Here is a 122,311-nt window from a genome sequence, read left to right on the forward strand (position 1 = left end):
GATGCTGCTACTACGCAGAGGATGGCAAAGGGTGCTCCGGCGGTAGCAGAGGACGACAAAGGTTGTGTTGGCCATAGAGGATGATGACAAAGGGTGCTCCGATGACAGCAAAAGGTTCTAGAACGACAGCATACGACAATAAAAGGTGCTCTGGTGGCAACATAAGATGGTTAAGGGTGCGTCGTCAAAAGGAGCTTTTGTTACATCAGATGGTGCAAACAGAACGTTTGGACTTTGAACAGTTAACATCATCCTCGACTTTCTGGATGGACATTTTTATCCTTTTCTTGAACCGTTGTTTTTCTTTTTTGGATGGAGGATATTTTTATCCTTTTCTTGAACCATCATTTCATGGTGAGAATGGCGAGAAAGGATACTTAAGTGTTTTCAACCATACCAGAATTTGATGCTGAGTGATGCTGACACACACGGGGATGCAAGCCCCACGTGCTTATATACGCAGTGCTCATTCAGACCCAAACACATTGTATCAAACAATGCATCTTCTAAGGAGAACATGTAACCCAGTTCAATTTTTCACATTAATGTTACATAGTTTGTCATAATGTTCGAGTAGGCTACAGAAGAGGCAATAAACAAGTCAATTTTTGCACTGACTACTACACACGACAAAAGGCCACCAACCCAAAGTTGCACATATCATTATCTCATCTACCATCATATGCCCAAATCAAGTCACTCTCGCAGAGAAAGAGGAAGTCATTCTCGCACGTTTAAGTGGCAAAGTCAATGCTCCAGTCGTCTCCTATACACGGTAATGGTGGAATCAAAGAGAGAGGAAGTCACTCTCGCAGGTGGAAGTGGCAAAGATGATGCTCCAATCATCTTCTGTGCATGGTAATGGTAGAAGACAAAGAGTGAAGATGGTTATATTCCCCCCCCCCCGAAGACGGTCGTTAGCTACATCTCGTGTTTGGGGGTCCCAATGAGCGCCATGTATAAGAGCTCATGGAGCTCATATCCTCGTGTGTCGACATCACTTAGCATCGAAATTTGGTGCAGTTGCAAAGACTTAAGTACCCTTTTCTGCTATGCTCGTCATGAAACGACGGTTCGAGAAAATTACAAAAATATCCTCCATCTAGAAAAGTGAAGCATTGGTTTGAGAAAAAAACATAAATGCCCTATATCTAGAAAAGTGAAACGCCGATTCAAGAAAAGATCAATTTGTACTCGATCCAGAAAAGGGAGGATGATCTTAACTCTTAAAATAGTCCAAACGTTTCATTTTCGCCTGAAACAACAAACTTTTGTAACTTCTACTGTAACTAGAGCTCCTTTTGACGATGCACCCTTTGTCGTCGTTTGCTGCCACTGGACCCTCTTGTGCCATCGTCTTCTGCCACCAGACCCTCTTTTGCCATCATCTGCTTCCATCAAAGCACCCTTTGCGATTGTCTGCTGCCGCTGGAGCAACCTTTGCTTTCGTTTGATGCCGCCAGAGCAACCTTTGCCTTTGTCTGTTGTCGTCGAAGCACTCTTTGAAGTTGTTTGCTGCCGCCAGAGCATCCTTTGTTGTCATTTGCACAATGGCTGCATTATTGCCACCATCGGTTGCATCTCTCTTTTGGGTGTTTCTCCTCCACTGTCGGATTACCAAAACTCCTATCATTTCAGTGAGTTTCGTGTAAGATTTTGTTATGCAAACAAATCCATTTGTAAATCTGAATGCTAAATCTTATAACTGGGTGGCCGTCTTCATGCTAAGTAACACATATTTTCATACTGGAACAAATCGATTTGTACCTATCAACCTTCTCGGCGTCGAAAAATAGTTAGCACAATTTGTTATTATGAATGCCAAACATTTCAACGATATGTACTTATGAAGGCTAATTTTCTACAACGATTTATACATTTGAAGCATGAACGGTTTATATGTTTGAAGCAGTAACGATTTAATGAAACTACCATGATTTGTACTTAATTTTGATAAATCGTATAACAATATATAAGTATGAAGCCAAACATTACAACGATATGTACCAATATTGCGATTTATACAATGATTTGTAAGTTTGAAGCAACAACTATTTATACATTTAAAGCACTAGTGATGTGTATTTATGAAGTTACCTCAATTTGTACTTAATGTTTACTTATGATGCCAAATACTGCGACAATTTGTAATGTTGGCGATCTTTTAACGAATGGGATAATTTGTATTATTATATACTTAGGAAGGCAGTTGTAATATATAATGATGCGGTTAAATTTATGTGTTATGCAGGTTAGCAATGACTTCAGCTCGTGAGACAAGAAATCTCGTGACGTTCTATGGGATGACTATTAGAGAAGTTATTTGTCGGTTCTATCTATATGAGCGTTATGAAAGGTACCAAAATATAATGAAGATTGAGAATGATAAAGACAGGGAGAAAGTGTTGAATTGTATTATGCGAAGGATTATCCAATAGATATTGAGGCTGAAGACCAAACGAAGAATGTGGAGGAACTAAAGATGAAGAAGAAGAAGAATGACGAAGAGAAGAAAAAACAAAGGAATAAGGGGGAGGAGAACGAAAGGCAAAGGCAAATAAAGAAGGTGGGGGAGAGGGAAAGGCAAAGGAAGAAGAAGGAGGAGGAGAATGAAAGGCAAAAAAAGAATAAGGTGAAGGAGGAGGAGAGAGAAAGACAAAAAAAATAAGGAGGAGGAGAGAGAAAGGCAATTGACGAAGAAGGAGGAAGAGAAGGAAAGGCAACTGATGAAGGAGGAATATTTTGAAAAACAAAGAAGGATAAGGCAAATGAAGGAGGCAGAGGAGAGGGAAAGGCAAAAAAAGAATAAGGAGAGAGAAAAGCAATTGAAGAAGGACGAGGAAGAAGATAAGGAAAGACAAATGATAAAGATGGAAGATGAAAGGCAAAGGAAAAAGCATTAGGATGAGGAAGAGAATGAAAGGCAAAGGAAAAAGCATTAGGATGAGGAAGAGAATGAAAGGCAAAGGAAGGAAAAGGAAGACGAGGAAGAGAAGGAAAGGCAAAGGAAGGAGAAAGAGGACGAGGAAGATAAAGAAAGTGAAAGGAAAAAACAGGAGGAGGAAGAGAAGGAAAGGGAAAGAAAAAAGCAGGAGGAGGAAGAGAATGAAAGAGAAAGGAAGAAGCAGGAGGAGGAAAAGAACGAAAGAGAAAGGCAGAAGCAGGAGGAAGAGAAGAAAATAGAAAGGAATGAAGAAATTGAAAAGCAGAGTATGGAGTCAAAGGAGCGAAGGAAAGAAGAAGAAATGCAAAGGATGGAGGGAGAGGATGAAGAGAAGAAAAGTGTGACCAATATACGTAAATCGATCGTGTCTGTCACAATTTAGTGTGATAGTTATTAATATGTATAGCGATTAATGTGATAGCGATTACTATGTATAGCGATTACTGTGATAATATATTGATTTTGTAAACCTGGACGTGGGAGTATATTGTGGCATTGCGGCATAAGTATGGCCCTGCGATTTGTGGTTTTCAAAAGATCGGTTGGTGTCTAGAATTAATGTAAAGCAAGATAATGCTAAGGTCGTTTTAGATGGTCTATAATTAAATGAGGTAAATGGTTTAAAATCGTTTACAATCATTTCAACATTTATCATACAGTAGTATAAATCATTGAAATATCTAGCATTCTTAAGTAATCATCGTTGTAGGATTTTGTATTTGTTCGTACAAATCGTTATCGCTTTAGCATTTATCTTTCAGTATCGTAAATCGTTATACTTGTTTTCATTTTTAAGTAATGATCGTTGTAGGATTTTGTATTCCTTAGTACAAATCGTTATCGCTTACACATATAACTTTCAGTACTGTAAAACATAGTAGTCGTTTACATTCGTAAGTAATGATCTTTGCAGGATTTTGTATTCCTTAGTACATATCGTTATGCCTTTAACATTTAACTTTCAGTACTGTAAATCATTGTAATCGTTTGTATTCATAAGTAATGATCATTGCAGGATTTTCTATTCCTTAGTACAAATCGTTGTCGCTTAATCATTTAGCTTTCAGTACTGTAAATCGTAGTAATCGTTTGCATTCTTAAGTAATGATCTTTGCAGGATTTTGTATTCCTTAGTATATATCATTATGCCTTTAGCATTTAACTTTCAGTAGTGTAAATTATTATAATCGTTTGCATTCATAAGTAATGATCATTGTAGGATTTTGTATTCCTTAGTATATATCGTTGTCGCTTTAGCATTTAGCTTTCATTAGTGTAAGTCGTTGTAATCGTTAGCATTCTTAGTAACAATCGTAAGATATTTAACAGTCGTTGTAATAAATAATTTAAAAAATACATTACAACCACATTCATTTACATGAGTATTTAGTTACAATAAATCATGACCAATGGTTTGGCTAAAATACAATACATGACCATCATCATCATCAAAGAAAACATACATCATCAGCAGCATCAACCCACGTCCAAATAGTGATGTGCTTCGAAACAAACATCATCATCATCATCACTTTCAGTTTACTCAGTAGCCTTCGCTAGTCATTGGGAACGAATGAAAGCAAATCTATCTACCAATGGAGGTCCTTATCTGTTTGCAAGTTTTTTTTTACGATGTATATTGGCAAGAGATAAAGGTATGGATCCCAACAGGTAGAGAATATGCAGCTCGCACGACTAGCATATTTGTCATGAAGGATATCGAAGAATAGGCAGATATTTTTTCAACTGAAAAGTATGGTTTGTGAATGATTGAGAGTTTGATAGTAGGAATAGATCAAATAGATGGTCATCAACACCCACTTGTCAATCATACAAAATATTTGTGCTTGCTACGGTATGGCAGCAAAGATTGAGGATGATTATGATCGTTATATACAGCGTAGGCTTCGATATACTTCTTGACAAATACAACACAATCATATATATGATGAATATATCGATGTATCCATAAAAAACAACCACTATAATCATCATCAAAGATTATACAGATCTTTTATTACAGCGTGAAACAACTAGGTTATCAACATCAAATATCATCCATCAAGCAAATGTAGAAGGAAGACAGAAGAACAAAGAAGAAAGAAAAATACAATGAAGAAAAAGAAGAAGAAGAAGAAGTCGTAAGAGAAAAAAGAAGAAGAAGAAGAAGAAGTTGTTCTACCGTAAAAAAGAAAGAGAAAGAGAGGTTAAATAGATTAGGGTTTTAGACCTAGACAACGGGTCGGGTCGGGTCACTCCCCCACCTAAACTCATCACAAAAATCAAGACATTGTTCAGACTACAAATCTAGGTAACTTAATAAATGCAAATCTAGGTAACTTAATAAATACAAATCGACTTACAACCACGATACTTTAAGTTTCATAATTTAACAATATTTGGCCTATCGCAATTTTCTGTTATGAGCTCTGTCAATATGAACGATATATCCTATCATGATTTACACAATGACATATTCATAAATGGTAGAAAAGAAAACAATAAACAAATCAACATGATGTTTAGACTGGTATGTCATATCGCGTTGGCTAGTTTTGTAAAAGGGAGTTGAAACGATATCTTTTTATTTAATTAATATGCAATGCAATTAAATTGCGCGCAGTTTTTGAAAATGGGCGGTAGGTGAAACAATGTTTCCTTTATATATGAATGACATGTTGCACATGTAAAACAAACATATAACTTGCTTCGTCATGGAAGGGGTATCAATATCGAGGAAGGAGACAACAACAACTATAAGGCCAACGATGTCGATGAAGAAGACGATGACAGCTAGACGGCCAATGATGGCGATGAAGTAGATGACCACAGCTACACGACCAGCGATGGCGATTCAGGCATATATTTTCTAAACCTCATGACTAGTTTCTGCAATATTTGACTCTTATATGGTGTATATTTGATTTGTGTTGTGTATTGTACAAAGCAATTTCAATGTTGAATACTGAATATTATGCTCATGTCAGTGGGACATCCACAAAAAAGGTGGGCAAAAATGTTGCAAAGAGCTCCAAGAGAACATCAATTGGATGCAAGATGAATTTGCAGAAGAATACACTATCAGTAATTTTGTACGTATGAAACCATTATTAGTTATATATTTACGTATGCCATGGGTATGTATGTTAACAAGTTCATATTGTTGCAAACAGACTATATTTGATTTTGTCATGTATATTAAAAGCAACGCAACAAGCAATATTAGACGCATCGTCACCCCTTATTTCATGGTATATCGGTACTCTTATTTGTATATTTTATTTTATGATTTACTGTTGTTGCTTTGTGTTTTAACCTAACTATTATCACTCTTTCGTTTAACAGACATACATCTGTCGAAATCCATACATCATTGGATTTCAAGATGCACTACCATGCTGGGGTAACAATAATCACTGAGGAGATTTTTGGTCAAGTGAAAAGGTAAGTGAACAAACCACTTGTCCAAGTTTTAGGCCTAATATTCCTAACATGATTTGTCTATCGATTTCTAATATATTGTAATGATTCGCAGATATTGATTCCTTTACTCTGGCAAACTGTTGAGCATTGGGTCTTATACGTGATGGATTTACTGGAAAAACAACTATGGTGTTATAACTCATTGGACTTTTACATTGGTGTACAACGTGACGTTATGCATTTTGTAAGCTTCTGTCTATAAGTGTATCATATATTGTACGGTGGCCAAGATTTTGCTATATTCTGCATTAACAACAGAAGGGATTCCTAAAAGACGTTTTGGGTGTCAACATTGGCAGTTGGAGCTTGCTCTGTGTTGACCATGCTCCTTTACAAAGTAATGGCATCGATTGTGGCGTATTCGTAATAAAGTATATTGAAGCAATATATAATGGACGAGAACCTGCTTTCGACACTGTATGCTCTTTATTATCCTCTGTTATTGGGGACTCAATTTATATATTGGTTTAACATTACATTTTTGTTGCAGGATGATATACCGGGATTTCGCACCAAACTATGCCAAAAATTGTCTGAGTTTATAAATGCGGAAGAGAAAAATAATCAGTCAGCATGAGTACTTACAAGGCAACAAACGGCGCGACCCCCCAGTATTAATATGATGTAGAGAGATTACTAACAAATTTTGTAGACTGTGTATACCAAATTTTGTATACAAATTTTGTAAGACTGTATACAAATTATGTAAATCTCTGTGGGTTGAAATAAAATTTCAATTTTACTAAACACACATATAAGTTGGACTATTATTTGTCACCTCTATAGATGACTACTCTCTGTACATGTAATTGCACATCCTATAAGTGACTAGAGATGTGTACTGTTCAAAAATCATTATAATTTTCACTCTCTGTGAATGAAAATTGCAAAAGAGATTAGCGATGTATGCGGTGAACAAAGACTTGTAATGTTCATCCTTCGTAAATGAACATCCTATAAACGATTAAAGATGTGTAATGTTCAAAAATTGTTGTAATGCTCACCCTCCATGAATGAAAATCACAAAAGAGACTAGCAATGTATACAGTGAACAAAGGCTTGTAATGTTCACCCTTCTTAAATGAACATCCTATAAAAGATTAGAGATGTGTAATGTTCAGAAATTATTGTAATGCTCACTCTCCCTGAATGAAAATCGCAAAAGGGATTAGCGATGTATGCGGTGAACAAATATTTGTAATGTTCGCCCTTCATAAATGAAAATCCTATAAGCGATTAGAGATGTGTATTATTCAGAAATCGTTATAATGCTCATCCTTCGTGAATGAAAATCGTAAAAGAGATTAGCAATGCAAGCGGTAAACAAAGGCTTGTATTGTTCATCCTTCGTAAATAAAAATCCTATAAGTGATTAGAGATGTGTACTATTCAGAAACCGTTGTAATTTTCACCCTCCGTGAATGAAAATCGCTCGCAAAAGGGATTAGCGATGTATGCGATGAACAGATGTTTGTAATGTTCGCCCTTCGTAAATGAAAATCCTATAAGCGATTAGGGATGTGTACTATTAAAAAATTATTGTAATTTTCAACCTCCGTGAATAAAAATCGCAAAAGGGATTAGCAATGTATGCGGTGAACAAAGGCTTGTAATGTTTGCCCTTCGTAAATAAACATCTTATAAAAGATTAGAGATGTGTACTGTTCAGAAATCGTTGTAATTTTCACCCTCCGTGAATGAAAAACACAAAAGGGATTAGCATTTAGTGTTTAGGGTTTAATGTTTAGGTTTTAGGAATTAGAATTTGTATAGTAGGGTTTAGGTAGCAGGGTTTATGGTTTATTTTTTAGGGTTCAGGTATTAGTTTTATGGTTTGTGGTTTAGGGTTTAGGTATTAGGGTTTAGGGTTTATGGTGTAGGGTTTATGGTGTAAGGTTTAGGGTCTAGGATTTAGGGTTTAGGGTTTAGAAATTTAGGGTTTAGGTAGTAGGGTTTAGATAGTAGGATTTAGGGTTTAGGGTTTAGATAGTAGGATCTAGGTTTAGGGTTTAGATAGTAGAGTTTAGGGTTTAGAAATCCAGGGTTTAGTGTTTAGATAGTAGGATTTGGGGTTTGGGGTCTAGGGTTTAGATAGTGTGGATTTAGGGTTTAGTGTTTAGGGTTTAGATAGTAGGGTTTAGGGTTTCGGGTGTAGGGTTTAGGATTTAGGGTATAGGCTTTTGGGATGAGGGTTTATGATTAGGATTCAGGGTTTAGGGTATAGGGTTTTGTGTTTTAAGAAGCGACCGCGACAACGATATATCAATCCTTGTCTTTGCGAACGATAGCGATATCAAATATCGCGATTTGACGAGCTTTGTGTTTTAGGTTTTGGGTTTAGGTATTGGGGTTTAGTGTTTATGGTGACGAGCTTTGTCTATGTGAACGATATATCCTATCACAATTTACAACTTCATGCCAATTTAAGTCATAGTTACAAATCGATATCGCTGCAACGATTTGTTCTATCGCAATTTGTTTTGACAAGCTTTGTCTAAATTAACGATTTTCCAATCAAGATTTACACAATAACATATAAAAGACCAAAAAGAGGTTGAAAAATAAATTCACACGAGATGTGCTATCGTGATTTGACTGCTACATCCTATCGCGTTGATTAGTTTTATAAAAAGTAGATGAAATGATCTTTTTTAATTTAATTAATGTGCATTGTAATTTATTTGCTCACGCTTTTGAGAACTCACATTATTTTTTTAAAACTGGTGGTCTGTAAAACAACGTTTCCTTTATATATGAATGACACGTTGTACAAGTTCTAGATGGTGTGGCTTCGCTTTATTTCGTGAACAAGGAACAAACAAACCGACAGTTCCTTTATAAACAACGTGTTTGTGAATTAAACATATAACTTGCTTCGTCGCAAACAGGGTATCGATATTGATGAAGGAGATGAGGAAGGAGAAGATGACAACTACATGACCAACAATGGCAATTGAGGAGTATATTGTTTAAACATTGTGTCGATTTTCTTCAAAATTTGTCGCTTTTATGGCATTTATATGATTTATGTTGTGTACTGTATAGCGAAATTTCAATATCGTTTCTTGAATATTATGCTAATATCAGTGGAACATCCACAAAAGGCGGTGCCCAAAAATTCAGCAAAGAGCTCCAATATAACATCAAACAGATGCAAAACAAATATGTAGAAGGAAACACTATCAGTAATTTTATACGTATGAAACCACTATGAGTAATATATTTACGTATGTCATGGTATGTATGTTAACAAGTTCATATTTGTTGCAAACAGACTATATCTGATTTCGTCAAGTATATTCAAAGCAACACAAAAACCAATACTAGACGCATCGTCAGCCCTTATTTCATGGTATATCGGTTCTATTTTATGTTTATTTTGTTTTTTGATTTACTCTTGTTGCTTTGTGTTTTGACATTGCTATTATCACTATTTTGGTCAACAGAGTATCGTAGGTCGATTGCCACACTCCATTGGATTTCAATATGGACTACCATACTGGGTTAACGATGATCATTGCAGAGACTTTTGGTCAAGTAAAAAAGCAAGTGAACAAACTTGTTGTGCAAGGTTACGACATAACAATCCTAACACCATTTGTACGATCGATTTGCGCAGATATTGATTCCTACACTCTGGCAAACTGAAGCGCATTGGGTCTTATACGTGATGGATTTAAAATAAAAACAATTATGGCGCTACAATTCATTGGAGTTACACAGTGGTGTATGTTGTGACATTTTGCATTTCATAAGTTTCTATCTATAAGGATATTGTATCTTGTACGGAGGTCAAGAATTTACTTTCTTCTGCATGAACCACAGGTGGGATTCGTCGAAGACACTTTCGGTGTCGACATTAGTCAGTGGATCTTCCACTCAATAGAAGATGCTTCTTTACAAAATAATGGCATCGATTGTGACGTATTTGTAATAAAGTATATTGAAGCAATATACAATGAACGAGGACCTAATTTCGATGCTATTTGCTGATGTCGAACAATATTACCCTCTATTATTGGGGAATCAATGTATAAATTGGTGTCACATTACATTTTTGTTGTAGGTTGATATGTCTGGATTCCGCACAGAACTATGCAAAAAATTGACGAAGTATCTCATTGCGGAAGAGAAAAAAACTCAGTCGGCAATAATACCTACAAGGCAACAAACGACGCGACCCCTCTCCAGGAGTAATATTATGCATATCGATTTCTAACAGATTTTATGTACTGTACAACCAAATTTTGTATAAAATTTTTTGTAAGACTATGTATACACATTCTGTAAATATCTCTAGGTTGAAATAAATAAAATTTCAATTTTACTAAACACGATAAATAAGTTGGACTGTTATATAGTAAAAGCAAATCATTGTTATGTTCAGCCTTCATAATTGAAAATCGTAAAAGCGATTAGCGTTGTGTAAAGTAGAAACAAGCCATTTTCTTTAACGTGACTTTCTATAAGTGTATAAATCTATTTTAATTAGTGTAACACACAAATGTCACTAAACAAATAGTTGCAATAATCAACCTTCGTAAATTAATATCGAACAAGCATTTATATAAGGCTTAAACAATTTGCACAAACATTCATAAACGACAATCACGATTTGCAATAAGGTTTGTCTTTAAGATAATGAGCTTTGTCTAAGTGAACTATAAGTACCATCGTGATTTACACAATGACGTATGATGGCTACATGCTATCGCGATATGCTTTTACGGGCAGTGTTTATGTCAATGCAATTTCCTAATCGCTTTTACGGGCGATTGGGGTGCATGGTTTAAGGATTTTGGGTTTTACTTCAACGATACAAAATGAGTTAAATTCTTAAATACAAATTGATTTCATTTGCAAATACAAACAAAGACATCATTCTTGTCGTAACTTCGTAAGTACAAATCCACATGATTTACATGATTTACAACCAGATTAATTTAGAAAAAATATTAGTGGTTAGTTACAATATCAATGGGAGGACAATTCTGTCGAATGCATATCCATCTTTTAGAGACTCAAATTTTTATAGAAGAGATCACCCAAACATTTGTACCATTCATCATCACGTCCTTCTATGATGAGGATACATCCTCTGCAAGCAAACGAGCTCGAGGAAAATGGCAGCCCACTACACCATTTTCCTCGGACTCAGGCCGATTCTTAGAGACTCTAGCATTGGTGCGCTCTTGACAATAAGTTTCAAAGGTCAGGAACCGTTTCCTTGAAGGAGCCGAGGGGCTACATGATAGATCACTCACCCTACGTATTTGTCATGAAGTATATCGATGATTAGACAGATATTTTTTCAACCGTGAAGTATGGTTTGTGAACAATGTAGGGTCTGACAGTAAGAATAAATCAATAGATGGACATCTTCATCACCCTCTATCTATCAAGCACAAGTAGAAGGAACACAGAAGAATAAAGAAGAAAGAAAAATACACAGAAGAAGAAGAAGAAAAATAAGAAGGCGGAGGAGAAAAAAGATAAAGAAAAACAAGTTGCGGTGCCACAGAAAAAAAAGAGGAAGAGAGGTTAAATAGATTGGGGTTTTAGACCTGGACAACGGGTCGGGTCGGGTTGGGTAGGGTTTTATATATAGATCTATATTAGGGTTTTACACTTTGCAGGGTTTTAGGCACGTGTACAAGCATCAACAAGATGTGTAGTCTTGGTGAAGTACAAATCTGATTAGCAGTTGCAAAATGTTATGAGTAAAATGCTATATTAGATATCGATATCGTTCACATAGACAAACAAAGACATGTCTTTGTTTAGTGTTTAGTGCTTACTGTTTAGTGTTTAGAGTTTAGGGCTTATTGTTTAGGGTTTAGGGTTTTGTGTTTAGTGTTTAAGAAGCTACCGAGACAATGATATATCTTTGTTTGCCTTTGTTAACGATAATGATATTTAATACCGTGATTGACGAGCTTTGTGTTTTAGGTTTATGGATTTTTGGTGGAGGAAATTGGATTTAGGGTTTAGGGTCACGATCTTTGTCTATGTGAATGATATAGCCTATCACAATTTACGATTTCATGCCGATTTAAGTCATAGTTGAAAATCGATTTTGCTGCTACGATTTGTCTGATCGTGATTTGTGTTGACGAGCTTTGTCTAGTTAACGACTTTTCTATCACGATTTACATAATCACATATAAAAGACACAAAAGATGATGAAAAATAAATCCAAACGGGACTTGCTATCGTGATTTGACTGATTTGTCCTATCACTTTGATTAGTTTTATATAAGGAAGATGAAATGACATTTATTAACTTCATTACTGCACAATGCAATTTATTGACTCTCATTTTTTGGTAGCTGGCGTTATTTGTTTGAATACTGGCGGTCTGTGAAACGACGTTTCCTTCATATATGAATGACACATTGCACATGTACTGGATGGTGTGATTATGCTCTGCTTCATGAATGAGTAACAAACAAACCAATGATTCCATTATAAACCTCGTGTTCGTGAATCAAACATATAACCTGTTTCATCGCAAATGGGGTATCGATATCGATGAAAGAGACAACGACAACTACATGACCAACGATGGCGATTCAGGCATATATTGTCTAAACATCATGCCCATTTTTTTTTAAATTTATCTCTTTTATGTCGTTTATATGATGTATGTTGTGTGTTGTATAATGGAATTTCAATATCATTTATTGAATATTTTGCTAATTTCAATATCATTTATTGCAAAAATATTAATAAATGGTGAAATCGATTTGCACAAGCAATGACAATGTACCTTTACCATGATTTTTGCTCATGAACATAGCGATTGCCATCCAGTTGTGACTGATATACACGAAAATCGCAATTTACAAAATAACATGTCTTTTAGACAATGAGTTTTGTCTAAGTGAACGATATGTACCATCGCGATTTACACAATGACCTATGAAAGCTACATGGTGTAGCGATTTGGTATTATGGGCAATGTCAATGTCATCGACTTTTCCTAATCGCTTTTATGGGCGATTGGGAAAGATGGTTTAAGGATTTTGGGTTTTGCTTCAACGATAAAAAGTGAGTTAGATTCTTGAATACAAACAATTTCGTTCAGAAATAAAAACAATGCTATATCATTGTCGTTGTAACTTCGTAACTACAAATCCACATGATTTACATTAATTGCATGATTTACAACCATATTCGTATATAAAAAATATTAGTTGTTGGTTACAATGTCTATGAGCAGCTAAGGATACATCCTCTTTAAGTAAATGAGCTCAGTAGTATTTGCATCCCACTGTACCTTATTTCTTAGTAAACGAGTTTTGTTGTTTTGTTAAACTCTTAACAAATCCGACAATATGAAAATTGGGTCATGCAAAGAGGTATGCCAACTAACTTGATGGTAATACTTAAAAATAGTTCACATGCAATTCTTGTGTTCCATAGCCCGCTTTCGAATTGATCTGAGCTTGTCATGAAATAAAAAAACATAAGACATTGCATTAAGTTTCACAAGAAATACAAACATCCTCCCAACATTGATTACATACCAAAAGACTTGTAAAACTGAAGCTATCGTTCCAAGAAATCTGGTGTCGGGAGGATCGAAGGTTACAATGTTGGAAATTATGTATGTAGAGTATTATTGCATATTGAAAATTACACAAGTTAGATATTGATAAGTTTCACGTAATGCAATTTATATGAAAAGCAATATAATGTCTTACATACATGTTCATGAAAAGGACTTTGTTGCTTTTGATTAGAGGTTGGTTGTTTCTTAGATCTTTTCTTGCCAACCAATTCTAGTGCATCATTTGCCCTTCGACGACTGCGATCAGAGGCAGGTTTTCTTTTGATACCCTTCACTTGGTGAATATTTCCATCATAATTAACATCGTTCACTCCTGACTTATTGAAGATGATGTTTACGCTTTGGCGCAACTTCTCAGAAGTGTCAAGGGAAACATGATTTTCACTTACGTTGCTCAATCCTATTGTCTTGGACTGATATTCGTGAGTTGCAACAGACTGATGGTGAATTAACTGCAACGGACTAATGGTGAATCAACTGCACGTTTTCAAGTAACTCCCTTGATGCTTTTCTCATGCATATATAGGCTTCTTCACTTTTTTATGCCAAATCTGCAACATGCATAAATGATCTACATAGTTGTTGGTAATGGGAGGCTATGTGACACTTCTTATCAAAACCAGATTGACTGACATTATTCATATCCAGCAGTTCAATCTTTGCTTGTCTCCTTCATCTTTGCATTAAATATGACTCAAGTATTTTTTGTATCTTCTCTTGATTAAGTGCCTTTAATGCATGATGACATAAAATACCTTTGAATTCATACATTTTGCACGTACATTCAACTTTTTCGTTGTGAACATTGTACGTGACATGTGCTTCTTGCTTTTTCTGATGCTCTTCGCCCTCTCATAAAATATGGTTTTTATGCATATTCTCGGTTTGCACAAGTCCTTTTATGTTGCAATTAATGACATGTATAAGTTCTTTCTTAATCCATTCAAATACAGTTAATGTATACAGATCTGCAGGTCACATCAATATCTTCATGCCCAAAATTACAGGGCGTGTATTGAAGCATTTCACATATTGTTCAAACTCATTTTGTCTTAGACCGTCTACAAATAATTCATATTATTCCATGAAGCGGAACATTGTTAAACATGAATACAGGGTTTTCTTCAGTGTGGCATGCATAGATTCAACTCTTTGTGTGCTTATCATACCTGCACAAAAGTATTGTCTTCCATATGTCAATACCCACTTCTTTTTTTCTGCATGTAAATTTGGTAACCACAGTCAGTCTTCAAGGTCGTATATCTGAATCATTTCCTATCAATCTGACATAAAGGTGACCTCGTTTACGCTCTCAAGTATACACCTTGTAATTTTTTTGTTAAACCCTATCTTCTGATTAAATATGTGTCCTATGTTCTTTGTTGCATTTTGAAAGATATGTCACAAACATATGCGATGATGCGTATCTGTCCACACATGAAACACTGTAGCCACAATTGGGTCATCACCATCTGTAAGTACACCTTCAGGTTGCTTCCTATTCATTACCTGTGTAAATACTCTGAACAACCACTTGAAGCTTTCCTTGGAGTGGTCATACAAAAAAGTGTTGCCTAATATACAACTCTTTGATTGATGATTCACTCCTACAAACTGCGCAAATGACCACTATTCAGTATTAATCTTCATTGTCGTATAAAAAACAAGCACATCATTGAAGCATTCATAATTTACTTTTGACTTTGAATCTGCCCAAAACATATCCACAACATATCCATCTTTATCTAGTTGCATTGCACTAAAGAAACCAAGGTCAATGCTTGATTTCTTCTGAAAGTAATCAACCAAAGAATATATTTCTTCATTCTTCACGTTATCTGTCATTTTCCTTCTCAAGTGGTTTCTTAGATCCATAGGTGTGAATGACACATTCTTGCGACTACCATCTATGTGCGCAAACAAATTATATGTCTTCATTGGTGCAATGCTGGCACTATCAGCTATTCAATCATTGCAGTATGTGCTACAGTTACTTTACAATGTAACCTTAACATAAGAGTTATAAATGAAACAAATAAATCATGATTATGGTCATTGATTAAAGTACGAAATACATATTTCCCATTTGAAAGTCTTCTTAACACCATTCTCGTTGTACATCCACATATTGAATCTAGCTTGCTCTTTGTTGGATTTTCACTTGACTTTTTCAACCTTCCTTAGAACAAACATATGTCTTTCTCACCACGACACCCTATGCATTTTTTGACCAAGAAAATCTTCTAATACTGAAGCCAAATTTTAAGGCATAATCATTGCAACATTTATATGCAGCATCCTCAATATTAAGCTCCATTTCTTCTACAGGAACATAGTCAAGTGTACTATCATGTACATTCCTAGTGCCTGCACCTTTATCAAGTGTACTGTCAAGATCGTCTACCTTATTATCGAATTGCATTTCTTTTGCTGGAACATTCAAGTCAAGAGTGAATCCAATGCCTGGACCCTTGTTATCATGTGCATCATTAGTGCACGTGTTCACTTCTTCAGGTGCATCATTAATACATATGTTCCCTTCTTCATATCTTTCAAATGATTGAGATAGATCATCTTCATTACAACCAGATGATAACCTCACTACTGTTAGAAGTAAGATATCAAGTTGCGTTAGCAAGCACATACATTTAGTATGATTTATTCAAGATACATATAACAACGGATACCAATAAGGTTAAACAAGTCAAAGAAACGATTTAATGAATTGCAGTATAAAAGCAATTACGGTTTGTTGTTTGCTTATACTATGCATCGAGTTGTTACTTACCATGACAATAAAAAAAATGACATGTCGTACATGTGTGTTGATGATAACGCTTTAATTATATCTATGATGTTGTGAAGCGAGTTCAATAGAAAACGCTAAATGAGCAACAATTTGATTACGTAAATCGCCACCGCAAGCGCGTAAAAATGTATTTTTGCATGCACACGTTTTAAAAGTCTTTCTACAAATATCTTATAAATATATACTACAAAACACATAATATCTTACAAATCGATATTCATATCACATAATATATTACAAATCGATACAACAATTCAGCATAATACCTTACAAATCGACACTATAAAACACATAATATCTTATAAATCAATAAATATAACGCAAAATATATTACAAATCGATACAAAAATTCAGCATAATAGCAAACAAATTGATATTAAAAAATAAAACAATATCTCACAAATCAGTAATATGTTACTAAAACTGCAATTTGAGATACAATGCATATATTGAGTGAATGGAGGATACCGGATGGGGTAGAGGCCCTTCCTCGCATTTGTAAACAAGCATTCTTGTCAACAGGTCCCAACCTCTTACAAATATCGATAAGTTTCTAACCATCAAAAGGACAAGATCCACCTGCAATAACAAAACAACGCTTTAATGGCTCTCAAGATGACATACGTTCTTCAACGATAGCATGATGACATGGAAATGTACTCATGACGCCTTAATGACACTGGTTGGAATGTTTGTGCGTCATTGCTTTCTTCCATAATGCCTAACGACAAGGAAAAAGAAGAAAAAACTGTAAAAAGAGATGGCAGACAAATTCGCCTATGATGCCCACCAATGATCGAACGAGTTGATGGTGAACACGAGAATATTTTGTAACACAAGGCAAGAACGAGAATGCGACAATATGTTGTAAAACAAGCTAAAAAATAAGGTAGGAACCTCAACTCAAGACGACGACAAAGTTTGCATTGTCAAAGGGAGCTCCTGTTACAGTCGATGGCGCAAAAGTTTACTGCTTAGGGTGAAAATGAAACGTTTGAACCAGAGTTAACATCATACTTTCTGAATAGAGGATTTTTTTTGTCCTTTTCTCGAATCGTCGTTTCCCTTCTTTTGAATGGAGGATATTTTTGTAATTTTCTTGAATCATCGTTTTATGACGAGAATAACATGAAAGGGTACTTAAGTCTTTGCAACCACACCATATTTCGATGCTAGGTGATGCCGACACACACGGGGATACAAGCTCCATAAGCTCTTATACGTGACACTTATTGGGACCCCCGAACACGAGATGTAGCTAATGACCGTTTTCGGGGGAGAACATACACCACCCTCTCCATCGAGAAGGTGGATCGGTACAAATCGATTTGTTTTAGTATGAAAATAGGTGTTATTTAGCATGAATAGTACAACCAATTGTAAGATTTATAAATTGATTTGTTTGCATAATGAAACCTTACACGAAACTCACCGAAACGACACTAGTTTTGGTAATCCGATAATGGAGGAGAAACACCCAGAAGGTAGATGCAGCCGATGATGACAACGATGCTGCTACTACGTAGACGACAGCAACAGACGATGACAAAGGGTGTTCCGGCGGCAACGAATGATGACAAAGGTTGTTTTGGCGACAACAGATGATGACGAAGTATGCTCTGATGGCAGCAGACGACAGTAAAAGACGCTCCAACGATAGCATACGATGATAAATGGTGCTCTGGTGGCAACAAACAACGGTAAATGGTGCGTCGTCAAAATGAACTTCTATTATAGCAGATGGTGCAAACAGAATGTTTGGACTTTGAAGAGTTAACATCATCCTCGACTTTCTGGATGAAAGACATTTTTATCTTTTTTTCAAACCGTCGTTTTTCTTTTTTGAATGAAGAATATTTTTATCCTTTTCTCGAACCATCATTTCATGGTAAGAATGACGAGAAATGATACTTAAGTCTTTGCAACCTTACCAGACTCCAATGCTAAGTGATGCCGACATACACGAGGATGAAAGCCCCACGTGCTTATATACTTAATGCTCATTCAGACCCAAACACACTCTATCAAACAATGCATCTTCCGAGGACAACATGTAAGGAATAAACAAGTCAATTTTTGCATTGACTACTACACACGACAGAAGGTCAGCAACCCAAAGTCGCACATATCATTGTCTCATCTACTCACATGCCCAAATCAAGTCACTCTCGCAGAGAAAGAGGAAGTCATTCTCGCACGTGGAAAGGTGAAGTCGATGCTCCAGTCGTCTCCTATACACGGTAATGGTGGAATCTCAGAGAGAGAGGAAGTCACTCTCGCAGGTGGAATAGGCAAAGACGATGCTCCAGTCGTCTTCTGTGCACGGTAATGGTAGAAGACAAAGAGAGAGGAAGGAGACGATTCTGCAAAGAGGGAAAAAGGAAACACAAAACCCAATGTAGAAGTTCGTGTTTCCTTTTTGCTTTTTTTATTACGTGTTTCCTTTTTGCCTGTTTTTTATTATTGTATTTCAAGTTCGTTAATGGCTTGACGCCGTTAACCACGTCTGGGCGAGAAACGGGCGTGACGCCGTTAACCACGTCTGGGCGAGAAACGAGCGTGACACGTGGAACCATCGTAGCACAACTCGTAACAGCCAAATGAGAAAAAATATCATTTGACAAATGATCTGATCCGGACTTCGTATATAGTTATATACGATACAACCTGTGCACATCCCTTCTTCTCTTCCAGTAACGAAGAATGGATCCCCACCCTTCTGTGCTTCTCCACGAGGCCCTGCTCATCCTCTCTCTGTACGCCTTCACTGCTTTAAGGACCACCACCGAAGCCTTTGATGTTCGCCAGCACCTCTCCACCGTCACCAGGTCACACTGATTGTCCCCATCTTCTTTGCATCTCTTGCATTGACTCTCTCTCTCTCTCTCCCCCTAGATTGGGAGATGCGGGTGTTTGACATTGGTATTGGTGCTTCTTCCTTAGACATGTGCGGGTGTTTTATACCGAAAAATATGGTCGTTGTTGCATACGCTTAGAAACTAGATAACAGAGAAAGGAACAAGTTGGGTGTTTTGCTATTCATTCATTTAAGGTCGTTTTTGTTTGTTGGTGATTGAGATTTGTTGTTGACATGCGAAACCCTTAATAATAATTCTATTGTCAGGTTGTTCATTCAGTTGTTGACGTTTTCCTTTCTGTTTGAAGTTTGTTACCGGCATGTAAATAAGACTGTAAAGAGATGCGATTCTTTACGTTTTTCATTTCGTTTTTATTTGTTTCCTGGTGTTCGAGATGTGTTGGTGTCGTGTAAAACTGCTAAGAACAATGTGATTGTTAGGTTAGTCATTTATTTATGGAGTATTTTGTTTCTTGGTGATTGAGATTTGTTGTTGGCATGTATGACTATTGAGAACAATGCGATTGAAACCACTCGCAGTTCGTTACGAGTTTGGTATTGATCAGATGGTTTACTTATCGATGGGTTCCTTGTCGCAGGTACCATGTTTCCAAGGAGATCTTAGGCAGTAGCGCCCAGATTTCGCATGATCCTCCACATGGGTGCAGCGTAATTCACTTAAACTTGGTGGTATGGATCAGCCTTTTGTTATCTCTTTGATTCTTCTGCCTGGTAATTTGCTCAAGACGTCTAGGTCTTTGTCATTCATTATTTGGTTTGGTGTTTTGCTTTAATTCAAACAGATCAACGTAGCACGGCCAAATGGTCTTTAGTTAGTTCTACTGCTCATTGCAATTGATTTAGCATGGAGGAGTTTATCGATACAACTCATGAATGCCGTATTCAACTTCAAAATCTAGGTTATGCTATTACCTTCATGTTTGTATGAACTTCTGTAACACATGTTTGTGACAAGTAGGCAGCCTTTTTTTTGGTAAGTCCAAACATCTAGGCTAGTTCCCACCTAGTCAAGGTATTATTTCATCGCCACTTTTAGCATTGATATCATACTTGCTGTAGTTGGCATTCACAAATTGTCTGGATCTTAAACTCATCCTTTATTTGTAACATCACAGCGGATATACCACACAACAGCCATGTGATCCTCAAACTCTGAGAATATAGTCTTGTTGAGATTGGGGAAAAGGTTGGTGTTGTAATATATAACTAACCTGATACATTATCTCAATTCATTGGGCTGATAGAGAAATTGTTGTGAAAAAATTGATAAAGGTTCATTTCTATCCTCATGCAATGAACTTTTAACCTAGCTGACATCTCAACCTTTCATTTTGCTCTGTGTTGGGTCCCTTCATAGAGAAATGTGAAGGTATAATGCAATAGTTACCAGATTCACGTTTTTATGTTGGTATGTTTTTTATCCATGTTAGAATATCTCTACTGTATCAGAGTTGTTCATTTTTATCTGTCTTAGAATATCTCTATCGTATCAGAGTTATTCCAAGAATCAACAGAAGATAAACAGCCATGGAACTCTTCTGTTTGAACTTGAAGTCTTGAAAACCATGTTATTCATATCCAAAATTTGGCATGTTTTTGTGGATTCACTTGGGCTAGATTAGACTGGTCAACACCTTAGCTACCTTAAAAATTTTCTCTGGTGCATCTTTTGATGAAATTAGTTAAGTTTTCATTGAAGTTACAATTGTTGTTGACATTGTGTGCCATAAAATTCATTGAGACCAAAATTATCATGTACTCAAAAACACATGTAAACTACAACCTGTGGCTTTAGAATGCCAATGATACCACAAGTTCCACAGTGTGATTAATATGCTGGCATTGGAAAGATATCGTCAAGGTTTGGCCTCGATTAGGATCACTTACAATTCATGTAATTAGATCTCTCATGAAAGTTAAGTAACTTCAAATATGATATTCGCTATTGAGAATCTATTCTGGATTCAGTTAGATCTTGAAACTCATTGATGAGATCTCTAACCTGGAAATGTGCTCAAAGATTATTCATTCAGTGTTCTGCATAGGTTTGTACACAAAGTTTTGATTTGACAGCAACACTTGCTAGGATGGATTCTAAAATTCAATGTGACAGTCAATAAGACAAAGACAAGGTTAAGAGAAACTTCTATCACCTTCAATGTGAAGATCAATAAGACAAAGATGAGTTTCAGGAAGTGCAACCTGTATCATGTTCTTGATCTAGATTGCCCATCTTGTCCATATATTCAATGAAAAACCTCCTCCAGTTCTCAGGACCCACTACCGACAGATGGCTTCTGTAGTTTTCTTGAACTAATATACTTGGAATCCATTAGTGAAATAAGATCTGAAAACTACATGCATTAAAACTTTAGGCAAACCATCATGATTATCTGAAAGAAGATAAAAAAAATGCGAACATCTTTTTATTATGGATGTAAATATCTATCCCTATTGATTACCCCCCAAAAAAAGTCTCCAGTCTTATTCATACCTTTAAGATTCTCTCCTAGACCATATGTTTTCTCTAAATTGCCAAATATATTGCAAGTAAGTTTACTACCAGCAATTAGCTGCAAGAAGTCAGTTGAATCCAATACAACAACAACAACTACGCCTTCATCCCAAAACAATTGGGGTCGGCTATATGAACCAAAAAAGAAAATCATTCTGGGTCTTCCACATGAATCCTTCTCCTCCAATTATTTCTATCCAATGCCATGTCCTCGGTGAGGTTCAAAGCATTCATATCCTTTCCTATCACCTCCATCCATGCCTTTCTAGGCCTACCCCGACCTCTTTTAACTAATATATTTTCCCATTTCTCCATCCTTCTAACTGGAGCATCATTAGGCCTTCGCCGAATATGTCCAAACCACCGTAAACGATTCTCTCTCATCTTATTTTCAATGGGTGCAACGCCTACCTTCTTACGTATCTCCTCGTTCTGAATCTTATCTTTTATTGTATTTCCACACATCCATCTCAGCATACGCATCTCAGTTACACTCATTTTTTGAATATGATGTCTCTTGTCTTGGCAGCCCAACATTCCGTACCATATAGTAAAGCGGGTCTAATAGTTGTCCTATAAAACTTTTCCTTCAACCACAATAGCATTCTACGATTGCACAACACTCCAGTTGCACTCTTCCATTTCATCCACCCAACCTTTATCCTATGATTTACATCTCCATCAATTTCTCCATACTTTTGAATGATAGATCCCAAATATTTGAAACAATCATCCACCGGTATTTCTTGCTCACCAAGCTTCACTGCACTCCCATCACTACTTCGTTGCTTACTAAACCGACATTTCATGTATTCTGTCTTACTCTTACTCAACTTAAAACCTCTTGCTTCCAATGTCTGTCTCCATAATTCTAACTTAGCATTAACCCCAACTCTAGTCTCATCAATCAAAATAATATCATAAGCAAACAACATACACCACGCCACATTTTCTTGAATTGATCTCGTAAGCTCATCCATCACTATAGCAAATAGGAAAGGGCTTAAAGCCTATGTCGCATGGGTGCGGGTGCGGGTGCGGGTGCGACACGGGTGCGGCACAATTTTAAAATTTTTGGACACGGGGACTCGGCAAAAAATATACCTCAACCTAGACTCAATCACCCTCTCCCAAAGTTTCATAGTATGACTCATGAGTTTTATACCACGATAGTTTGTGCAATCTTGTATATCACCCTTATTCTTATATAGAGGCACCAAAGTACTCTTCTTCCACTCATTAGGCATCTTATTTGTCCGCCAAATCTTGTTAAAAAGATTTGTCAACCATTCTAAACTTTTCTCTCCCAAGCATTTCCAAGCCTCGATAGGTATACCATCTGGGCCAACTGACTTTCTTGATTTCATTTTCTTCAAAGCCTCTGCAATTTCTTTCTTTTGAATCTTGCGCATGAAGTCACGATTCATCTCATGAAAATGAATGGAGAAGTCTCCAAGATCCTGAGCATGACTTTCATTAAATAGCTTATCAAAATAATCTTTCCATCTCTCTTTAATCTCCCCATCTTTGACTAAAACCCTTTGCGTTTCATGTTTGATACATCTAACCATACTCAGATCTCTCGATTTCTCATCTCTCATCTTTGCAAGCCTATAAATATCATTCTCGCCCCTCTTTGGTATCCAACTTGTCTTAAACCTCCTTATATACCTTATCCCTCGCGTTCCGAACTACTTTTTTAGCTTCCTTCTTTGCTATCATATACTTCTCCAAATTCTTATTATCACGACTCTTACTTAGATTTCTATAACACTCTCTTTTAACCTTAATAGCTAATTTGACATCCTCGTTCCACCACGATGTATCCTTACCTAGCGGTGCACCGCCTTTAGACTCACCCAATACCTCCTTAGCCACCTTTCTCATGCCACCCGCTATCTTATTAAACATTGATTCTGAATCCTCCTCGAGACACCAATCAACTTCCTTAACTACCTGCTCTATAAACATTTCTTGTTTGGCTCCTTTCAGTGCCCACCACTTAATTATAGGATCTATCCTATGTCTATCCCTTTTACGACATTGTCTAATTCTAAGATCTAAAATTAAGACTCTATATTGTGTAGCTACACTTTCTCCCGGTATAACCTTACAATCGATGCAACAACCCCTATCTCTCTTTCTAAGTAGGAAAAAATCTATCTGACTTGTATTAACCCTACTTTTAAATGTTACTAGGTGAGACTCCCTCTTCCTACACCAAGTGTTTGCTAAGATCATATCATAGGACAAACCAAATTCTAAAATCCTTTCTCCTATACCATAGCCTCCATGAATACTCTCAAATCCATCCCTACTAATGCCTACATGCCCATTAATGTCACCGCCGATGAAAAGCCTTTCTCCATAAGATATCCCTACTCCATCTAAATCTTCCCAAAATTGACGCTTAATGGAATCATCTAAACCTACTTGAGGTGCATAAACACTAATAATATTAATAATATCCGTACCTAATACTAATTTAATGTAATTTTGAGAGCGCTTGTACACACTATAAGTTTTTAGCCCACTAATTCCAAATTTAGGTGATGCAATGATGGAACAAGATGGTTTTTTTGATGTTGAAGAAGAGGCTGCATTTGATACTTCCAGGCCTATGATCGTGAATGTTGTCCTATGAATCACATTAATATCTTCCCAACGAAAGTAGCAGAGCATTATGATATTATACGATAAACTCAGGAAGTGAAGATACTCATTGTGTCCAGAATGTTACAGATGATGCTATATGTCATAATGCCTACCCTACTTTCTGTGGATTTAAATTATAATGTTAACACTGTGGATGTGTCATGCCATTTGACAACCCTTATTCCCATCCTTCCCATTTTTTGACCTTATGTTCGTTATGAGTAGTTGCTGTCGTTCTTTATTTCCCTGTAAGTGCATATTCTTGCTTTTGCTTTGAATTGCATTCAGTATCTCATATGGTCGAAGTATCTTAGTTCAAATTTATGTTGGCCTTGCTTGCTTCTGCAGCACAATTTGGTCACCCTTCCATCTCCTTTACTTTCCAACTGAAATTGAATTGTTCTTTTTTGCTACTTATTCTATTGTTTGCTTGCTTCATAAACTCATGCATTTTTGAACTGTTCAGATGTGAAATCCCTGGTCTTACCATATTCTTAGTTTCAGCTGAATTAGGCCATGCAATTCATATGAGATTCTCTTAGGTCTTAAACTGAGTTGTGACTTTATTACAACTACACTCCATAAATATGAAGTTGAGGTGTTAGGCCTAGCTGATGTAAAATGTTTCAATTTTGATTTAATTGATTTTTTTTTAAAGATTTGAATAAGGAATGGATTCTTGTTCTAACTGTTAACACAAAATAACTTTATTGATGTACATTTTGTTCATGGCTCTCTATTCTTCATGAACATGAATTACTTTTATCTCATTGAATTGGGTATTTAGCATATTTGCAGCACTATTGATTTTTAATTAGTGGGGAAACATATGTTTGCAAGTGTGGTAGAATTCATGATTTAGATGCCTTCAATACCTATGCAAAAGCTTATGAGATATGCTATCTAGGCAAGACATGGTACTCGAGCTCCAACCAAGAAGCGTATAAGGGAACTGGATAGATTAGCCATTCGCTTGAATTCTCTTTTGAATGATGCAAAAGATGAAGCTCATGGAAGCACCACTTTGGAAAAAATTCCAGCTTGGCTATGGGAATGGCAATCTCCGTGGAAGGGCAGAGACAAAGGCGGTGAATTAATAACCCTTGGGGAGGAGGAGTTGTATCACCTTGGGAATAGAATCCATGAAAGATTTCCAGAACTGTTTAATGAGCAATATCATCCGGACATTTTCCCAATTAAAGCTACTCAGGTAATAGCCTTTCCTACTGGTTCTATGTGAAATGCAATCTATTTACTAATTCTCTTAAGGTGATCTAAGGCATCTGATCACAAGTTTTGGTATTGAGTGAAGCTTTAGCAGCTGAAAAATATTTATGAAGGACTTTTTTCTCTTTGATGCTGCAAATAACATAGATTGTCATTTTTGTGCGAATTCTCCAAATTTTCCTGATGCAGCAATCTTATAAAGATTGTGTTCATGATATTTAGGCTCTGTTTGGGACCCTTTCATTGGGATGGAAACACCGTTTCTATGCATTTCCAAGATATGTTTTCGTGAAAATGTTTTGTTGGGTTGTGTTTGGCAACACCACTGCTTTCAAACAACAGAGGGTGTTGGGGAAACCACAGCGGCTGCTCCCATACAACCGAGGGTGTTGGGTAAACTGCAACACCACCTTCGTTTCAAGGCTCCCAAACAGAGCCTTGAAGACAAGTTAGCTGTTTTCCATGGCAATATTTATTAGAAGAATTAGACAATAGATATAATTCACATAATATCCATTTTTTTTCATTTGGTTCCCCAAGTTTTTCTTTTCACATCTCCTTGTTGTTTCTTGATTAACTGACAATATTGTGGTAATGAAGTGTTTATTCAACATATTAATCTATTAACAACAGCATCTACTCATCATCTACTATTAGAACTCCAGAATATAGCCTCTTGGATGAATATAATAAAAAACATGTCAACTTGTTATTTTCATGTTTTACCTCATTTATAAATTTTTACTGCGTTCTAACTTTTTTCTGCTTGTGTGAAGTTGAAATTATTTCATAAAATTTTGAAGGAAATGGAAAGAACCTGAGGCAATAAATTCTTTGTATTATGGCATACTGAAAATGTTTGTCATTATAGTTGAGTCAAACATCAGAAGAAAATATACCTGGGCTTTTTAGGCACTTCTAAAAACCTAAAAATGGAAAATGACACTGCACACAACTCGCAATTGCTGAAGCTTGAAAATAAATCTTAACGGAAACTATCCAGAAAATGTCAGCTGGTTCTTTTCATGCTTTATTTGTTTATTAAAATTTAGAATATTATAAGGAACGTCTACCTGCTTTACTGCTTTTCCGAAGTTACAATTATTTCATCAAGTTTCTGCCTTCAACCTGTGCAAGTGAAAGAAGGAAAACTGAAAAAAGCTTCACATTCCGGGTTGAGGTTTTTGATGAGTACAATTGAGTTAAGGCTTGGGCATTTCAGAGTCTAAGACACTTGTTAGCTAGATTCTAGTGCTATTCAAATGTTTGTGACAGCAAAATCAGAGTTGATTCACACTCCAAGTGGATGGGAGTGCAATCATATAAATGGCATGTTTAGAACCAATGCTTTTATTCTATCTGTAGAAGTGCATATGCTTCAGCGACATTGAGATTAGGCATGCTTGTAATAAAATGGTGGTCTTCAAAAAATGCACAAATAACTCACAAACAAGTGTCTATTGGAGACACTACAAGCATGACCCTTGAAAGGGTATAAAGGGAAGAACACTTGAAAAATAAATAATACTTTATTCATGAATAAAATGCTTAAGAAGCATAGTTCTTTACATTGAAGGGGTTCACCCCTATATATACAAAAAAAAATGGGAGAGAGAGGAGAGCTCATTTTGAGCTCTCCAAAAAGAGACGTTGGATTCCAACGTCTCTTAGTCCAACAGCATTTATTATTATAGCTGTTGGACTATAGTCCAACAACATTTATTATAGCTGTTGGACTACAGTCCAACAGCTACTTGCATAGTCAAGTTCCAACAGGAACTTGACTGGATCAAAATATCTAGTTTCTATTGAACTAGATGCTAAAAAAGAAAATAAAAAATAGAAAAATAAAATAATAAAAGAAAATATAATAATATTAAATAATATATATATATATATATTGCAGTTTACATTTTAACACTCTCCTTCAAACTTACGGTACAATGAGCGAAAGTTTGTCTAAGAGGAAGTGAAATCTGGGAGCAGCGAGAGGCTTGGTGAAGAAGTCTGCTAATTGATATTCTGATGTAACATATGGCAGATCAATGGTTCCATGTAAGTATTCCTCTCTGACATAGTGACAGTCCATATGTGTTTAGTGCGCTCATGGAATGTCCGGTTGCTTGCAATGTAGATCGCACTTTTGTTGTCACAACACATCTTTGAAGCTTGCGTTGCTTTAGCTCCCATATCCGCTAGCAATCGTCTGAGCCAAACAACCTCCATAGTGGTGGTTGCCATGGCTCTGTATTCAGCTTCGGTGGAGGAAAGAGAGACTTTCTGCTGCTTCTTGCACCTCCACGAAATTAAGGTTTCACCTAGGAACACACAAAAACCAGTAGTTGAGTGTCTATTATTGGGATCACCTCCCCAATCAGCATCAGTATATGCAATTAAATTTAATGAAGATGAAGCAGACAAGAAGAGTCCTCGTGAAAGAGAGGATTTTAAGTATCTAATAATACGCAAAATCGCTCCCATGTGCACGGAGGTGGGAGCATGCTGAAACTGACTGACTGTATGAACCGCATGAGTTATATCTGGCCTAGTAATGTAAAGATAAGAAAGAGCTCCAACAAGTTGTCTATAAGGAGTAGGATCATCAAGAAGTTCTCCATCATCAATTTTCATTTTAACATTGACAACTTCTGGAGTGTCTATTTTCTTATCATCTGTAATTCCAGACCTGGAAACGATATCAAGAGCAAATTTAGATTGAGATATCAAATACCCCCGAGGGGAATAAGCAACTTCAATGCCTAAAAAATATCTTAATAAACCTAAGTCAGTCATTTCAAAGTGAGTTTTAAGAAGAGATTTGATATTTGCAGCTCCCTGTTTGTCGCCTCCGGTGATGATCATATCGTTCACATAGAGAAGAAGAATAATGATGCCTGCATCAGATTTCTTAACAAACAAAGCAGTGTCAGTTAAACAAGGTTGAAAACCAATATCAAGCATAACATGACTAAATCGGTCATACCAGGCTTTTGGAGCCTGTTTAAGACCATAAAGAGCTTTTTCTAGACGAAGAGCTTTACCCTTAGGGATACTAATACCAGGTGGGGCTTCCATGTATACTTCTTCAACGAGATTCCCATTCAGGAAAGCATTTTTGACATCTAATTGAAAGATAGGCCATGTTCTAATGGAGGCCAAGGCTATTAAAGTTCTAACAGTGGTCATACGGGCCACAGGAGCAAATGTTTCTTCATAATCGATGCCATACTCTTGGGCATATCCTTTTGCTACTGAACGGGCCTTATATCTTTCCAGGGTCCCATCACTTTTGGTTTTGACTTTGTATACCCACCTACAACCTATAGGTTTCTTACCCGGAGGAATATCTTGTATCGTCCAAGTATTGGCCTTTTCTAGTGCATCCAATTCTATTTTCATGGCTTCTATCCATTTTATATGATTTTTTGCTTGAGAATAGGATGATGGTTCAACATATGATTGTATTAATGTAATGGCGGCCCTATACGTGGGTGAAAAAGATTCATAAGACACAAATTTTTCTGGAGGTTTAGAGATTCTAGACGTTCTTCTAGGTGAGACTTCAGAGTATTTTTGTAATGCACATGGAAGATTTTGCTCTCTACGTCTTGAATATTGTAGACTAACATCCCTATGGATTTGCTCTTTATTATCATCATTTTCAACAACAATAGGACTTTGATCATTGTCAAGGTCACATCCAACATCACATTCATTGGATTTTGAAGTTGGATCAATTAAAAACGAGTATTCAGTGACATCCTTGGATTTTTCAAATTCAAAGAAGCTTTCTTTTTCCAAAAAAGATACATTTCTTGACACATATAATTTGTCATTTTGAAAATCGAAACACCTGTAGCCTTTTTGATTATCAGCATATCCTAAAAAGGCACATGGGATTGCACGAGGAGAGAGTTTATCATTTCTGTTGGTGAAAACAAAACATTTGCATCCAAAGACTCTTAATCTAGAATAATCTGGAGTTAAATTAACAAGCTTTTCTATTGGAGTTGTATTCTTTAATGAGGAAGATGGCATCCTATTAATGAGATAGGTGGCAGTTAGGACCGCTTCAGCCCAAAAACTTTTTGGAACTTGATTTGCAATTAGCAATGTCCTAGTAGTTTCCATAATGTGCCGATGTTTGCGTTCGGCTAGGCATTCTGTTGTGGAGTGTGTGGACATGATCTTTGATGTGTAATACCATGTAAATTGAGATAGTCTTTGAATTCGTTGGACATAAATTCTCCCCCTGAATCAGTGCGAAAAACAGAAATATCATTTTGAAACTTATTTTTAACCATTTTATGAAATATTTGGAAGTTAGCAAAGACATCAGATTTATGTTTAAGAAAATAAATCCAAGTATGTCTAGAAAAGTCATCAACAAAAATGACATAATATGTATAACCACCTTTGGAAATAACTGGTGCGGGGCCCCAAACATCCGAATGTATTAACTCAAGTGGTCGTGAGGAAACAAAAGTTCTACTAAGAAATGGTAACCTTTGCATTTTGCCAAGAATACAGTCTTTACAAGAAAAATTTTCAGAATTACAAAATTTTTTCAAACTTGGAAAATATTGAATTTTAGACATATGAGGATGGCCAAGCCTTTTGTGCCATAAATCCAATTCTAATTTCTGAATATTATAACAAAATGCATTCTTGGGTAATTCCAAAAAGTTCATGTAATAAAGTCCTCCTCTATGGCCTTCCCCAATCAGCTTCCTTGACTGGCGATCCTGTACCCAACAACCATGAGAAGAGAAGGAGATATTACATCCATAATCAGATATTTGCGAGACAGATAAGAGATTCAAATTAAGTTTAGGGATATATCTAACTTCTGGGATAAAAAATCTTTTGGATTTTTGAAGATTTTCAAAACATCCTATTCCTTTTACTTCGAGAGATGTGCCATCGACTGTAAAAACCTTTGACACACTTGAGTTATTTTTAAGACATTCGGATAGACTATTAACATTTGGGGTCATATGAAAAGAAACACCAGAATCTAAAAGCCAAGGAAAGTTACCTGGACCGGAGAAAGATGCAACTGCCGCTCCAGTTGAGGCTTCGGTTGAGGAGGATACCCCTTTGAGAAGAGGTTGAAGGATTTCCATCAGTTGAGCCATAGACACAGGTACATCTTGATCTTTTGACTCAGATTCAACATATGCAACTCTTTTTTCTTCTCTTCTTTTTAATTTTGGACATTGAGGCCTATAGTGCCCCGGTTCATGACAATGATGACAAATAACTTTTCTTTTATCAAAGTCGCCGTTTTGCCTTCTAAAATGAGGCGGCTTGTAAGTACGAGTATGATTCCCCGGTCTAGATACAGCTAAAACGGAGTCATCATCAACTTTTGGAGTACTTTTTCTAAGTCTATTTTCCTCCATAGTGAGCTCTTCTATAGTATCAACAATAGAAGGAATTTTTCCACGATGTAAAAGGGCTGATTTGGTGGATTCAAACTCCGGCCTTAGACCATTTACAAATTGATAGAAATGTTCCATATCGAGTTGCTTTTGGCAAAGCTCGATGTCTTCGGCACGATGCCATTTGGGCTCAAGAAGAGCCAACTCTTCCCAAAGTTCGGACAACTCATTATAATATTCTCGAATAGTTTTATCTTTTTGAGTCATTGTCCGAACTTTATCTTGTAAATTGCATACATGTGCAATATCTTTAAGGGAATACATGTTTTTGAGGTATTCCCAAGCCTTATCGGCATGCTCAAACTTAGCTAGACTAGAGCATTTTTTAATGTCAATGCTATTGATTTGCCATGACATAATTTTTGCATGCCCTATCCTCCATTCTTTCCATTTCTTTTCATAAGTGGCTAACGCCTTACTCTTCTCTTCTTCCGTTAGAGGAACCTCTTTATCACCCTCTTTCTTGGTAAGAGATAGTTTAGGTTCCAAATCGGAACCATCCACTATACCCCATAAACCTTTTTCCCAAATGTGGTGCTTCATAATCGAAGCCCACATTACATAGTTAGTATCATTTAGCTTCATAGGAATGATGGTGATCTTATCATTGTCATCCATCTTTTACAAGGGTAAGAGAGGAATAAATAGGAGGAGAGAGAGAGAAAAATAAAAAGAAAAGAAAAAGAGTAGACAAAGGAATAAGAGAGGATACAAAACCAAATTTTTTTGGAGCACAAGTTCGCCTTTCTTCAAACAAATCTTCTTGAGCCAAGAACAAGGTGATGAAACACCTTTTGTAAATGTGGCACGGAAATCGAGGCGGAAGCACTTCAAGATCTAAGGATTTCGTAGCTCTGATACCATGTAATAAAATGGTGGTCTTTAAAAAATGCACAAATAACTCACAAACAAGTGTCTATTGGAGACACTACAAGCATGACCCTTGAAAGGGTATAAAGGGAAGAACACTTGAAAAATAAATAATACTTTATTCATGAACAAAATGCTTAAGAAGCATAGTTCTTTACATTGAAGGGGTTCACCCCTATATATACAAAAAAAATGGGAGAGAGAGGAGAGCTCATTTTGAGCTCTCCAAAAAGAGACGTTGGATTCCAACGTCTCTTAATATAGCTGTTGGACTACAGTCCAACAGCATTTATTATTATAGCTGTTGGACTATAGTCCAACAGCATTTATTATAGCTGTTGGACTACAGTCCAACAGCTACTTGCACAGTCAAGTTCCAACAGGAACTTGACTGGATCAAAATATCTAGTTTCTATTGAACTAGATGCTAAAAAAGAAAATAAAAAATAGAAAAATAAAATAATAAAAGAAAATATAATAATATTAAATAATATATATATATATATATATATATTGCAGTTTACATTTTAACAATGCTATCAAGGGTAATGCATGGATTTTTTTTTATTCCTCATTTTTTTGTAAATGACTGTGTATGTGTTTCACAGTTCTGTACCCACACTCCTCCTTTTCTTGTGTGGTGTTTGCTTCTGAGAAGGAAGTTTGTTCTGAACACCTGAAAATAAATTATGTGTTTATCGTGCTTCTGTTTGTTCTCTGCAGATACTGGATTTTAGTTATTTTGTGACTAACTTGTTGATATCACCACTCTTAACTCCTTTATAGGTTCATCGAGCATCAGCCAGTGCAGTTGCGTTTGGAATGGGGTTCAGTGCTGGAAAAGGTACACTTGGACCTGGACAGCATCATGCCTTTTCTGTTATCAGCGAGAGTCGTGCAAGTGATATATGCCTTCGATTTTATGATACCTGCCAAACCTACAAGGTAAAACCATAAATTGCTTCCTTATCTTCTGATGACTCTTAAAATTGCATATTTGCAATGTAAGAAAATAAAAGAAGATGAAGACATCTTTGAATTTCAAAATTTCATGAGAAACATTTTGTGAACCATTTCTTCTGGGCCCACACATATCTAAGGTTGGTTTATGTGTGGTAACAAGCTGTCACCATCACAAGGAGAATTGCTTATTCAGTGGGTAAAAATGTGTGTATTTTTTATTTTCCTAATGTTTCTACCTGTTCTTTTCCTTCAGAGAATTTTGTCGAGTAGTGAGCCATCAGGGAGAGTGAAAACATTTGCTTCATCAGTGGCCTTTGTGTATGTACAATCATCTGAAGAGATGGGATTTGGTCAGAACCCAAAGCAGTAGAATAAATCCTAGGTTTCTGCCGGTATATGATCATAATCACTGATTAGAATTGATCTTGAGGGATCACATCTTAATAATTGTATATATGCATGTATGTTTAGTGTTTACTAATTCTTGATCTCGGCCAGTAGTTTCTCAGCAGTAGGAACTCTGCTGGTGCTTGGTAAGGTCTCTTCATAAATCTAGTCCAGCTTGTGTCCAACCTGTTGACAACCTTTAGGGGGCATTTGTTTCACACTCTTTTCATATGAAAGAGCTTGTTTTCATATGAAAAGGGTCAGTTTCTCACCTTTGTCAAACAAACACACCTATCATGGGACCCACAGTCAAACGGAAGTGAGTTTCCCTTTGAGCATTACTTTGATGCAAAAATTGTTTCATATCTGCCCCCTGGGGAATGATTTTGACGTGAAACTTGCATCCACGGGAGCCCTGGTGCCTCCTCTCTTGAGCCATCACCTTGCCTTGCCGTGCGCTGGTTCACCATCATTTTCCATTCTGGTGCATTCCTTCTTCTACCATGTGCACACTACAGAACATAAGATAATCTCTCTCTCTCTCTCTCTAGGTTTACAGAAAACCCCACCCACTTTTCTATTGGGGTTGCAGAAAACCCCTCTTCCTCTTGCTATTGAGGTCTTTTGGATTGCAGACAAAATATCTTCTTCCCTATTAAGTTTCAGCTCTCTCTCTCCAACATGTTCAAGGAGAGAGTCTAATGGAGTGGGTGCAGAAGGCAAGGGACTTGGGGATGAACAGCCAATAACAGAATTGGGAGATGACCATGCTAGAAGGACTGAAGGAGAAAGGCGGCCTACTGTTTTATTTTGGGTGTTTAATGCCATACAGAAACTGTTTGGTATGTCCATGAGAAATTCTCACTCACATTTCCCACGTGAAGCAAACAAATATTTGGGACTCCAATTCACTTTCCCACGTTATACAAACACATCTAGAAATACTCTTTCATATAAAAGATCTTTCATATTATTTAACTTTCTTGTTAGAAATGGATATCACAAGATATATGTTTCTCTTTCTCATGCCTGAAACAAACACCCCCTTATGGAATTCAACCTTTCATATCAGACAAATCACCATTAAAAAGGAAAATCAGAAACTAATAATTAGTTAATGCATATACATTTTCAAGAAGAAAGACAACAACAACAACAACAACTACGCCTTCATCCCAAAACAATTGAGGTCGGCGATATGAACCAAAAAAGAAAATCATTCTGGGTCCTCCACATGAATCCTTCTCCTCCAATCATTTCTATCCAATGCCATGTCCTCGGTGAGGTTCAAAGCATTCATATCCTTTCCTATCATCTCCATCTAAGTCTTCTTAGGCCTACCTCGACCTCTTTTGACTAATATATTTTTCCATTTGTCCATCCTTCTAACTGGAGCATCATTAGGCCTTCGCCGAATATGTCCAAACCACCGTAAACGATTTTCTCTTATCTTATTTTCAATGGATGCAACGCCTACCTTCTTACGTATCTCCTCGTTTCGAATCTTATCTTTTATTGTATTTCCACACATCCATCGAAGCATACACATCTCAGCTACACTCATTTTTTGAATATGATGTCTCTTGGCAGCCCAGCATTCCGTACCATATAATAAAGCGGGCCTAATTGTCGTCCTATAAAACTTTCCGTTCAACTGCAATGGCATTCTACGATCGCACAACACTCCATTTGTACTTTTCCATTTTATCCACCCAACCTTTATCCTATGATTTACATCTCCATCAATTTCTCCATCATTTCGAAGGATAGATCCCAAATATTTGAAACAGTCATCCACCGATATTTCTTGCTCGCCAAGCTTCACTACACTCTCATCACTACTGCGTTGCTTACTAAACCGACATTCCATATATTCTGTCTTACTCTTACTCAACGCAAAACCTCTTGCTTTCAATGTATGTCTCCATAATTCTAACTTAGCATTAACCCCAACTCTAGTCTCATCAATCAAAATAATATCATAAGCAAACAACATACACCACGCCACATTTTCTTGAATTGATCTCGTAAGCTCATCCATCACTATAGCAAATAGGAAAGGGCTTAAAGCAAATCCTTGATGTAACCCAACCGTTATAGGAAAATTGGTTGTCACCCCTCCACAAGTGCGGACATTGGTTACTATTTCATACATATCTTTAATTATACTAATGTACTTGAGAGAAACACCTTTCTTCATCATTGTCAACGTCCCTAGGTACTCTATCGTATGCCTTCTCCAAATCAATAAAAACCATATGCAAATCTTTGTTCCTCTCTCTATTTCTCTCAATAAGTTGTCTAAGAAGATGCATAACTTCTATAGTTGATCTTCTAGGCATAAAACTATCTCCTATATCATGATAACCTTCCTCAACCTAGACTCAATCACCCTCTCCCAAAGTTTCATAGTATGACTCATGAGTTTTATTCCACGATAGTTTGTGCAATCTTGTATATCACCCTTATTCTTATATAGAGGCACCAAAGTACTCTTCTTCCACTCATTAGGCATCTTATTTGTCCGCCAAATCTTGTTAAAAAGATTTGTCAACCATTCTAAACCATTCTCACCCAAGCATTTCCAAGCCTCGATAGGTATACCATCTGGTCCAACTGACTTTCTTGATTTCATTTTCTTTAAAGCCTCTGCAATTTCTTTCTTTTGAATCTTGCGCATGAAGTCAATGATGATTTAATACTTAATGAAATAGCTATAGAAATAATTAATGGCTGTATAAACCAGAGTTATCGGAAGCGCCTAGGTGCATGGGGAAGCGCGAAATGTCGCGCTTCTGAAATGTACAGGGAAGCATGCCTTTTTTTGGGAAGCGCGCTTCCCATAAATGGGAAGCACGCTTCCCCCCACGCTTCCCCATTTTTTTATTTTATTTATTTATTTATTTTTGTAATTTTATTTTTTCACTTCCCCCTCGCTTCCGGTTCACTTCCTAGGTTGGTTCCGGTTCTCTTCCTAGGTCGCTTCCGAGACGGTTCGTAATTTTCTTCTAAGTCATCCCACGCTTCCCGCTTCCTAAAATTTTGAAAGTGCCTCGCTTCCTGCTCCCGCTTCCCGTATCGCTTCACGCTCCCGCTTCCTCGACTGGTAACTCTGGTATAAACACCATTAAGCAAAAATAAAAATCAGTGGATAGCAATTCATACTTATATATATATATATATATATATATATGTGTGTGTGTGTGTGTGTGTGTGTGTCCAATGAAGGTCACAGTTTGATGCTTACAGCGCCTGCAAGTAATGGAATGTTCATTAATCTGTTACCTCAATTCATACATGAAAATACTAAAATAATAAGCAGTAAAAGTGAAAAGTGTTTCTATTCCCATTGTGCTTCCAATTTATATGTAAAATGTATTCATTAATCTGTTACCTCAATTCATACATGAAAATACTAAAATAATCAGCAGTAAAAGTGAAAAGTGTTTCTATTCCCATTGTGCTTCCATTTATATGTAAAATGTAATGAAACAAGCTTTTAATGCTCTAGGCTTAGGTTGACCAGCCCTTATGATGCTGCAGTTACAACCTTCAACTTTGTTTGAAGACATTCCTGAAAGCAAATGGCCCCTGCCTGCAGGAATGTAACGAGAGGGAAGCTTGGAGATATTGCTTGAATGCATTTTTTCTCATGCTTCTTATTTGACTTCTGAGTACTAGTGATGTAAGTTGTTCTCGTACACACAAACATACACACACAAATATATGTATATGTATGTGTATATCTATGTATATGTGTATACTGTATTGTAAGCTTGAGTATGCCCTGAACGGCTGAACACAATACGGTATCATTTTCAAGTAACATTCAGTGCCATATTGGCAAAACACTAGTAGGATGGTTCTCATCTTTGATGGATAGGATGACACTACTCTGCTGGTTTCTGCCAATCCAATGCTGGAAAGTGAGCTGAAAGAAAAAGGGTTTTGTTTGCTCAACAAGGTCTAAAATGGCGCCAAGCCTTGATACTAATTAATGGTTGCTAAGAAAAACATGCTAACCCTAGTTTTCATCCACAATAAAGCTCGCTGTAGTAATGCTTGACAACAAAGTTGTTGCTTGGCTAGAAAATGTGATGTTGGGATGTGTTGGAGTGTGGGAACCATGATTTGGTGTGTCTCCCTTCTTGTATGATTTATTTTTCCATGCTTGACGAGCTACGTGTTGCACGTTTCACAAAGCTTGCATTGAAGCGAACTGCTATTGGCAAAATGTAAAGATGTTGACTATTGTTGGGGGCCCAACATCTCTCATGCTCTTGGTTAATCATTTGCTTTTTCACTTCACTGTTCCCATTTTGCCCTTATTAACAGTGGATTAGGTAACAGAACTTTAGGTACATTTAGCTGGGCACAGTTGGATATTTGAGAGGAAAATAAATACATGATAATATGAAGATTAGAGATGATCCCACCAAGTTCTTTCCATGCTTTATACGACCTTGATATTTGTGCTCTTGATGAGAAACCCAGTGAGAAACTGACTGGATTGGTCCTGACAGATAGAACTAGGAATGATGACAACATGGATGGCGGTTCTGTATTAGTTAATCTTCTAATAATAGTAAAATAAATTTGGGTACAAGCAGCCTCTGAATGATAAAATATTAAAATGTGCTGATAATTATTGACAAGTTGTTCTTGTGTAGTGAGATGTTGTAACCTTGCTTTATTTGATTTAAAATTTTAAACAAATTTTAGGTCTTAACATGATTTTCTTTCAATTATTTTCTGTACCTTAAGCAATGGTTGATGAATTACAAAGTTCTGTAAGATATTCCATTGCAATATTTTGTTTACCTTTCCTAAGAAACAGAATGAAAATCTATATGTGGTTCTTAACCTTCAACTTCTGAAATACTCAAAAACCAACATGGGTTCTCATGATCCATCCCATACTTCTTCATGATGTTCATTTATGAAATCATGTAAAAATATGAAAGAATTCTTGATAAATGTATAAGCTAGGGCTGTGACTTTGAGAGGACTTAGTTAAAATAATGTCACCGGTATCCCTGATATATTGAAAATATCGCGATAATATTGGCGATATCAAGTCGGCCGGTATTATCTGCAATATGTGGTGATATTTACATAATATCGCCATTACTCAAGATATCACAATTATTTTGGAAAAAAACTCACTTTTTTATATTTTAAGCATATATTTTCTATTTTTTGATTTCTTTTATATTTTAAAAACCTTTTAAAACTTGTTTCTTTATGTTCATGCAAGAAAAATCATGCAAGACTTATTTCCTTATGTTTTTTATTATTTATATTTTTTCAGTATTATTAAACTTCCGAGATTTTGCTGAGAATTTTCCGAGAAAAGCTAACTATGGAAAATCTCTCTTAGAAAAACCTTCACCAAGAAAATATCTTGAACTAAGTAGGTGACTATGGTTAAAATGTCTGGTCTTCAACTTTTTGTTTCTGGAAGTTCGTTAACAATTTTAGTCGATTTTGTTTTTTCTTATAAAATTGGTGTGGTGGATATATTTCAAACATCTTATTCCATTTCTTGGTCATTCTTCTTTCTCTTGTCTTTTCTCTGACCTTGGACTGGCAGCTACATAGAGTTAAAAAATCAATCACGACATATAGATGATAAACATGCTTCTTTCGTTGATCTTTTAGTGGTCCTTTGTTCTATTGATTTCCCCTCTTTCTGTTTTCTAGGATTACAGGATAAGTCAACAGCCTGCTGTGGAGAAGATGAAAGAGCCAATCCTTTATGAAATTTCTTCTGCATTGGCTAACCGATATTCACTAAACTTTACCACAGCTGATGTTGCTTCCCTGTGGTTCCTTTGCAAACAGGCAAGATTACATCCCCATTCATGCATTATGCATACCATTTATGATTCGTGGCTCTTAGAAAATTAACCTTGTTTATTTGACCGTCCTATATGTTAATTGTTTTTGGTTATGCAGGAAGCTTCTTTACTTGACATAACTGATCAAGCCTGTGCTCTTTTCAACCATACAGAGGTAAGCTATTGCTAGTTATTTGAAAGACGTGAAGTAAAAAAAATGCTTGATTTGAATGCATATTGAACTTCACCTTGACGGGACGGCTTAAAAAGAAAAAAAATCACCTTATGTTATATGGTGCAAAATAGTCATACTAACTTGCAACTGTTTGACCAAAACTGGTTGATCTGAGATCCACCAGTGATTAAACTTTCTTAGTTCATATTGCATGCGACTTTTGCATAAATTATATAATACATGATGTTATTGCAATTATCTTTCTTGGAGGACTGAGTGAACATGAGGGAGATTTTGACAAAGGGTTCCAATGTTTCTGCATTCCCATATCATGTTCACAGATTGAGGAGGGGAAGCTATCATGGCAGAGGTGTGCAATGGAGCTGCCAGGGAACATAGAGGAGATGGGGCCAATCATCTAGGTGATGAAAGTCTTACCTTAGCAGAGATTGATATTCTTAGAAAGGAGTTTTCATGGTCTACATTCTCAGGATTGTAGGAGGTTGAATACCATCTTGATATAGGATGCTTTAGAAGTTGTCACTAAGGACAAGGAGGCTTTCCAAAGGTTGACGGTGTAGGAGAAGGCAGGAGCCTTGCAGGGCTTATACAAGGTTTGAGAGGATGTTTTGGAAGCTTCACTCAGGTGTTTGATGACTCAATCATGGTTTTCAAAGGATTTATACCCTGTCTAGAGGTTGGCATGTGAGAGACTTGAAGGGACCAAAGTTTAAGGGAGACCACCCATTCGAAATGGGTAATAAGCCAAGATAGTTGACAGAAGGTGCTTTCTTTCATGATAAGTGGATTCAGCTCATTTGGGAACAAGGGGTGAGAACTTACCAAAAAAAGTGATTGGTGGTGTCAATGCTATGCTCAAGTTTAAGAAACGCTGTTAATTATTTCTAAAAAACAATCCAAATCTTATTGTATGTAGGCCTATGTAGTCAAAATCGGCAACTAGGTGTCTACTCGCCTTAGGCATCGGGTCAACTTCCTAGTTTAGGGCATTTAGGCGCCTTGGACTTAAAAGGTCCTAATTAGTTCAACTAGTCCTCACTTAGGCCACCTAAGTGCCGACTAGGTGTTGGCTAGTCCCCATCTAGGGCCAAACTTGTCTTCTTTTTACCATCTATATGCACATATATAATATATGTTTTTTCATATTAGTATATTTATTTCTATACAAACTGTATTTTTTTAGATGTATATCTAGTATCTACTATTTTTCTTGAGATATATAAATATATATTCTCAGTTTTTTTTGTTCAGATATATGTATATATAGGTTCTCTCTCTCTCTATATATTATGTATGTGTGTTTGTGTGTGCACATGTGCATTTTTAGATTCTATTAGGTCTTATACAAATATATGTTATTGTAAATTTCTATATTTTCTTAAATCTTTTTTTTTGGGTTCTGACGAGGTCGACTGGTCCTGCCTAGGCCTTTTCGACATCTGCCACCTGGTCACTGACTAGCGCTTTTGACTACAATGTAGGCAACTGTGCAATTCCAATGTAGTTATATTTCGTCTTATAGCAGCCTAAATCATGTTATTCAAACATCAAGTTCCAATGTTTAAGGGGAATTGGGCAAAGATTGTCATGTCCTTACAAGGGATTAAGGGGCAATCCATGACAACTGCAAGTTGAGCTTAAAGATGTCTAACTATCTGGTTTTTGCCCCATTCTCCATCTGTGTCGACTTGTTGAAGATACGTGTCCTTTTCCAAATAGCCCAATGCACTTGGTATGCCAGTAGAAGCATGTTATAAGGTTTCATTAGTCGAAAACTCAGTCTTGACTCCTTTCATGTTGAAGGTATCAAGAAAATAGCGTAAAGAAAAAGAGAGAACAAGAAGTGAGGATGAACTCAAAGAAACTTCATTAACAATAAAGTACCAAGACTACAACATATTGTAAAGATTCAAGGAGGCTTCAATCACAAACCAAAAAGTCCACCAATCTTAACTTGAGTAGATAACAACAAAAAGTGTTCTCTAAGGAACACACTTACAAAACCCACATAGGGAACCTCAAAAGTGTTCTAAGAGAACACACTCACAAACCCCACAAAGGGGATACACAATAAAGCACAATATAAAAAATATATTTTATTTAATGGAATGAGTGCGCAAATCATAATCTTACAAAAGGGATAACACCCTTGTTTATACAGAGTTATCGGAAGCTTCTTAGGTAGGTGGGAAGCTCACTTCCCGGAAACTCGCTTCGGAAGCGCGATACTCCTCGCTTCCGAAACTTCATGGGAAGCTCGATTCCCCCACGCTTCTTCTATGCATACTATATACTTTTCTCACGTTTCTTTTCATCTTGTTCATGTATTTTCTCTCACGCTTTCACTCACTTTCCATGTACTTTCTTTAAATTGGTAACCATCATTGTTAGATTTTAACAAAAATTTAACTCTTTTACAGAAAAATCATGAAATATAAGAATGATCAATTTTATTTTAGTTTTTATTTGTTTCTTGTTTGATTCCATATTGCTTCATTTTTTATTCATATTTCACTTTTAAATTGAAACTTCTCTTCCCGCTTCATATAAATTTTAAAATGCCTCGCTTCTTGCTTCCGCTTCCCGTATTGTTTCTCGCTTTCGCTTCCTAGTTTGGCAACCTTGGTTTATACACAAAAAAAGAGGAGAGAGTTTTAGAAAAGAGAGAAAGAGAGAGCAATACAAAGTGGGAGAGAAGCTCCCAACGACTAAAAATTCTAGCCGTTGGGAGCAGTCAAACTGGTTTGACTTGCTCCAACAACTAGAATTTCTAGCCGTTGGGAACAAAATCAAATCAGTTTGACTCTCCCAATAGTATATATTATATATATATATTATATATAATAATATATTTTACAAAAAGAGGTATATACATATAGTATGTATATAAAAGTATACATATGTATACATGTACATATACATATATATAATACCATATATATATATATATGTACAATTTAACACCCCCCTCAAACTTATGGTAGGATAATCAAAAGGTTGCCTAAAAGGAAGTGAAGCCCAGGAGCAAAGAAAGGTTTGGTAAAAAAAGTCCACCAAATAGTACTCTGATGTGACATAAGGCAGATCAATGGCTCTTTGAAGATATTCCTCTCAAACATAATGGGCAATCCATATCGATGTGCTTCGTTCTTTCGTGAAAAGTGTTGTTGTTGGCAATAAATATATCACTCTTGTTGTCGCAACACATCTTTAAAGCTCCTAAAATCTTGATTTCCATATCAGCCATTAGTTTTCTCAACCACACCACCTCCATTGTGGTACTAGCTATGCCTCGGTACTCAATTTCAGTTAAGGAAATAGAGACCTTCTGTTGCTTTTTGCACTTGCATGAGATCAATGATTTACCTAAGAAAACACAAAAACCTGTGGTTGAGTGTCCATTATTAGGATTACCACCACAATCTGCATGTGTATATGCAAGTAAATCTAATGCAAAAGAGGAAGACATAAACAAGCCTCTATAAATAAAATTTTTAAGATATCTAATACTACGCAAAACAACTCTCATGTGGACATATGTGGGAGCATACTGAAACTGACTAGCTGTGTGTACAACGTGTGCTATATCAGGTTTTGTAATAGTCAAGTAAGAAAGAACTCCAATAAACTGTCTATAAGGAGTTGGATCATCTAGAGGCTCCCCTTCATCAATTTTCATCTTGACATTTGTTACTTCTGGTGTGTCAACCTTCTTATCATATGATATTCTAGACCTGACAATAATATTAGAAACAAACTTAGACTGAGATAATAAATACCCTCTAGGGGAATAAGTAACTTCTATTCCTAAAAAGTAACGTAAAAAACCCAATAAGTCATTTCAAAACTAGTTTTAAGAATATTTTTAATATATTGAACTCCATATGTATCTACTTCAGTGTTTATCATATCATCAACATAAAGAAGCATAATGACAATACCTGCATCAGAATTCTTAACAAACAGTGTCAGTCACACATGATCTAAAGCCAATATTAAGCATAACATTGCTAAATCTATCATACCAAGCTTTGAGAGCTTGCTTCAAACCATATAATGCCTTATGCAGGCGAAGAGTCTTGCCTTGAGGAAGACTCATACCGGGGGTGCTTCTTGTTAAATTATGTAATCAAATCATGTAATGTTATATATATTATATATATATATATATAAAGTAATACATATACATATATTAATATATATGTATATGTATCTACTTATTATATATAAAATATATATTTCTATTATTTAGCCATAGGGGTAGTTTAGTCTTTTTCTCATTTTTGCGCATATTCATTTCTTGAATATGTATTGTATTTTTTTCTTTTTTTTCTCTTTTTTCTTTTTTTACCCTTTGTACTTTGTACCTTGGGGGGCTCACCACTAGTCGTTGGGCCCTTCCAACGATCACATTTGTTCGTAGTATCTTGTTAGAGATACTTTCACATGGTATCAGAGCCTCGTTTGAAGAAGGATGATCGTGTGTTTCTTCTCTTTTGAAGTGCCTCAAACAACGTGCCTTCAAGCTATTGGAGTTTGAAGTGGATAATTTCCTTCGGGCAATATTTTAGAAGCTTCTTTTGTCAAGAAAGAGTTGAAAAGCCTTTAAGGTACGTATTGTTTTTCATAATCTCTCATCTGTAATGAGTGAAAAAGACTCCCATTTCTCTCTTGGGTTCAAACTCAATGGGTCCAACTATCATGTTTGGGCCGGTAACATGAAAGCTCACGTCAAAGGAAAAGGGCTTTGGGGCTATGTCCAAGTCTCAATTTCCGAACCGGAACCCACAATAACTTTAATAGAAGGAGGAGAGATAAAAATTCTTGAAGGAGATGAAAGAACCAAGGCCCTTGAAGAATATACGAAAAAGCATGAAGAATGAGAAATGAGGAATTTTAAAATCCTCTCTTGGATATTTTCATCTATAGAAACGAGAATCAATGCAAATATCATAAAGTTCAAGAAGGCTTCTCAAGCATGGGAATATCTTGAGAAGATGTATACCTCGAGGGATTTATCCCATAAATACTATCTCCAAAAGATGGCGCTAACGCTTCAACAAGGAGAAATGTCTATTAGAGAGTACTTTGCCGAGCTCTCTTGTATTTGGGATGAGCTTGCTATGCTCAAACCCAAATGGAGTGGTGAAGCCATAGAGCTTCGTCACAAACAATTGGAAGAAGATAGATTTTTTAATTTTTTGAATGAGCTTAGGCCCGAATTCAAACAAATCCGATCTTCTATTTTATCCACTTTTTCTTCTTTCCCTCTTGAAGATGCATTAACTAAGTTAAGTGGGGAAGAAACTCGGATGAGTATAAGCAAGAATACCCCAAGTGTATTAGCCACACCTTCAAATAATGAAGATAATGAAGGTGTAAATGCCGTTTCAAGACCGGGAAACAACTTAAAGACATACAAGTCTCCTCATTTCAAAAACCAAAATCCAAGTGGACAAGGTGGAAGGAGGGACTATAGCAAGCTTACTTGCTACTTTTGTAAGGAACCGGGGCACATCAAACCCATGTGTCCAAAGTTAAAAAAGCTTCTTGCCATGGCCACTACATCTTAAGAAGGCCCATCATCTTCAAATGAAGCCCTCTCTCTTCAACAAATCGTAGATGCTCTTCAACCCCTTCTAAAAGGGGCCACTTTCGGTACGGCCATGTCAACCTCCTCTCCCCCCGGTAAGACTTCTTGGCTTTTGGATTCGGGTGCTTCTTTTCATATGACTCCAAGTTTTAATTCTTTTTTTGAGTATACCAAAAATCCCCTTCCATCCTTTGTTTCAACCGCGGATGGAACGTCTCTTGAAGTAAAAGGAATGAGTAACTTTGAAAAACAAGGATTCTTTATTCCAAAAATTAGATTCATACCCAAATTAAACTTAAATTTACTTTTCATTTATCAACTCTCAGATCATGGGTGTGATATAAAATTCTCATCTAACAAATGTTGGATACAGGATTGTCAGTCCGGAAGATTGATTGGGGAAGGCTATAGGAAGGGTGATCTTTACTATGTCGATTTCCTTCAAGTTCCAAAGAATCCTTTTTGTAATGTTGTCCAAAAAGATATTAATGTATGGCACAAAAGACTTGGACATCCAAACATTGTAAAAAATTTTCATTTGCCTTTTGTCAAAAGTTTATGCAAAAGTGATTTCACTTATAATGATTGTATACTTGGGAAAATGAAAAAATTACCTTTCTTTCAAAGATCTATGTTTATAACTAGACCGTTTGAAATTGTCCATTTTGATGTATGGGGTCCGACACCAGTTTTATCAAAAGGTGGATTCACTTATTATGTTATTTTTGTTGACGATTATACGAGATATTGTTGGATTTATTTTCTTAAACACAAATATGAAGTTTTTTTAATTTTTAAAACCTATCATATGATGATTAAGAATCAGTTTAATGGGAATCTCAAAATTTTTAGAACTGACTCAGGTGGAGAATACCTTTCAAATGATATTAAAAACTACCTTGAAAATTATGGTATTCTCCACCAAAGATTTTGTCCAAAAACCCCTCAACAAAACGAGTTAGCAGAAAAAAAACATAGACATATAATAGAGACAACCCGAACGTTGTTGGTCTCTCAAAACATCCTAAAAGGTTTTTGGGCTGAAGCTGCTCTTACATATGTTTATTTGATAAATCGGCTATCCTCTAAAAACTTGAACAATATCTTGCCTTTTGAAAAACTCTATACTAAAGAACCTCACTATAGTTGATTAAGAATATTTGGTTGTAAATGCTTTGTTCTTACTGATAAGAACGATAAACTCTCACCTAAAGCGATTCCCTGTGCTTTTCTTGGATATTCCGAAACCCATAAGGAGTTTCGTTGTTATGATATCAAGAATGATAAGTTGTATGTCTCCATAAATGTGAGTTTTTTGGAAAATGTTAATGGTTTTGAAAAAGGTGAATCCTGTGAAGATAACATGGATTATTCTTTCCTATTTGAAATGTTAGCTCATGATGATGACAATGAGGATAGTGATGATGTTTTTACTCCTAATGACATCAATGAAAATGAAGATAGTTCCCCTCCTCTTCCCTTGGTACCTCAACATAGTAATCAAGAAGATTTAAGAGAACCTATAACATATATTCATAGAGATAAAAGTAATTTCAGGAGTGCTATTGAAAAATACAGTGAACCTAGTAGTTCTAGTTCAACAAATGATGATCTACGAAAAACTGAGAGAAGTAGAAGAGTACCCTCTAGGTTTGTCTCATTTGATTCTTTTTCACCCAGATATAGGGCTTGTCTTAGCACTATTCACTCTTACTTTGAACCAAGAAATTTTGAGGTAGCTAAAAAATGTATAGAATGGCAAGAAGCTATGCAAAATAAACTCCCTGCTCTTAGGAAAGCAGAGACACAGGAATTCCAAACTCTACCTATTGGAAAAAAAAAACCATAGGCTGTCGTTGGGTATTTAAGGTTAAGACTAAGAGCGATGGATCTCTTGAGAGATACAAAGCTTGATTAGTTGCTAGAGGGTATAGTCAAGAGTATGAGATTTACTATGAAGAAACTTTTGCGCCCGTTGCTCGAATGGTAACTGTCTGATGTCTCATCTCTGCTGCTTCTATCAACAAATGGAACATCTATCAAATGGATGTTAAAAATGCTTTTCTGAATGGTGATTTGAATGAAGAGGTTTACATGGATGCTCCACCGGGAATGGAGATTCCCAAATAGAAGGTGCTTCGCCTTAGGAAAACCCTTTATGGCTTAAAACAAGCCCCTAAGGCTTGGTATGATAGGTTTAACTCTGTAATGATAGAAAATGATTTTTCATCTTGCTTTACTGATACTGCATTATTTGTTAAGAAATCTAATGTAGGGATTGCTATTTTACTTCTATATGTGGATGATATGCTTATAACTGGAAGTGATTCTAAAGGGTTTAGAAGCATAAAATCAATTTTAAAGGATAAGTTTGAAAGGTCTGACTTGAGTTTTCTAACTTATTTTTTGGGTATTAAAGTAGCTTACTCTCATAGAGGGTATTTTTTGTCTCAAACTAAGCTTGCGTCAGAGATTAGGTATTACTGATGATAAGGTTTGTGAAACTCCTGCTATAGTAGGAGCTAAAATGAAGATTGATGATGGTGTTCTTCTCTCCGATCCTACTCCCTACAGACAGCTTGTAGGATCGTTGATGTATCTGAGTATTACAAGACCAGATATCTCACATGCAGTTCATACAACAAGCCAATTTCAGCATGCACCAACCTCCGTTTACATGAGTGCGATTTTACAAGTCGTAAGATACATAAAAGACACTCTAAATAAGGGAGTTTTCTTATCCTCTTCCTTTGATTTAAAATTAATTGCATATACTGACTTTGATTGAGGAGGTGACTCAAATAACCGTCACTCCACCACTGGTTTTTGTGTGTTCTTAGGAGATTCGCTGATTTCATGGAGATGTAAAAAGCAGCAAAATGTGTCTCTATCATCAACTGAAGTCGAATATCATGCCATGACGACTACTATGAAAATTGTATGGATAGATTAGTTGCTGGAAGATATGAGGATCACAATAAAAGGGCCCACCAAGCTATGCTGTGACAACAAAAGTGCGATTTATATTGCTAAGAATCACACTTTCCATGAGCGGACCAAACACATAGAAATGAATTGCCATTATATTCGTGAGGCGTATCTCAAAGGAGTCATTGACCTTCCATATGTCACATCAGAATATCAGTTGGCGGATTTCTTCACTAAAGCTTTGTGTGCTCTGCGCTTCAACTTCCTTCTTAGCAAACTTTCAGTCATCCTGCCCTAAGTTTGAGGGGAGGTATTAAATTATGTAATCAAATCATGTAATGTTATATATATATTTTATATATATAGTAATACATATACATATATTAATATATATGTATCTACTTATTATATATACAAAATATATATTTCTATTATTTAGCCATAGGGGTAGTTTAGTCTTTTTCTCAATTTTGCGCATATTTATTTCTTGAATATGTATTGTATTTTTGCCTTTTTATTTTTGCCTTTTTTTCCTCTTTTTTCTTTTTTGTACCCTTTGTACTTTGTACCTTGGGGGGCCCACCACTAGTTGTTGGGCCCCTCCAACGGTCACATTTGTGACCGTTGGAGGGGCTCCAACGACTGTGGGAGCCCCTCCAAGGGTCTCTCGAAGCCCTATATAAAGGGCTCTCCATTGTATTTTTTAAGGCTTTGGGATTATAGCCCAAGCTTGTGTTAGTGGAACTTATGACTTTTGGGTTCATATTTGTGCATTTGTGAGTTTGTGTTATGCATTGTGTGCACAAGTGTTTCAAGCATTCTTGTTGGGCGTTTGTATATGCATTTATTTCCAAGAATATTGTAATATTGTTCGTAGTATCTTGTTGGAGATACTTTCACACTTCTATGTAAACTTCTTCTATAAGATTTCCATTTAAAAAGATGTTTTTAACATCCATTTGATATATGGACTGGTTTTTAATTGAAGTCACTATAATAAGAGTTCTAACCATGGTCACGTGGGCAACTAGTGAAAAGGTTTCTTTATAATCTGTGCCATATTCTTGCAAATATACCTTTGCAACTGACCTAACTTTATATCGCTTAAGAGTTCCATCACTCTTGGTTTTTATTTTGTATGCCCATCTACACCCTATGGATTTCTTTCTTGGTGAAAGATTTTGAATAGACCAAGTTTGAGCCATTTTCAAAGCTTCAAGTTCTACCCTCGTAGCTTTAATCCATTCAGGGTGTTCTTTAGCCTAAGCGTAAGATGAGAATTCTATGTATGATTGAATTAGGGCTATGCACTTTTGATATTTTGAAGAAAAGAAATCATAGAATACAAATTTTGATGGGATTTTTTGATATTCTAGATGATTTCCTAATTTGCAATTCATCTTTATGAAGGTTAAACAACTTTTCAAGTGCACATGAAGGATTTTGATTTCTCTGTCTAGAATATTGAATGCAAGTTGGATCATTGTGGGGGAAATTCATCAAGAGATTCAAAATCTCTAGATTCAATATCATTCTCTAAATCATGCTCGCAATCACAATAGTCAATATCTTGATTTGAAACAAGATCAAACAAAAAAGAGTACTCGGTTACTTCCTTAGGTTGATCCTTATCAAAGAATTTTTCTTTTTCCAAGAAAGTTACATTTTTTGAGATGTATAATTTTTTATTTTTAGAATCATAGTACCTATATCCTTTTTGGTTATTGGCATAACCAAAGAAGGCACGAGGAATAACTCTAGGAGAAAATTTGTCATTTTTATTGGTTAAAATAAAACATTTGCAACCAAAAATTCGTAATCTGGAATAATCAGGGGTGTGTTTAAAGAGTTTCTCAACCGGTGAGATAATTGTGCAAAGAAGAAGATGACATTTTGTTTATAAGATAAATAACAGTCAGGGCAACTTCTTCCCAAATTCCTTAGGCACGTAGCTAGCAATAAATAAAGTCTTTGAAGTTTGAATAATGTGCTGATGTTTTCTCTTAGCTAAGCCATTTTGTTGTGGTGTGTGTGAACAAGATCTTTGATGTTAGATGCCATGTTGGTGAAGATAATTTTTAAATTCACTTAACAAAATTTCTCTCCATGAATCAGTACGAAATATAGAAATATAATTTTCAAATCTATTCTTGACCATCTTATGAAAATGTTGAAAATGGGAAAACACTTCAGATTTATGCTTGAGAAAGTTAATCCAAGTATATCTAGTTAAGTCATCAACGAAAATAACATAATATGCATACCCACCTTTAGACACAACTGGTGCTACTGCTACCCCAAACATCCGAGTGAACCAACTCAAATGGTCTTAGATGAAATAAAAGTTCTATCTTTGAATGAGAAACTTTTTTTTTTCAAGTACACAATCTTCACAAGTGAAATCATTAATATTATAATTTTTTTCCAAGCTTGAAAAATATTGGATTTTAAATACACTAGGATGGCCTAATCTGCTACGCCACAAGTTTAAATCAATTTTTTGGATATTACAACAAAAAACTTCTTTCGGTATCTCCAAAAAATCCATATAGTAGAGACCTCCCTCTCTATGGCCTTGCCCAACCAACTTTCCTGACTAGCGATCCTGTACCAAACATTCATTTGAAGAGGAGACATTATAACCATAATCGGATATTTGGGACATAAATAAAATATTTAAATTTAATTTAAGAATGTATCTAATTTTTGGATCGAGAGATTTTTTGGAGTTTGAAATATTCTTTTCAAAACTTCATATTCCTTTGATTTTAAGAGGTGTACCATCGGTCGTAAAAACTTTTGACATGAGTTGTTATAACATTAAGATAAAATATTATAGTTTGGGGTCATGTGAAAAGATGCATCAAAATCAAGAAGCCAAGGAATCTGACCGGGGTCGGAATAAGATGATACCGCAAACTCCAACTGAGGAAGATGATCCTCTAAGAAGAGGTTGAAGGGATTCAACTAATTGAGCTAGAGATATGCTTGTTGAGAATAGGTGGTTCTTTGCTTAAGTTATTTTATATTAGAGGTTTTCTGAATTTTTGTCCTCATAAGGACTTACATGTAATTTCTCTTTTTGCCTCTCTATTTAATATAGAGAGAAGCCCTAATTAATCAGGTTAACGAGTTCTATTCTCACAGCCGTCTCTCTCTCTCTTCCTCTCTCTCTCTCTCTACCTAGGGTTCGGGTCATCACTTCTCTTCTTCAACATGGTATCAAAGCTAGCGATCTCAGGAGCGTGATCGATCTGATCTCAGGAGCGTGATCTACATCCTCGAGCGTGATCGATCTGATCTCAGGAGCGTGATCTACATCCTCGAACCAGGTGTGCATTATTTTTTTTAGATCTGATGACAGATCTGGCCTAGATTTGTTATCAGACCTAAAGAGCATAGTGGGAGTGAGCCCTCAGGTCAGGCAATCGTAATTTTTTTTCTCTTGAGCTTCACATGCCGTGACTTCTGGGTGTGGCAGCTGATAGCAGATCCTATCGTCGCCTGCCATGATGTGTTTATCGTGTCCCTATCGTGACTGTTTTGTCCTTTGAAGAAAGGAACTTCCTGTTGGTGGCTGTCGTGATTTACAACATCTGTAAATATGATTTCAGCGACTGCTGTCGTGAGTTCAGCATCTGCCGTGACCCTTCATGCTGTCGCCATTCTTTTTTTTTTGTCCTGATTACAACTGTCGTGACCCTTCATGTTGTCGTTATGATGTCGTGATTGTTTTTTCCATGCTGTCGTGATTAGTTTCAGCATCAGAAGCTCTGTAGTGGAAACAACAAGTTTTTTTTTCTGTTGTGTTGAAAATCATCATGTTTATGTGAAAGTTTTTTTTTTGAGGGAGGCTGATGCATGACTGTTATGTGTGTGGGCTGCTGTTCAAGATTCATGTGTGTGGGCTGTTGTCCACTACTGTCGTGAAAATTGCAGGCGTAATTCCTGTGGTACTGGGAAAATTCTTCTCTTGTGGCCTGCTGTTCCTTACTGTCATGGTTTCTTTTTGGTGAACAACTGCTAGGTTGCTTGAAATCTGTCCAGATTTTTTATCTCTGCTGAAACAGAAATATTTGGTTAGTATGGCTGAAACTTCAAAATGTGATTCCAAATTGGAACACATTGGAGAATATAAAGCATTTGCCAACCCCTTCTCGTATGGCTCTTCTGTAAGGTTGAATGAAACCAACTATGCCAGATGGTCTAGAACTTTTATGATGTCGGTATCTGGACATCGTCGAAAACATATTTTGTTGGAAGGCGAACCTACTGAGAAATTGGGAAAATATGTTACTTGGGATGAAGATAATGACATAGTTATGATCATGGATCATGAATAGTGTCGAACCCTATATTGCAGATGGATTGATCTACTATAATACAGCCAAACTGATGTGGGACAATCTTCGTGATACATATTCACAAGAAACGAATGTGAGTCGTATCCTGCAAGTCGAACATGAAATATATAATTTGCAATAGGGAGATCAGACCTTGGCCCAGTACTATGCCTCGGTCAAAGCTGCGTTTGAAAGACTTAATGCTCACATGCCCCTTTGTTGCTCGAAGCAAAAGGATCATCAAGAACAAACCATGGTTGCTCGTTTCCTTATAGGTCTTTCTTCAGATTTTTCGGTTGCAAAAGTTCAAATGTTGACTGGATCAGATGTTCCCACTCTTGCTGATGCTTACAATCGTCTGAGTAGACTTGCGATCTCTCTGCCCCAATCTCAGCCTGTGACTCAGTCATCTGCTCTTTTTGTCCCATCTAGTTATGGGCGTGGAAATATTCAGAATATCAGAGGACGAGGACGTGGACGTGGACGTGGTATGGGAGGCAGAGGAAAGCTTCAATGTACATTCTGTGGAAAATCTGGCCATTTAGAAGATCGTTGTTGGGATAAGCATGGTCAGCCAACCTCTTCTTCATCAAAGTCATATACTCCAAAAGCAAATGTTACTACTATCGAGGCAACAAATGTACAAGAGAATATCACTGCAAATGAAAGCAGTATCACCCTTAGTCGTGCCGAATATGATGAATTGATCGCTCTTCGACCTGTGAGTTCCACCCCTCCTGTAGCTGGTGTTGCCTATTCAACCGGAAATCATCTTCATCCGACCGACAGTAAGTGGGTTATTGACTCTGGTGCATCCAGACATTTGTGTGGAAATTCACGTGTTTTTTCAGATCTAAAGGATATTAAGGCTCAGCTTGGAGTCTCATTAGTCGATGGGAGTTCCTTCCCGGTTGTTGGTCAGGGAAATATTTCTATATCCTCCTCATTACAGTTGAAAAATGCTCTTCATGCTCCAAACTTTCCTCAAAGTTTACTTTCTGTTAGTTGCCTTATAAAAGAACAAAACTGTAGAGTAATATTTGATCCAATGGGTTGTCATTTTCAGGATTTGCTGACGGAGAAGAAGATTGGTGGAGGCTATGAAGAAAATGGAATTTACTACCTACATCATCCAATGGGTTCGGTTCATGCTGCAGTGGAACATTCCTTCAGTCCTGTTCAGTGGCATCGTCGTCTTGGTCATCCTTCATTGTCAAAGCTTCGGTCGGTATTTCCTCAGATTCCTTCCACCACATCATTTCAGTGTGAAGCATGTCAGTTGGGCAAGCATCATCGAAGTTCGTTCCCTTCGAGTCAGAGTCAGTCTAGTAATAAAGTTTTTGAACTTCTTCATGTAGATGTATGGGGTCCTAGTAAGATTCCTACTAGGACTCAGTGTCGTTATTATCTTGTTATTGTTGATGATTTCTCTAAGTTATCATGGGTATTTTTAATAAAAGAACGATCTGAAGTTCCAAGTATTATCAAATCCCTAATTCTTGAAATAAAAACTCAGTTTGAATCTATGGTCAAGATTGTTCGCACTGATAATGCTCTCGAGTTTAAATCAAAAGGTCCGTTACAATTTTACCAAGATAATGACATCCAACCCCAAACTTCCTGTGCCTATTCATCTCAACAAAATGGGGTGGCTGAGCGAAAACATCGGCACCTCCTTGATGTTGCCAGGACCATTATGATTCAATCAAATGTTCCTGCCTTATACTGGAGTGATGCGATTACCACTGCTTGCTATCTGATCAACCGCATGCCTTCGTCTTCTGTGGGTGATCAAATTCCATTACATATCCTAAAACCTAATGCCCCACTTTTTTCTTTCACACCAAAAATATTTGGATGTGTTTGTTTTGTACACAAACTTGGCCCTGACCGTGATAAATTAGCCGCTCAAGCTACAAAATGCATATTTATCGGTTATCCAAAAAATCAAAGGGGCTATCGATGTTATGATCCTATCTCTCGTCGAGAGTATGTCAGTGCGGATGTATCTTTCCTAGAATCCTCTCCATATTACTCTAGTTCCGGTTCCCTGCTGCAGGTTGATCCAGCTGAATCTTTTCCCTTACCTATTCCTCCTTTTCCTTTGGAATCTGTGCCTACATTACCGAACCAAACTTCATCCTTTTCCAGATTTAATAATCCTCCATTGGTATATGTGCGTAGAGCTCCACTTCCGCAACAACCTTCATCTTCTTCTTCTCCTGAGGTAAGTTCTACTGACAATAGTGATCTTCAGGATGATGATAACAGGCCTATTGCTCTACGAAAGGGGACAAGACAATGTACCTTATATCCCATATCTCATTTTGTCTCTCATGCCAGAATTGGACATCAGTTGAAGTCTTTTGTTTCAGCCTTGTCTGCTGAAACTATTCCTCTGAACTATCAACAGGCAGCACTTGATAATCGCTGGAAGCTGGCTATGCAAGAAGAAATGACAACTTTAGTATCTCAGCATACCTGGGATCTCGTTGATTCCCCAGCAGATGCTAACATTGTTGGATGTAAGTGGGTATATACAATAAAGTACAAATCTGATGGTTCTATTGAAAGGTACAAGGCCAGATTAGTCGCGAAAGGGTATACTCAGACATATGGAATTGACTTCTTTGAAACTTTTTCTCCTGTTGCACGGATGGGTACCATCCGTCTTGTTCTCTCAGTAGCTGTTCAACATGGTTGGAGCTTATGCCAATTAGATGTGAAAAATGCATTTCTCTATGGGGATCTATCTGAGACCGTTTACATGCAACAACCTCCAGGCTTCGAGGTTGAGGGGGAGTGTCAGAAGGTGTGTAGATTGCGAAAGGCGATTTATGGCTTGAAACAAAGTCCTCGTGCATGGTTTCAAAAGTTGTTTGAAGTAATGTCAAGCTTTGGCTTTAATCGATCAGCAGCAGATCATACACTTTTTATAAAGAAAACTAGCTCTGGCATAGTTGTTATGGTGGTATATGTGGATGACATCATTCTTACAAGAGATGATGTGAAAGCTATTGAAGCCACAAAGGCTCATCTTCAAAAACACTTTGTTACAAAAGATCTTGGTTCACTCAGGTATTTTCTGGGTATAGAAGTTGCTAGGAGCCGTGAAAGGATGGTGTTGTCTCAACGGAAGTATGTTCTTGACTTATTAAAGGAAACGGGCATGTTGGGAGCTAAACCAGCAAATATTCCCATGGACCATAAAGTTCAGTTGTTTGAAGAAGGGTCAAAACCTGTTGATAGCAAAAGCTATCGCTCCCTAGTAGGGAAGTTATTATATGTAACTGTGACCAGGCCGGATATTACTTTAGCAGTAAGCAAAGTTAGCCAGTTTATGGACAAACCAACTGAAGTGCACTGGAATGCAGCCATAATGATTCTCAGATATCTAAAATCATCCCCTGGAAAAGGGTTATGGTTCAGGAAAGGTGGAACTCTGGAGATAGTAGCCTATTCTGATGCTGACTATGCTGGATCTGTAGTAGATAGAAAATCTACCACAGGATTCTGTGTGTTTTTGGGAGACAACTTGATTTCATGGAGAAGTAAGAAACAAACTGTGGTTTCCAGGTCGAGTGCAGAATCAGAATATCGGGCTATGGCCCAAACAACTGCTGAATTGATGTGGATTTGCACTGTTCTTCATGATCTCTAGGTGAAGGTTCCCTCTCCAATGACCATGATGTGCGATAACAAAGCGGCAACATATATAGCAAACAATCCTGTCTTTCATGAGAGAACAAAGCACATTGAGGTTGATTGCCACTATGTAAGAGATATGATTCAAGCTGGTCATATCACTACCAAATACCTAAAGTCGGAAGACCAAGTTGCAGATATGTTTACAAAGCCCCTTGCTAAGCCAAATTTTTCAAAGTGTTGTGACAAGCTGAGCATGATTGATATCTATGCTCCAGCTTGAGGGGGAGTGTTGAGAATAGGTGGTTCTTTGCTTAAGTTATTTTATATTAGAGTTTTTCTGAATTTTTGTCCTCATAAGGACTTACATGTAATTTCTCTTTTTGCCTCTCTCTATTTAATATAGAGAGAATCCCTAATTAATCAGGTTAACGAGTTCTATTCTCACAGCCGTCTCTCTCTCTCTCTCTTTTCCCTCTCTCTCTCTCTCTCTCTTCCTCTCTCTCTCTCTCTACCTAGGGTTCGGGTCATCACTTCTCTTCTTCAACACTTCTAATAGATGATTCTTGGGATGTGGGAATGTCCTTTGGCTCATGTAGAGACCCAACCAAAGCAACTTTCTTCTCAAATATCCCTTTTAGTTTAGGACATTGGGGTTTAGTGTGTCCCAGTTCATGACAAAAATAACAAATAATTTTCTTTCTGTCACAGTCATTTCCTTGTCTTCTACAGTAAGGTGGTTTATATGCACGAACATAGTTTCCTGGTCTAGAAACGGCTAAGATTGAGTTATCTTCACTTTTGCTTATATGTTTTTTCAATCTGTTTCCCTCCATGCTCAACTCTTCTATAATATTTTCAATAGAGGAAACTTTTTCTCTATGGAGAAGAATAGACTTTGTAGATTCAAATTCCGGTCTTAGACCGTTGATAAATTGGTAGAAATGCTCCAATCTATTTGCCTTTGGTAGCATTCTATATCTTCGATACAATGCCATTTTGGCTCTAGGGGAGCCAATTCTTCCCAAAGTTCGGATAGGTCATTATAGTATTCTCTAATAGTTTTATTCCCTTAAACCATATTTTGAACTCTATCTTGCACATTGCATATACGTGCAATATCTTTAAGAGAATGCATTCTCTTAAGATGACCAAGCCTTTTTTGCATGCTCAAATTTGGCAAGGCTTGAATATTTTTTAACATTTACACTACTAATAAGCCAAGACATGATCTTGGCATGTCCCATCCTCGATTCCTTTCACTTCTTCTCATAAGTGGTTATAGCCTTAGCTTTTTCATTTTTGGTTAGAGGCACCTTTTTCTCATCCTCTACCTTAGTAAGAACTAGCTTAGGTTCTAGATCAGATCCATCTACTAGTCCCCACAACCGTTTTTCCCAAATAAAGTGCTTTATAATAGAAGCCCATGTTACATAATTGAAATAATTGAGTTTTATGGGTTTAATTGTGACATTATCATTATCCATTTTTTACAAGGGCTAAGAGAAGAGAGAAAAAAAGAAAAGAGAAAAAGGGATAAGAAAGAATAAGCAACATGAGGAACACAAACACTCTTCCACCAATGATTCACACAATCACTTGAACACTTGCAAGATCACCAACACTTCGAAGAAAAGTAGTCAAATGAACTTTAATACTTCCAAGCTCTAATACCATGTAAAGATTCAAGGAGACTTCAATCACGAACCAAAATGTCTACCAATCTTCAACTTGAGTAGATAACAACAAAAAGTGTTCTCTAAGGAACACACTTACAAAACCCACAAAGGGAACCTCAAAAGTGTTCTAAGAGAACACACTCACAAACACCACAAAGGGAATACACAATATAAAAAGTATATTTTATTTAATGGAATGAGTATGCAAAGCATAATCATAACACCCCTATTTATACATAAAAGGAGAGGAGAGAGTTGTAGAAGAGAGAGCAATACAAAGTGGGAGAGAAGCTCCCAACGGCTAGAAATTCTAGCCGTTGGGAGCTGTCAAACTGGTTTGACTTGCTCTAATAGCTAGACTTTCTAGTCATTGGGAGCAAAGTCAAACCAGTTTGATTCTCCCAATAATATATTATATATAATAATATATATTACAAAATGAAGTATATACATATAGTATGTATATACAAGTATCTATATACGTATACATGTACATATAAATATATATAATACCATATATTATGTACAATTTAACTTATATATGGAGTGATCTCCTTTGCTACACTAGAAGACAAAATTAGTTGACTCTGACCACTTGAAAAAATACAAAAGTGTCCCTTATAAATAATCTTATGTACATATGGGGTAAGGGAAGCACCAAATATAGTTACATATTCGACAACCATATTGCACTCTTCAACATTCCCCCTCAAACTTGAGATGATGCTAGAGGATGTAATGAAATCTCAAACAAAAAATACTCACAATGCTACTAAGAGCATACAAGAAAGTGCTCAAGCACAAAGCCACAAAGGCAATACACTAGCCACCAATGGGCAAATACAAGGCCACACTCACAATAGCTCACAACGACACACAAAAGAGGCATAAACAATATAAAAAGTTAATATTTTATTCACTGTAAAATGCATATGAAAAACGTATAAAATATATGGGTGAGATCAAATCCTTTTTCTTTTTCAAGAAAAGTAACATTCCTACACATAAAGTTTATCATTTTTTAAATCATAGCATCGATGGCCTTTTTGGTTATCAACATGTCCTAAAAATACACATTCAATAACTTTGGGAGAGAGTTTATCATATTTTTTAAGAACAAAGTATTTACATCCAAAAATCCTTAATCTTTTCAAATCTAGAATAGTTTTAAACAACTTTTCAATTAGAGACTTGTTTTCTAAGATTCGAGAAGGTATTCTATTTATTAAATACACCATGGTGATAGCAGCTTCGGCCAAAAACCTTTTTGGAACACCTTTTGAAATAAGTATTCTAGTAGTTTCAACAATATGACAATGTTTTCTCTCAGCAATTTCATTTTGTTGAGGAGTCCTAGGACATGATTTTTGGTATAAAATACCATTGGTTTTTAGATAAGATTGAAATTCATTTGACAAAGATTCTTCCCCTGAATTGGAGCAAAATAATATTTGTTTTAAATTGATTTTTTACAAGATTATGAAAATCTTTAAAACCTGAAAATACTTCTGATTTGAATATAAGGAAGTAGATCCATGTATGTCTACTAAATTCATCTATAAATGTAACATAATATGAGAATCTACCTTTTGACATAATGAGAGTAGAACCCCACACATCCGAATGCACCAATTCAAAAATTTTATTAGATAAAAAAGTTCTAGAACCAAAAGGTAACATTTTCATTTTCCCAATTATACAATCATTACATACATAGTCTTTTTCCTTTCCGTATTTTTTCAAAAACGGAAAAAAAGATAGTTTGGATATACTTGGTGTCCTAGACGTCTATGCCAAAGGTCTAAGTCAACCTCTTTAGCATAGTTACAAAAAGATTCTTTAGAAAGGCATACAAAATCCATATAGTAAAGGTCTTCTCTTCTATGGCCTTGCACAATTAGTTTTCTTGCCTCAACAAGCCTTAGATGATAAAAAGACCTTACACCCATAATCGAAAATTTGAGAAACCAAAAAAAGATTTAAATTAAGTTTTGGAATAACTCTAGCATTTGGAATATTTTTTTTTTGAATCATTTGAAATTTTGTTTAAATTTTCTATATTTTTCACATTTAAAGTTCTATCGGCGGTTGATAGTTGATACACAAAAAATATGAATTGGTACAATCAGATAGCGAGAATTCATTGTGTCATATGAAAAGAGGCTCCCGAATCCAAAATCGAAGATGACTTGCTTGGAGGAGAAGTGAAAGATATAACAACACCAGATGTAGAAAGAGTGACTTTTAGGATTTGTGAAACAACCTTCACAATTTGAGTGATCGTCAAATCATTGAAGTTACTTTCTTTTTCTTGTTTCTTCACGTTTTGAAGGTTCTACACTCATCGCAGACACCTTTCTTTTGAGGTTGGGACAATCCGGTCTTATGTGCCTCGGTTTATTACAAAAGTGACAAATAACCTTTTTTACTCTATTGTATTTTCTCTCAAAGTGAGGTGGTTTATAGGTTTTTGCATAGTTTTTGGGTCTTGATACGGCAAAAACCTCATCACTAGTCTTGTGCACTCCAAGTTTAGTCTCCTCTTGACACACTTGGGCAAAATCCCTAACTTATAGAAGGAACAAAAGTTCTATGGAGAATAGATGACCGTACTTGCTCAAATTCCAGTCTAAGGCCATATAAGACGGATAAACGATTGTCTCTCTCCACTTGCCTTTGTCTCATTTCATTTGCCGAACCTTCCCACTTATGTTCTAGCATAGCCAATTCATCCCAAATGAGAGATAAGAGACCATAGAAATCTCTTCCACTTTTATCTCCTTGTTTGGTAGTACACACTTTATTTTTGGAGATAATATAACCGAGCCATGTTATTTTGAATTAACATGTTCTTTAAAAACACCCATGCATCACATGCTTTCTTGAATTTGATAATATTGGTAGTGATCTTGAACTTCATTGTATTAATGAACCATGTGAGTATTTGAGCATTGTTAGCTTCCCAATCCTCTACTCTTTCTTGATATTCTTGTAGAACCTTCTCTTTTTCTTTTTCAGAAAAAACTTTAATTTGATCTCTTTCTTTCCTTGTTAGCTTTAGTTGGGGTTCGGTAGTGGTTCCACTAACAAAACCCCACAACTTTTTCCCTTTGACGTGGTTTTCCATGGTGTTAGCCTACATCAAGTAGTTTTATTAAGCTTGTAAGAGATGACGGAGAAAGATTCTCTTTCGCCCATGATTTCAATCACGATGAGAAAGGACTTAAGATGATCACCACCACAATGAGAGCACGATGAATGTATTTCAAAACACAAGATTCCTAGGCTCTGATACCATAAAATGAAACAATACAAATACAATAGAATGCCACCAAGCGCTACAAGAGAGCACAATTACAATAGTGCCACTAATGGGCCAACAAAAGAGATAATCACCAAACACAAGTCGCAAAGAAAACACAATGTAAAAATATAAAATGTATTGAACCACAACAATGCTTAGAAAAGCACATAGTCATACAAGGGAGAGCTCTATTTGTAGAGCCAAAGAGGAGAGAAAAATGGAAGCAGTGACTGCTTCCAATAGTCCAACAACTAGCTGGACTGCTCCAACAGTCATATTGACTGTAACAGTCAATGACTGTTGGGAACAATCCAACAACTAGTTTGACTGCTCCAACAGTCAAAAAATAAAAATATAGAAAATAAAGACCCTAAAAAGTCCATACAACCCCTACTAGGTTGTCCCTGTTACATGATATGAAATGACCAAAAAGCCCCTGATATACATGTACATATATGTATATGTATATGTATATGTATATGTATATGTATATGTATACATATACATATACATATACATATACATATACATATACATATACATATACATATACATATACATATACATATACATATACATACAACATATTTTAATAGTTCCATCATAAATCTTCATTTTTTCATTGATTACTTCTGGATTGTCAACTCTTTTCTCATCAGTATTGTCAAACCTGTCAATAATCTTAGTTGCAAATTTAGATTGTGTTAATAAATACCCACAAGGTGAGTATGCTACCTCAATACCAAAGAAATATGTAAGAAATCAAGATCAGTCATTTCAAAATTAATTGTAAGCACTTTTTTAATATGACTAACTCCCTGTTTGTCCCCACCAATGATGATGTCATCTACATATAACAATAGAATGACTATACTTGCATGAGATGTCTTAACAAATAAAGCAATGTCAATATAGTATGATTTATATCCAAAATTTAACATGACATTACTAAACGTATCATACCAGGCTTTCGAAGCTTGTTTTAAAACATATAAAGTTTTTTTCAAGTAGAGAATGTGTCCAGGTGGAACCTTGAGACTTGGGGGTAGATCTATATATACTTCTGGAGAAGTCATCTACAATCATAATATAATAAAAGAAACCGCCTTTAGAGGCACTGGGGGTCAGACTTCAAACATCTAAGTTCATCACTTCAAAAGACCGAGAAGAAATGAAATTACGTTTGGCAAAGGGAAGAGACTTCATTTTTTTAAACATGCAATCACTAAAATTAGAGTTTTCTTCAATACAAAAATTTTGTAAACAAGTAAAATATGGAACTTTGGATACACAAGGATGTCCTGGACGTTTATGCCAAAGTTCATAGTCAGTTTTTTTGGAAATATTACAAGAATTTTTAGATAATTCAATAAAGTCCATGAAGTAGATGCTTCCTTCTTTATGGCATTGCCCAATCTCCTTGGCCGGCGATCCTGCACCCAACATCCATTTGATGAGAAGGAAACATTACATCCATGGTCGAAAATTTGAGAAACAATAAGGAGATTCAAATTTAGTTTTGGAGTATGTCTAACATTTAAAACCATTTTTCCTTTTATGTATAAAGAACTTTCATCGACTATAGAAATAAATTAGTCATTTAAATTGGTGTGACAATCGGAAAGAATGTTAGCATTTGGGGTCATATGAAAAGATGCCCTCGAATCCATACTGAGAGGGGAAGAAGTGGAGAACGTGATACCAGTGGTGGTAGAAGGAGATTTGATTTGCAGTTGGAGGGTCTCTATCAATTGATACAAGGAGAGAGAGCCAATGATTTTGGAACCAATGTCGAACCCTCTCGATTGTCCTTCTTGGGAAGGAACCAAAGCTACCCTCTTCTCGTCCACCTTCAATTTAGGTCCATAAGATTTGATGTGCCCGGACTCTCCATAAAAGTGGCAAATAATTTTGTTCTTCCCTTCATCTTCTTGTTAGAACTTGTTGAAATGAGGAGGTTTGTATGTTCTAACATTCGAACCGGGCCTAGACACAGCCAACATAGTTTCTTTGAATTCTTTTGGCTCCATAGAGGATTTGAGCCTAGTTTCCTTCATGCATACTTCTGCCAATATCTCATGTAATGGGAGAGTCTCACATCTATGTATAATAGTAATACATACTTGCTCATATTCAGGTCTCAACCCTCTCATAAATTGGAAGAATTGTTCTTCTTGAACACATTTCTTCCATTTTTTGGCATCATTAGGTGTGTCTGCTATGGGACCATGCCTAGTCATCTCATTGTGAAAATGTCTTCAACGAGACAATTGTGCACAAAGGCACAAAATCTTCAATATGTAATAAGTCCTCAAAGGCACAAAATAGAACATGAGACAAGTGTGCACAAAGGCACAACACTTAAATGAGAATACAAATGCTCAAAGGCATAAAAGAATAAGAAAAATCTAGCTTTGCTAAAAAGCTTAGCTTTTACAAAGGGGGGAGACCCCTATATATACATGAGGAGCACCTTGGAGGGGCTCCACTCATAGATGTTGGAGCCCCTCCAACGATCACAAATGTGATTGTTGGAGGGGCCCAACGTCTATGAGTTGGGCCTCCCCAAGGCAAGAAAAAGACAAAAAAGAAAAAGAAAAAAAGAAATAAAAGAAATAAAAGAGAAAAAATAATTACAGTCATATTAAAAAATATGAATATGCGCAAAAGGGAAAAAGACAATTTTACTCTTATCGGGTTTACCCTTGAAATATATATCTATACATATATATGTATAGATATACATATACATATATATATATATATTATATATGTATATGTATCTCTCTCTCTTTATATATATGTATAGATATATATAACTTATATTTTAACCTCCCCTATGACCGAAAGTTTGCCAAGGAGAAAATGGAAGCGCGATGAACACAACGCCTTAGTGAAAAAATCAGCTAGTTGATATTCAAATGTCACGTAGGGTAGATCAATGACATTATTGAGATACTCTTCTCTAACATAGTGACAATCCATCTTGATATGGTTCGTACACTCATGAAAAGTGTGATTCTTTGCAATATATATAACACACTTTTGTTGTCGCAGCATAGCTTTGTAGGTCCTTGGACATTAATCCCCATATCTTTTAGTAATTGCCGAATCCAAACAATTTCCATGGTTGTTGCCATGACCCGATATTCAGCCTCCATACAAGATAGAGAAACCTTCTGCTGTTTCTTACATCTCTACAAAATCAATGATTCACTTAAAAACATAAAAAGCCAGTGGTGGAGTGATGGTTATTTGGGTCACCTCCCAATCAGAGTCAGTGTAAGCAATTAAATTTAGCTTAGAAGATAAAGATTGAAATACTCTTATTTATAGACCTCTTTACATATCTCATGATCCGAAGCATAACATTCATGTGAACTGTTGTAGGAGCATGTTGGAATTGACTTGCAACATGCACTGCATGGGAAATATCAGGCCTGGTAAGATACATTAATGAACCAACAAGTTGCGTGTAAGGAGTAAGATTTTTTAGAAGGATCCCATCATCAATCTTTATTTTTGTTCCTACTACTTCAGGAGTATCACAATTTTTATCATCTGAAATGCTCGACCTGTCAATGATCTCACAAGCAAGTTTAGTTTGACACAAAAAATACCCCTTGTGAGAATATGCAACTTCAATGCCCAAGAAATATGTCAGAAAACCTAAGTTTGACATTTCAAATTTTTTAGTAAGAGTTGATTTGATACTTTTGATCCCTAATGCATCATCCCTGTGATTAACATATCATCAACATATAATAACAAAATTACAATACCTGCATAAGAGTTCTTGACAAATAGAGCAGTGTCAGTGTAACATGAAACAAAACCATTTTCTATCATTACACTGGTAAATCGATCATACCAAGCCTTAGGAGCTTTCTTCAAACCATATAGAGCTTTTTGAAGACGAAGAACTTTACCTTTAGACACATGCATACCCGGAGGAGCATCCATATAAACTTCTTCATGTAAATCACCATTTAAGAAAGCATTTTTAGTGTTCATTTGGTATATGTTCTATTTTTTAATAGATGCAATTGTAATTAGGCACCTAACAGTAGCCATTCGTGCAACCAGGACAAAAGTTTCATCGTAGTCAATACTATATTCTTGAATATATCTCTTGGCAACAAGACGGGCTTTATATCTTTCAAGAGACCCATCACTTTTGGTTTTAACTTTGAAAACCCACCACATCTTATTGTTTTCTTTCCTTTAGGCAAATCTTGGAATTCCCAAGTTTTGGCTTTCCTAAGCGCTCTAAGTTCATTATCCATAGCCTTCCTTCACTCTATCATTTTATTGGCTTCTTCAAAAATTTTAGGTTCTATATAAGAATGAATAGCACTATGGCATGCTCGATATTTAGGCGAAAAGGATTCGTAGGAAATAACTCTAGTTGAATTTTTTCTAATTCTCTCGGTTCTATGAGAGGAAGGTTCAATAGATTCACTATATTTTTCAATTGTACTTTTAAAGTTATTTTTATCTCTATGTATATAAGTAATACGATCACTAGATGTTCTTTCCTCCATGGGAGGATCAATAGGTTGATAAGAAGAATGGTTGTCTTCAACTATATTTTCATTTTTACTAAAATTATTCAATTCATCATCACTAGAAATATCATCATCCCTAGATAATAACTCAATCAAGAAAGAGTAATCCATATTCTCTTTATGGGATTCATCTTTTTCAAAACCACTAACATTTTCTAAGAAAGTCACATTCCTAGAAACATATAGTTTGCCGTTCTTAACATCATAACATCTAAATCCTTTTTGAGTTTTAGAATATCCAAGAAATGCACAAGGAATAGCTTTTGGTGAAAGCTTATCATTTTTGTCGGTAAGGACAAAACATTTACATGCAAAGATCCTTAACCTATTATAGTCAGGTTCCTTTTGGTATAAAATTTCAAAAGGTGAAGTTTTGTTTAGATTTTTTGAAGGAAGGCGATTTATAAGGTAAACGGATGGAAGAGCCGCCTTGGCCCAAAATCTTTTAGGAATGTTTTGATAAATGAATAAAGTTCTAGTGGTTTCAATAATATGCCTATGTTTTCTTTTGGCTAGACCGTTTTGTTCTGGTGTTTTTGGACAAGATCTTTGATGAACTATTCCATGATTTTTAAGATAATTTTTAAAATAATTTGAAAGATACTCTCCTCCGGAATCGGTTCTAAAGATTCTTACATTACCATTAAATTGATTTTTAATCATCATATGAAATGTCTTAAACGATGCAATGACTTCATGTTTATGTTTAAGAAAGTATATCCAACAAAATCTTGAATAATCATCCACAAAAATAACATAGTAAGCAAATTCTCCTTTAGATATTACAGGTGTCGGTCCCCATACATCCGAGTGCACAAGTTCAAAAGGTTTGTTTGTAAACATAGATCTTTGTTCAAAAGGCAAGCTTCTCATTTTTTCAAGAATGCAATCATTACAAGTGAAATTATTTTTACAGAGATCTTTAACAAAATGCAAATAAGAAAGCTTGACGACATTGGGATGTCCTAGGCTTTTATGCCAAACATTTATATCTTTATGTTGGGCAATATTACAAAAAGAATGTTTTGGAATTTGTAGAAATTCCATATAGTAGAGATCTCATTTTCTATAGCCTTCCCCAATCAACTTCCCGGACCGGCGACCTTGTACCCAACATTTATTTGATGAGAACTTAACATCACATCCATGGTCTGAGAGTTGAGAAATCAAAAGCAAGTTTAAATTCAATTATGATATAAATCTAACTTTTGGAATGAAGAAATCTTGTTTTTTAAAATTTTCAACTCCTTTGATTTCAAGAGAAGTAATTTCAAGAGAAGTACCATTAGTGGTTGAAATAAATGATGAAAAAATATTTTTTGAATATTCGGAAAGTACACAAAAATTTGAAGTCATATGGAAAGAGGCCCCCGAATTTAAGAGCCAAGAGATCTTACTGGGAGGAAAAGACATAGCGGCACCAGAGATGGATCCTTTGAGGAAGGGTTGAAAAGCCTCCATGATTTGACTTAAGGACAATGCCCCATTATTGGAAGTAGATGGATTTGTTCTCTTTGTGGTTGAAATATAGTAGACATAGCTACCTTCTTCTTTCACTTAGGACAAACTGGCTTAATGTGTCCCTGTTCTTTAGAAAAGTGACAAATGATTTTTCCATACTCCCTTAATTCCATCTTTTACTTTGTCCTTCTTCTTCTCTTTGATTTTGATCTTTGTTGAAATGAGGAGGCTTATATGACTTTAAATTGCTTCGGGTCTAGAGACAACATAAGCACCTTCATTTTCATCTTTGTTTGAAGGTATGGCAAGAACACTTGGGTTTGATTTACTCATTCCCAAACGAGTCTCCTCTCCACTTAATTTGGTAAGAACATCTTCGAGAGGAGGGGAAGTAAAAGAAGATAGGAGAGAAGACCTCATTTGTTCAAATTCGGGCTTAAGCCCATTCAAGAAATTAAAAAACCGGTATTCTTCCAATTGTTTGTGGCGAAGCTCAATAGCTTCTTCACTCCACTTAGGTTCGAGCATAGCAAGTTCATCCCAAATGGAAGACAATTCTTCGAAATACTCTCTAATGGTCATTTCGCCTTTTTAGAGAGTCAAAGTTCTCTTTTGAAGATAATACTTGTGAGATAAATCTCTTGAGGTATACATCCTCTCAAGATATTCCCACATGTTTTTTTGAATTTTAAAATATTTGCATTGATTCTTATCTCAATTGAAGAGAGGATCCATGATAGGATTTTGTAGTTTTTCATCTCCCAATTTTTATGTTTTTTGCTATATTCCTCAGGTGCTTTTGTTCTTTCTTCTCCATCAAGAATTTTTATTTTTCCTTTTTCAACCATCGTAATCTTTGGCTCCGGTTCCGGTATTGAATCTTGGATATACCCCCAAAGTCCCTTACCTTTGATGTGTGCTTCCATATTTCCGACCCAAACATGATAGTTTGACCCATTGAGCTTAAAGCCAAGAGAAAAGTGAGAATCTTTTTTTGCCATGGAGAAGTATATGAGAGAGAGAAAACTTAAAGAATAGTCTCTTACCACAAGGGTCTTTTAAGCTCACTTGAAGAGATGGATTGCACTTATAAGTGAATTACAAGAGCTCTCCACGCCAAGATTGGGAATGTGCATGCTTTCCGAGGCAACCATCGAAGAATGGCAAAACACGAGTTATTCTTTTATCGACCTTGCTTTGATACCATGTGAAAATGTCTTCAACGAGACAATTGTGCACAAGCGCACAAAATCTTCAATATGTAATAAGTGCTCAAAGGCACAAAAGAGAACTTGAGACAAGTGTGCACAAAGGCACAACACTTAAATGAGAATACAATTTCTCAAAGGCATAAAAGAATAAGAAAAATCTTTATTGAAATGAATAGGAACTTTTCTAAAAAGCTTAGCTTTTACAAAGGGGGGAGACCCCTATATATACATGAGGAGCACCTTGGAGGGGCTCCACTCATAGACGTTGGAGCCCCTCCAACGGTCACAAATGTGACCGTTGGAGGGGCCCAACGTCTATGAGTTGGGCCCTCCAAGGCAAGAAAAAGACAAAAAAGAAAAAAGAAAAAAGAAAAAGAAGAAATAAAAGAGAAAAAATAATTACAGCAAAAGGGAAAAATATAATTTTACCTTTATCGGGTTTACCCTTGAAATATATATCTATACATATATATGTATAGAGATACATATACATATAATATATATATATATATATATGTATCTCTCTCTCTCTCTATATATATATATATATATATTGTAATGCCTCGAAATTTTAACCCAATTTTTTGAGATTTTTTTTCAAGGCAGCAGAAATATTCAAATTTAAATAAGCTAAGTATTTCAGGCACGTCACAGGAATCCTCAAATCAATTACCATTCATTTCATTTCTAATAAAAAGGTTTAAACACAAGGTCAGAGTTTCTGAAAGACTCATTAATAATAGCCAAATTAACTTTTGACATCCCGGGAACACAATAAATTATATATCTTGGTCAGCACACCATCCCGCAACCGCTCCCGATCTTTTACTCTTTTTCTGAAAAATAGTAAAATAAATTGTGTCAAACTACAACCAGTCTATGTAGGAGAATACTATGGCTTTGCAGATGTACTATGCAACAAGTATGCAATGTGTTTGATTAACTATATCCAGTAAAGCATGATACTAAGCATGACAAATAATTAACATGAGACTAATTTATTGCATCGCACAAATTCTAAATCACAACTCCGCTTGTGTATAACTGTTTAGTTATACACTCCCGGTCCCAAGCCCGGATAAAGGAGGAGGATTACGGTAGGCCGGTGACAGCCAACATAAAAACTTAGTCATACCCTATGAATATGAACCAATATGAGAATTTCATTGTGGCGTTCCCTACTGAGCGCTGCACTATACTCTATAGGCTCGGAGGCAGTGATAAATGGGCAAGGGTTGCTAGGTCGTTGCCCGGAAGAGACGCGTCACACCGGCGCCCGGGTGTTGTGTCAAATAGGCAAGGGTTCCCTCACTTTGTTGGACGGGTGGGGGTAAAGAAGTTAGTCCAAGACCATAAAATTAGGTTAGCCACTTGGAACATAGGGTCTTTAACTGGTAAGTTGGCAGAGTTAGTAGATGTTATGCGTAAGAGAAAGATTGATATTTTATGTCTACAAAAGACCAAATGGGTAGGTGAGAAGGCAAAAGTGATAGAACCCTGGGGATATAAGATTTGGTATACAGGAATAAATAGAAATAGGAATGAAGTAGGGATTGTTATGAGTCGTGAGTTTATAGATAATGTAGTTGAGGTCCGTAGGAAGGGTGATAGGATTTTATTAAATTAGTATTAGGTATGTATATTATTAATATTATTAGTGTTTATGCACCTCAAGTAGGTTTAGATGATTCCATTAAGCGTCAATTTTGGGAAGATTTAGATGGAGTAGTACAAGGGATATCTTATGGAGAAAGGCTTTTCATCGGCGGTGACCTTAATGGGCATGTAGGCATTAGTAGGGATGGATTTGAGAGTATTCATGGAGGCTATGGTATAGGAGAAAGAAACGAAAGTGGAGAAAGGATTTTAGATTTTGGTTTGTCCTATGATATGATCTTAGCAAACACTTGGTTTAGGAAGAGGGAGTCTCACCTAGTAACATTTAAAAGTAGGGTTAATACGAGTCAGATAGATTTTTTCCTACTTAGAAAGAGAGATAGGGGTTGTTGCATCGATTGTAAGGTTATACCGAAAGAAGTGTAGCTACAAACATAGAGTCTTAATTTTAGATCTTAGAATTAGACAATGCCTTAAAAGGGATAGACATAGGATAGATCCTAGAATTAAGTGGTGGGCACTGAAAGGAGCCAAACAAGAAATGTTTATAGAGCAGGTAGTTAAGGAAGCTGATTGGTGTCTCGAGGAGGATTCAGAATCAATGTGGAATAAGATAGCGGGTGGCATGAGAAAAGTGGCTAAGGAGGTATTGGGTGAGTCTAAAGGCGGTGCACCGCTAGGTAAGGATACATCGTGGTGGAACGAGGATGTCAAATTAGCTATTAAGGTTAAAAGAGAGTGTTATAGAAATCTAATTAAGAGTCGTGATAATGAGAATTTGGAGAAGTATATGATAGCAAAGAAGGAAGCTAAAAAAGTAGTTCGGAACGCGAGGGATAAGGTATATAAGGACGTTTATGACAAGTTGGATACCAAAGAGGGCGAGAAGGATATTTACAGGCTTGCAAAGATGAGAAATGGGAAATCGAGGGATCTGGGTATGGTTAGATGTATCAAAGATGAAACACAAAGGGTTTTAGTCAAAGATGAAGAAATTAAAGAGAGCTGAAAAGATTATTTTGATAAGCTATTTAATGGAAGTCATGCTCAGGATCTTGGAGACTTGTTCATTCCTTTTCATGAGATGAATCGTGACTAGCGCAAGATTCAAAAGAAAGAAATTGCAGAGACTTTGAAGAAAATGAAATCAAGAAGGGCAGTTGACCCAGATGGTATACCTATCGAGGCTTGAAAATGCTTGGGAGAGAAAGGTTTAGAATGGTTGACAAATCTTTTTAACAAGATTTGGCAGACAAATAAGATGCCTAATGAGTGGAGGAAGAGTACTTTGGTACCTCTATATAAGAATAAGGGTGATATACAAGATTGCACAAACTATCGTGGTATAAAACTCATGAGTCATACTATGAAACTTTGAGAGAGGGTGATGGATGAGCTTACAAGATCAATTTAAGAAAATGTGCCGTGGTGTATGTTGTTTGCTGATGATATTGTTTTGATTGATGAGTCTAGAGCTGGGGTTAATGCTAAGTTAGAATTATGGAGACAGACATTGGAAGCAAGAGGTTTTAAGTTGAGTAAGAGTAAGACAAAATATATGGAATGTCGGTTTAGTACGCAACAAAGTAGTGATGGGTGTGTAGTGAAGCTTGGTGAACAAGAAATACCGGTGGATGACTGTTTCAAATATTTGGGATCTATCATTCAAAAGTATGGAGAAATTGATGGAGATGTAAATCATAGGATAAAGGTTGGGTGGATGAAATGGAAAAATGCAACTGGAGTGCTGTGCGATCGTAGAATGCCATTGCGGTTGAAGGGAAAGTTTTATAGGACGACTATTAGGCCCGCTTTACTATATGGTACGGAATGTTGGGCTGCCAAGAGACATCATATTCAAAAAATGAGTGTAGCTGAGATGCGTATGCTTAGATGGATGTGTGGAAATATAATAAAAGATAAGATTCGAAATGAGGAGATACGTAAGAAGGTAGGCGTTGCACCCATTGAAAATAAAATGAGAGAGAATCGTTTACGGTGGTTTGGACATATTCGGCGAAGGCCTAATGATGCTCCAGTTAGAAGGATGGAGAAGTGGGAAAATATATTAGTTAAAAGAGGTCGGGTAGGCCTAGGAAGACTTGGATGGAGATGATAGGAAAGGATATGAATGCTTTGAACCTCACTGAGGACATGGCATTGGATAAAAATGATTGGAGGAGAAGGATTCATGTGGAAGACACAGAATGATTTTCTTTGTTGGTTCATTATCGCCGACCCCAATTGTTTTGGGATGAAGGCGTAGTTGTTGTTGTTGTTGTAAAATTCTAAGTCACGAAAAGCATATCATGAATCATTATCTAATGAATTAAATAAACACAAGTTTACATGATTAATCACATGCTCAATTATCTAATCGTAAGTAACATGTCAAAGTACAAAGCTCACAATATTTTGTTTGAGTGATAAGTAAAATTTAATATTTATCTTGAATTATCCCGCGGGTACACACGGGCCAAAGCAACCTCAATAGAAGAGAACATTCGGGAGTTCATTATGCATTGGTGTTTTATTAACCTGAATGTTCTAACTAAAACTGAAATCCTAAGGGAACTGTTGAATAACTGAGAGAACCTCCCAAAGGCCCAAAACAAACAGGATGCCCTAACTTCGAGAATTGGGGACCAACGAACCATTGCCGCTCGAAGCAGGTAACACATGTCTCCGGAGTTGTGTACCACCTACCCTGTCCAAGGTATGCCCGAATCTGAGTGGGTTGCTTTTTTCATTAATTTATATTTCCCGATGTGTCCAGGCTTTCCCTGAACCGAACCCAGTCACTTAAAGACATTGGAGTTCCTCAAAATTTGATTCCTACTACCTGAGTAGTAGGCCCCCAACCATTCATACCTTCAAAAGGTATATTAACCAAAATAGACTCACTCAGAGTGCTCAGGTACTTTTAAACTGTCAAACACGAATGCCCTGGTACCTTTAAACCGGTCATGCAGAAATATTAAGTTTGCATTCTCTTGGATATTAATTGTATAATCTCAGGGCGCCCAATTGGGACTCCTGAATCCCCTGCTTGGCCTTTCAGGGCCAACAACATCCGACCAGCAAGCTCGGACATAAGTTCTCTATTTGAAGAATTCAGGTAAGTAACCCTTCCAATTAAATCACTAAAAGAATAACTATAAAGTTTCATGCTAATAATCATTTTATCGAGCACCATATTATTATTACTCAATCTCGGGCCTAACACTTTATATGAATAGTATTCATATAACACTAAAAGGTGCAACAAGTGTGTGTCATTGAGTGAGTGTGTATAATGCAACCAACCAGTTATGTCAATCACAAGAGTTCAGCTATTACACCTTCCATACTCACTGCCCATATCATTTGTACCTTTGTTTTTACCGCTCATGGCCATACCCCTAAACCGATTCTAAGTGCAAAATTTCTAGTCCATATTCTTAAATGAAAATCATAACTTGCCACATGATAAAAGTCGATAACTAATGCATAATTATCTTATATTAGTTAACATGGTAGGTCAATTAAAAATCCAGATTTTCCGGTTATAGAGATTAACCCCCAGTAAATTCATTTTCAATACCTTTATGACAGAATTCCTAACATGATCAAGACACTTCCACAATATAAACAGAATTTAAGCTATGTTAGGTGGTTCAATAAAATTTCAGAATACATATAGCTTAATAGGCATGTAAGAAATCAGAGACATGCAGCATAACAGGTAAAAACATTGTCGGCGCGGTCAATATTTCAAAACCAATTGCATATCTAGTCTAAGTAGAAAAAGAAACCAATGATGTATTTTCAAAGCAAGGTGTATTTTCAATCATTAACAATCAAGAGATACTAGTGAGATAGCATGTACTAATACAGTTACTAGCATCAGTTCTCACAGTTCTCATAAACTAGTATGCCTACTACTAATGGAACCAGGAACACTGATGAGAGTAAAATTCCAGGTCACTTTGCTGCAAATACGTGGCCAAAAAGTATAAATCTGAATAATCGGTTGCATAAGTAAACCATAAACAGGACTTCTTTTTATACTCAGCATACAATATACCTTCAGTTTTATTTAGTGAGTTCAACACTTCCTACTTCAAGCATTAAGGCATCTCTTAAACATTCTCTTCTTGGCTCCCACTTTGGGCATTGCACCTTGCACCCCGACCTCTTATTCTTGCTTGGGCAGCTATGGATCATCTCAGCTATTAAAACCCTCTTCATTTCATTACCGGGATCATCATAGAAAAGTTTCAAAGTTTTAGAATAGGTTTTTATTATATTTTGATAAGACAGTTCAGCCAGGTTCCATTTGGCCTAAGACATAGAAATAGTCATTCTCCAGTATATTTCCTCAAACTTTAATCTCAACAGCTGCAGCATGAAGAGAATGCCTCCTCACCAATAGAAAAACAGGGGACAAAAACTAAAAATACTGTGGAATGCTCAAACTCTGTGAAATAAAATAAAAAAAACTAAAGAAGTATGATGGTCTTGTAGGCAAAATGGGAAGCCTTTCCAAAGAAGGCAATATAGGGATTGTGGCCACTCCCAAGAGCCAATGCCTTTGTGTTACTCATATCATTGAGCAAACAATATCCACCGATTAGTATCATGCTGAACAAAGCAAGATTTTCATAACAAAAAAAAAAAAAATCGAAAGTCATCGAACAGTATCCACCGATTAATGTCACATAACAAAGTATTTAAACCAATACTGTCAAGGGTTAGCAATACACTAAATAAACAACATGTAATCCATTAGGCTATTCATACCAAAGGGTATTACCGAATAGTTTTACACGAAAACACCATCGTTGTATCCATATAAAAACCCCTCAAAATTTTGAACTTCTTGATTTGAGGCGAGATGCAACACAATGCAGTCTTTGAAACACAATACACACACAAAATCATAGTAAAACCCTACCCGTTTTGAGCTTTTCCCCCTCTTTCTCCGATTTACTCTTTCGGCCGCTGTGAATCCAAATGGTTCCCTTGCTGCCGTGCTCATGTGAGCCCCTTTTTTTTCTCTGCGTTGCTCTTTCTTCCCTTGCAATAGACGCAGCTTGATACAGTTCTTCTGGTTGAACCGCGCAACAGGGTTAGAGTGAGAGCAAGAACGGGAGGGGAAGGGCGATAACGAGTGAGAGAGGAAGGGTAGGGTGGTCGGTTAAATAGAGAGAATGGGGGAGGAGAGGGGTCGGTTAGATATCGTGGGAAGGGGAATCGTGGTTGGCTGCTGCGTGAAAGAAGGTTTCCCAAAATGAGGTTTATAGGTTCTTACATTGTTACTGGGTTTGGATACGACAAGCACTTCATCAACATGTTTACTCATGCCAAGCCTTGTCTTCTCTTGAGTGATTTCGACAATGGCATCCTCAATTGGAGGAAATATAGATCTATGGAGAAGTGAGGATCTCACTTGCTCAAATTTGGGACGTAGCCCAAAAAGAAATTGAAACAATCGTTCTTGTTTCATTTGTTTTTGTCTTAATTCAATATCTTCCATAGAAACCCATTTTGGCTCTAAAAGATCCAATTCATCCCATAGTGGGTTTAGGGTACTATAATAGTCTTGAATGCTAGAATCACCTTGTTTGGTGGTTCTAATCTTTTCTTGCAAAAAATATGCTCTTGCAAGATCCTTTTGGGTATACATACCCTTCATAAAGGACCAAGCCTCATTGGCCCGACGAAATTTAGCTATATTAGCACATACCTTAAGCTCAACATTGTTCATAAACCACGCAAGGATTTTCGCGTGATTGCTTTCCCAATCTTTCACTTCTTTTTGATGATTTTCAATGGCCTTGAGGCGAGCATCTCCTTCAAGGGCTTTTTCTTGACCTCCTTCGTTCTTTGTGAGCATAAGCTTAGGTTCCGGAATGGTACCCATGACAAAACCCCAAAGTTTCTTTCCTTTGAGGTTGTTTTCCATTGCCGATGCCCACATCATGAATTCTTTCTATTGAGCTTGAAGGATAGGTCGATCTTTGCCTCCATGATGTTTCCAAGAAGTGAGAAGAGATTCACAAAATATGAAATACACGAACCACACTTTTCCTTCAAGAATCGAGTGGCTCTGATACCATGTAATGAGATATTGCGGAAATATAAAGAGTGCTCATAAGCACTTACAACAATGAATAAAAGAGCCAATATACAAGTCCACTAAGGGACAAAGCAAGCACAAGTCTTTAAGAAGGCAACAATATAAAAAGCCTCTTATTGAAAAGAGAGAGAGCTCTAAAGAATACCAATGTACAAGGGGTTCACCCCTATTTATACAAGAGGGAGTGGAGAGAAAAGGAGGGCCAAGGGCCTCAAAAGGAGAGCCCAAAAGGGGGCTCCCATGGAGTCGTTGGGAGCCCCCAATGGTCACATTTGTGACCGTTGGGGGCTCCAACGATTCTATGGTTGGAGCCCCTTTTGGTTCCTAAAAAATACAAAAAAGAAAACTAAAAAATAAAAAAAGAAATTACATTTTAACAAAAAATAAAAATAGTTGTTTTCTAAAAACAACTATATGAAATTACAAAAATACCCCTATCGGGTATATATATATATATATATATATATATATATATATATATATATATATATATATATATACATTTTAACACCGTGCTCATGTGAGCCCCTTTTTTTTCTCTGCATTGCTCTTTCCTCCCTTGCAATGGCCGCAACTTGATATGGGAGTTCTTCTGGCTGAACCACACAACAGGGGTAGGGAAATAAAGAGTGAGAGCAAGAACGAGAGGGGAAGAAGTAGGGGAAGGGCGATAACGAGTGAGAGAGGAATGGAAGGGGGGTCAGTTAAATAGAGAGAATGGGGGAGGAGAGGGGTCGGTTAGATTTCGTGGAAAGGGGAATCATGGTTGGCTGCTGTGTGAAAGAATGTTTCACGCAGCCGCCACACCCCCACCCCCTTCGCCCCTTTGCTTTTTAAAAGAAAACGCAGACCCTACTTAGGTTACCTTATAACGCACCAGCGGGTGCGACTTTGGTTCGACCGAACTCGTGACCCGCGACCCACTACAGTTGGGTCCACGCTTGGGCCTATTCGGTTCCTTTCACGGATCCGGATATTTTAAGTTTTTAAAGTACTAAAAATTAAAACTTCAAATATGAACCCAAGTTAAATTACTGTGGATCCAAATACGTTATCAGGGATCCCAAGTAATCTTATTTCGAATCTAAGTAGAATTTTAACTGGACCCGAGTAATACCGATGTAAAATTGACATTGGAAATTAAGGATCTTATGTCTAAGATCCAATTGAATTAATGTGGATCTAAACATCGCCTAGGCTATTACGGATCCCCAAAAAAGTCTTATAGGTATAAATTTTCTCATTAACATTTAATTTAAACTTTGCAGATCCACTCCATTCATCCTGGATCCAATATCAAATTTGATCATGATATTGAGGATCCAATACCAGAGATCCCATTTGACCGCAATCTATTATGAAATATCAATTTAATGACCCGATATCTAAGATCCAAATGAAATATCGAAGATCTGGACAGGCTATTATGGATTCGATATTGAAGATCTCAACAAAATATTTGAGATCCGAATATGAATAAACAAATAAAACAACAAAAATATCCTTGTTCCAGCTTAAGTACGTAAATTTCAAGTTTATTTATCTGATAAAATTCACGACTATTACATATATATATATAGCTTATAGTATATATATATATATCTATACATATATATGTATAGAGATACATATACATATATAATATATATACATATATATGTATGTATATGTATCTCTCTCTATATATGTATAGATATGTATATAGCTTATATTTTAACACTCATCCCATAGTCTTTTTAATTTACCATAATATTCTCTTACGGATTGGTCACCTTATTTGCATTAATGGATTTTGTCTCTAAGTTCCCACATGTAGGCAGCATCCTTTTGAATATACATTTCTTTTAGAAGTGTCCATGCTTCATCGGCCCTTTCATAGCTCAAGATGTTGTTACATGGATCTTGGTCCATGATATTCATGAAGCTTGAAAGTACCTTAACATGACCCACTTCCCATTCTCTTAAGGCTTTCCAATAATCGGACATAGCGTTCTCTCTCTCACTATCTTTTAAGGCTTCCTCCACTCTATTTACATTTTTTGTAAGTACAAGTTATCAAAGGTGGCACCTAGGCAACCTAGGCGTAGCCCAATTGCTTGGGCGACCAGGTTTGGGCAGTGGGGCTCTATATTACCGCTTAGGCTTTTTTTAAAAGTTTTTTTTCGAAGACATCATTTGTTTTCTTCTTCAAAAAGGAGAAGAAGAATATGAAGACATGTTATTTGTCTATTGCTTGTATTATGTCTATTGTTGTTAAATTTTTTGTATACATGATTTTATTTATTTGTGTATTGTTCATTCACATTGTTAGTTGTATGGTTTGTTTATTCAATTGTTAATTTATTTGAGTAGGTTAAGGTTATGTAATGTAATTGCTTTACAGTGTTCAACGACATATTATTTGTCTATTGCTTATTGTTGATTGATTTTATATTGTATACATATTTCTTATTATGTTTTTTTTAAATTTTTTTATTTGGGGTACCACCTAAACCACCTAGGTCTTTTTAGGGCCTCACCGCGTAGGCTCTGCCTATGACAACTAAGGGGTTTCAGAGTAGAACCATCCACAAGGTGCCATAGTTCCTTTTCAACAAGGAACCTTTTCATCACCGTGGTCCATCGATTGTAGTTATTCTCATCAAACTTAATGTGGACGATAGTAACTACTTCCCTTTCGGCCATAGAGATGAGAAAGAAAGAAAGAGGGAGAAAAAAAGGATGAAGAATGCATGAGCAAGAGTGGTACCATGAATACTTGATCATGGGAACCACACCGATTCTTTAGTCACAATCCCAAGAGCAAAGTCTCAAGAGCCAATGACTCTGATAGATGAATCCTCAAGTATTCAAAGATACAATACCTACCAAGGGCAAGAGCACAAATACAACCTACAAAGGGGCGCTCACAAGGGCAACAAGAGCACACACTCAATAAAAAATATATATTTTATTTATCAATATGCATAAGAGAATGCCTTGCTAAAAGGGGACTCAAAGACCCCTATATATACAAGTAAAAGGGGCTAGAAGGGAACCAACTAGCCGTTGAGGGATCTCCCAATGGCTAGTTTGGTCAAAAGACCAAAAATTCCTTAACAAAAAAAAATGAAAAAAGGTTACAAAATGTATCCTAAATACATTCTATTAAATATATATATATATATATATATATATATATATATATATATATACATACATACATGACACTTTAACAAGGATAACCCGATGGAAGAGACTTGAGGGAGATTTTAAATGTTTTTGTCTATTTCTTTGGTTAACCATTTCATAATATGTCAACCTCTGGTCCACTACTTGTTGCCTGAAACAAGTTCTTCATCCAATGAATAAAGTAAATATGGCCAAGTTGATCATATGTTTCTTACATAACCACCCATCTTGTGGGTATCAGAAAAGGAGTGTCATTGCCATTTGGTGAGATGACCTAAAACATCATATTTAGGACCTAGGTTATCTCTCTAATAAAACCCAATAACTTAGTTTCCCTTTCTCCTGTTATGTGTGGTTCTCTTTTTATGTCAAATGATTTCCCCTTTATTATATTGCAAGAATTGTTGATTTTCTGACTGCTATTGATCAAAGAAGTTCAACTTGTATTATGCTTGTTTACTTTTTCAGAGCACCTGAAATGACACTTGGTATAAAGTTTGAACTAGGATTGTCTAAGCTATTAAAAGATTCCTGTTGCAATCAAACTTGTTAATATGTCTGTCTCTTCTGTTTGATGCACATATCATTCTTTGGTTGCCATTTATTCTTTTTCTTAGTTTAGAATCTGTTCTGCTTTGCTTAGACAATGTTAGTCTCTTCAAGATGTTTATTGGCTATCATTCATGTAGTTTGTCTTTTTTGCTAAATTTCTTTAGTGCACTACTGCACTTCTGTTTTTGCTGGTGTTGTATATTTTTATATTATAGCTATTGTTACCAGAACAGATTGCAATATTTTAAGAGGAGCAAATTTAAATGTGTGCAATTAGAAGATTATTCGATCTATCATGTTTGCAGACTCAATTTTTATGTACAGTCTATAGGAATGAAGTTTACATGCTTGAGATCTAAACGCTAGGACTCTCTTAGTATCTTGAGTTGGAAGGCTGCTCAAAGATATAACTTGCAATGTTCTTGTGCAATTCCTAATCAAGTTTTCCCCATGTCTGAACATAATGCTGATTCTCTATGGCTATCTATTTCATTATGTCTTTATTTAAATTTCAAATGTGCCCTTACTGCAACATGAACCCCTAGGCATGTGCAGGTTTTATTGCTCGAGTGGACAGATGACTTGGAGATATTTATATTGAAGGGTTATGGTAAATCAATAAATTATCGAATGGGAGTACCATTGCTCCGTGATGTTTTTCACTCCATGGAACAAGCTATTATTGCAAGAGGTATCTTAGATTGGTGAAAGAATTACATTAGAAATATTTTGTTGGAATGTATTGGGCGAGTCATCATTATAGTAAGATATTTATCTTTTCATCATGATGATTGTGTGTGTTGTGTGCGTGTATTCCAGTTTAGGTTTAAATTCTTTTAAGGTTTGTAACGGTAGAGTGCTTTTCTTGTCTTGCATTTAAAACATAATCCTTCTAAACGCTTGAATTGTGAAAACATTATTGTTTTTGACAATTTACGTTTTGCTACCACCTTTTGCCTACTATTCTAGACAAGCAGTTTTGGAATAAAGACACTTAAGTACCCAATGTTTTCAAAAAATTGTCAAAACGGGCACATGAGGTTATCTTCTTTCTGGATAGAAGATAAAAGTGTTCGATTAACAGTGAAAGATGATTTGCCCTTCTTTTTTGTGTTTCTTCAAAACATAAAGGAAAGAAGGTTTGCAGTACCAAGAAGAGCGGGAAACTTTGGTAAGAGAGCTGCCACCGTTAGCATTTTCTGTAGTGTATTTTCTATCCCTTGGGAACCTAAATGAAAAATCTGATTGATGCCCACAACTCAGAAAATCAAAACCCAATTCTGGCTTATGGTGAGGTCTCCTGATTTGGCCATTGAAGAGAGAGAAAGAATGAGAGAGAGATGGACGTTGGTGATGCCTGTCTCTAGCTTGGGTGCCATGATGGACAAAGTGGGGGGAAAAGGAAGAGGAGAAGGAACAAAGGGGAATGAAAAGGGAAAAGATGAAGATAGGGACATCTTTGTAAGGTCTAAAATGGCGTATTTTGGAACAATCAGGGATATCTTTGTAAAGTCTAAAATGGCATATTTAGGAACCACTCTTGGTTAATGTTTGTAACTAAAGTAAACGAGGTGAATCTAATGGTAGGTAGCTTTTTGACAATTTTATGAAAAATGTAGGTAGATAAAACTCTTTCAGAAATTGGCAGTGAAAAATCTTTTTGATATTTTCACTAGAAGGAACAAGAGTTTGGTGATTAGGAAACCATGTATCAGTGATAATCTTGGAGAGGAGGAAAATGAAGAAAATGGCAATGATGAAAAAGGTAGGTACATAAAACTCTTCTTTCAGAAGTTGGCAGTGAAAAATCTTTTTGATATTTTCACTAGAAGGAACAAGAGTTTGGTGATTAGGAAACCATGTGTCAGTGATAATGTTGGGGAGAAGGAAAATGAAGAAAATGGCAATGATGATTAGGAATTTGGAATGATTGATGAAGTATCCACTTATTACCATGAAGAGAGAGAGCTAGTATTGTTGTAAAATATTTTACGTCTTTTTTTTTATTTATCAAGGGAAAACCCCGGTTCAGGAGAGAGAGATTCTGTGCCCTATGGCCCACCCCTAGTGGCAAAAACCAGTGTTTTAAAACTTGCCGAGTCAACTCGTTGACTCGGCTGACTCGGCTCGGCTCGGCTCGGCCCTCCAACGAGTTAACCCGGCAAGGCAAACTCGGTTTGCCAAAACTCGGGCTTGACTCGGCCTGACTCGGCTTGACTCGAGCGAGTTTTGGGATGTTTGAAATTTGATTTTTGAGTTTCAAATTACAGTTTCGAAATATATAAGTACATATATTTTAAAAAAGGTTACCCCCAGATTTTGTATAAAAATGAAAATAAAAATCATTTAAAGATAAAAAATCATTTTAATCCATAGAATAAAATCGCCATGCATAAACTTATTCTAGCAAAATATTTTAAAGAAATGATTCTCACTATATATGGAGGGTCAAATGTGCCTATAGGAAGTCACATTTAGGTTTCATCATCCATTTGTTATGTGAACAAGCATTGTACAGATTCAAATATTAGTAGTCTTTTTATAGTTGTGCCATTAATATATTTCCTGCATAGTTTTCATACATGAGAAAATTGCTTATTTATGTTGATATTGGGCATTCTGTAAACTTTCAATATGCACATATATCCCTATTTTACATTTATAGATTTGTTAGAGAGGGAATTGAAACTTTTAAAACAAGCTAGCATATATGATTGACCATTTTAGGAACCGTAGGTAGTAGCAGACTGAACTCATGGTGACCACATCCTCTAATTCAAGTCATGAATTAGTCAAAGTGCTTCTATAGATATCAAATTCAAGCAAACCTCTATAGCTCTTTGCAGTTTTTATATTCTTACAGACATTTGGAGAGTATATGTTTACTCAAAAACATGGTTTGAGACAAATTATATATATTTTTTCTTTTAAAATCAAAAGTTAACAAAACCCAGTCCAAGTCACCGAGTTGACCCGCCGAGTCACGAGTCAATAAAGAATGAGTCGAGTTCCGAGTCATGGGTTTTAAAACCTTGGCAAAACCCCCTCAAAGCTTGCTGCTTCACCTTAATGCAAGGGATGCACACACCAGTTATCGAATTCTTGATGTCCATCAACTTGAGTGCCTTAAGCTGACCCACCTAGCCAAGTGTGTGGAGCCCTTATGGGTTGTAATAAAGCATTTTACTTGGAGATCTATGTTTTGAAAACGTTTTACTTAGATTTTAGACATGCCAGATTGGTTGTGTTGTGATTTTTAATTTGAAGTTTGCTATATATTTTTTATAGCTTCGGACGTGCTTAACTTTTCATTCTGAGTGTTGCTGTTTTTCTTTGTTTGATCATTGTTTGTTATTCATTTGTTTGCTTTATTATCAAAACAAAATATTAAACATAGAAATTGTTAAATTCTATAGAATCTAAGTTTAACAGCAATTTTAAGCATTTGTAGCTACTTTTTGATTTTTTAAATTGATTATAGTAATTAATTTTATAATTTTATAATATCTATGTTATAATGCTTCATAATTTTTTATGATATGTCATAACAAAATATCAAATTGGATATTTAGTTATAATATGTATTTTAAAACCATGGTTGATTCTGAGTGAATGTTTTGGACGTCGGTTGTTGGTACATTTGACCTGGGATGTCTGCCATGTTATGTTTTAGAACCATAGCAAAAAAGGATGCTATTTTGAGAATATCCTGTTTTATGGGGTTTTTGGACAAAAAAAAGGGGAAATATATTAATATTTTTAAAAAGGTAATACTAGAAATATTGGAGAAATTTTCATATACCCACCAAATTTTTAGGGGAAATCCATTTGCACATCAAACTTTTGAGGCTTTTCAATTTCCACCATAATTTTTGCTTGATTTAAGCTATTGGCCCCCAAATTAGTCACCGCTAAGATTACTGTTACTTATCTGTTAAAATGACCAATTTTATCCATACAATCTCAAGATGAATCTTTTGTCCTATTCCCGCTTAATCTTTCCTAACTGCAAACCCATCTCATTAGGAAACTTTCCCTTGTCCAACCTTTGTCTTTCCTAATTTCTTCCTTAAACAACACCCTATCAAGCGTCTCACCTTAACTTTCCTGAATAACTCCCCATCCACCATCTATATCGGCCTTCGTGTTGGTCAACTCTCTCTCTCTCTCTCATGGAATAGATTGTTATATATGGTAGGAGGAATTTTGTTTTGATCTATTATCTGGACACTCGTTAATCGTGGTTTTGAGTAAGAGAAAGCTGTGTTGCATTGTAAGAGAATGAGTTCCTTTAAAGATGTTCACTAAATCACCAACAATGGACACTCAAAGAGTTCCACCAAAAATACTGAAATGAACACGCAAAGAACCACAAAAGGGTTCACTCACAAATACCCATTAAATGGTTTCAAGAACAAAAGATAAAAAATAGTGATTTTATTGATTGTAATCCCCACTTGAATTGATACATAGAGTGGGGGCTATGCCCCATATATATATACACAAAGGAGAAGGCTCCTTGAGAGTCATTGGGGTCCCAACGACTCTAAATAGAGTCGTTGGTGTCCCAACTGAAATGAAATGGGGATCTTCGAAACACGAGCTTTGATTAACAAGAGCAAGTGTCAAGAATGACACTAAAGCATAACCCTTAAAAAGGGTATAACTGGAAACAAAATAAAAATAAAAATGTATTCTTTATTGATATGAAAAACCAATTGCTTAAGAAGCATTGGAGTGAAATACAAGAGGGGCTGCACCCCTTTATATACACAGCTGAAAGAGGACTCAATAGAGCTGTTGGGCACAGTCCAACAGCTCTATTGCTAGTCAAGTCTGGACAGGACTTGACTAGCAACAGTCATTCTAGTTCAAACTGAACTAGATGACATAAAGACAAAAAATAAAAATAAAGGAAAAAAAATACAGAAAAGAAAGAAATTAAAAATGTATTTATATATATATATAATAATATAATATTATTATATATACATATATGTACAGTTTTACATTTTAACACTCCCCCTCAAACTTACGGTACAATGAGCGAAAGTTTGTCTAAGAGAAAGTGAAATCGGGGAGCAGCGAGAGGCTTTGTAAAGAGGTCTGCTAACTGATATTCTGAAGTGACATATGGCAGATCAATTATCCCGTGTAGATATTCCTCTCTGACGTAGTGACAATCCATTTCGATGTGTTTGGTGTGTTCGTGGAATGTTCTGTTACTGGCAATGTAGATCGCACTTTTGTTGTCACAACACATTTGTGAAGCCTTTGTTGCTTCAACTCCCATGTCAGCAAGCAGTCGTCGGAGCCAAACTACTTCCATGGTCGTGGTTGCCATGGCTCTGTATTCAGCTTCGGTGGATGAGAGAGATACCTTCTGCTGCTTTTTACACCTCCACGAGATTAATGATTCCCCTAAAAAGACACAAAAGCCAGTGGTTGAGTGTCTGTTATTGGGATCACCTCCCCAATCAGCATCAGTATATGCAATTAAATCAAGAGAAGAGGAGGAAGATAAGAAAAGTCCTCGTGAAAGAGAGGACTTGATGTATCTGATAATACGCATGACTGCTCCCATATGAACAGAAGTAGGAGCATGTTGAAATTGACTTGCTGTATGAACAGCATGTGCTATATCTGGTCTGGTAATGGATAGATAGGAAAGTGCCCCGACAAGCTGTCTGTAAGGAGTAGGGTCTGCAAGAAGTTCTCCATCATCAATCTTCATTTTAACATTAACAACTTCTGGAGTGTCAACTTTCTTATCATCAGTAATACCAGACCTGAAAACAATATCAAAAGCAAATTTAGTCTGAGATAATAAATATCCTCTAGGAGAATAAGCAACTTCAATGCCTAAAAAATATCTCAACAAGCCCAAATCAGTCATTTCAAAATGAGATTTAAGAAGTGTTTTGATTGTTTCAACTCCCTGTTTATCGCTTCCGGTGATGATCATATCATCCACATAGAGAAGAAGCACAATGATCCCTGCATCAGAATTCTTAATAAACAAAGCAGTGTCAGTTAAACAGAATTGAAAACCGATATCAATCATAACACGACTAAACCTATCATACCAAGCTTTTGGTGCTTGTTTAAGTCCATAAAGAGCTTTTTCTAAGCGAAGGACTTTACCCTTAGGAATACTTAGACCAGGAGGGGGTTCCATATATACTTCTTCAACTAGCTTTCCATTTAAAAAAGCATTTTTGACATCCATTTGAAAAATAGACCATTTTTTGATAGAAGCTAAGGCAATTAAGGTTCGGACAGTAGTCATACGAGCCACCGGAGCAAAGGTTTCTTCATAATCAATCCCATATTCTTGGGCATAACCTTTGACTACTAAACGGGCTTTATATCTTTCAAGAGTACCATCACTCTTGGTTTTAATTTTATAAACCCATCGACATCCTATAGTTTTCTTCCCTGGAGGAAGATCTTGAATATTCCATGTAGAAGCCTTTTCAAGTGCATCTAATTCAACTTTCATGGCTTCTATCCATTTGATATCATTTTTTGCTTGAAAATATGTGGATGGTTCTTCATATGAGTGAATTAATGCAATAACTGCCCTATATGTGGGTGAGAAAGACTCGTATGATACAAACTTTTCTGGAGGCCTCGAGATTCGGGATGATTGTCTAGTTGGAATGTTAGAATATTTCTCAAGTGCACATGGAGTATTAGACTCTTGTCGCCTGGAATATTGAATACTAGTATCTCTATGAACTTCTTCATTTTCAACATTAAGATCAATAATTCTTGGATCATCATCAAAGTTACAATCAAGGTCATATTCATCAGATGTTGATGTTAGATCTAGCAAAAAGGAGTACTCAGTGACGTCTTTTAATTTTCTAAAATCAAAGAAGCTCTCCTTTTCAAGAAAGGAAACATTTCTAGACACATATAGTTTATTATTTTTTAAGTCAAAACATCTATAACCTTTCTGGTTTTCAGCATATCCTAAAAAGGCACAGGGAATCGCACGAGGGGAAAGTTTATCATTTTTGTCAGTAAATATGAAACATTTGCACCCAAATATTCTTAATCTAGAGTAGTCTGGAGAAATGTTCATAAGTTTTTTAATGGGAGTGATATTTTGTAACGAAGAAGATGGCATCCTATTAATGAGATAGGTGGCAGTTAAGGCAGCTTCTGCCCAAAAGTCTTTAGGGACTTGATTTGCTATTAATAAAGTTCTAGTGGTTTCTATAATATGGCGATGTTTTCGTTCTGCCAGTCCATTTTGTTGAGGTGTATAAGGACAAGATCTTTGGTGTGTGATGCCATGCAATTTAACATAATTTTGAAAATCTGTGGATAAAAACTCTCCCCCTGAATCTGTGCGAAAAATAGTAATATCATTTTGAAATTTGTTTTTAACCATATTATGAAAAGTTTGAAAGTATGAAAATACTTCAGACTTATGTTTGAAAAAGTACATCCACGTATGTCGGGAGAAATCATCGACAAAAATAACATAGTAAACAAATCCTCCTTTAGAAATTACTGGTGCAGGACCCCAAACATCCGAGTGTATTAATTCAAGTGGTCTTGAAGAGAAAAAGGTTCTGTTCTGAAATGGTAATCTTTTCATTTTGCCGAGAATACAATCTTTACAATCAAATGATTCAGAGTTACAAAATTTCCCTAGATTTGGAAAATGTTGGATTTTGGCTATATGTGGGTGACCAAGTCTCTTATGCCACAGTTCCAACTCTATTTTTTGAATATTATAACAAAAAGCTTTCTTCGGCATTTCCAAAAAATCCATGTAATAGAGTCCTCCTTCTCTATGGCCTTCCCCAATCAGCTTGCCTGACTGGCGATCCTGTACCCAACAACCATGAGAAGAAAAAGAAATATTACACCCATAATCAGAAATTTGAGATACAGATAAAAGATTTAAATTTAATTTGGGAACATGTCTAATTTCTGGAATAAAAAAATTTTTTGTTTTATAAATTTTTTCAAAATCTCCTATTCCTTCTATTTCAAGAGAAGTCCCATCAGCAGTAAAGACCTTTGACACACTTGTTTTATTTTTAACACATTTGGATAGACTTTGATTATTTGGGGTCATATGAAAAGATGCACCAGAGTCAAGAAGCCAAGAAATTTTACCTAAATCAGAAAAAGATGAGGCTGCTGCGCCGGTTGAAGCTTCAGATGAGGAAGAGGCACCTTTGATGAGAGGCTGAAGGATCTCCATTAGTTGGGCCAGGGAAACTGGTGCATCCTGATCTTTAGGCTCCGATCCAGCAATTGTAGTTCTTTTTTCTCTCAGCTCCTTAAGTTTGGGACATTATGGCCTGTAGTGTCCCGGTTCATGACAGTGATGACAAATAACTTTCTTCTTATCATAGTCACCATTTTGTCGGTTAAAGTGAGGAGGCCTATATGATCGAACATGATTCCCTGGTCTAGACACGGCTAAAACGGAATCATCTTCAATTTTTAAAGAACCTTTCCGGAGACGATTTTCTTCCATTGTTAACTCTTCAATAGTTTCAACAATAGAAGGAATTTTTCCCCGGTGAAGTAGGGCCGATTTAGTGGTTTCAAATTCCGGCCTTAATCCAGTGATAAACTGGTAAAAATGTTCAACATCGAGTTGTTTCTGACGAAGCTCGATGTCTTCGGCACAATGCCACTTTGGTTCTAAAAGGGAAAGTTCTTCCCAAAGTTCGGACAACCCATTGTAATATTCACGAATAGTTTTGTCTCCTTGTGTCATCATTCGAACTTTTTCTTGGAGGTTGCACACGTGTGCAATATCTTTAAGGGAATACATATTCTTAAGGTATTCCATTGCCTTATCGGCATGATCAAATTTGGCAAGACTTGAGCATTTTTTAATGTCAACGCTATTGATAAGCCATGACATTATCTTCGCATGAGATATTCTCCATTCTTTCCATTTCTTCTCGTATGAGGCAATAGCCTTGATTTTCTCTTCTTCCGATAGAGGGACGTCTTTATCTCCCTCCTTTTTAGTAAGAGATAGCTTAGGTTCCGAATCGGAACCATCCACAATCCCCCATAAGCCTTTTCCCCATATATGGTGCTTCATGATTGAAGCCCATGTTACATAGTTCGTATCGCTTAGTTTCATAGGCATGATGGTGACTTTATCATTGTCATCCATCGATTACAAGGAGAGAAAGAATAGGGATATAAGAGAAACAAGAAGGAAAATGAGAAAGAAAGAAAAAAAAAAAACAATACAACAAGATGTGAAATCTTCTCCAATGAAGTGATAAAACACTTCTCTTCAAGTGGCGAACACTTTTGCAAACGGGCACGGAAACCGAGGCAGCTTTTCCTTAAGATTTAGTACTTCCGCGGCTCTGATACCATGAAATGAAATGGGGATCTTCGAAACACGAGCTTTGATTAACAAGAGCAAGTGTCAAGAATGACACTAAAGCATAACCCTTAAAAAGGGTATAACTGGAAACAAAATAAAAATAAAAATGTATTCTTTATTGATATGAAAAACCAATTGCTTAAGAAGCATTGGAGTGAAATACAAGAGGGGCTGCACCCCTTTATATACACAGCTGAAAGAGGACTCAATAGAGCTGTTGGGCACAGTCCAACAGCTCTATTTAGAGCTGTTGGAATGTGTCAGTCCAACAGCTCTATTAAGAGCTGTTGGACTGTGTCAGTCCAACAGCTCTATTGCTAGTCAAGTCTGGACAGGACTTGACTAGCAACAGTCATTCTAGTTCAAACTGAATTAGATGACATAAAGACAAAAAATAAAAATAAAGGAAAAAAAATACAGAAAAGAAAGAAATTAAAAATGTATTTATATATATATATAATAATATAATATTATTATATATACATATATGTACAGTTTTACATTTTAACACCAACGACTCTATTGTATTGACTAGTTCAATACAAACTAAAAAATAAAAACAAAAAATCTAATTCTAACTAGACTAACCCTAAGTTAGTTACACATAAATAAATATATATATATATATATATATATACATATATGTATATTTACATTTTTAACACTCCCTCAAACTTATGGTTGGACAATCGAAAGTTTGTCTAAGAGAAAGTGCAATCTAGGAGCAACAAGAGGTTTTGGGGGAGATCAATAGTGCTGTATAGGAATTCCTCTCGTACAGAGTGACAATCCATCTCAATGTGTTTGGTTCTTTCGTGGAAGGTCCGGTTGTTGGCAATGTAGATAGAACTTTTGTTGTCACAATATAGTCGTGATGCTCCTTTACTCTGAACACCCATGTCAACCAACAATCTCCTTAGCCAGACCACTTTCTTAGTAGTTGTAGCCATGGCTCTATATTCTGCTTCAGTTGATGAGAGAAAGACTTTCTGCTGCTTCTTGCACATCCAAGAAATCAATGATTCACCTAAAAATACACAAAAACCAGTAGTTAAGTGTCAGTTATTTGGATCCCCTCCCCAGTCAACATCGATATAAACAATTAAATCTAAGGATGAAAAAACAGACAAAAAAAGTCCTCGAAAAATATAAGTTTTAATATATCTAATAATACACAAAACTTCTCCCATATGAACAGTGGTAGGAGCATGCTGAAATTGGCTTGGTGTATGAACTGCATGCGAAATGTTAAGTCTCGTAATTGCTAGATATAATAATGCCCCGACAAGTTAGATTGAGTCAGCAGACCTGTCAACAATACCTAAAGCAAACTTAGATTGAGTCATCAGATAACCTTTAGAAGAATAAGCAACTTCTATACCATTTAAAAAAAAACCCCAAATCAGTCATTTTAAAATGTGTTTTGAGAAGCCTTTTAATGTGTTCAACTCTCTATTTATCACTGACAGTGATAATCATATCGGCCATGTAGACGAAAAAGATAATAATACCTGTATAAAAAATCTTAACAAAGTTGTGTCAGTCAGACAAATTTGAAATCCAATATCAAGTATAAATTGACTAAACCTGTCATACCAAGCCTTTTGTGCTTGTTTAAGACCATATAAGGCCTTGTCTAAGCCAAGAGCTTTTCCTTTAGGGATAACTATGTTAGGCGGTGTTTTCATATAAACTTCTTCAGCCAAACTTCCATTCATAAATACATTTTTAACATCCATTTGATATATAGGCCATTTTTTTTATAGAGGCAAGAGCTACTAAGGTCCTAACTGTAGTTATTCTAGCAACTGAAGCAAAGGTTTTCTCATAGTCTATTGTATATTTTTTAGAATATCCCTTGGCAACTAATCTGACTTTGTACCTTTCAAGAGTTCCATCACTCTTGGTTTTAACTTTATACACAAGTTTCTTTCCTAGGGAAATGTCTTGAATAGTCCAAGTATTCACCTTTTTAAGGCATCTAATTCCACTCTCATAGCTTCTGCCCACTCAGGATGTTCCTTTGCTTCAACATAATTGGAAGGTTCTATATAGGAATGTATTAATGCAATGTAGGCTTGATACCTAGGTGAAAAAGACTCATAGGACACAAAAGTTTCAGGGATTTTTGACACTCTAGATGACCTTTTAGTTTGTATCTCTTCCTGTTTTTCATTATTAGTATATTTTTCAAGAGCACATGGATGTTCTAAATTATCACGCCTGAAATATTGAATATACTCTTGATCTTTCTGAGATGGTTTTTCACTTGTCACATCATTTTTAACTTTTGGTCTTTATCAATATCACAATCACCAATCTTTGGAATTAAATCCAACAAAAAAGAATACTCATTTATTTCTTTAGTTTTCTCGGTTTCAAAAAAACTTTTCTTTTCTAAGAAAGATACATTCCTTGAAACATATAACTTTTTAGTTTTAAAATCAAAACATCTGTAACCTTTTTTATTATTTGCATATCCTAGAAAAACACAAGGAATAACACGAGGAGGGAGTTTGTCATTTTTGTCAGTAAAAACTAAAACTTGCATAAAAAAACTCTTGACCTAGAGTAATCTGGGATTTGTTTGAAAAGTTTTTTAATAAGAGGTGCATTTTTTAAGGAAGCGGATGGCATTCTGTTAATAAGATAAACGACAGTTAATATGGCTTCAACCCAAAAATCTTTAGATACTTGGTTTGTAATAAGTAAAGTCCCTGTTGTTTATATAATATGCCTATGCTTCATTTCAGCTAAACCATTTTGTTGAGGAGTATAAGGACATGATTTTTTATGTGTGATACAGTATAGGTCTAGGTAATCTTTAAATTCTTTTGATAAAAACTCTCCCCCTCAATTAGTGCGAAAGATGGAAATATCATTCTTAAATTGATTTTTGACTAAATTATGAAATATTTGAAAATATGAGAAAACTTTGGATTTATGTTTAAGAAAATAAATCCAAGTGTCTCGTAAAATCATCCATAAAAATTACATAATACACAAATCCATCTTTTGATATAACAGGTGCATGTCTCCATACATTTAACTCAAAGTGGTCGAGAAGAAACAAATGTTCTTTCTTGAAATGGTAATCTCTTCATTTTACCCAGAATATATTCTTCACATGTAAAATTTTCAAAATTATAAAAAAAATTCATCTTTGGAAAAAACTAAATCTTGGATATAATAGGATGGCCAAGTCTCTTATGTGATAAGTCTAAATCCAATTTCTGAACATTGCAACAAAATGTATTCTTGGGTATTTTCAAAAAATTCATATAGTACAAGCCTCCTTCTCTATGACTTTCCCCAATCAGCTTCCCTGACTGACGATCCTGCACTCGACAATCACGAGAGGAGAAAGAAACATTACTTTCATGGTAAGATAATTTAGAAACGGATAAAAGATTTAGGTTTAGTTTAAGAATATATCTAATTTTTGGAATACAAAATCTTTTTAAGTTTTGAGAAATATTTTCAAAATTTCCCATTCCTTTTATCTCAAGAGATGTTCTATCGGTTGTGAAAACATTTGATCTACTTGAATTATGACATTCAGATAACATATCACTATTTGGTGTCATATGAAAAGAGGTACCTGAGTCAAGAAGCCAAAGAGATTTACTGGGATCGGAGAAACCGAAGGAAGAGACCACGACTCCAATGGATGAAGATGCTCATTTGAGTAGAGGTTGAAGAGCCTCAACTAATTGTGTTAAGGACATGTTTCTAATAGATGGTTTACTCGACTCCTGTGGAGATCCAACAATGGCAACCTTCTTCTCGTTAGGTTTCTTCAATTTAGGACAATATGTTTTTACATTTCTCAGTTCATGACAATAGTAGCAAATAACTTTTTTTTCTTTCATACTCATTGCCTTGCTTCTCATCATTTAACCTTCCATAGTATGGGAGTTTGTAGGTATGAACATAGTTTTTCGGTCTAGATACGGCTAGAACCTAATCATCATCCGTCTTAGAGATTATCTTTTTAGGCCTATTTTCCTCCATACTTAATTCTTATATCGTATCTTCTATCGAAGAGACTTTCCCTCAATGAAGAAGAGCGGATTTGGTGGATTCAAACTCCGATTTTAATCTATTAATAAATTGAAAAAAGTGCTCCATATCTATTTGATTTTGATGGAGTTTTATGTCTTCCGAACAATGACACTTTGGTTCAAGAAGAGCCAACTCTTCATATAATTCAGACAAACTATTATTATATTCTCTAATGCTTTTGTCCCCTTGAGCCTTATTTCATACCTTATCTTATGGGTTGCACAAATGTGCAATATCTTTAAGAGAGTACATTCTCTTAAGATAATTTCATGCATTGTTTGCATGCTCAAGTTTAGCAAGACTTGAACACTTCTTGATGTTGACACTACTGATGAGCCAAGACATAATCTTGACATGTCCCATTCTCCATTCCTTCCACTTTTTTTCATAAGTGGTTATTGCCTTATTTTTCTCAACCTCCCTAAGAGGTATCTCTTTCTCACCTTCTACTCATTAAAATCCATTTTTATAATGATAAAAAAAGAAAATAATAGAGAAAGAGGAGAGAAGAGAATGGGAGTAACGGTGGAGGTCACGAGCACTCTACCACCGAACAAATGCCACTTCGAATAGAAATTGCAAGAGAGCTTCAACACTTTCAAATTTGGAGTATCACGCTTCCCAATGTTCTAAAAACAATTTCAGCTTGATCACCATGCTCTCATACCATGTAAGAAAATGAGTTCCTTCAAAGATGTTCACTAAATCACCAACAATGGACACTCAGAGTTCCACCAAAAATACCGAAATGAACACTCAATGAACCACAAAAGGGTTCACTCACAAATACCCACTAAATGGGTTCAAGAGCAAAAGATAAAAAATAGTGATTTTATTGATTGTAATCCACACTTGAATTGATACATAAAGTGGGGGCTATGCCCCATATATATACACAAAGGAGAAGGCTCCTTGAGAGTCGTTGGGACCCCCAACGACTCTACGGTATTGACTAGTCAACATGTTGACTAGTTCAATACAAACTAAACAAATAAAAATAAAAAATCTAATTCTAACTAGACTAACCCTAACTTAGTTACACACACACACACACACACACACACACACACACACACATATATATATATATATATATATATATATATATATATATATATATATATATATATATATATATATATATATATATATATATATATATATACATTTTTAACATGCATGGCCCAAAAATTGAGTGTACAACCAAAGACCATTGTCTGCCAAATGTCGTAGATTTGCTTGAGCAGCTGCATATATTTTCATTTCCAATTTTCCAGAAGATTTGGATTTGGGGGCATCTTTATATATGATTTATGTGTTTTATGTCCTACAACTTCTCTGAAGATATGATTTTGTAGAAGGCACAAAAAAATGGACTCTACATTTTACATGTACATATATAATAAATCCATATGCGTGATTTTACTCGATGCTACAACCATGGATTCTATTTCCATTTTCTTTGCTGTTATCTTTTGAGAATTGTGTCTTGACTTGCATGCTTTTGTGTGGTTGATGGCATAAAATATTACTATAAAGACCCAAAGAATTTGTTACTTAGGTTGTCCCTATTTGGTCAGCACAGACAGTAAACATCTGACAGACTAATGAGTAATGAAATTCTCATCTCTTTGGGTCTGGATTTTCATGTTTGATTCCCTTGGATTTACGAACAATTTTCAGATACTATTTAATCAAATCATTTAATGTTTTTGCTTCTAATTCTGAATGCAACTAGATGTAAGACAAATGTTCGATTAGGGAAAAAACTAAAGGTGTTAATGGATTGGACTTGGGTTAGATGTAGGCATAAATCCAGCATAATGAAATAGTGCATAGTCTTCTGATGAAAACTTCTAGCGAACCTAGATCCTATAAGCTATTTACCTTAACTGGATATGTGTTTATATGAGGATGGCTTTGGATCTATAGTTTGATTTAGATTTGGATTCAAATATGAATGAAAAGGAACCTAATACCTAATCCAATTAAATGGATGAATTAAATTAGGTGTATCTAAAGTGAATGCAATAGTGGATTTGGATTGGTTAGAAATTTGATCCAAAACAATAATATTAACATATAGTCTATCCATTTGGTGAAAGTTTTGTCATCTATAGCCAGATTGACTTTAGGTCCAATTTGGTAGCATCTAATTATGTTGGATGTTGAGGAATGCCCACATTCAACCCACTAATATTCCTAGGAGAGTGATTTTACAACCACTGGCAAAACAATAAACTGAAGCAGCAAAAGTGACCAATATGTATAGGATAAAAACCAGAATATGGTGATAATGTAAAGGTCATTTTGAAAAAGTGTCATATTTCAGGGCAAAAGAGTAATTTTGTCCAAGCATGCAGGAAAAACCTAGTACGGTTTTTTGCATGAGTAAATTAGTAATTCTGCATGAATTAGTGCTAATCAAACATCAAACTGATTTGAATGAGGCAAATGTTATAGGAATTCAACTTTGAGGGCAAAACGTGCAATTGTTACACAGGTAAAATTGTACATTCATATCATGCTCTAGAGCTAACCCAAGGTTAAAGTGATGATAGCCTAGATATAGGGGCATTTGCTTACCGATAACAAACCTTTGGGGTAAAACTGAAAGTCTACTCAATTAAACCAAAGGATTTGGTGGGCATTTTTGTGATAATATTGCTGTTTTCCAAAAAAATGATTTTATTTGAATTTTTTAGTTTCTTTGAGTTTTTTCCAAGAAAAGCCACTTGTTTTTTAAATTTACTTAGAAGCCAGGACTGAATTTGGTGTCTTTGTGGTGCGGAAGACCATTGAAGTCTTAGAAGGCTTGTAAAGTGACCAAATTTATAGTTCTAGATATGAAGGAATGAAAAATATCCATTATGAAGCCGACCCCATGTAGTTGGGATATGGCGTGGTGTTTATAACCTGGCATCTTTAATCTAGAGTGGATATTGGTTGGTACTGATCGGGTCATACCTGGTTGCATTGAATTGGGGAGTGATATTACATAATCCCATTAACATAGTGTCCAAAAATGGTTTTAAGATAGAAACTCTTTCCTAATCTAAAATGCTTTAGATGCTGGGTGATACCTTGTCTTTGGGCACTATTAATCTTTATGACCATTGTAGGTCTTGTATCACATTTTATTCCAAGGTTTTTAAGTCCATTTGAAGACTTCCGTCTTGGTTGATAAGGTGCCTTAATTTTTGGGAAAAAGAATACTTAAATTTGATGGTAGATTGAGTAGACTCATCTATCAAGTACACCCTTTTTGTGTCATAATAAAAGTTAAATCAAACTTCCACTTACCAGTACACATGTTGAATATTGTAAAAATATATCCTGGGTGCATCAAGTTCATATAACTTTGAGTTACTAGTGATTTTTCATCTAGATATTCAATATTACAAAAATATATCCTGGGTGCATGAATTTCATATTTAATGTCTCTCACACCTTATTATGGTTCTAGTTTCACTCTTGAATATTTCATGGAATGATTAAGGGCTGTTTGTGTTCCTTCTAGATCTCAATGATTCTTTTGGTACACATGATGCTACCATAAGCTCAATATTGTCCGAGTTATTGATTATTAGTTTACATACAAAATGCTTAATTGCTGCTTCTCTAAGTTATTTTGATTGGTTTTAAAACTTATTTTTTTGTGAGGTTGGTGCTTCATCACCATGAGGCTTATGCCTTGTCTCATGGGTGCTATGGTACCTCGCTTTGCCTCAACACTTTGGACAACATTGACATTTATAGTTCAATAATAAAACATATATATAGTAATGATACGGTGCTCCCGGAGCAACTACTCCTTAATTATAGCCATTAGATCTATTGAAATCCAATGGCTGTGGTGAGGGGTGCATGCATGTCTATTTATTAATGAAACAAGAAAGGCAAATGGGACTTTTTCCAATGGTAAATGCATTTATTACTATTGACTTTTGTGAATTCTTTCTTTATCTCCCTCTCATGCCTGGACGATACTTAGTATGTGTCTTTTCCCCCCTCATGCATGCATGTATAGACCACACATACATGGATGGATGCATGACATACTCACACATTCACCTTGTATCGCTCCCTCTGAACACTTCTTTTAGTTTTCTAGAACTCTCTCTCACGTTTAGTACAATCTTTTGGCATTCCTAATACTACTGGACGGAAGCTCCACCTCTCCCATCTGATGCTGGTAATGATTTATTTTCATTACTACAAAAAAGAACTTTTGAAGATTTAAACATTAAGATGGTTAGTACTTGAAATGGTATTAAAAGAATTCCTTATGTACTTTATATTAATTGAATCAAAAAATTTGAGTCAATCCTGTATTAACTCTACCCATTTATCTGGATATATAATATATATGAACCTGACCCCCCATCCGTTTGGCACTGGTGGGGGTGGATTAGGGTCAACCTCTATCCAGCCCTGATCCAACACACTTGGTTTTGGTTAGCATGTACACATGCTTAGAGAGAAAAGAGGGGGCCATTTTCATAGAGTTTTCCATGCATGCACATGCATGAGAGAGAGAGAGAGAGAGAGAGATAGAGAGAGAGAGAGAGAGAGAGAGAGAGAGAGAGAGATTTATGTTAAGTCAATAACCAATTAATGCTAAACATGGGGAAAGGTTCTCCATGATCTCGATTGCCTTTCTAGTTTTCAATAATAAATGGAATGACATGCACATTTTACTCCTTGTTGGTGTCATTAAAACATGGACATGCTTGCATATTAGCCCCCATCATAGCTGTTGGATATCAATAGATTCAATGGCTATAACTAGGGAGTAGGTGCTCTGTGTGTGTGTGTGTGTGTGTGTGGTGCATGTTATTATACCATCTGAGCAGTTTTTGTGTGTTTTCGGCTTTACTCCAGAGAGACGGTCTACAGGAACCTTTGAGAAAGCACAGTTTCGATTTGCTCATGCTGAAACAGTTGTTCCCTTTACATGCCTGCTTGGACTTTTTCTTGAAAGATCTGGTGAGTTCTTGCTTGAATGCTTTTCTTATTTATAAGCAACAAACAATTGTGCTTTTTACCTGCTGCAACAAAAGTATCAAAATGTCCTTTTTGTGCTTTCATTTATGGTATTGATGGTTGCAGAATTTGACAAAATACAAAGTGAACAGCCTTTTCAACTGCCACCAAAGCCTCCCCTGCAAAGAAGTTGGAGGGGTAGCATAGTAGCTCCATTTGCAGGGAATAACATGCTAGCTTTGTACCACTGTCCTGCTGATAACAATTACTTTGTGCAAGTTTTGCATAACGAGATTCCTGTCAAACTGCCGGTAAATTCTTGGGCTGTGTTTTCCCTATCATCCTTCTGTTTGTTCAATTTTCCTACATGTGATTAGCATCCCTATTTTCAATGCTTGTAATCTTTAGCTGCTAAAATATGAAAGGGCAGAATCATGAGATAATTTGTGATGCCTAGCATATGCTAATGTTAGCGATAAGTATGCAAGTTTGGAAATAATGTTTACAATCAACTTGTCAATTAAAGTACATATGTGGTCTCCTTTTTGAACAAGTTGTGGTTTTGCCTGATAGTGTAGGATGTAGGATCTGTATCAGAGTTACCAGAAGCTTCTTAGATAGGTGGGAAGCTCGCTTTCCGGAAACTCACTTCGAAAGCGCGGTACTCGCTTCCGAAACTTGATGAGAACCTCGATTCCCCCACGCTTCTCCTATGTTTTCCAAACACCTCATTTATTCTTATTATATGTTCTCTTACTCAGCTTTTTATGTGTTTTCTGTAACTCTTCTCACTCACTTACATATGCTTTCGCTAAATTGGTAGTTATCATTTTTAGATTTTGTTAGAAATTTAATTCTTACACTAAAAAATCATGAAATTTAGTATTAGTCACTTTTATTTTAGTTTTTATTTGTGTTTTATTTTGATTCTCATTCAATTCTTATATATATATATATATATATATATATATATATATATATATATATATATATATATATATATATATATATATATATATATATATATATATATATATATTTTTTTTTTATTCCTCGCTTCCCGCTTCCTATATATTTTAAAATGCATCACTTCTCGCTTTCACTTCCCGTATCGTTTCCCGCTTCCGCTTCCTAGTCTGGCAACATTGATTTGTATAGCATGTAGATCGTGATTCACTAAAAAATGCTAAGTAGAAACAAGATGTGCTGTATAATCAACACATTCTTCTCTATGGGACTACTTAGAAGTACATGAGATGCTTGCCTTGTATGTATATCTGCGTGGAGCATAAGCAGTTTTCTGTGCAACATGGGATGAAATTGCTATTTCATGGTTGTAATCAGACGTCACTTATGCACTTGCTTATGTAAGATACAGATACCATAATGGTCCTAAGATACATATGCTGTTTGTTGTGTATCATGTATGGTGCAATATGCCTTATGTTTGTTTCTCATGCTCTTTCTTCCGCATAGGTCAAGTCTTCATTGAAACTACATATTTGAGTGGTCTGTCAGTTGAATAGTTTAGGATTTCAATCAGCCTTTAGTATCTAAGATGTGCAACATGTTTTTTTGTATAGGGGTTATTTATTTGAAAATCTTTTATCAACATGTAGTAAGTCGTAGACTAATAAGCTTTTGGCAAAGCATTCCATTGAACTTTAGCCAGTGCTCATGAAGAAGTTCAGTGAAAGCAATCATCCTTGATGTGCTTTGATTATGACCCTACATTTGTGACATAGGTATGGTCTAGGAATATTGGGTTCTCTTTTGTAATTGATGTCAGGTCACGTATTAGGTATGTGGTTGGATAGAGTTGTAAGATCCAGATCCGTAGTGCTTGAGAGAATTTATGTTCTCTCCCTTGTAATGAGATTGACAAATGCTAATGAAAATTCACCCTTGTGGGTGTTGGAGGCAAGCTGTCCCTCGAATAGAAGAAACCCCTTCTCCTTTCCACCTCTATCTTCCACTCCATGTCTCCTTTCCCTTCTCTTCTTTTCCTCCTTCGATATTAGTGCCAGCGCAAGCTACAGTCTTAACACCTCTGTTTAGCAAGCATATTTTGTTTTGGGAGTTTTCACTAACTTTCAATGTGGCATTATCTGATTTCCAGGGCTGTGGTGACGTCAACTTCTGTCCGTTTGAAGTTTTCAAGGTATATCTTGTGCTTTGTACTGAAACGCCTCCAGATATTGCTTGTTTAATTTGCCTCAATGCCAATCTCTTTGTTTTTTCAGGAGAGGGTAGTTCTTCCTCATTTCATACACAACTTTGAGTCCATTTGCAGCAACAACATAGTGACCACCCAACCCTGCTCCACTCCTTGTAAGTTGTTGAGGATGGCCTCCAGCATATCTCAGTGGATCTTCCCGAGTAAGAAGGAACATAAATCACACACTGATGTGAACAAAGGAGAGTTGTAGTTTCCTTTGTAATAACAAAATTATAAACTTCATGCATCACAATGATGCTTTTTTCCTGGTAAATTTATCTGTTAGAGATTTGTTTAGAGGGATTTCTATTGGTTATTGGAGACTCCAGCTTGACTCTCTCTCTCTCTCTCTCTCTCTCTCTCTCTCTCTCTCTCTCTCTCTCTCTCTCTCTCTCTCTCTCTGTTTTGCCAATGTCTCTTCCGATGATCTTAATTTGTGCAAAATGTGGTGGCTGCTCTAGTTTGGATATATGCTACCTAGCTCTAGGGTCACTAGAATTTGAGAACTATGGATTGTTTGTTCTTTTCTTTTAAATCTAAGGACCAGCTCTTAAATCTCTGATTATGATGCATAAACAAGATTTAAGGCTTTAAAATCAACGGCTCATAATCTTCATAAATATTCAAGCATCTCGTATTTTTCGTCAAAAAATACATGATTCAATGGTTGATTCTTAGCAAATTCACCATGCCACACATCTACATGGTTGGATTTGCAAAACAAGTGTTGGAAATGGCCAACACTCCTTAGTTCCATTTTCATTTCCTACAGGAAGGACCAAGCATCTACAGTTTGGTTGGCAATATATCAATATATCAGCAATTATCATTTGCCACCTACATTTCATATTGGCTATGTATAGCTCATTGTTATTCTAGCGGCAACCCGGTTACTACACACACACACACAAGTAAATTTGCGGCACTAAATTAATTTCATTAACTGCAACATCAGTTAAGATAAAATAAATGAGAATAAAGGATGTGTATGTAAAAAACCATGTGAACTTGGGATGAAGAGAAAAAACTCCAAAAACAAGTCTTTATAAGGTAATTAATTTTCGCTGCAGCGGCTGTCCATGCGAAAGAGAAATGAAAAATAAAAGCCACTAAAATATTGGAACACAACAAACAAAACTTAGATTATAGCATGAAGTAAAGAAATGTGGGCTTACAGAAATGGATGAAATGAAAAAAAAGGTAAATAGAGTGCAACCTGCAAAGACTTGCATAGAATTAAGAAGACTAGACCTCCAACCATGGCAAACCTACAAAGTGAAACGAAAAACAAAGAAGAACAAAAAGAAGGATAATGAGAAAATAACAAATTAATTACCTTTTATAAAAATGGGTGACAAAATATCAATAAATTGAAGAATCATGAACTTTCCCAAATGAATACCTTAATAATCTGTTTCTTTCTAAACCTACATTATTTTGGAAGAAAAATATGGAAAAAAGAAACAAAAAAAGAAAAATATTGTGGTTTTTGTTCAAAAATCATGATATGGCGCGACGATGTTTATGAAATTTATAGGTTTTGAAGCAAATGGGGATATACCACTATATATTGCTGACACCCTTAACATGGGTGGAAGTAGATCAGTTTAATTCCTTACCATTAACTTAATCAGCGATTTTCAGTTGTAAGTCCAAAATTTATTCCTAAACTCAAAATTTGGTCGAAATTATTTTTACCGAATAGACAAAGGGTCGTATTGGAGTGGAAACGGGGTGGGTTCATGCTCGACTCAATATTGGATCAGATTTTTGAAGAATGAGCCTGGTTATGTATCTAGACCTCATTTAGATTTTATAATTGTGTTCCAGATCCTGTTATCATATGGTTACAGGTCTGTTAAAAACTAACAAAACTAGACCCAAGGGGTTTGGTGTAGTGGGATGGGGCCTAGACTGTTTGACGGGCAGTATAGGTTCAAATCCCATGGGTGTCACCCCTTGTGTAAGCCGAAGCTTGATGACTCCCTGGGGTTGAGGGGTAAGCCCTCAGAGTTTTATGCCAAGATAGACCGAGACCGTAGTACGGCAGGCTGAGCCAGCGCAGCTAGGTCTCTGCACCTGGGGTGGTTTCTCCGAGTAAAACTAAAAAAAAAAACTAACAAAACTTTTTGAGCTTTAAGTGGAAAAGATAAAACAGGTAGAGTCGAACCAAGCAGGACCAAGACCTACTGTATATGTTTATATCCCATCTCAACATGAGTCCCCTTAAACCTGACCATATTTGTTCCGAAATCGAATACACACCATTCAAAACTAATAATATGGGTAGGGGTGTCAATGGGTCAGGTTTGACCCGGACCTGACCCGTACCAAACCCTATAGAATCAGGGTTTGGTGATAAACAAGGAAGTGCAATTAGAATCCAGGTCAGAATAAAAGGGTCCGATTAATATATGGAGCGGGTATGGTTTGTGAAATTTCATACCAGACCTGGGCCCAACCGGACCTTCAACTAAGATCCAAAAAATTTCAATGTAAAAACAATAAAAAATATTATTTTACCGGGTACGGTCTGGGTCTGGTTCATGTAGTCTTTATAGGATCCATGTATAGCTTTTCTTATGGTGGGTCCGATTGGAGTTGGGTCTGCACCCGGTACCAGCATCTAAAATGAGATCTGGGTTTGGTTCCACCTGAGTAGGAACCAAACCCTACCCGTTGACACCCCTAAATATGGGTCAAGTCCAGTCCAGACTAGATCAAAACTCTTGACTGTTTGCTTCGTTACAAGCCTATTCACCCGGATGGCAAGAAAGGATCCTATCCTATGACATATGATGCCATAAAATCCTATGTGGATCATGGCCATCCAGTCGATGCATTTAGATAGGGCTGACAACGTGTCAGGTGCATCAGGCTGAATCCCTCTAAATGACAAATTATCAGGTTCAGGTTTTACCGGGTCATGAAAATGAAATCCCAAACCTCAGATCCACATATTTTTAGAAATTTATTTTTGCTAAAAATGTATATATAATACTTGGGTCGTCTCGAATACTTGGCAAAAATCATGACCCAAGCCCGGCTTTCCCATTGCTTGGGTCGGGCTAGGGTCGACCCAAGTATTATTTGGGAAATAATAGTATTGTCCCTGCAAAATGACATGTTTCCTAAAATGGCCCACAATTTACAAAATCTGCCTCATGTCCAAAATCGTGGATGCCTGACCTTTTTACCCTTCACACTAGCGAACCTCTTGAGGTTTATGCAATATATTGGTACATTGTCAAGATATCGCAAATTGTCACTAAAAAGTATATTCACATGATAATTGAGTGGACCTCATGAATTTTGCATAAATAAATTTGTGAATTTGGATAGTTTTCATCCTAACAAAGTAGATTCGCACATCAAACGTGCACATCTTATTCGTTTTGCAGCATCCATGCAAATATGCTCTAATTGAAATGTTCTAAATCTAAAAGCTTGCTCCATGTATTTGTGGATCCAGAAATTCGGGCATAGGTTGTGCAAAACTCTTGTAACCGAAAACCTATGCAGATTCGTAAATACCCTACGACATTCTCATATATAGTATGACTTTTGCAAGCCACCATGCAAATATCCCTTGAGTAACTGATCTTCTAGGAGGTCTGCAAATGTGTGACAACATTAGCATATACATGTTGTGAATGTCGTACTATAAAATGAACTTCACAAATAATGTACTAACTTTGCATATAATGTATGACCTTCGCAAAACATTCCTGTGAATCTCCCTGGACAAAATTCGCCTATTGTTGTGAATGTCATCATGACTTTCATATTTTTCATTGTGAATATGCTATGTATATGCAGAACTGGTAACTAAATTGCAAAATTGCTATTCACAAAACTTGGGAATTACTGCAATGTGAATTTCTCGTGCTTTTGCAACATTTTATATGAGCATTAAATGTGACCCTTCAATTAAAACTGATGGTTCTCACCCAGAGCTATCTTCACTTAAACTAAGGTTTTTTGTTGTCCCCAATGTTCTTTCCTTCGACAAAATTTTTTGGTGATTCATCGGTGTCACCTCATCGATGACTTTTTGAGAATCATCAACTATGAGTTTTTCCAGTAAGCACATCTTTAATGATTGAATAAGTTATTTTGTAAAAAAAATTACATGGTTTTAAAGTTATCTTTGCATGTTGAATGACCTATTATAGATTTTTTTTGTTTAAATCACATGCATGTGAGCACTTAAATGTATTGATTAGTTTATCATATATGTGTGATTTGAATTCGAGTCTTATATTCAATAATTAAATTGTGATATTTGACTGATTCCAATAAAACTTATTGTAGTTACAGGATCTGCAATCTCAATATTATGAGGATCTAACAAGCCACATGCATCAGTTCTACTGGTTTCAAGTATACGAGTGGTTTATCTTACTATCAGGGCACATGAAGGACAGATTGGATTAAATGCATTTTCAAAAATGCTTGGAGGTCACACAATGGAACATCGGTTATAGCCTCTTAGAGTCTGTTGTGCATTTTTGGAATCTAACAACCAATACATTTTATTTTAGAGATATTGAGATGACCATCACATTGGAAGATGTGAGACAAATCATCAGATTTAAACACCATAGGGAACCTGTGAGTTTACATCAGTGGAATGATTTCAAGTACATGTGTGATCTTTATTTGAAAGCGAATGAGGATGTGTTCATGTGTGATCTTTATTTGAAAGCGAATGAGGATGTGTTCTAAGGTGAAAGGCTGAATTTGTCTTGGTTGAAGAACCACTATAACCCAACAAGGCAAGGAGAATGAAAGGAAAGTTGGTGTGTGTTGGAGGGAAGAGCGATTTTAGGGTGGACAAGGAGGGGAGAAAATTCTTGCTCTACTTCTTTGGTACATGCATATTCAACGACACTAGTGAAAAGTTGATCCATGTGAAGCAGATGCAATTAGTGCAAGACTTGTATCATGTTGATGAATATGCATGAGGAGATACCTCACTTGCACACCTGTATGCAAGTTTGAGTAATATGAGGTGTGAAAGAAAAAACATCACCGCCATGTTGGTGTTGGAGGTATTTATCCATTCATTATACCTTAACTTCTGATTTATACTCAAACATGATTTAATATTGTTGATATACTATATTGTGTATTAATCCATGTATTGATCCATACACATTTGAATATGAGAGCACATATCCATTAAAAAGCCCTTGAGACATGACTGTGCTTCTGAATTTCCACTTGTTGTAATGTAGAGTCAATCACACAACGAAGATGAAAGGAATGATCGAAGATGGTTGGGTCCTTAGATAGGAAGAGCGTTATGCACTGCAAAGTTGCACGGGCTCACCAGGGCACATGTGAGTATATTTGAAACAATTTTCTATATTTTTATCAATAATATGATATAAAACTAATCATGAATAAAATTTCATTATTTAGGTAGCGTGGTACCCCTATAAAGATGCAAACGAAGAGGAGGAAGATAATGTGGTTGTCCAAGCCATGGGCTTCATGAGAAGAGACATTTGGTTGCACAACATGAATGAAGTTGAACAACAAATGACCAAACTAATGGTTTGGCAGTTGGGGTATATTCAATAATGACCTTGTAACGTCCTTAAAAAATCCAACATTTTTAAAACTTTTAAAAACCCACAATTTTGAGAAAAATTTAAAACTTTTTTACTCATTAGAAAGTTTGATATGATTATCGAAAGTAATATGTCAACGAGTTCATCTATGTTCACATTCTAATCGTTCCAAATACTGGACGGTCTGCCTGAGCTTAAGCGCGGGTGTATATTAGCCTCCCAATATCGGATTCAATACAAAATAATACATAAATACAACTCGATTGAGGTTATTACTCTAAGGATCCTCACACCTAGAAAAATGCAGAAGATGAAATTCCTTTAAGGTTTAAGACAATTGAGGGTTACGTAAAGATTTACATTTTAAAATCATATGCATAACCATTGCCTAAATAGAAAGACAAAATTCACAAATATTCTTATTCCAAAATATTATAAGTCTTTAAACATAAAGATCTAGAAATAACAAAGTTAAATTGTTACAAATTTATAACCATCAAAACTATCTAGATCCTCCAAAGATTGTAATAGGTAAAGAGTGGAGCCTTCAGCCACACAACAATCTGCACTTCGCTTCAGTCCTCTAATTGTAGGGCATCAACCACTTGGTCGTAAGAAACCCAAAACTACACTTGAAGAATACATATCAAGTTTCTAATGATACAATCAGAGTGTGATTCTCATCATTTATAAAATGAAGGTCAAGGGAATCCATATCCAAACATTCACATAACATCCATTCACATTTATAACTATTCATTCTAAGTCATTTATAAATGCGTAAATTGCATCTTTAACATTCAAAATTTGGATTCATTCTCATGCATGTAATTAAAATTTTACATTCATTCATATCTATGATGGGTATTTGCATAAATGTATGACAATATATAATTCGTATATATTTGCATAAACATAATTAGGCCAAATCTCATTTGACCATGTCCAACATGAAACACACACACATGCTTCTCAAACAATTCAGGACATCAGAGTCTCTCACAAACATAACATATGCTTTTAAAAGAACACATATGACCAATAGGTTGAAATCCCATTCAACTATCTCAGCGTGCAATAAGACATAACAGTCTATGAAAAATGTAAACTTTCATATTTTTTTTCCTCAAAGTAGTATACTCATGTCCAACTCATAACTATGATATGCATTATTTAAATTATCAATTCTCATGTCCATTCTAAGATCATTAATGCACTTTTGCATTAAGATATATAAGAAACAAACCCTAATTCGACCTTTCTTGTGTGTCTCACACATACAAGCACCTCACGCACATCAAACAAGTCAATCACATAACCATAAACTTATCTTTTTCATTCACATGTGAAATTCATATACAATGACATATGCAAACCTGAGTAGTCTCTACATGTTTACATCTATATGTTTATGCATATGATAACAGTGATTGTAAAAATCTAATTCATTGTTTCTCTGATTTATTTAGACCTATCTGGTACAAAATAGGGTATAGACATCCAGAAATAACCATATGAGTATTTATTATTTTATATATTTTATTTACCCTCTTATTACTTAACTGATCCTTTTTTGAATGATTCAACCTTACAATGCAGTGGTTGGGAGAATGAACCCATGGTCCCAAATCTTGACCTACACCAAACCAAAATTGTGAACGAAAAGTCGGGCATGCATTTCTAACTCTACAGAGATGTGATACTACCACTTGAGATTCATTGGTAGACCTGTCCCCTAACCTCCGTGGGACAAGGACAAGAGGTGCCTTCAGCCCTCAAAAACTCAATATATCCTATGAGGGTTGTACCGTCCTTCCCTCTCTCAGGAGGACAAAGAGATCAAGACATACCTGACCATCTCATGAGATCGGGATAAAATCCAACCATCTCTAAGAGCTCGGCTTCACCGACGCCTCAAATTGACCCATGGTCTAAGGTTATCTTTATTATTAAGTCATAGGTCACAGTCAAGTATTATTATCTTACAGGATAACCCTCTCATGCTCTCATGCATGATATTAATAGTCAATGCCCTCATGCATGACTAAACATTCCATGCCATATGCATGACTTAATCTTACATGCTCTCATGTATGCTATATGTCATCTTGTAACTATGCCCTCATGCATACAACATGACATATTAATATTTGCTTTCATGTATGATCCTATCATGACATAATTCTTTTACACATGCTCTCATGCATGATCTATTTACTATATGCTTTCATGTATGATTCAACTCTAGCATGCCTTATGTATTATTCTTCTACATGTGTTTTTATGGATAAACATGGCATAGATGATTCAATTTCTCATGCATAATATATGTTATATCATAATTCAACATACAAACAAGATAATATATAACTCTACCACAGGTATTTAATTTTTTATGCATGATTCTTGCACCACATACTTACTATGGGTATTTAGCCGGTTTGCATTTTGCATTGTTTTCAATGCACATGGCCTTTCTAGCCTCAAACAATACTTAGTAATAAGTTTCATCTATTTTCTTTTTCATACCTGCAAATCAATTATCACAGTGTAATATATATAACTCTAAGCATTTATGTTATTACAATTAAAACTAATAGTTACATCTAAGCACATTTCATTTACGAACATAAACTATGCACGTGCATGTGCAAAGATCACACTAGTGATGTGCATGTTAACATGGTTAACTACGCACATTCACGCACTCTTAATTGCATGTTTATAATGCAAACTACGAAATCAAAAGCATATTTACAACATGTATAAAATCTATTTCGAAACGAAGTTTCAAACATGCATATCTGACCTTTGAAAACCCTTTTGAAACCTTTTTTGAAAACCACATTCAACACTGAAATTCAGTCTCACATAGGCATTTGACCGAACACTTGGCGTGCGACAAAATTCCTAAGACATAATCAAATTTTAGAATTATGCAACTTGCTTAACAGTGTTAATATGCTACACTAATCATGCTAATGACAAAATCAACATAATTGCTAATTTAATTCTTACAAAACCATCGAATTAGGCATTTCTAAACCTAATTTGCTACACATAACACTATGTTATGATACTTAAGCAAAATATCATTAAGACACACTAGATTAATACCAAACAACAAAAAATTATATTCTATAAATTTAGTTTAGGAGACCTACCTTTGCGATACAATAAAGAAGCACAACAAAACTCAAAAAACCAGGTCCCCCGCAAACTGCAACAAATTGCCGCATAGGCAATTTACCGAATACTTGGTGTGTGACACGCAACACCAAGCAAACCACAAGAACAGGGTCAGCTAGACATCCTCTTATAGTGGGAGAGTGCTACATTCTGCACACATAATGATGAATCCATCGAAATATGTTTTTGCATATGAGCGACAAAAACTATAATATAAATCAGTAACCCGATTGAAGAAAGACCACAAAACAATATACTAAAAAGTCCAAAACAAGGTTGGACAACTTTGTGGGGCATCTTCACAGGTCTGCACGCTGTCCAAAGCGCAACCACATCATTCACACAAAGATTGAGGTACCTGATTCCAAGGAAAAAATTGTATTCCTTAGATTTTCGATACATAAAATCCATTAAAGCTACTAATTTGGAGACCACTAAAGAACTCCAAATAGCGTGATTAATGCTATGGTGACATACACCCTTTCAGAGGCCATTATTAATTGCCTACACTAACCACACAATATATCATTTATTTAATAAAAATAGCATGTGAATAAGGGCAATCCATGTACACTTCATACATTCAATTAATAAAATTACCCACAACAATCACTCTGAATATTACATAAATAACAAGCAAACAGACATAAATAATCTACAACACCAACAAATATATAGTTATAAAAAAATCCTAAACAATAAATTCAATGTCAAATTCTAAATAAATCATAGAAAAACATATACAAAACATCCACTACAACAATCAAACACAAATACTACAAGGATATTAAATGCTCATATCTAAAAAAAAGAAAAAAACTTAGGAATAATATATATATATATATATATATATATATATATATATATATATATATATATATTGTTTGTATGGAACTCACCTTTTGACCTAACCAAAGAAGTCAAGAAAAATGATACCACAACTATTAAGGATATTAGAGAAGTCGTCAGAATATTGTAAAACACGAGAACCACCATAAGGGGAGAGAGAAAAGAGTTAAGGTTCTAACCAGAAATAAAAAGCAAAAAATAGAACTGCAATGACTTTATATATGAATCAACAAGCATGAAAATGTATGGACATCCGCAACAAAAATTTATAGGAATTCTATGTGAACGACGTACATCATTTATGAAAGTAGTACCGCATTTGTGACAATCGTATGTGCAAACATCACTGGTGTTCACAACACGTATATGTAAATGCTGCCGCACATTTGCGAGCCACCTTGAAGATCAGTCACTTAAAGAAGCTTCACATAAGAGCTCACACATGTTATACTATATATATTTGAATGTTGCCATACTTTTGCAGATCTCCTTGAGGATCAATTACTCAAAGAGCATCACATGGTAGCTCACAAATGTCTTACTATATATGTAAATATTGTACGATATTTGCGAATTGCCTTCAGATGAAAACTAGCCATGTTCGCAATTTTTTGTTATGCAAAATTTGTGAGGTCCATGCAGTTATCGTGCAAATCTACTTTTTGGCGAGAGTTTGTGATATCTAGACAACGTACCGATATATCACGTGAACTTTACAAGGTTCACTAGTACCGAGGATTTAAAGGTCCTAAAAAGTTAGGCATCTGCGATTTTGGAAATGGGGAATATTTTGCAAAATATGGGGTATTTCGGGAAATGTATCATTTTTGTCATAGAGTACAATCATTTTCTTAAAGAAAACATTTTTTTTTAATTTGTCATGATTTTCTTCCTTTACAAAGAAAATCTTTATAATGAGACTAGTGGACTATGCTTCATAGTTCAACCCAAATAACATTTGAATTCAGGTTTGGGTACAGGGGTTGCACTAATTGTTGAGCTACCAAGTATGATTTTGATGAATACAAAACAATTCAACGAGTAATATTTGAATCTCAAGTGTGCAAACATTTTAGACTCATCTTTATAACTCGAAAGACTGAATTTAAGTGAAGTAATTCCTCCCAATAAGTGCCAAAAAGATTGTCAGAATCATTGAAGAAGTTTTATAGAAATTCAAGAATTAAAATAAAAAAGAGTCGACTCTTGAAAATTTTTAATTTATACTTCAAGTTCAAGTAAAGAAGAAAAGTATTGACTCCTCTGGCAAGGTGTCGACTCCTGAGGGAAGTACAAAAAGAGTCAACTCTTAAAAAGGCAGTGTCAACTCCTGGACAAATCGAATGCAACTTAAATCTCTGATATAAAGTGTCGAATCTTAAAAATTAGGTGTCGACTCCTCGCCGACAACCGAAGTATTTCGGGGTATATTATTCTCAGGTATTTTACCCAAGTGCTTGACTGGCGCGGTTCAAAGTGGGCAGTCCATGATTGGGAGAGGACACTCGCTAAGGCATACATTCAAACAATATGATGCATTCTAGACTAACAACAATAGTTGTAAATCTATGACATAGGACATGTCGATAGCCACGACTTCCAAAAACCTATGAGTGACTGGAGACCCCTAGAATGCCTTGCGATCAAAACATATCATGTGCCACTCGATGTTGAACCATCTACCTTCTTCAGAGCAGATATCGGTTCAGAATGGGCCTAAAGGGTTATCTTTATGACAGAGATTATCATTTCATGTGTTGCACTCTTATAGGCAAAACCAGGGTTCAATAACTCAAGTACCCATTCAAGGTAACAACTATAATCATATGTACCCAACTCATTTAGTGTTGCTTTGTATATACGAGCAAAACTTGTATAGAAAAGAGTGAATCTTTTTATCGTTAACTTATTTGTAAAAGCTCCAAGGTTGAGCTTGAGTGAACCAAGGAGGTTCACGTTGTGAGTTTCACAAGGGGTGTGGAACAAGTGGTTGTTAACATCGTGAAGCTAGTGGTTTGGTTACTAGCATCGTGATGCTAGTTGTATTGGCCACTAGCACCATGGAGCTAGTGGTTTGTTACTAGCACCGTGATGCTAGTAGTTGGTTACTAGCACCGTTTGGCTAATGAATCTAGTGTATTCGGCAAAAATTTGAAAGGACGTGGGCCAAGTTGGGTCGAACCTTTATAATTTCTTGTGTATTATTTATTGCTTCTCCCTCTTTCTCTAGCATTGTGGTTGTGCATCACAAAAAAATTTAAACACCAAATTCACCCCCCTCTTAGGTGTTTGGACATTTAGGGACTCATCACTAAACCCATATTAGCCATCTACTTTATCTCTTTAGTCTTCCCCTTTGTAGTTCCCATGGTGCACTACGACATCTCACGAGTCACTGATAAAACCTTTGCACACTTGGCCTTGTAGCCTTGCACGATTAGAAGAGCAAAAGAAGAGGAAGAGGAAGAGGAAGAGGAAGAAGAGTGGGTGTTCTTATTTACAAATTTTGTTTCCTTTCACTCAAAAAAAAATCCCTTTCAACAAAATCTTCTTTGTCAATTTTTCTCAACCAATCTCATTCTAATCCAACCCAATTCATTAGCCATCCAAACACCAACTTTCCCTATCTCAGATTGTTTCATGATTTTCTCATCAGTTTTCGTCAACTAACGATCAATTTACATTGTGGGATCCCTCTAAAACCTGAAAGTTGCAAAACCCAGTTTGCCCAAGATCAGGAAATTGCTTGTTTGTTGCTTTAGATGGATGTTTAGTTCAATTGCTTGTTAGGTGGATGGGTTCAAACTGCAAGTTCTTTGTCTATTGATTCAATCGTGTGTTATATTTTTTCATGTCATGTTGTGGGGCATAACAACTCCAGCATGAAATTATGTACGCATTGTATTTCTTCTGATTTTCGTGTTGAGTTTCTTACTAGTCTTATAAAAGACGATAAAAAAAGTACACGAGTACATGCAATATTTATGGGAGAGAAATTGCTAGAGGTGGTACTTGATTCAGAAGATGACCCATCGTCATCTCAATCCACTGAACAATGCAATAAACGAAGGAAATCATTGAGCTGAAGTTTGATACTTTTGATATTGAAGATGACTTTTATATATCAACATATGTTTATGGACTCTATGTTTAGTTAAATGTATTGTGTTGTTAAATGTTAAATATTTTGTGTTGCTGAATGTCTTGTGCAATGTGTTCTGATAAATATTTAATGACATATATATGTTTAGTTAATCTTATTACATAAATATATTGTGTTGTTGTATTCTATGGTTTTTTTTAGATTTTTAAAGTTTTTAGTAAAATTTATAATTTTTTATAGTACAATACATATTTTACTTTGGGTCCGACCAATACGGGTTACTATATGCTACTTACAACCTTGGATTATTCCTTTTCTCCTCCCCCTTTTTTTCTTTATTATCTCTTATCTTCTTCTTCTTCCTCTCTCCTCTATTCTACTATCTTCCATTCCCTCTCCTTTCTATTCTTGATTTTAGGTACACAAGGAAGATCAAAGTGGGATTTCAATAAGCAAAGATGGTATTAGAACCATCTTGGTTGCAAGTGACGTGAGGAGATTAATCCTTGTCACGCCTGCTCAGCCAAGAGGACACGTTGACAAGGGGCCTTAGGGATTTCAAAGGGCTCGATTTTAAAGGACTATGGTGTAATTTTCAGGCTTATTGAGTATTCAGAAAGTAACAAAATCTTCTCATATTCTCTCCTGATAGACTGAGTGAGTGGTTTGAGAGTTCGATGGTGTTCAAGGCTTCTACAATTGATGGTGTTGGTTGTTGCTGCTAGATAGGGGTTTGTTAAGTTGAGGAAATCATTTAAAAGCTGGTATCTAAAGTGATGGACAAGACATAGTTGTTCTCTACCTGTTTGGCCAGGAGGCACCCCATGGGCCCTACACTGAGTATGTTGTGATTAAGCCCTATTGTTTATCAGGGTTAAAATAATCTGCCCTATGTGTACCTAGGTTGAAGTAACGTGTATGTGTGTTGAATAGTGTAGAGTAAGATTCCATGGAAAATCTTTGTGAGAAGACAACGATCTCTCATGTAGGAGACTCCTCAGATGGAGTTAAATCTATATGTGGGATAACAATAACAACAAATGAGGTGACTAGTTTTGAGATCACCAATGTGAGATTCAATAGGAAGAATTATGAAGCATGGTCCCGCTTAATGAAAATCTCAATCGAGGCAAGGAAGAAGTTTGGTTACATTAATGGAGCAGTGAAGAAGCCTCCAGAAAGTGATTGAAACCTATGCAGATTGGGAGAGTTATAATTACCTAGTGATGGCATGGATTCTTCAGTCTATGAAATCATCTGTTGTGGAGATCTTAATGAGTTTTGAGACAACAAAAGAAGTGCGAGATGCTATCCTTGATGCTTATTCGAAAAAGTCAAATATGGTGAGAAAGTATGATGTCAAAGAATAGATAAGTGTAAACATGAGGGTAGACCCTTACATGTGTGTTATAATGAGTAAAGGAAGTTGTGGGTGGAGCTTGGCTACTATGTGAAAATCAAATGTCCTCAATGCATCAAGGAATACAAGGAAAAATGAGAAGAAGAAAAGTTCTTTGATTTTTTGATGGGACTAGACAGTGAATATAAGCATATAAAGTCTAGTTTTATGGGGTGAGAAAATTTCCTACCTCTCGGGATTGTGTATACTTTGCTCCAACGTGAAGAAGATTGTAAGAATGTGACAACTTTAAGTGACTCGAGTGTTGAGAGATCAACTCTTGTTGGAGAATATCATTCATCTCGAATACCTAGTGAGAGGAGTAAGGGGAAAGGTGGAACCAATGTTAGAGGAAGATGTAAGGGTTATCATACCTCTGAGGACAAGGAGAAATTGAGATGCAATCACACTGTCGAAATAATTGGCATGCGAGAGACCAATGTTGGAACCTAGTGAGAAGACCTAGTGGTAGAGGAAATAGAACCTTCAATGCCTCTAACAATACATTGGGGTTATTAAAAGATGCAGGTGGTGAAGGATTAGCTTAATTAAAGAGATGGAATCAAAGAAGGGTGATCACTTAAAAGAAGTTGAATCCACTCCTATATCCACTTATTATGCGCAACAGAGAACAAAAGTTTCATCCCAATTAGCTTCATGCACTTGGATTATCGATTCAGGGACTCTAGGTCACATGGCTGGTACAAAATCTCTTTTCACCTACTATTATTCTCCTCATTCCCATTGATGTATCACTCTCACAAGTTCTTGGTGTTTGTCACACCCGAATTTTTACCAAGTATTTTTTTTTAAACCTTGGTGAAATACTTTTAGCTTTATTTAAAAACATAAAAGCCATATAAAGGTTCTTTATAAACCATTTCAATCAACCTAGGATCACTAATGAGAATAAATTTAAGTACTTGGTAAAAAATTATTATCATATTTCATTCATTCACACAAGAAAAAAAACTAAACAACAAGAAACTTCAGAAACACATTTTAAACCAAAAATTCAAGATATATATATATATATATATATATATATATATATATATATATATATATATTAAGTATAACATTAAGTTTCCCCTAAATCTCATGGTTTCTCAAAATCACAAGCTTACAAAGCATTTACATGCTACATACTTCCTAGTAATCACAAGAGTAGAGCATTGTACCCTACCTTCCTAAAACATCCAAGAACACCCAAAAATAAAAATTCAGAAACTATCTCCAATTTGCAAGAACTTTTCAAAGCACTAATGCTCTCCAAAAAAGGATTTCAACTAGCTCAAGTCCTCCTTTTGCCACAATCTTGACAAGGTTTGGAAAGAGGAGAAGAGGGAGGTGAGTGAAAGGGAGTAAAGGTAAAATGTGTTTGCAAAATGGTAGAGGGGAAAGAGGTTTTATGCATAATGCCTTAAATTAACTTTAATGAAATCTTTATATAAGTTAAACACACTCAATCGGTGGGGGTTGAGCTGTCCCAGGTTAATGATAGCTAACCCTAACAAAACTACCTATATACCCTAATAAAAATTAAGTTTCTAATTATACCCTTTTTAGCAAACTTAATTATAAGACAGCCATTACCAATAAAGCCAATATCTATTTCAGCATTTCTTTCTTTGTCCTTAGAACAAAAATAACCTAACTCTTTCTTAGAAAATACTTGGTATGTCTATGGCCCAAAAAGCCATCGTATTTTTCAAAATTGATGATTATGCCCTTGATTCCAAACGGGCTGATCCCAACCCAAATTCGATTGGTTTGAAACCCAAATATGTGAGAAACAAATATTTATCTATAATAAAACATTTATAACAAAAGAATGCACATATACAACTGAAATTCATCATTAATAAGATCTGAAAAAGTCCAGATGATACAATACTCACATTATTTTCCATTGCATTCTGTTTTGCATGCCCTAAAATGCCCTTTTAACCTTTTGTCTGTTAGTTCTATTGCCAAGGACCTTGACTGCTTAGTAATTTTTTATCTTACCCGTTGCATCTTTTAGGACCTGAAGATGAGCAGGATCTTTGGTCGTGGTCATGAGGCAGCGAGGCTCTACAAGCTTGGAACAGTTCAAAGATCATCTATGAATGGTTACCATGTGTTGTCTGAGTTAGATACTGTGTTGTTTCACTTGAGGCTTAGGCATGCGCCCTCTCAAAGTTACAAATTTTGTACCCATAAATTGTAAATGGGGAAAGGTGTTGAGTTGTGATACTTGTCAAAGGGCAAAGCAGTGTAGGGTGCCATTCCATTCTAGTTTGTCTAATAGTTGAGAACCTTTTGATTTAGTACATACTGATGTTTGGGGCTTGCACCCGTTATATCTCTTTTTGTTATAAATATTTTGTAACCTTTATAAATGATTTCTCAAAAGTAACAAACTGCGTATATGCTAAAGTCCAAGGATGAAGTCTAATATTTTTTCTGTTTATCACAAAATGGTTGAGAATCAATGCCTTGAGAGTGAAGATTCTCTGATATGACAATGGTGAGAATATATTTCTTCTCACTTAAAGGGTTATCTTTGTGAACATGGTATTGAATCCCAAACCATGTCTTATTATACCCAACAAAATGGGGTTGCTGAGAGGAAAAAAAGACAATCTTTTGGAAGTTGCAAGATCACTGATGCTTGAAATGAATGTTCCTAATTAAAACTTATTGGTCTGAAGTTGTTCTCATCACTGCTGCTTATCTCATAAACAGAATACCTACATGTGTTAAATAGTAGATCTCTTAGTATCTTGAAACCCAAGGAACCTCTATTTCATATCACTCCTAGGGTGTTTGGATGTGTGATATGTACATATTTCTCCCATATGTTGAGATAAGCTTGACCGTAAAGCAAGGAGAAGTATATTCATAGGCTATGCATCGTAAAAAAAGAAGGTACAAATGTTATGACCACGGCAGTGAAGAGGAAGTTTATCTCTATGGATGTGATCTATTTTGAAGTACCATGCTTGTTCCTCATGATCATTCAAGATCATCCAAATGCAAGCATAAGCATGATCAACATTGACATTGTATTGCAGATGGGTGAGACAGACCCGTATGATCAGGGCCTAGGCCTACTAGCTTTTTGGACCAAAGATCAGGTGAGGACTTATTGATGTGGCCAAGATGGACCCATTAGACTTTACCAATATCAGGTTAGGCCCAGGATGGAGCTAATCGATGCAGTCAAAAAGAGAGTGGATCAGGTGCAATCACATTGCACATCCGCTGCACCTGACCGCCCTCCATCTCACCATTGGCCCCTACAGCTGACAGGTTGTATCCATAGATGAAGGGCAGTCAGGTGCATCGACACACTTTTGGTGTGCAATGTGATTGCACCTGAACTGCCCTCGCCAAAAAGGCCCCATAAGGCTCACACACATCCGGGCCATAGCTACTCGGATTAAGATCAGGCCAAGTTGTGTCCCATGTGATAGGTAGGAATGGGTCTTTTGTGTGCGAGAGAGAAAGCGAGAGAGAGACTTTTTTTTATAGGCAAGCTGGGGTTATACAAGCATGTCATTGGGTTTTGAACTTGCAACGTCCCCAACACAAGACCGTGCACTAATTGTTGTGTCAATCCATTGATTTGGATGGTGTATAAAATCAGGAATAATATTTGCTACCTTCATGGGTTTCAAATCCTTAGTGAAAACTCTAAATTTTTTATTATTTTTATTCTTTTTTAGGCATCTAATCCTCCACATGTGATCTACATGTTCTGTTTGGTAGAAACCAGAACTTGGATCATATTTTTCTGATATTGGATTTTGAGGATTGAAAAATCAACGGCTTGCAATATATTGAAATTTCAATCCTCAAAAAAAAAAATCACCCAAAAAAGTGAAACACAAGGAACGATTCTTATTCATATCTATGAAGTCAGATTTGATCAAAATGATCTCCAATGAGTATTGCAGAGAAAAAGTTGTAGGTACTAGTGACAGACCGATCAAGATTGCCCAACTTACCAGGCAGTCTTCGAAGAGATTGAGGCGGTACAAAGTGAGTTGGACCATGTGATGCCACAAAAATTGTAACAACTATAATTTTTTAAAATTATTAAATAATAAAATATAGATTTTTAATATTTAATGTCAACATTGAATTTAAATTACATGTTAAATTATCATTGGAGCAGAGTTGAAAATTAGTTAGATTCGAAGTTAAATTAGACTTGAATTTCACTTAGTATTTAAAGATGATTTAATTATAATGGATTTGGGAAGAATCTCAAGCTGAAAAATTATTTCGAATTGAGGGTGTATTGAAATTAGAGTCTTATTGAATTTGGACTCAATTTCTAGAATTTAAATTCGGATTTGTATTTAATTTACATTTAATAAATGGATCTCGGATATTATAATTGGATTTAGAATTTGATTCAAATTTTTATCTAAACTAGGATTTAATTGAATGTCAATTTGAATTTGAATTACTTAGTAATTTGAATTAATTAAGAGTAAATTTATATTTAACATTTGATTTAATTTTTAATATAATTCAATATTGTATTTGGATTTGGATTTTGTAGTTGGGTATGAATATGAATTTAATTTGAATTTCTTAAATGAGTTTGGATTCCAATTGGATTTAAAATCCAAATGAGAATTTATGGTAATTAATTAATAAAATAAAATAAAAATTTGAAATAAATTATAATGTTGTAGGAGTTCAATGGGCTGGATGTCCCTCTTATGTGGGCCCAACCTAATGGACATCCAACATTGCCAAAAGTGAGAACAAAATAAAAAAAAATTTATTTAAAAACCTCTTTAAAACCCAAGTCAATAAAATTTAAGAAAATTTCATAATATAAAACTTAGAAGATTAGTCTTAGGTATATACTTAGATATTTTTCTAAGTTTAGTTTTTAGGAAAGAGACTTCCCTAGGGTGGGAGGTCCCACCCTAGTGGGCCCTCCTAATGTGGCTGCAATGATACCTTTGAAAAAAAATTGATAAAAGTCAAAAGTTGCCAAATTAATTAATATAGGCAATGTGTTAAAAATCTAAGGTTTCTAAATATTATTTTTTGAAAAGTATTTAAACAAAAGGGGACATCCCATGCTAGCGGGCTCTCTTGTGCATGGCTGAAACCTCTCTAAGAGGTAAGCCAATGTATATTAGTATGTAAGCTAGATAGTTGCATTACATAGTTTACATAATATAATTTTTAAAACTTAGAAAAAAATATAGCTAGACGAAATAAGAGATTAACAAGGGATTAAATTTTGGAGTTTACAAAATTATTTTTAGAAATATTGTACTGAAGTTGAGAGCGAGTTTGAAAGGTTGAGAGGTTGTGAAAAATAAACAAAAATATCTAAAGGAGGAGCTCATACCACCTCTATTCTTCTCTCTTCTCTCTCATTCTCTCTCTTTCACCTTTTTCTTCCTACATATTGAAGGGGAGGTGTAGAACTCCGTTAGCTGATCAAGGGGGGCATCTACTGTTCGGAGAAGGAACTCGGTTCAAGCCAAACAAACGCTTTGTTGTTTTGATCCAACATTGTCATCGATTTAAGGTAAGGGTTTCTAATCTGATACACGTAGACTAGAACTTGTATGCACAAGAATACTTTAATTTAGAATCTTTTACTAAACTAGTATATCAGTCCAAACACAATCAGAACTGACATTGGTTTAGAATTTTTGAACAGCAAAATCCATTTTAGGAAAAATCTTGATTTCGCTGCAAAAAGTAGGTTTTTACCAAACTTGATTTTGGGTAAACTCGATATCAAACCTAAACAAGTTTAACCATGATCCAAACCAGATTTTTCCCATAAAAAAACGAGTTTTTAAAATAAAATGGGATTTTAGAAAAATATATATACATATATATTATATATGTGGGACATCAGCTTGATTCCTTAAAAACATGGTAGGCGTGGTTCAAGGAATTGATCCACTTACAGATCAATTCCAAACCAACCTTAGAAATATGTTAGACACGTCCCTTGATGGACTAGGCTTGATCAGTTTCGACAGGTTATTGGATATAAAAAAAATTTATTATTTTTTAATAAAATAAAAGTATGATATCGCATGTACTCCTATAGAAGTTGGGTAAGGGCGCTAGTCCCGTTTCTTGAAGATGATATGGATATGGTTCAAGGAACTGATCCACTTGCGGATCAGTTCTGAACCGTCGATAGAGATGGATCAGACCAGTCCTTGATTGTGCCCGGTCTGTCCAGTTCCAACCAAACTTAAAAAAAAAATAGTACCCAAAAGCTACATGGGTATGTATATAAAAAAAATTATAAACATAGTTACTTTGATTCAAGCTGAATCAAAGTTAGCTAGGGTTCAGATCAGTACCTAATTGGCTGGGACTGATCAGTAAAACAAAAACAAAATTTTTTGGTTTCTTTTCTAACACGTTTTGTTGTTTTCTAGTGGAGGCATGAGATGATTAGAGTCTTTTTTATGGGATTTTGTTCTAACTGTTACTTGGGCAGTTTTACATTCCATAATTGTTTATAATGGTCTTTAGATATAATTATTTTTTGTTCACATTCATGCATATTTATATAGAAGTTTATTTCAAAATGTCAAATATTTTAAGTTATGTTTCCTGCTTTCATTTTGTTTGATTTTTGGTCAAACTTTTTATTTGAATGTCATTTCCATCTACCTCAAAACGAGCTCACCAAGTTCCAAAGTAAGATCAATTGTTATATGCTAGCTAAAAGTCTGGGTTCAACACTTTATGATCTATCGCCAGACTGGATCCAATGCAGCAGGTATCTTATATGCCACATGCAAATGTATTTTTGATCAATCTTTCTTACGTCAATGAACTTTGATCCTGTACAAATCTAACTGGGTAACATATAGTCAAGTTTGGGCTCACATTATATAAAAAAGAAGAAGAGATCCTAATATGGGTGCATATACTTAATCTAGAGTAATTAGATTATGTTTTTTAATTAAAAATGTGTATAGAATACTCTGGTACTGGTGAATCTGGTTGGATGCTGACAAAAAAGTCATAGTTCGGAGAACAAGTTCAAGGAACTAATCCGATTAGGGATCAGTTCCAAATCTCTTTCAGGAACGGGTCAGGCCAACCCATATATGGGTTGGGCTTGTTTTGTTTTGAAAAAAAATGAGCACACCTTGAATGAATATATATATATATATATATATATATATATATATATATATATATATATATATATAATGCAAACTGGTTGGGGTTTTGCCAATGCCCATCCGACTACTCTCTTTTAGTGTAGGCCACGCGTGCCATGGCAAACGTCAACCAAAGTGTTGTGTTGGTCATGGGCTGACCCAACTGCACCTGTGAAGGTGCTGCAGAATGGGGTCAGTATGACCCCAACTCGCACAACAACCTTAGGTACCCAGCAAGGTCGCACCTTGCTGGGGCACCTCAGCTATTGCAACAAGTCGCATGGTTGCCCTGCAGTCCTAAAGAAGAAAATATGATAATAAAATATATAAAAATTTTGTGCATTGGTTGTTACGTTGACTGATAAAAAATAAATAAATAGTATACACGTGTGGGC

The 122,311-nt window shown here is 35.8% G+C and overlaps 1 protein-coding gene across 1 annotated transcript; it reads left to right on the plus strand.

Annotated features, from left to right (window-relative positions):
- Nucleotides 1-19,498: 19,498 nt before the first annotated feature.
- Nucleotides 19,499-100,957, plus strand: LOC149843943 (histidine acid phosphatase family protein). The gene is made up of 11 exons (XM_090000189.1): nucleotides 19,499-19,637; nucleotides 20,266-20,356; nucleotides 25,765-26,067; nucleotides 33,185-33,343; nucleotides 39,452-39,592; nucleotides 39,707-39,763; nucleotides 80,533-80,668; nucleotides 98,312-98,416; nucleotides 98,540-98,724; nucleotides 100,533-100,574; nucleotides 100,657-100,957. The coding sequence occupies exons 1-11, from the start codon at nucleotides 19,513-19,515 to the stop codon at nucleotides 100,840-100,842; spliced, it is 1,530 nt and encodes a 509-aa protein (XP_089856315.1). The 5' UTR covers nucleotides 19,499-19,512; the 3' UTR covers nucleotides 100,843-100,957.
- Nucleotides 100,958-122,311: the final 21,354 nt, after the last annotated feature.

This window comes from Nuphar pumila, chromosome 3 (assembly GCF_984573655.1).
Source record: "Nuphar pumila chromosome 3, dmNupPumi1.hap1.1, whole genome shotgun sequence".
NCBI lineage: Eukaryota > Viridiplantae > Streptophyta > Magnoliopsida > Nymphaeales > Nymphaeaceae > Nuphar > Nuphar pumila.

What these genes read in the sequence shown, in the direction of transcription:
- LOC149843943 (XM_090000189.1), top strand. Translation starts at nt 19,513, where the DNA reads ATGGATCCCCACCCTTCTGTGCTTCTCCACGAGGCCCTGCTCATCCTC. An exon ending in AGATTCCTGTCAAACTGCCG is followed by an intron (nt 98,725 to 100,532) that starts GTAAATTCTTGG and finishes TCTGATTTCCAG; the next exon opens with GGCTGTGGTGACGTCAACTT. An exon ending in GTCCGTTTGAAGTTTTCAAG is followed by an intron (nt 100,575 to 100,656) that starts GTATATCTTGTG and finishes TTGTTTTTTCAG; the next exon opens with GAGAGGGTAGTTCTTCCTCA.